This window comes from Perna viridis, chromosome 12, assembly GCF_037379345.1.
Source record: "Perna viridis isolate PV_CMFRI_1.1 ecotype Kerala chromosome 12, ASM3737934v1, whole genome shotgun sequence".
NCBI lineage: Eukaryota > Metazoa > Mollusca > Bivalvia > Mytilida > Mytilidae > Perna > Perna viridis.
Genome location: NC_142456.1, coordinates 12,727,175 through 12,851,325, shown reverse-complemented (window position 1 = coordinate 12,851,325; position 124,151 = coordinate 12,727,175). Strand labels below are relative to the sequence as shown.

The following is a 124,151-nucleotide window of genomic DNA, read 5'->3' as shown; positions in this document are numbered from 1 at the left end:
TCTACAAACTAATGTTTGTCAAAAGATATTAACAATGACTTATAAAATAGAGCAAACATCACACTGTAAGATGAAGAACTTTTTAAAAAAAAAATCTAACATAATAATATAAAAATGTTCCACAGAAAAGGTTGGTTTGGTGAGTGCAAAACGAAAGTGAAAGTAGGGGAAATGGCTATTTATAGTTCAAGACTACCTTTCTGTCCGATCTTCGTGGATTCACCCTATTTTCTTTGCGGGAAATTATTTTTTCACATGTCCTCAGAAATGCTACATAAGTAGAAGTTTAATTGAATCAATTTACATATTTTTTTAAAAAATCCTAAAAATATGCACTTCACTATAGAAGTCTATGGGGAAATTAATACGATACTGAGACCTATATTGGTATGTGTAACATACTGAATATTGCGATCGGGAACCAGTCTAATGATTAATCGGATATGGAATGAACAAAGCGAGAAAATGCCATCACTTGGCGTCCGTCGTCATCGTCGTCGTCGCTAACAATTTCTTCAAACATCTTCCCCTCTGAAACTACTGAAAGGATTTGGATGAAACTTACAATGATTATTCCTTAGAGTATCCTGGACAAAATGACCGTGTGGTTTTTTTATCTATTCAAAACATGACCGCCGTTACTAAAATAGATTATAGGGGTCAGACAGCAGATTTTTGCATATATCTCCAAAACCGTTAGCTTTAACCGTTTTTTTACATGGATAAAAGTACGTAGCATGATAAGATATATCTGTGGTCAATTTTGGTGAAAATCTGTTGACCCATATTGGAGTTATTGCCCTTTTTTTTGGACGTTTTTTGATGTTTCTGATGTTATTACTTTAAAAAAATCTTCTCCTCAAAAACTACTGCACAGAATTCAATGAAAGTTGGTATTTTTGTTTTTTTTAGGGTATCCTAAACAAAATGACTGTTTGAATTTTTCATCGGTTAAAACATGGTCCCTGTTACTAAAACAGAACATAGAGCCAGACACTAGTTGTTTGCATATATCTCCAAAACCGTTAGGTTTAGCCAAGATTTTTCAGTTGCAGAAATGATCCTTATTATACGGTCTATGAAAGTCTCCAAGAGATCAAATTTGTCAGACGATTCCATGTAAGAGTTATTTCCCTTGAGAAAATTACCTTTTTTCACTTTTCAGCCAATATCTTGAAAACTATGATAGAAAAAAAGTGAAACTTTAAATTGTTGACATGATCCATATTATAAGGTCTACAAAAGTCACCAGGGATCAAAGTTGTCGGACGACTCAATGTAAGGGTTATAGCCCTTGAAAGGCAAAAAATTACGTTTTTAGCAGTTTTCAGCCAATATCTTGAAAACTATGATAGATAGAATGAAACTTTCGTTTGTTGAAATGATCCTTATGATAAGTCCTACCAAAGTCTTCATGGAGTCAAAATTGTCGGACAACTCCTTGTTAGAGATATTGCCCTTGAAAGGCAAACGTTTAACTAGGTGAGTGATTCAGGCTCCTGGGAGCCCCTTGTTTGAAGAAAGTATTTGTTTTTGAATGAGCTGAGTTAACCAGTCAATAAATGTAGTTTAGTAGCAAGACATTTGTTCGTTTGGCAGGAGGCAGTAATGACGTAGGACGTATTTAGATTATTACATACTAAAACTAATTTATACAACATTTATTAAACGTAATTATTTTTTTACATTAAATTAGTTTCGATAAATTTCTTTTTTTTTTTTGCAAGAAAAATATTTTTTGTATAATTACAGAAAGTCATTTCGACTGCAGTCCTTTCATTCTGTGTGTACATATAATTATATGCATATGCAGGTGGTTTATTTAAGTATGTGACGAAATGACGCATTTTGTTACCTTATTTACAGATATAATTTACTTATATGTAATGAAGGACAATGTCATATTAAGGTTCTACACGTTTCAAACAGCTTTTTAAAATGACATATGCGCTTATAATTTTTTGGAGTTGAGTATTTACTTTGATACATTTAAGTGAAAAGACACAAGCATTAAACATGCATCACCTCACAGCATTTTAACAAAAAAGTCATATTTATATCTAGTTAGACCGTAAATATGATTCAAATGATTTCTAAAAATGTTCTATGGCCGACATCATGAGGACCATAGAACATTTTTAGAAATCATTTGAATCTAAACGTAACATATTCCCGTTCAGTTGAGCATGCTGCAGGACGCTCATCTATTATAAAGGATAGGGGTGACCACAGCAAGCTCTCGAAAAACAACAAGATGAGGGATAAAAAAGTAGTAGTAACAAGCTACAGAAGATCGAGCGATGTGCGATTATTCAAATCTTAAAAAACAAAAATTAAGTTGCAAAAAAAAACGAAGACAAAAACACATTAAATCATAAGTGAACAGAAAAAATAAATAAATATGCATTGCAGTATTCTTCAAAAAGCATAGCTATTACTAAATGTTTTGGAATATATAATAATATATTTTTGTTCACTTTTTTTCTACAGTACTTTATGGTAAAGTTCAAATTCCTTTGTATTTAAGAGTGCATATGGTTGCTTGCGATTTGATTGCAGTTCCAACGACTAGCACTCCCGGGCTGTATAAGTAAATAGCGACAGGTTGCAAAAACACAATTGAACCCATTCTGATGGTCTTAATTTCACATCCATCCATATTTAATATATGCAAGGCGTCATTATTAGTATTGCAAGTAATGATATTGTCTCGTGGGGTGACCATCACATCCTGGGGATCGAATTTGTCTGTGTTATTGGCTTGGTTGTGCCCAGTGTACATCTATTTCTTTTCTTTCTGCATTGTCACCAGAATGATCTGGTTGATATATTTTGTCGATAATGGTAATTTCACCTTTTGATTCTGCGAGGAATGACACTTTTGTCAAGGTTTAGCTCGGTAATACTTCCGTCGTCGTAACTCACAAAAACGCAAAATTCAGATCGACACTCCTCTATTGGATGTCTTATCTCTGTTCCAACAATAATCATTTTTCAATAAACAGTGAGAGCAACAGGTACTTGTGAATGGCCAAAAATGGATTTAGGGAAGCTAAAAAATAGATCATCGTTTTCTTTCCCTTTCCTCAAGTTTCTAATGTCAGTCGTATTTCTATTTGCTTTGAGCAAGTCTCCTGTATCAGTTAGCGCAAGGTCTGCTACGTGCTCAGCCACGGTAACCGTGTCGAGTTGCTCTTTGATTTTTACTACTATTAGAAAGGAAGGAGACTTGCAACCGACCAATAGCTTCTAGATCCCCTTTTATGATTCTCCTAATGTCTCTCTTTTCCTATTTGTATGTGTCCTCTGATTTCAAATCTACAATCGCTGTATTTGGTAAAATGATCTCATGAAATGACCCTACAATACGATTGATTGTATGAGTAAAAGTCAAGGTTCATGCGTGGAAGTGGTATGCATACTGAATCAATACCATTAAGATAGTTTTCATGTGTGCAGCCAAATTGCATTCGGAAATTATGTCAATTTTGTTTTCATTTATCAGCGTTCTCTTAATTTACATCTTTTTATTCTCCAACTCAGAAATATCATTTCTGAGTTTTTTTCTTTCTTTTAGCAATCTCATTTTGTGACTTTTGCAATTGTTCAATCAGTCTCTGTTGCATTAACTTTGTTTTCTGTTTTACTTCTTGAATTATTTTATCTTCTTGACTATTTGTTTTCTGTTTTGTTTCTCTATAATGCTCTTCGTGTGACTCATTCATTTTATCAAGTTTGATTATTTCTTCCTTGGAAAATTCAATGTAGTCTACGTTAATTTCTTCAATTATCTTTTCCAGTTTATCCCTCTTTTTCTCACGAAAGTCTTTTCCGTGTACGTCAATCATGCGTGCAGTATGACCTTGACCTTGATGGTGAGATGGCACGCATTATGCACATGCTGGTTTCTCACATTCTTCACAAAAGAGTTCTATACTTAAAGATCGATGGATAAAATATTTTTGCTTTTTATCCTTTTGTGTAGTCTCTACTTTAGGCTCGTGGTCTACACGAGAACTTCCCCTCTTTTCTTGTTTGTTTGATTGCTTTAGTGAATAGACGTGTGAAGGTTTTAAAAATACAAATATCTGTTGATGGATGAGTACTCTTATTTCCCAGTCTAAAACATGATATTATTATAAGTGTTCTTAGTTAAAACTGGGCATGAGAATTTATACCTGCAAAATAAAATTTAATTGAAGACCATCGAGGTACATTACAAAGTAGATTACATTACAGTCGGTTGACTATGGTTCCTAACCTTGTTGAACTGGAATAGCCCAAAGAAAATACCGGTGTTGGTAAGTAAAATTGAATTAGTAACAATGGAGCTTAAAGCTGCATTAACTGCCAGATTTGTTCATTTTGATTCTACTGAATTTTGCTGATTAAATGAAATAAGTTTGTAGTAATGCAATTGAAGCAATTAATGTCAATGATACCTACAGAATATTGTGAAAACAACTTTTTTTTTAATCAGAGAAGATCAATAGGTCTGATCTAATTATTTTTCGCCATTACTTCCAAAGATTGCCGACAGGACATTCACCAGGGTTAAAATACATTAACCTTCGTAAAAGAGTTAAAAATAACGGATACACAGCTAAGCACGTGCCTTGTTTTCATTTCAGTTCATCTATTTCTTGATTATTTTTCAAATAAATAATGATCATATTTGAGTCGCAATATATCACAATACGTAAATTTCAAAAGGATCCTTGCATTATATTCGATCTTTTTTTTTCTTTTACGGCGTGAGTCCGTCGGTCTTTCTTGCCGTTGAATAACCACTTTCGCTTTGCAATCAGATTTTTTGTTATTAAAGAAGTGACCCTTATAGCACATGCGCGTGTTAAGGTCACCAGAAGTCACATGTATAAGAACTTATCTAGGTCGATTTTTTGTCTTGCAAGACAATAAATAGATAGGCACCTATTTCATGTATTTAATGCATTTTATTTGTGGATATCAAATGAAATTGTACAAGAAAAGTACAATTTATTGGTAATAATTAAGTAAAGGCATATTTCAACAGAAACAAAAATTTACGAAAATGACAGCTAATGCAGCTTTAAATATACACCTTCACTCATGCAGTTGAACAGCTGAAGGGCTCTTCCTTTATTTATGTTGTTTTTGTTCCATAATTCTTATTAGTCGCATATTTTTTACTATACCCAAAATCAAGGAGTGGGTGGTATATAAGAATCATCTTGTCTGTATAAATTTTGCCACATTGTTATTTTGGCTCCGCATGGATGGATTGATTTAAAATTTGATGTGTAAGCGTTGTAACTAATTTTTCAATGTCGTGTTTTAGTGGGGTATGCGAGCAAAACTTCATGTTTCTATGTGTCTTCCTTTCATTGTGATTTTGCTTTCAAGTTATGAACTTGGCGAAAACTTTCAGTGTGTAAGCTCAATTATTTGTTGAGTGAGTCATAAATTTCTGATGAAATGTAGATTCATTGTCATTGTCTTTTTAATGCAATATTACATTTCATGGTTAAATCATGAAATTTTGAGAGGAATTATTTTTGAAGGAGTATTACAACTGATTTGCACCCAATGATGTTTCTACAATTAATCATTTATGACACAGTACTTAAGCAGTAAATAATTCCGTGACATTGAAGAAAAGTTTTAAATAATAATTGAAGATATCAAGCTTTTTGCAAGTCTTATAGTGGTATTAATTCAATGTGGATCTTGAAAAATTCGAAAGATCCTCTGGAAAACCTCAATTTAAGATTACTATTAGAATAGAATATATGTCGGGGATTGTAGGCTTCGCTCATTGTACTTACGTCGCGTCCTGGTGACGTTCATAACTTTTTCAGTACCAATACAAGTATGAAAGCAGCCTGACGTTCTTTTTCGTTTATACTCATGTTTATAGTTCCGATTCAAACCAAACATTGTTGCCGTGACCAGATGACATACAAGCTACGTTCAATACGGGCAGGCCACGGAAGTGCAGTTTCAAGACTTATGAACAAATTCCAGGAAATCTGTGATGACGACAACGTTACAGTGAACACTCAGGAGCTAACTGGAATCATCAATAATCTTTTGAAATAACATGAGACTTTACAAACATTAGATCAAGAAATTATACAGAATTCAGAAGATGCGGACATATAATGTAGAGAGATCGTTGATTCAGGTATGTATGCTTATATGTTAGATGAGAAAATTAACGAAATTCAAAATCTCATTATTGTCATTACTTCCTCGCTAAACACAAAAGCAGTAGAGTTCGTTATTTCAATAGAATCTACTTTAGCACAATCCCAACCGCTATCAAAAGTCAGACTTTAGCTCAAACAAGATATGCCCCATTCGCACTAGTTCAAACCCGCAAATTCCCCATGGTCCGCACAAGTTCAATCCACAAGTCATCAGTACGTTCATGATCAATATAGCTATACTCAGCCCGAGACAGAAACGCACTATAATACATGTAATATCTACTTCCGTAAGCCAGAATATCCACAAACACGAACTTTTACTAGAGTTTACGAATGCAACAATTTGGCCAAATTGAATCTGACTTGTGACGGAAATATTATGCCATAACAGTCATTTTGAGATTCCTACGAGACATCGGTTCACGATTATTCCACCTTACGCATTGTTCAGAAGTTAGTTAAAATCATTTCGTCATGACGAGGCTTTGAAACCCGTCAAAGGACTTTCGCTTACACATGCTAACTGTGAGAAAGCTTTCTTTTTATTCCGAGAAAGATACGGACAATCACATGTAATCAGACAAAAGTACATGCAAGCCCTGGTCGATATTCAAACACCAAACAATAAGTTATTTAGCGTGGAAAACTACTATGATAAAATTGAATTACGCATTCGAGGGTTAGAGGCATTAGGACAAAGCGAGAAGACATACGGAGCGTTTCTTGTACCTATCATTCTCAACAAACTATTTGGTGAAATCCGTAGAAATATTGCCAGACCGTGTAGATCGACAGACTTAGATTTGAGTGAGTTACGTCGTGCAATGTTTGACTGTACATCATAGATGCAGGAAAGATGTATGTTCAAACAAAGTGAGCCGCCTAAGCAACAGCTGCCTCTCTGACTAATACTTAATCGAGACACTGCAGCTACAGCTGCAGAAGTTCAAAACTCAATGACTTTAAACATACACTTAGCTGTGCATATTGTAAAGAACCACACTCGTTTACGAATTATACACAAGTTACAGATCACGATGCCCGGATGGCAGTCGTGAAAAGAGGTCGCCTTTGCTTTATCTTCTTAGAAAATCATAGTTTAGTTAAATGCCAATCCACAAAAAACGTGTAATAAGTGCAAGAAGCGTCATCACACCCAAACTCAAACCCAGTGGAACTGAAAGTATCAATTTATCAGGATTTGGAGATAACGCAAATAGCACGAAAGTTTAACATTTGAAAACCGGTGTGCTATTTGTTATTACAAGAGAAGGAAAACTTACTATCCGAGTCCGGAGATCGGATACTTGTTATCTGGAATGTTTTAATCATCCACTCACAATACTGGGACACAGAGAACATCTTTGATGAATGTGATGGTCACCAGAAAGTCTGAAGAATGGAATTTAACGGTTTTGGAAAATTGAATTGCTTGCTACTGAGAAAGATAACATTGATTTGACAGATAAGGAAATTCGGATTCGTCTCCATGACAACAGTTTCTTTGTTACGATACCGTGGAAAGAGGACCATGTTACAAAATTACTTGAGAAATGCGTAGAAATTATGGCTGACCTGAAGAAAGGGGGCTTTATAGAGACGATTTATGCTACTAATGTGTGTGAGGACCCGACTAAAATTCAATAAATACCTCGGCATGCAGTGAAAAAAATTAAACCATAACATCTAGCCGTGTAGTATTCGATTGCAGTTGTAGATGAAAGCCAGAATTACTGGGTCTTAATGACTGTTTGATGGAGACTTCGCCGAGTTTGACGATTTAGCCAGCATACTATTTAAGGCCTTTTTTCACAAGTTTGCAATCACAACTGATATTGAGAAAGCGTTGCTGAATGTTGGTTTACGGACAAAAAACGAGATGTCACCTGTTTCTTGTGGGTCGACACTCCAATAGATCCGTTGACAGACAGAAGAACGAGATATCACCTGTTTCTTGTGGTTTGATACTCCAATGGATCCGTTGACTCCAGTAGCTACTTACAGATTTAAGTCTGTTATTTGGGTCTACTTCATCACCATTCATATTGAATACCGTACTTCATAAACACTTAAAACAGAACCCATGTAAATGGACTACTCTGCTAAATGATTTGTATGTGGATAACATTTTTTCAAGTTTCAAGACAGAAAGTAACTTAATTCGATATTTCGAAACATCATCAGGCTTTAACCTTCCTGCTTGGACTTCTAATTTGAAATCGTTGAGGGACCGAACAGATACAGATAATATTCTAGTCAAAGATGTCTTAATCAAAGTACTTCGATTGAGATGGAATACTTGTGAGGAAACACAAAACCGGAAAACACAAAAATTGAGGATGCGCGTTTGACGAAAAGAAGGAATGTACGCCAATCATCGAAAATATATGATCCGCTTGGAGTGATAAGCCCAGTTTCCGTCCGTAGCAAGATACTTATGCAAACTTTGTTGCAAAACGAACTGGAATGGGATGAGCCTGTCTCGCCTTAAACCGCTATAGAATGGAGAGGTATGTTACAAGATGTAATTGAAAGTACAAAACTAGAATAGATAGAGCGTATTTTACGGAATCAACAGATCACATGGAGTTACACGTGTTGATGGAGGCAAGTTTAAAAGCTTATGGGACATTCGCATATCTATTACATGGTAACAATTCAACACTTGTATTATCAAATAATGAGTAACGCCTTTGAAACAGTTGACAATTCCAAAAACTAGAGTTGAGCGCAGCCTTGATTGGAACAAGGATAATGAAATACACGTATCAACAGACCCAACCGATAATGAACCGCTTACACCGTCGCATCTACTGTATTAGAACTTTACCGTATTCAGGTTCAGCAAGATAGATTGACGAGAACAATGTGAAAAAAATGACACGAAACAATTTTCTGCTCAATCACATATCATTAATGACTTCTGGAACCGGTGGAAATGAGAATACATGTACCTTACTTCACGTACGGAACTCCACAGGAATACCGGCGTCAACACACAGGACGTAAAAGTCGGCGATGTCGTGCAAATAAACGAGACACTCCTAGGATAATGTGGTATATAGCTATCATAACCATTGTAAACCATTGTACGATAATAGTATGAAAACCTATGCTTTTTCAACTCTTTCTACTTCCATTCCCAATACACACTTAAAATTCCAACTCAAAATGTATGTATCGTTGTTACTCCAGAAAAGACGGTAAACCTAGATACAAATATTTAGTTCTTGGTAAAGATTATTCATACTTTGTAAAAACAATTCCAAAATCATCTTCCAAATATACAAAATGTTTGAATTTTTTATCGACAACATATTTGTCCAGTGTAGTGGACGCATTTTTCAACAAACTATATGCATTCCAATGGGAACTATTTGTGCTCCTCTACTTGTTGACCTATTCCTTCACGCTTATGAGGCTGACTTTATAGCTGATATGATCCAAAAGAAGGAACATCGGTCAGCTAGATCCTTTAATCTCAGTTTCCGCTATATACTGTGAAAGAACTTTAATTCATGGATACCAATTTTTGTGGATCAGGGAAGATACACGAATTCTTGGATTCTTGAATTCACTGTTTTGAGGTTTTTAGTATATACGTCGTTGAACGTTTCCTTCTCTTTGGGAACCGAATGTCGTGGTCGGGCTCACCCACGAAAACCACGAAAATTGGTACCCCACAAACAAAAGTACTTTCACAGTTTATGACGTATAAGCGTTAAACAATCCTAGATTCTTGGATTTTTATACATCACATCTTCCATAAAGAACTTAAAATAAATGATACTACAGACACTATGAAGTCGGCCTCATATCTTGACCTACACTATGAGATCGATGGCAAAGGAACACTTGAAATAAAGGATACTACAGACACTCTGAAGTCAGCCTCATATCTTGACCTACACTTAGAGATCGATGGTAAATATTGACTAAACTATACGACAAACGCGATGACTTTTCTTTCCGTATTGTCAACTTTCCTTTTATTGGAGTCCGAGTTGCTCATTTGCTTTTGTTATTTTGTATGTATTATTTTAGTTACTGTATGTTCTTTGTTGTGTATGTCTGTTTTCCATGTCTGGTCTTTGTCCCTGGATTACATTCTTTTGATTACCGCTATAATCTTGGTTCCCTTGATTTCTCTTTCATCTGTGGCAACATCCATTTCGCACCTACGTATGGAGTTTCATAACGCATACGTTATGTCAGAGCTTGCCGTAACAACGCAGACTTTTTGTATAGCGCTCAAGGTTTTACAAAAAGGCTTCTGGAACAGGATTCAGTTGCTTCAAGATTAAAGACATCACTGCAGAAGTTTTATGGTCGTCATCATGAACTTGTGGATCTTTACGGTATATCCATCTTCACTTTGAAGGCTGATTCGTTCAACGTTTAAAGTTTTCCTTTCTTCTTTCCCGGACTTGACTTTTATGAGCAACTCGACGGGTGTTTCTTGAAAAGTAGAGGATTGTACATCAAAGGAAAGAAAGCTTTTAACCGCGATTGTGCATATTAAAGCTAAGATATGGGGACATTGTTGTGCTGTCCTTGAATATGCAGTTTAGATTTGATGAGAAAAGTACAACAAGATGGAAACAAAATTATCAAGGGAACATCAAGTCTAGTGGAAATCAAAAGAATGTAAGACTGAAAGAAGGGAAAACTATCAAAACCTGATTTATATTTGAAAAATCCTACTATTTTTGTGATTCTAACAAACACAGTTGTTATATCTACATAAAACATTATGTGTTATACCACTAATTAAAGGGGTATTTTTTAAAATTGTTGTGGAGACTAAATAGAAATCAAGCAAGTTTATCTTAATGGGCATGTGTCTAATTCCACACCATGTACCAGGTTCGTTTTTTTTAATATTCAGGTGTGACACGCTGAAAATAACATCTTACATAATTTTCCATCTGAGTGTTTCGTTATCTCTGAATTCAGAGTTAAATATAAAGATAAATAAATTTGGTTTTGTTATGATTGATTAAGGTCAAGATATTTGTATATTAATTGTTGATGTTAGTAATGTTTTTGCGACTCCGGGGTAGTAGAAAAACTATGACACGTTGAACAAAGCAGTTTTCATGGGGTAGATAGATACACCATAACGATCCACAAGTTCATGATGACGACCATAAAACTTTTGTAGTGATGACTTCAATCTTGTAGCAACATAACTCTGCTCCAGAAGCCTATTTGTTAGAATTCTAGCTCGATACAAAAAATCTGCGTAGTCTCGGCAAGCTCTTGCATATGAGTTGTGATATGAACACTCCATATGCAGGTGCTGAAGGGCTGTTGCCACAGATGAAAGGAAAAATGACAATTCTGAATGAAAAGCCATCACCTTTGTCGTAAAGTTTGGTCAATAGTTTTCTTTTACCATCGATTTCTAAGTGTAGGTCAATATATGAGGCTGACTTCACAGTGTTTGTAGTATCCTTTATCTCAAATGTTGTTAAAGTTGGCGAAACTGTGTCGAAACTATTTACATCCTTGACTTTCATATATTTTCCTGTCTGTGAAGAAATAATCGCACTCACTTGGTGCAGCATATGTAATCTGCAAATAAGGTTATTACCAAGTTGCACCTCGAGCATTGAGGTTATTTCAAATATGCCCAAACAAATCAGTATCAAACTTTGACAAGTAACCATAAAATAGTTAACGCCACAGTACAAAAGTATGTATTTTCAATGTTCAAATAGTATATATGTAAAAATTGTCTCTAAATTTTTAAATAAGAATTTTTTGGCACAGAAATACAAAAGGTAAAATTACTAAGATTAATTTTCAAAGGCCTCTTTCAAGGCGATATAATTGTCGGGAAAATGTTCTAACGAAATGTAAAGAGAATATACATTTTTTTTTTTCAATATAACAAGAAAACTAGTTCGGTGACCTCTTTTCCTTTTTAAACATGAAAGTGATCTTTATACAAATCTGAGTAAATCTATAAACCAGTTTTTAATAGTTTAAGAGCCGCCTACGGTAGAAGAGGAGAAAACCGTGGTAAGGCGAAGAAAAAGAGAACCGTCACTTCATTTTGGAAACCTGAAAAGGAAGAAATAATAGAGTTTCTGATCCAAAATGAGATTTCCAACATTTAACGCCTTGTGGGTTTCAAATTGTGCTTTTCATCTCCGTGTTCTGCTTCCTGTGTTGTAATACCTGAATGCCTCAATCGCAGTAGATTATGAAGAACTATTTTCAACAACACCATTAACCGTATTTGGTTTCTTCTCTAGTCATCGGAATCAATTAGCGAGTATGCAAAAAGCATACTTCACCACTCTTCTCCCAACTGAAATTCTAGAGTTGATAATTCTTTCCTTCGTAGACATGCACCTCCTACTACATAGTTTCAACAGGTAGTTGCTTAAAGCGAAGGCATTATCCCCTAGGATAAAAAACGGCATGTCTATATTGTCATAAGGGCTGGCTGCCAATGGACAAGGTGGCGGAAGACCTATTGATTCATCTTCTAGACCGTTGAACCGCTCAGAAGCGGTATGGAAAAGAACCCTTTGTAATTGAAATATAAGCTGCCGGTTAGCGATGGCTTCTTAATTGTAACGGTTTACCATCAAGGGCTCCAATTGCGTCTGAAACCTTACTTTCATACTCGAATTGAATTGCCAATTCTTGCCAAGCTTCATTTGTCGCGGGTAAATTAAAGAATTCGTCTTTGTACGCTACTACGAGGCTTGACAAATCTCTCGAATCATCTCGGAAATACTGGACAACCAACACCTGGTTGCATAAGCCAGTGACATATAGATGTTTCCGGTGGTAAGGTGCATGAGCCTGAAGGTCACACCTACTGTCAGTCCTGGTGATAAAGGACTTCTAAGCTAGCTTGTCCACTCCCTTTCGATAGCTGGGTTATTTTTGCAGCACCTCATCAAAAATCAGTGGCGTTAATCTTTTGAAGATCATTATAACTTAATTATGTGTCTAGAAGACAACAAAACTGTCCAAATTACTTTCTCCTCTCCTCTGTTGTTGATGGCTAAACCCCAAAGTGCCTTCTTGCTACATTCCGTGCTTTTTGGACGGCGTTGTTTCTGATTGCACTGTAATTCTTCTTTTTCTAATTCCTTTATATATACATACATTAAAATGGTAAATGTCACATTGTCAAAAGCTTCAGAGTCTAGGAATTTCATTGTCTATGATGTGCTCTATGTATAGACATGTACAGTAATGAAATATAGATTGGTATAGCTAGGCTCTATATATATATAGATATTAATCGAATAGTTGTGAATCATGATAATTTGTTCATCTAATCGTGAAAGATTTGCCAACTCTAATCGTATCTTAATATAAAGTACGTAATACTTTATAACGTAAGTAAATGTACCCTTTCGTTTAAGATCGTATCCAATCTTGAACATCGGTCGTAATAAACCGTATCAGATCGCGATCATCTTGTAATCTCAATCGGGAAAATCGCATGTGAACTTATTTGGTCGTAACAAAACGTATGTCGTATCGTAACAGGTCGTGGTCTCATAATTAGAATATTGTGATCGTGTCGCATCAGATCGTAACTTCTCGTAACCAAGTGCATCTACTCGCAACGCACTGTTTCCAAACATGTAATTCTAAGTTTCACGATCAGTAACGATTTGACTATCGTGGCAATCATAGCTAATCGCACGATAGTGGGAACTTAGCATAAAAAGAGAAGAGCTTTCACTTGAATATCGGCAAATACCAAAGCAGTAAAAATGAAAAGACAATTTATAAACATCGAAATCCAAGCACTTGGCTAAAACATATAAACCTGAACCAGAGACTATCAACATACACAATTTCACACTTATTTGGAGGACGACGAAGCTTCTACAATGTATATGACAGGAGACTCTTCAGTTTTTGTTGATATCATCACTACATATGGTCATCAAAACCCAAGTACAAGGCCAAGACATGAAAAGACGAGACGATTAACATATCCACTGCAGACAACAAAATACAATTACATATATAAAACTGAACACAGTGAAATAACACACACATATATAAATATTAATGCACTAACAATATTAACTTCCACAAAACCGAGTGACAACAGGTGCTCTGGGTAAGTATGTCCTTCTCTGCTTCTCTGCCAACGACATCCGTCACATTGAAAGTGAGTCCGTTAACTTAAAGTTGGATGGGTTGTTAAAATATAACTGAAGATATCTTGCCTCATCTCACAGATATAAACTTATTAACGATCAATCAAATTGTGATGACGACCATAACATTTATGTAGTGATGATATAAATAAAACTGTCAGAACAGACACCTGTCTAGCAGCTTATCTAATAATATCCTCACTCTACAAAGAAAGTGCGTATACAAATGTCATGTACGACAGCAATATTTTAGAATTAAAATTTAATTTCATCATTAACGAAATCTCCTCACTACAGAAAGAGTTCTCGTCATATACAAAAATATGTTAGTAGCATTAAGTATAAAAAAACGATGCATGACAAATTGAGTGAGTGTCCGCGACCCCTTAAATTTACATAGCATAAGTAATTTCCACTCACAACAAATAAATCAAATGTTATTTCACTGGACCATATATGAAAAAAGTGTTTTCTATATTAATGATAAGCGAAATGAATATAGTCAAACTGTATGTGCTATCATTTATTCTTAGATCTGCCAATAAAATATTGACCGTCGACAATTAATGAAATAAAACTATTTTCTAATGGGGGAAAACGAAACTCATTCCATATGGGCTACTTCCACAACATGCCCATAACAACACTTGCCATCATCATCAACACAGAAAAACCAATATCTAAAAATATATAAAATAAACACTACATTAACATGGCTATATTAATATGATTGATGACAGCAAAAATAATTTCTCGGTGCAAATAACTGAGACACTAAATCAGACAAAGATGTCTTCTACCAATTCTCTCTCTTTTTTTTTTTTAAATTACTTTAATTGCTCCTACTACCCATTGCTAATAACAATATATATTTTGAAAGTTAATTGACAGCATCTAGCAGTAGTTGGAGAAAACAAAGATCTATACTCGGCGTCACATAAATAACATACTGTTAAAATTTGAATAAAAATATTTTCTACGACTTTATTGACACCTACCGTCGTTTAAATTGTCTTAAATGACTTGCTCATTCGTTTAGCCAAACGGCTTCTCCCTAAAGATTGAATCGTTAAATTCCGGTCAGATTTTAATTCTAGGTGCCAATATTTACATTGTAAAAAGTCGGCCATGTTTACAGTGATCGGGTTGCTAGGAGATGTTGTTTACGTTTAAATGGTTTGTCCAAAAACCGAAGAACCCAGAATGCACTTCGGCGTTATTTCGGATATCTCGGATTTATTTTACGCGAACAACGTACAATACCGCGAAGTTGATCAAGCAGACGATTTTCACCGGAGTTCGACGGGAACTTACGAACTTCGTTTGTAAACAAATCGTCCCGTAAAAACCAACATGGCGGATATTAGTATGGGATTTTCCCGTAAGGATTTGTTACGCATGATTTAAGCTAATAAGCGACTTGTTTTTGAGAAGCTGTTTGGCTAAACGAATGAGCAAGTCATTTAAGACAATTTAAACGACGGTTGGTGTCAATAAAGTCGTAGAAAATATTTTTATTCAAATTTTAACAGTATGTTATTTATGTGACGCCGAGTATAGTCTTAATTAGACGTTACCTTACATTTATGCATTTTTGCAGTTTTGAAAATGAATTGATCAAAATTAAAAGATTAAAGTAAATAGACCCATTACTTTAATAAATTTTATATTCATAACAATTATAAATAAAATCTAAAATAAAATGCTGTTTTTTCTCCAATTGGATAGATCAACTGGTTAATGCACTATACAAAGTTCAAAATCATAAAGTTTAAATTAGAACACTAAATCAGACTGGGGAATGTTAATTATTTTCCCTTTACATAATAAAAAGTAGGACAGAATAATAGCATAAAATCAACAAATATACGATAATATTACATTTTGTTAAATATTGTAAATACTATTCTATTCATCTAGTAATCGATATCAAAGAGTTTTAATATCGTTGAAAATTTTCTTTAATGTGCATTTTCTGTGGGTTATTGTTCCCACGTTTGATACATACCGGAAGCGGAACTACACTGAACTGAACATCCAGCATAGGTGGTGGTTTCGTCACTACCATCGTCACAATCAGATGAACAGTCGCATGCAAAAGCTGCCTCAATACAGCTTACACTTCCGCTTTGACACGTGAACCAGTTTGCTGGACAAAGCTACAAAAAAATGTACAAAGTAGCTACAATTCAAGAGACAAATTATGTGTCATTTTCTTGAACCATGATAATCAGATCATATTTTAACATGCGTTTGTTTCAATTACACACTTGCGTTTTGAATATTAACAAATAAAAAAAAGTAATTTTTTACAAAAAAAACTTCTCAAATCTGTCTATCAGTAATAGTATTTAGTCCCCTTGATGAAGTTACTTGGTCTTACCTGTTGGTAAGTTCCAGGTGCAGCAGTAGGACAGGCTTGTGTGTTACAATCTCCATACTCTGTAGCATCTCCAGTACATACTGCTCCACCATTAGCAGGGTAGGGATCTGAGCATGTTCTCGATCTTGACGCTCTCCCTCCTCCACAAGTAAGGGAACAGGTGCCATAACCACTCCATGCAGACCAACCACCATCAACTGTAGATATATTTTTAACAATTGTAAAACAAAATGCATACACGGGCTTTATTTCAATTACAATTAAACTTTTTCGACGGAAAAAAACAATATATCAATGATGCATTGTAGCGACTGAAGAATTCTTTTAATTTCAATATCCCGGAAAAAGACTGGCTAAGCTAACATTCAAAATGTGAAAAAAAAGAAGTTTCAAAGTGTTGATCAAGATAATGGTAATTTGCTTCTTTGTTTTGTACGTTCTACTGCTTTTCATAATAAATCTTCAGCTTTCAATTTAAAATCCTAACCTCAAACAGTCATCACCTCATAGTAGATAGTATAACGTTACTACATGGTTCTAGCCTCGGTCGCCAAGGCTCAATCCTTTATCGGCATTTGGCCTGGGTTCATTTCATAGAAATTTTTTAATGCAGTAGAACTGAATGTAAAGGAGCGAGAATTTAGAATTTCATATGATTACCACTATCACTGATGTCATGAAAGTTGGCGTTACTGTCGCAAAAAAGTGACAACCAATTATAACAAAGAAACTAAGTAAAATACCTACTTATACAGACTTGTGTGTTACAGAGCTGGTTCTCACTAGTATCTCCAACACATGGAGCACCGCCGTACTGAGGTGCCGGGTTGGTGCATGTCCTTTCTCTGTCTTGTGAACCACCTCCGCATGTCACGGAACATGTGGTCCAGCTGGTCCAAGCAGTAAAACCACCATCGACTATTCAGATTCAAAAAAGTTAAAAAGACACATATATTTAGTTATGATAACTATCAGAAAAAGAAGCATTTTTAACGTATAACTTTTTTTGTGTACTATGTGACTTAAAATTGAAAGACACTTCGGTATCCCACCTTTTTCATCATAAACTGTAATTCTACTATAATATAAGGCAAGCCAAAGTGGACAAAAATAAGTATTTTCTAATATTAAAAAATGATTTTTTAATATTACAAATTCATTTTCTAATATTACAAATTAGATTTCTAATATTACAAAACTCTTTTTTTCATATTAAAAAATTGATTGAATTTCTAATATTAAAAAGCGACTTTTTAATATTAGAAATTGATTTTCTAATATTAGAAAATGGATTTGTCGTATTCAATTACGATTTTTTAATATTAGAATATCATTTTGTAACATTAAAAAATGAGACTGATTTTGCAATATTGCAAAGTGATTTTCTAATATTACAATTCAATTTCTAATATTACAAAATGTGTGATGTTTTATAATATTACTAAATCAGGAATTTGTAATATTAGAAAATGATTTTTTAATATTACGAAATGAATTTCTAATATTAAATTTTTTTTCTAATATTAAATAAATAATATTATATTATACGGTATATTCCTAAAGGACAAACCCATGTTACTCATCAGTTATGAAAAAAACATTAGTATTAAAAACCACAGAGCGTCTCGTCAACGGACTACAACAGAAAAGTTGGGTACCAGTCCAAGTAAAATTCAGGCACTGTCGATGGTAAAATGATTCATGGTGTAGAAAAACTACCAAACAAACGACGCTTTTTCAGTTTATATATGCTTTACTTTCACATAACGGTAATAATTTCTGCATTCAGATCTGCACTTTTTCGAAAATATACATTTTTCTATCACAAAAATCAACCAAATGAAACCAAATCAAAAATGATAACTCTTACAAAGTGCCAATTTCATGTACAATTTATATAATTTCTATCTTAAAAGCGCAACAATCAAATGAACAACTAAGACTGGCTATGTGACCAGTAACTGTTTCTGAACAAGAAATAAGGGTGAATTCGATGGATTTTTGACATGCATGAACCACCTCCTATCTGATCTTTATAAAGAGTCGAGTACAATGACACAATTGAATTAGTTTTTATTTTCAAGAAAAAACAATCTTACTTGGGCAATTGTGTGTATTGCAAGCCTGTGTGCTAGTTGTTGAGCCACTACACTGCAGTCCCCCGTAGGCAGGAGCCGGATTTGTGCATGATCTATCACGTGACTGAGAACCACCACCACAAGTAACTGTGCATGTACCCCAGGCAGCCCAGTTATTCCAACCACCATTGACTAAAAAGTTGAGTATACATACATTGCACTTAATACTAGCCTGTAAAATCGTGACTGACATACCATCTAATTTTTAAGATTTTTAATTTTTCATTTGAAAAGCATGCCCAACTGATATGAAAAAAAAACATGTTCTTTTTTCCACTGGTACATGTAGTCTTTGTACTTTCGACGAACTTTGTGGTTCTTAAAATGAACAGAAATGCCCATAACATGTAATAAAAAAAAATACATACATGTATTTTTTACATAATGTTTCTTTTAAATGTTTCCCTGAATATCATGCAGTTTTATTTGAACTTTTGTCCAATACATACTTGGGCAGTTATGAGTGTTGCAGGTCTGTGTTTCACTAGTGACCCCAACACAATTGGCACCTCCATAGGCAGGAGCAGGGTTTGTGCAGCTCCTTTCCCTGTCTTGTGATCCTCCTCCACATGTTACGGAGCAAACTGCCCAAGCTGTCCAATCCGTCCATACGCCATCGACTGTGATATATTACACAAAACATTGAAAAAATGACTTTTGGACGAGTTGAATGTAGTGCTGATAATTATCGATTATACATTGTTAGCAAGGTAAAGGATGGGCGATAATTAGAACGAAGAACAGGGTACTGATAATCCGGAAACAAAGAATAGACCAAGTAAGTTTAAGACAAAGCACCACAAACAATATCAATTAACTGAAATAATTCATTTACGGACGCCATTAGAATTGTGGGTATGGACCAGGTGCACAGGGAGGGTAACCATCCATTTCTTCTCAAGAAACATCAAGCGAGTTCTTCATATGATGTCAATAGAACAAGGAACAGATATTGTGAAACGCAACCAATTCACCATCGAATAACCCTATTAAAAATAGCAAGTACTTACAGAGATCATCAAAAGGTCCTCAGTAAGTGTAAAAGCTCTGATAGGCTGAAATCCGAATATGGCCTTATTGGCTTTGGACAAATCATTTTAACAAACTGTATAAGTAATAAAATAATGGGCAAAATAAATGTTCAGTGGATGAGATTTTTTTACGAGACTATGACTTTATACTTCATGTTAATGACGTATTTAAATTACCCAACAAGACAATTATTTGAACCGCAAGTACTAATTATATATGCTTTTCATTTACTCTTTGGGTGGTGGCAATGTTAATCGCATGTGAACAGTCTAAGGCAATAGATGTGTAATCATATTTACATGTTTAGGCAATGGCGTGTATTACATGCTGTATTACATCGTATACTTACTCGGGCAGTTATGTGTATTGCATGACTGCGATTCAGTCGTCACACCACTACACTGATTGCCTCCGTGTTGCGGTGTAGGATTTGTACATGATCTTTCTTTCGACTGACTTCCGCCTCCGCAGGTTACAGAACATGTGTCCCATGATGTCCATGAAGTCCAACCGCCATGAACTTGTTTAAAAGTGAAATATTAATTGCATGCTAAAAACTACAGCGCAAACAATGATGATGTTCAGGGATACTATTAGTTAATATTTCAATCGTGGATGTTCTTTAGATTGCTGCAATGTAACTAGACATTGATTACTAGTATGAGATTTAAACTTTGTAACTTGATAGGTACCTACGTAGACGGACGTTGTTCATCGATTGATTGGTTATTAATCAAGACCAATTCTATCACATGAACATCATCAATGTATGTGCTATAAAACACGGTGTACTTTTCAAAAGTTGACATTTAAAGGTTTTTTTTTTTTAAATATAAGCAATGCACAATCTCAATAACATGAATAATGTAATAAAATGTAACACGTCATAAAATTATCAGTGAACTGTTCTTGGTATTCATATTTTTATAGGTGGATACAACTCTTACAATCAAGCTTGACAGTGTAAGAATATGGGACAGGTAGCGATATTCAGGAAAACAGAACGACTTACTTGGACATGCGTGGTCATTACAGTCTTGTGAGGTTGTGTCGTCCCCCGCACAGTTTGCTCCACCATAAGCAGGTGCCGGATTTGAGCAGGTACGACTTTTTCTCTGGTTACCACCACCGCATGATACACTACATAAGCCCCAAGATCCCCAGTTGCCCCAGTTACCATCGACTATAAAATAATATGCAAATATGGCAACTCCGATTATTTTTTAATTAGACGGCGCACTGAAAGGGGCAGACAAAACACGCACACTAAAGATGATATGCGCATAAGATATTTTAATGTGCACATAATAGAATTATGATTATTTTGTACGCCCAATATTTTTTGCTCAAACAATATGTGTCTATTTGCATGTAGGGCTCCATATAATTCAATTTGAAAAAAAAACTTCATGCTTAAAATGATTTCAACGGTACCCAAAATTCTACTGAATAAGTTATTATTTTTTCTCAAATTGAACTAAAAGGAGCTCTAATAAGGACATGTAAAGTAAGAAATATTGTTTGCGCACAAAATCGCGCACAAAATAGCGCACAAATAATTTTTATTAAAGATATATTCCTCTGATTATCAAAAAGGTTGACAATGAGTGAAACGTTGATTCGTAAATATATATACAACTATTGAATCGTAGGTGCTAAATATATGATTTCATTTACTCATTGGGTGAACACGTGAATCGCATGTGAATGCTCTAAGGCAACTATGTGTTATCGTATTAACTCTTGTGTGCATATCATCTTTGTGTGTGTGTGTGTGTGTGTGTGTTCAGTGAAACCCCCCACACACAAAGACGATCCAAGAACAAAACATTTTAATGTTCGCCTAACGGCAATATAAAGAATCTTTTTTTTGCGCAAACAATAGTTTTTTTCTTTGCAGGTAGGACACCATATATATAATTCAATTTAGAAGAACTTAAAATGCTTACAATAGTACCCAAAAATCTACTGAATAAGTTTTTTTTTCAAATTGAAAAATTGGAAAGTGACAAATATTGTTTGCACAAAAAAAAATATTGTGTGCACAAAATAATCATGAAAAGTAATTAAACGATATATAATTCCTCTGTATATTTCCTATATGTGTATATAAAATTGTATTGGTGATAAAAAAAACTGAATGACTTGATTTGTAAATATTTTAAAATAATAATAAAGAAAGATATAAACTACAAGTGACTTACTTGGACAGTTATGTGTGTTACAATTCTGGCTACTTGTTCCAGACCCAGAACACTGAGCCCCACCATGGGCAGGAGCAGGGCTCGTACATGACCTACTACGTGATTGACTTCCTGTTCCGCACGATTTAGAGCAACTCCCATAAGATCCCCATCCACTCCAACCCCCATTCACTTTAGGTTGGTAAAAATAAAATATTCATAAAAGTCAGTAAAAAGAAAACATCGATACATAATTTAAATAGCATGGGAAAATTTATATTTTTCTGTGTACATTTTAATGAAGAAACTATTTGATGCGAATTTATACATGCACGTTTTTTGCTTTGCATCGTATTTATGTTTCATATCCTATAGTCTATCCCAAAAGCAGGTCACTCAGGAGAATTTCGCAGGTAATGAAACTGATTCCCGCCAACTTCAAGCTGCAGACATTGACCAAGACATTTACATTTGTTTTAGTTTTCTGCATAAACCACGTAAACTGGAGCCTAGAAACACCAAAAAGTAACTACAAGTACGTAGTACTAGAAACTGTAATCCTTAGAACGACAGTACTTTTATATATAAATTGAAGTCATCGCCAGGGATTTCAGGTGAGACATACAGACTGAGTGATCTATACACTAAGTCTGATTTTGATAGAATATTGACTTGAAAAATGATTTGATATACGCGTCCTATTGAGGAACATACCTGGACAAGAGTGGGTGTTGCATGATTGTGTCTGGGACGATGATCCACTGCATGCAGCGCCAGATCCCATCTGTGACGGATTATTACAAGACCTTGTCTTAGTCTGAGAACCACTCCCACAACTGCGAGAACAGCTTCCGTATCCAGACCAGCTTGACCATCCACCATTTCCTATCAAGAAAAACATGAACTTAGATGTTAAACATGAAATATTCGAACAAATATGCTATTATCCATGCAAATGATACCCTTTTACATGTTATTGTAAATAATTGTTGACGTTGAATTGAACGTTAATTGAGAGATAAACATATCCATAAGATTATAATGTACAAAATAAACGACGAGGAACCTTTCCTGTTTTGTTTATAGTGTTCTTCATTGATTTAGTGTTTTTTTTTTTTTTTTTTTTTTTTTTTTTTTTTTTTTTTTTTTTTTTTTTTTTTCATAATGAACACTTACTATATCAAGTAATGAAATACATGTAATGGATTGTAGTCATTCGTAAAAAAGAAACAAAAATACCGATATACAAGGTCTGATGAGAAAAATAGCTTAAAATGGTTCTATGGGTCTCCTCAGGTTCAGAATAAAGTGACCACAATCCCATCATCCAAAGTCGTAAAGTACATGAAACCATCACTATGACAAAGCATACGTACGACTTTCGCATCTGCTTCCGAAGTAACCACTAGCACAGCTACAACTTCCGGTTGACCCAGAAACAACACAATTTCCTCCATTTAGACAATTGACCCCATCACATGGTTGAATTGCTGAAAATTTAATATAAGCATTCAGGTCAAAACAATCAGTAATTGAAATAGTAAAATGGGTTTCCGAATGGTCCGTCAATGATGTTCTTTACGTTTTCTTTCTTAACACCATAGAACTACATCACTTTATTTTTTTTCCCGCAATAAATCTGCTTGTGCAACCCTGGGCTTATTTGCCGATTCGAATACCATACTGTAAAGTTACTTACTGAATGGCAGTCCAAGAGCTGCTCTAGTATTGGATACTGAGTGTGACGTCATAAAGCCACCACATCCGCCCATGTGCATTTCCCAGTCGAAGTAATAATTTGTGGACATATATTTACTACTTGACAGGGACGAAGACTGGGTCATCCATCCAGACATAAAACTGCTTGATCCACCAACCCGAGCTAAAAACAATCATCATCATACACTTTCAATACTTGAATAGGTGATTCATCGTTGTCTACATTTTGCAAGCCATTAATGAATCAGACAAACTGTACAAATGAAATTAACTTTTTTCTTATTATTTTCAAAGTCACTGACTACGAAGTGTCGGTGACTTATTGTTTTTACTCCATTTTTATTATTATTATTTTTCTTTCACGTTATCCTCTGCATTTCTATCGATGAACTTTTCCAGACGAGATCTCTGAAACTGTGGCGAATATATGTAAATGATACGCTCTTTATCTATGACTGAAATTTATAAAGAATGGTTCGAAATGACCGACGATTACGACAACCAGTTGTATATTGTACTGGCATGGGCTGTCGCTGAACACCATTAATATGAGTATCATAAATGTTGCCTAAAATTTGCGTAACTTTTTGAGTGACAAATTGACAAATATCCTCCATTTCATGTATTTTTCAAAATAAAGTAATTGTGAGAAAAAAAGGTGAAACCAACATTTTTTGTTTAGGTTTGTTAATAAAGATTGGGCCCGGTTTTTTTTTAAATATATACACGTAATTGTCTTCAAACCGATACATCACCAATTAATTGAACTAAACAAAAGATTTGGGGGGGTACCCTTCAAGATTTAAGGGAACAAGTTTAAGAATGATCTATAAAACCCAATCTTGGCAGGAATTAAATAAATACATGCACCATGCCAACAGAGTGATAGAGAGTGAAAACGAAGAGTCAGGAACACAATTTCGGTTCAAAGCTATCAAATAATTTATTCCTCACCTGGATATCTGTTCTGAGGATTAAAAAAAAACGTTATGTAACTGTTGGGGTTGGCGTCACAGTTTCTGAAGGTATAGTCCACTCCTCCCGCACGATATCCCTGAGTGTTATAATTTCTTGTTTGACTTACAGGTAAAAACCCGAGGTAAAGGTAAGGCTGCATGTCAGAATTTTGTGGCGCATTGTACGAGGTATAAGCGTTACGACCAAAGTATAAGTTTGGTGAACCGTAGGAAGCTAGGTTCTGCACGACTACCTCTTTCTGTGTACCACTACTCCATCTAATCCGGATCTTCGCGGAGCTTCTGAGGCTGTACAGCTTGGTTAAATCAATGTTCGTACTGTAATAACTTTTTGAAATATAGGTGTAGCCCATGGTTCCCTCGAAGGAGCAATACGCTTTAAAGGCTTGTCCGTTATGACTGATTGTATACTCTCCGCTTGGATTCCGATTATCAGCCTGATAAACTTCCTTACAGGAAGCTGAAAAGGGTATCTCATTATAAGGTTTAAATGGTATATGTATGCAATAATTATTGCATATTTGTAATTATGTGACCGAATTGCAGTTGTTTATTTTACATTTATGATTTCACAGAAAATACCTTTCTGCAATCATGCTACCTATTACATTATGACTTATTAAATTGTGACGATTTCAAGCTTTGACTTATGTTTTGTTTTCAATATTGTTCGCATTTGTTGTATTGCTAATCCTTTCACTTAAATTTCGTTTTTTCCAGATGCAATTGAAAAAAAAACAAATGAATTACCTTAATTTTGATATAAAACATGAATGGAAAAGGTAAGAAAAACATCTCATATCTTAGAATAGAAAATATTCTTTTAATTTACTACGACCTGAATGCTATGATATTTCCTCGATTTAATTTTGCTTCAAAATATATAGAACCTTTTCTAGTTACCCTATTTTCCATTTGGGAAACTGTTTAGAAACCTACAAATTTAGATGAGCTGTGTCATCGACACCGGTTGTTGAATGATAAAAGAAAAGATAAAACAATGAAGGTTGTAGTTTTTTTTTCGGCCTATTTACTATACTCACTCACCGTGTGCCTCGGTAAGCTGTACAAGACATGTCGGTATGATGAACAAACCAATGAGAAACATCCGGGAAAACATTCTGATGCGAGTAACACTCCGTCAGACCTGTATATCATTGTAGAAATTGAGCAATTACCACTGTTTGTGGGAGTTAAACGCATGTACGTTTCAGCTACATGTAGTCTGGTACAGACCGTACAATTTTGTTGACTTTATAATACTTGATATTTTAACACAACTTGATCAAATGATTAATTTTGAAAGCGTTATTTTAGTTTAGAATGACACTTAATCATAAAACGAATGAATATAAATAAATGTAATTGGTAAAGAACTCAAAGTACATTTTAATTACAAATAAAACTTTGTTCCAAAAATGCTATGACCTACACGCTGAATCATTCGCAATAAATAAGCTGGAAGTTTGTTTCATCTAGAAACTTATAACTTACTATTCCCAATAAGTCCTTCTCTTCCAATTGATGTGAAATATTTGACGAAGACTTAAAGGTGGACTAAATATCATTTCTTAAAATCAAAATCGAATTCAGGTCAAAAGATTAATGCCATTATTAAATTTAATCTGTAGAATGTAGTCATTGTTTAATTTTGGAATTATTATAGCACTTTAATAATTTTCAAAACGTCGTCTATTACTTGGTATTTGTGTCATTTATATATGAATGTTATTTTGACAATCTCAAATAAATTACAAAACCACATTTCTTTTTTTTTAATACATAAGGTTTGACCTTCAAAAGACATCAAAATATATATACAGAGAGAGAGAGAGAGAGAGAGAGAGAGAGAGAGAGAGAGAGAGAGAATAATTGTCAATAATAAATGACACAGAATGAAAAAGGAAACTGGATTCCCAGCGAATAAACGAAACAAAATAAAACTTTGGAAAATCGGAAGAACTCAAAAAGGAAATATTAATATTGACTCCATCAAAATGTCGGGAGATTATTATAGGCAGTGTAAGCTTGAAAGAACGTTGCATCTACAAACATGTTTGTCGATTCATGTCTCCCAATGTTGCAAGATTTTCATTTGGACGGAAAGCCCGAAATTCAAGTGGTGAAATTGGTAAGCCCCCATAATATGTATGTCCCTGGAACCATTGACACTTTATGGACTGGAACCCAGAGTGTATGTGGCCAGTTACTGATAGATAATTTCAAACCATTAAAGTGAATAAACAAACACCTATAATGTATATACAAAAATGGCATATTTTTATCTGAATTTATGATATAAAGAAATCTCACACACATTGTAATATTAATATCATATCAGATTTCTTATATTAGTATACACGATATCTAATGTATGAAAATTTATATAAGAAATATCTTGCATATTAATCAAGATATCTTACGGAATATAAATGATATCGGCAACACTTATTGCTTAACACCGCCCTTTCATTAAAATTAATACGGTGCAACGGATGTAGCTTCGATGATTATGATTCGTAATGTGTATTGCTCATACCTTGTGGTTTTGTCACAAAATCAGCGGAGTGATACACAGTAATTCAGAAAGCGTTATAGGTCGGCGGGGGAGGCTGCAAGGTTATGTGTGTTATTGTATCTTGGATAATGTAGAAGGAATAAATTCCGAATAGCCACCTAGTTGACCTACTTCATGCTACGACATGAATAACGAGCCCGGGAGTCACTCCTCTAAACAATGGGTATATATATGTGTGCCGATCATGGTGGTGTAACTGGGACCTGATCTTGACGCTGAAATTTGGAAAATCATACCCTGTCAGTGACATTCAATGTTCAAAAGTAACCCAGTTAATGACTTGATGATCACACCCTGTCAATGCCAATCAATGGTAAAATGTTATACTGCTTTACTTGTTATGGGACCTTGCATTGCATAATTAAGAACTACTGGGTCGACACCACTGCTGGTGGACCTGAGGTCCCCGAGGGTATTCACCAACCCAGTAGTCAGACTTGTCTGACCCCGAATAATATCATATTTTATCTACCCTATTTATGAAATCTTGCAGTATTCCAAATTTAAAATTACGTAAAACACTGAGGCTTCATTCCTTTCATTGCATATGGTAGAACCTCTCGATGATGGATTTAGCTTCCTCCGTCGATAGATTTGGTTATGAGTACTTCTTGTATACAACTGATATTTTGATTATGATCTTCCTACATATTTGATTTTAATGCTGCTGATGAGAGGTTACTCCTTGAAACACGTGTACAGCAAATCGAAATTTACAATATATAAAACTGGTATGGACCTGTCCGACCGAGGACGAAGTCCGAAGTCAATATAACAGGTCCATGTATAACGTGAAAGTCCTTAATTTATATGTGACATATGTAGATAATGTATTTTTCTTTTTGTCTGCTTCGTCTGCGGCGCTTCCGCCACGAGTGACTGAGAGTAATTACGGAAAGGAACGGTTTATATACGGATCTAAATTTAGAAGTGATCATAATAACCAATGAACAAAGAAGACTGTTACTCCATATGTAATATTGCTATATTTTGCTATGCTGTTGTACTTTCAACACTGATTAATTAGCGTTAGTTAATTATGTGTTAAAATATAGGGTGCTTTGTAACAGACTCTGTGCATGACTAGTGATTTATACATTCCACAATGATAGAATGGTGAAAAAAAGTAATCCTGTTATTGACAAAGGTGAAAATTGCAACCCTAATCATGACAGGTCATTTGTGGAAAAAATACCCTGCTCATTGGCACATCCATACTACTAGTAGAAGTAGAAGTACCCTATCCCCACGCGATAACGATAGGCGAAGTCTTACACCACCGGAGTCCTTATCTAAAAGTTATACATGTATCATCTGTTACAGTAACCGAATTGCAACCAAGTTTATCGAATATTGATTTGGTAGTTCGAAAATAACGCGCATGATCATAGATACGACGTAGGTTAAAATTGAGGATACGATCTTGACCCTAGACCAAAATATAACACAGAAAGTGTGTTAATTTAATCCATGATTACAGGAATTGTTGTTACATATTAATATATAGTATTTAAAATACATTATAAGTATTTAAAAGGATTAACTTGTAAAAATTGTGCCTGAGCAATGTGAGAGTTTTATCCTTGAAATGTCCAGAAATATGGGACACACACATGATTGTTATATATAGTTACATTTTACTCCTCTTGTCGGTCTTAATTTTATCTTTGAAGTCTTAAAAAATGATATTACAGCTTAAAGCGAAACAAATGGTTATGACTGTGACGAAGAATCCATATTTTAATTACAATATAAGTATAGTTTTTTAAAAAGAAAATATCCTGATTGCATTCCATATATCTACGACGAAGCCTTTATAAAACGGAACAAATAAAAAACCTCACACTAAAAAAATAAAAACAAAAACAAAACAAAAAACAAAACAAAACAAAACAAAAGGAAAAGGAAAAGGAAAAGGAAAACAAAAACAAAACCGAAAAAGAACGAACAAAACGATATAGGTCACAAATATGACCTTGGTGAATATATGGTGTGTCCATCAAAGTGATAAGTATATTTTTCAATTTTTATTGATAATATTTTTCTAGAGAATAAAGAGAATCGTATGTTTATACTGAACATACATTCACCTGCATGCATGCGGAATGTCTTTTCGAGTGCCAGTTGCTATTTCTTTTTAAGTGGGTTCCAAAGACCCGGCATCGACGACAGACCAGACAACTGCTTCCAGATTCAAAGTATTTTTTGTTGTCGGGGCTTTTCAGAGCTTAAAGGTGTTTTTACACTTATTGAAGACATTGGGTGCTCTCTGTAAGTATTTACTATTTTCATAAAGCGCATACAGAGGTGTTTTTGTTTGTTTCACCATATCTGTTCCTTTCCCGATGGGCAATTGGAACCATAAAACCACCCCAATAATATTTCTGCACAAAATGACCGTTTAGATTTTTGATCCTGTCTTCTATATCGTCAAAACTGGTAGACAAATTTTGACGTAGCAAATGTTTTCAGCTGGATCTGTCTATGGTCAAATTTTCGTGAAAAGCTGATTACTCAGTTAGGAATTGTTCCCTTTTGACGTTTTTTGTGGTACTATTATTACTATTTTACATTTAAAAATCTTCTCAGAAACTACTGGATATAATTTATTGGAAGTTTGTATGCTTGTTCCTTAGGGTATAACACACAAAATAACCTTTTGAAAAAATATGGCCGCTTTTCCAAAACAATGAACGTAGCTCATTTAGCTAGGTGAGCGATTCGGGCACTTTTCGGCCTCTATTCTTCACGAACATTCATATGCATAGCAGTAGCAGTATATACGTCTAAAGTGAGTATGATAAAGGCGTCAAGTGTTGAAGCTAAAATTAGTAACATATTTACCTCTTCATTAGAAACCCTGGTTTCCCTTGACCCCTTTGAAAAAAGGAAAATAATATATTTTTTTTACTCAGTGGATTTTAAAACCAGTGTGAAGCTAGCCGTCGATACCACCCCGCATGGAAGCCGTCAATAATATTCATGAATATTCATAAGATTGGGGTGCGTTCAAAAAAATTTTTAAAAACATTGAAAATCGCGAATCGATTTCGCTATTCTTAATATTTTGCGTGCAGAAAATGAAAACAAAGATAGGACATACGTGTAAATCTGTATACTATGGCGTACTTATACATTTGTAATGGTGCTATGAGATATAAAAAAAAATAAGTTAAGTGTAATAAACTAATAAAGGTATCGAATACACAGCAGGGGTGGATCCAGGATTTCAGGTTAGGGGACGTAATTAAAACGCTTAAGTAAGAAAATTAAGTTGGATAGAGTTTGTAAAAAGTCAAGATTTCAGACAAAAAATACAAATTTTAGGGGGCCCCTATGAATCAGCACCCGTGCAGTTACTTTCATCAACATTCATGATGAAAAGTTTTAGGTGTTATTTGGATAGAAAAAAATCTAATGAACAAAATTTATGAAACAAAAAGTTACATGACTGTACTTGTTACATAAAAGGCAGATCTTTGATTTCAATAATACAAGGCTTACACAATTGCATGGTACCTATTTAAATACGTTGGAATACACAGAAACGTAAACTACTAAAGATCCTTTCCAGTGCTGATATCATTTCAAAGTTTCCGTCGTACACGTATTGATAGCGAAGGAGAGATTTTGACAAAAGATACAAATTTGTTACCAAAATAACTCTTTGTGGTATCCAGTTGAAATCTTAAGCATGACGAATTAAACATGATGTGTAGCTTTTTCAATTGCTTTTTCTAATACAAACATGTATATATTTTCTCTCAGTCAAAATAACGAATTGGTTCATTCTGATATTTACTTATATACATATACAAATTCAACTCATACAGAGGGCTTATTAGAATTTTATCTCCTCGGTCCCTACTAGGGCTAACCCTTCACATACTGGTGACCTATAATGCAACCAAAGATACATGTACCTTGTCCCGTTTCGTAAAAAAGAGTAAGATCTAGTAAGGAATCCAATAAAATTTTATTTTCGAAATCGGACAAAAATTAAAAAAAAATTTTCGCGTGTGGCACCTTTTGCCCCTTATTACTCGAAAACCGTACGAGACAGCTAAAATCTTATTGACAAATTTAGGCTTAGGCAGGGATTTTTATGAGAGATCCAATACTTTTTTTTAAATCGGACGTAATTTTTTTAAAGTGTTTTTTTTCGGCCATGGCCCCTAGACCCCTAATAACTCGAAAATCGTAAGAGATAGCTGAAATCTGATTGTAAATGCAGACAAGGATTTTTATAAGGAATCCAATAAAAAGATTTTAAAATCCTACATCGTTTACCCTTTATCGCATACTCTATATCACACCACTAGAACTATATTGCATACCCTATATCACACTCCTAGACCTATATTGCATACCCTATATCACACCCCTAGACCTATATAGCATATCCTATATCACACCCCTAGACCTAAATGACACTCTTCACGAAACATACTTAAAGTATAGTTAAAATATTGGATATAATGAACGTGACATGTCAAAATCTGTAACAAACGCCGTATCAACCCTCAATCTATATCACCCCGCGGGCTTGAGCTCACAAAAATGATATTGTGCACAAAATGCCAGTTATATTGCGCGCATGAATTAATAACAATGTGCAAATAAAATTGATATTTTGCGATAACATAATATTGAATGTGCAAAACAATATCAATTATATTGCACGCATAAAGTAATAATATGGTGCGCACAAAATGCATATATTGTGCGTGTAAGATATATAAAATATTAATTGCATACAAAAGATATTGATCGTGCGCAAATAAGCCTAGTTATATTTAAATCTTTTCATCTTTTAATCATATCTATAATTCGTTTAACACCTATGTAATAAAACAAACATTATAATGTCCGAGAAACGTATTGTAGGTGGACCAATGCAATAGTCCAGTGTGTTTTAATATACTAATCCGATATTAGTCCAGTGAATTATAAAGGAATTTCAGTCGATTAATTCTGGTTTTTATTTTGGTCAAAGTCAAGTTCAACTACTCAAGTCCACAATTGAAAACAAATGCACGGCCACTTTAACGGGTAGTATTTTGATCCATGTTGAATAATACATTAAGCTGCAAATTAGGTGTTCTATTATGAAAAAAAGATCGATACCCGTGTTCAAGAACCATATTACTTATAACTTGACCAGTTTGTAGAAAGTGAACCTTTATGGAATATTTTAATTTCTATCAATTTTATGTTCTTTCTCTTTCAGGTAAACCTTTCAGAGTCCTGGGGTTTTCAAATATTAATAATGCTTTCAAAACAATGACAGATAAAATCTGATTGGCTGATCAGAAAGGTCATCTAAGCAGAAACTAGAATGGAGTGTTGTTAGGTCTACATCCGGTGGCTGAATTGAACAAATGATAGGTAGAACTTTATTTAGATTGCATATAATACATTACGTCTGTGGTAGACGAAATAGGAAAGGAAAACTATAACACTGCGAACAAATCTGTTTAGATCAAATCAGATATAAAGTCAGCCTCATAATAGTCAATTTATGGGTCAGCCAGTAACGAAGCCTAATAGTTCCCATTGGAATGCCGACCATCTGTTGAAAAACATGTCCACCACACTGGACAAGGAGCAAATTTTAAGTGGAAGTAATTTACTTTATCAGTTAAATGTTGTCATGTTCACTATTTTTATACTTCCAGTTAATATACATAAAATTATTGTCTGTGTTTATTTGACGTTATTTTAATAAATGGCATTAACTAGATACAGTTTTCCTTTATTTTTCTACTTACTGAAAGATTTGCCTGGTGGAGTAGTGCGTCTCTGCATTGCCTGAAGACTAATAAACTTTTCCCTGAAACTCAGTGTGGGAACTGCAGTCTACGATTGTCTTCTTTTTAAGTTTGGTTGTTCACAGTGAGACCGCATAGCCTAGACAACTCCTGAACAACTACTGATAAACCTGGCTGATACTTAAATGAAAGCCTTACCATAAAATTTAACAAATGTTTCGACCGACAAAGAAAGAAATAAAATTCATGGTAACAGAACGACGACACATCTTTCAAATGTGAATCTGGAAGCAGTTGTTAGGTCTGCCGTCGATGCAGGCTCTTTGGAACTGGTTTAAAGAGAAATAGCAACTGACATTCGAAAAGACATTCTGCATACATGCAGCTGAATGTATGTTAAGTATATACATTTGATTCTCTTTAGATTCTAGAAAACTATTATCAATAAAAATTATTAAAAAAAAACTTATCACTGTGATGGACACATCCTATATTCGCCAAGGCCATATTTATGACCTATTTCGTTTTGTTCGTTCTTTTTCTTTTTTTGGTTTTGTTTTTGTTTTCCTTTTTATTTGTTTTTTTTTTTGTGTGAAGTGTGTTTTTATTTATTGTTTTTATGGTTTGGTTTTAAATGTATTGCATGCAATCAGGATATTTTCTTTTGAAAAAGCAATACTTTATTAAAATATTGACTCTTATCACAAATATAACCATTTGTTTACCAAGCTGCAATAGCATGTTTAGAGACTTCAAAGATAAAATGAAGGCCAATAATAGGAGAAAAAATTTCACTATATATAACAATCATGTGTGTGTCCCATATTTCTTGACATATCAATGATAAAAGTCTAAAATTGGTCAGGCGCAATTTTATAAGCTAATCCTTTAAATATTTATAATGTATTTTAAATACTTAGTAATAGGTTACAACAATTCCTGTAAAGGTGGATTAAATTAAGACGTTTTTTGCTTTATATTTTGGTCAAGGGTCAACTTTACTAGGTCATGTCAACAATTTTAACCTACGTCGTATCGCGTCATTCTCGAACTACTGAATCAATATTCGACAGCTGCAGACTGGGTTGCAGTTCGGTTACAAATAATATAACTTCTAAATTAGGACTCCGGTTGCGTAAGATTTTTTCTTGTGCGCCTATTGTTATCCCGTGTGGTGGGGGTACTTCCATCAGAATTGATTGTGTGTATGTGCCGCAAAACAGGGTCTATTTCATCGCGCTAGACTTCTCATACGTTATGTCAGAGCTTACATTAAATACGCACTATTTTGTATCGCGCTAGACTTCCTACAATTAGGCGTCTTAAACAGGGTTATGTTGTTACAAGATTTAAGCCATCACTACAGATCTAGAAGTCTTATGGTCGTCATCATGAACTCGTAAATCGTTACGGTGTATCCATCGGCATCAAGAAAAATGATTTGTTCGATGTCTTATAGTTTTCCTTCCCTCGTTCGTCAACTCTGGACTTGACTTTTTATGAGCAACTCGGTGGGTGTTTCAAACAGCTGAGAACGTTTTAGTGGAGTCCGAGTTGCTCATTTACTTTTGTGACTTTGTATGTATTATTTTGGGTTTTGTTCTGTTCTTTATTGTGTGTGTCTGTTTTCCATGGCTGGTCTTTGTCCCTGGATTATATTCTTTTGATTTCCGCTAGAATCTTGCCTCCCTTAATTACTCTTTCACAAATGATCTCTCATGATTAGGGTTGTAATTTTCACCCTTGTCAATAACAGGATTACTTTTTCTTAATTTTATCATTGTGGTATTTTCATGCACAGGGTCTTTTATATATCAACCTCTGTTTAAACACATGTTTAACTAACAATAATTATTCAGTAATGAAAGTATAACAGTATAGCAATATATAGCAGTATAACATTTTACCATTCAATGTCACTGACAGGGTATGATATTCCAAATTTCAAGGTCATGATCAGTTTCCGGTTCGACCACCATTATTGGCATATATGTTCCATTTTAGCGAAGTAACCCCCGGGCTCGTTATCCATGTCGTATCATGAAGTAGTTTAACTAGGCGGCTATTCGGAATTCCATTCTTCTACATGATCCAAGATACATAAACACACAAACTTTGCAATTTCCTCTGCAGACCAATAACCGCTTCCTGATTCACTGCTTATCACTACGCTAGCTTATAGGCTGTGAAAAAAATCACAAGGCATCATTACAAATCAGTGAAGCTACATGCGTTGCACCGTATCAATTTTCATGAAGAGGTGGGGATAAGTAATGCATGTTACAGAGGTTCAAAGACTTGAAATAGCAAATATACATCTTCTGCACAGGATTACTATGCATGTACTAAGAATGTACGTACCACGTCTTGTTTCTTCCAGTTATTAACTTCCAGTCTCACAATTGTTCAGATTTATGCTGTACATGTACTTGTTGACATCGACAATGGCTCAATTTCTCATACAATTAATGCGCGCATGAAATGATTACATTTTGCGAATAACATTGATATTTTGCAATAATATTGTACAAAACAATATCTATTATACTGCACACATAAAGTGTTAATTTTCTAAATGATCCAGGTTGTGTCTGCGGCTGGATGGTTGAAAATGCCATACATTACTTTTTGGAATGCCCATTGTATTTAGAGGCACGTGAACAATTTAAGAATGATACTGCCTTTTTACTAGAAATAACAATCGAAACTTTTTTTAAAATGACACCTTTTCTGACGATTTAAACAAATATATGTTTAAATCAGTTCAATTATTCATCAAACAATCAAAGCGTTTTTACAGAGAAGGATCACAGTAAGCAATTTTAAAGTCATCTTGTTAATATTTCCCTGGTTTTCTCTCTTTTAATCTCTGTTCTTTTTAGTTCAGATAAGCTATTACCACAGCTAGTGAAATGACAAGTTCATCACATATAATAATATAGCCTAGCTGGTCGAGTGGTCTAGGGCGCTGGACTTTGTACAGGCGATGTTGTCACAGCGGTACGAGGTCGAGTCCCGCGGAGGGAACGACCAAACTTTGCTTCGCAAATTTAGAAGTTCTGACATCGTTGGGAATTTTTCAGGCCCTTCTATATATATAATTGCACACAAAAGATATTGATCTTTGCAAAATTATAGATAACATAGTGTTGTAATTGTTGTTTCTTTACTTGATACCTGCGCTCTGCTTATTCTTTGAAATTAGTACATTTTGAAACAAAATTAGATACTACAGTATATGTCAGTTTGCAAATTTCACGTGAAAATTTTAGCACAATTAACGATATTAAATTATGTAAGGTTCTTTATTTCTAATTAACCCAACTGTAATTGGGACAAGCTAATATTTTTATTGGGATGCGAACAATTTCATTGAAAAAAAATAAAATAATGCCAGTACTTAATTCATCTGCATAAAAACGGAATGATATAAAATCTTGTCCAGCAAACTTCACCGCAGAGGTAACTTAAAGATACTATCGACAACACTGCAGCCTTTCTGTGCAGTAATTTCTCTTTACAGTAGTTTTATTTATTTAATTGATCAAAACGTGATCAAAACGTTTTGTTCTCATCCAAAAGGGTATTGAACGCTTAAATTATATTTTATTTTGTACGCACAATATAATTACATGCATTGTGTGTGCGCAATATTTTGTATGATAATTTTTTGCGCAGAAAATAAGTAAATCTTATTTAATTTGAGCTTTTCCAACTGGTATACCAGTATACTGTTGTGTTGAAATATCTTTAAAATTCACTTTTAATCAAAGAGGTTATATAACACCGAAAAAAAAAACAATAACTACAACAGTTTATGCACTAAAGTATAATAATTTTGCCTTTATATATCTATTTTGTCCATACAATGCATATTTCGCGCGTGAAATACAACAATCCTAGAATTTGGAATTTTATATATCGCGTCTATCCATAAAGAACTTTAGATACTGGTTAGGATACTAAATGCAGACACTATAAAGTCAACCTCATAACTTGAATTTTTCCCAAGAGATCGATTGAAATAGAAAACTATACTACAAACACGATGACTTCCCATTTCGTAACGTCAACTTTCCTTTCATTAGTGGCAAAGTACTTTCCTTCAGCACCTGCGTATGGAGTTTCTTGCGTTATGTCAGAGCTTGTCGAAACTACACATACTTTTTGTATGTTATTTTGGTTACTTTATGCTCTGTGCTTTGTGTGTCTTATTTCTTTGTCTTGTCGTTATCTCTTGACTACATTCTTTTTCATTACCGCTCGTATACTGGTTCGCTTTTATTTTTGAAGAAATGCTGATTTATGTGTACAGTGTCAAGTATTTTGAGGACGTTAACGTACACAACCAGAAATACCAAAAATATCCAAAAATAAAATAATAAACAGGCAGTATAAATATACATTGCATTAAAAAAAAAAGGCAATTCTTTAAAATGACTTAAGTTTTTGGTTGGTTTATTTAGCTTACAAATTGGTTTTATGAATATTTTTGTTTAATTTGAGGTCTTCCTTGACTCGGTGCCTCATCACTTTGATCTTTGTACATTACTATTGGGCTCCGCACCATACTACTATTGCGATCATCAGACTTAGTAATCTATAGTTTTCTGGGTCCTTATTTTTATTTTTTTTATTTGAGATATATATTTACGATAACATGCCTAGCGCTGTTTTGTTATGGCCTCAATTTTCACCCTTTAATTAGTACATCTATGCAACGTGCAATGTTATGAAGCTTAATAATATTTAAACCTTTTTATCTTTTAATCATGTCCATAATTCCTTTAATACCCATGTAATAGAACAAACATTATATTGTCTAATATACGTATTGTAGGTGGACCAATGTAACAGTCTAATGTTGTAATGAATTACGACAGTATTTTCAGTCGATTAATTCTTGTTTTTATTCTGGTCTAAGGTCAGGTTAAACTGCTCACGTCCACAATTGAAAACAAATGAACGGCGACTTTAACGCGTAGTATGTTGATCCATGTTGAATAAGGCATTAAACTGCAAATTAGATACTAGTACTTTATTATGAAAAAAGTTCAGGAGTTGATTTTTTTTCCGTGAAACATTCATAGCAGAGTCATACGTGATCTTACCAAGGTCACCTCCTACTACCGTTATTGAAAAAGATTAAGTGGATTATTTCTAATCATGGACGTCCTACGCAGCTCACTTTGAAAACCTTCACTATTCAAGACATATTACTTAAAACGTTACCAGTTTGTAGAAAGTGAAGCACTATGATGGAAGATTTTAATTTCAATCAATTTTATGTTCTTTCTCTTTCAGGTAACCTTTCAGTCCTCGGGTTTTCCCTCTGAATAATGCTTTCAAAACAATTGCAGACAAAATCTAATTGGCTGACCAGAAAGGTTATCTAAACAGAAAGCAGAGTGGAGTGTTGTTAGATCCTACATGCAGTGATTGAATTGAACAAATGACAGGTCTAATTTTAATTACACAGGCAAAATTATTTCACATGATTTTCACACAAATTTAACATGAATTTCACCTGAATTGAGCAAATAAACTAAGTGACAGAGTTCACGTGAAATTCGGGTGAATGGAGCCTTCACGTGAAATTCACACGAAATGTTCACATGAAATTCGTGTTTGGTGAATTTCACATGAAAATCATGTTACTTTCATGTGAATTTCACGTGAAGCTCGATTAACATGAATTTCACGTGAAAAATATTTGCCTGTGTAGATTGCATAAAACATTACGTTTGGGGTAGACGAAAGAGGAAAGGAAAACTATTACACCGCGAACAAATATGTTTCATGGTGCAAATGGATTCACCATAACGACCCACGAATTCATGATGACGATCATAAAACTGTTGAAGTGATGACTTTAATCTTGTAACAACAATACCTTGTTTCAGTTTTGATATGAAAACTCCATACCCAATGTGTTGAAGGGATGCTGCCACAGATGAAATGAAAGTTGACAATACGGAATGAGAAGTCATCACGTTTGTCGTATAGTTTGGTCACGAGTTTTCCTTTTCCATTGCCATCGATCTCTAAACGTACATTATATGGTTAGATACGAGTCTGACTCCATAGTGTCTGTAGTGTCCATTATTTCAAGTTCTTTGGGTGTAGATGCGACGTTTAAAATCCCCGAAACTAGGATTCTTTTTTTGCAAAACGTCATCTTCATAGCGGAAACTGAGATCAAATGATCGGCTATAAAGTCAGACTCTCAATAATCAATTAATGGGTAATGTGTAACAGAGCACAATATTTCCCGTTGGTAAACTATAACACTGCGAACAAATCTGTTTAGATCAAATCAGATATAAAACCAACCTCATAATAGTCAATTTATGGGTCAGCCAGTAACGAAGCCTAATAGTTCCCATTAGAATACCGACCATCTGTTGAAAGAGTAATCAAGGAACCAAGGTTATAGCGGTAATCAAAAGAATGTAATCCAGGGACAAAGACCAGACATGGAAAACAGAATCATACATACAAAGTAACAAAAGTAAATGAGATGAGCAAAATATGTTCACTAAACTGGACAAGAGCAATTTTTAAGTGGCAGTAATTTACTTTATCAGTTAAATATTGTCATTTTCACTATTTTCATACTCCCAGGTAATCGATATATGTACATAATAATATTTTCTGTGTTTATTTTATTGAATGACATTAACTAGATAGTTTTCCTTTATCTTTGTCGTTACTGAAAGACCTGCCTGGTGGAGTAGCACGTCTCTGCATTGCCAAAAGACTAATGAACTTTTCCCTGAAACTCAGTGTGGGAACTGTATTCTATCACCTAATTCTTTTCAAGTTTGGTTGTTCACAATTAGACCGCATAACCTGGATAACTCCTGAACACCGACTGATAAACTTTTATATGAATCTAAATAGACTGATAGTTAAATGAAAGCCTTGCTAAAACTTTAACAAATGTTTCGCTTGTTAATATGAATAGTTTTACTTCCTATCCATTCACATCTATGTTAATACCAAACAATTAAATACAGTTGTAGTTAAACACCGAAATTAAAAAGAAAAATTCGATAAACGTATCAATAAAGTTTGTTTAACATTGTGGAAAACCTAAGATATGCCTTTATTAATATTGAGTCGAGTAGACCGTTCTATTTACATCGCACATGACTGCTATTGACATGTTTAATCTACCCCTTTCTTTCTTTATTGAATTTATGTTCATTATCTGTTAAACTGTAAAATTAATTAATTAGCTTTACAAACTAAAAATGTTACATTTTTCAGTTAACTTGTTTATATCAATAGCGATTTATAGATTTTGGGAATGAGTTGTACGTTCAAATTGCTTAATATTGACGCAATTGTTTTTGAGTTTGAAATGGATGTAGCCGAGAAGGGTAAGTATTTGAATCTTTAAAAAAATTGTATTCTGTACCATAGTTCAGTTTTACACATCTTGCACAAGGCACATACTGCACAAGGCTACCAAAGTTTTTTTTTAATTTTCTATTGAAATCACGATAAGAGAATAATTATTCAAGAACTATTTAAAAACTATTTGCTTTAAATTCGTGAAAACTGAATAAAAGAGCTATATTTCAAAATGGTACATTCAAGCGTGTTTAAACACACACAACATACGAACAAAGAGAAAAATATCCCTAATTTTACAAAAAACATTGTGTTCAATATAACACAATGTTTTAACTAATCCAATATAACGAGAATAGGTATGGTGAGTACGTCAAAGACACAACAACTCCATCAGGATGGAAATGTCAGCGCAAGGCCACCCATGCTTACCAACGTTTATCAATTCATTTTTAACCATGCTTACCAACGTTTATCAACTCATTTTTGCCCCATAATTCAAACCTACATATGCACATTATAATATTCTGTGTAAACGTCTGACATTATAATAGTCTGTGTAAACGTCAGGCTTAATTTTGCCAAACGTCGCATCATTGTCCCGGCCATTGAAAGGAAAATGTCGAAATTACGAAGTGCAAATGAAAATGGGGATAATAGAGAGGGCCAGTCGATGGACAGAATATAGAGAAAAAACAAGAAACTAAAATAAAAATACACACAGAAAAGAGTAGCACATATCCCACAAAAATCAAGGGTTGAACTCCGGTGCTACAGAAGGCTGGGCAGCTTTTTTTTTTTCTTTTTTTTTTGTGCAAGACACCTACCGTGCTGTCCAATGTAGGTCGTGTCCGTTTAAAAAGAAGAAAACCTACGACAAATGTTTTTTCATTGGTCACTCTGGAAATTATCAGAATGGCCACAACGATCAATCAGATGCATGCATTTAATTGGTGGTGACCATAGAACTTTGGAAATGAATTCCTTTTTGTAACCATATATCCTGAAATATGTTTTTAATCTTATTTCAGATAGAAAGTAGGTGTCGGAAAATGCTTATTTTCCTTCCATCTTCTGAGATGCATCATGTATCGATATCATACTAACCGACAGGGCCTTGTTCCTTTAGGCAAAGGGTCCCTATGTTCGTCTATAAATAAAATATCTGCCAACACACGAGATCGCGCGGTCAAGGCTAACATAGTAGAAGTAACACGGACGAATAAACTGAAGTCTATTTTCGACCAACAAAAGAAGGAAAGTGAGATTTTGGCGGCAAAAGTAATAAATAAAACGTTCAAATCGTTAAAAGAAAAAGATGCGTTGCAATATATTCTGCAGACAGATTACTCGATGCCTTGCTTCAAGACATTGCAACATGACTTCAGTCCTCGTAACATCTACACACCAAAAACTTCCCGCCATATTAAAACGGAAATGAAAGTGTACGATGTTGGATTCGATAGGAGACTTTTTCAAACGGAAATTGGCCACAGATTAATGCAGACTGACCCAAAAAGAAGGAGAGAAAAACGTCGTCAAAAACTTCTCATTCAGTCAAGGAGGCAGAGTGATATTGAAATCGACAGGAATATTACTAAGTCGGCTTTTCAGCGCATGCTCCATGACCCCAGCAAACTTGATAAGTATCAATATCAAAGGAAGCCAACTTTAGTGAGATTTGAAGGCGAGTAGAAATTGAAGGTTTTTTTCTTTGTAATCATATTTACACGAATATTTGCTCATGTCTGACATTTTATTTATTTCGTCTTTAAAAGAGATTTCTATTTACTCTGAGACATTTTCAAATTAGAAAAAGCGCGATCATGTATTATTTTTTAACTGTCATGTAGTTAAATTAAATGATTTACAGATTAGTTTTAATCAGTTTCGTCTTTCATTATGTTTTATTTTAAGTTCTCCCAAGCAAAATAAGGCGTATACCATTTTCTTTCAGAGGGGCGACCTGGGATTTTATGTTGAGTTAGAATTTTTCCATGGTCGAGTAAAAAAAATATATATTTTGCTCATATTTGGAATAATTGTTGTTTTTTTTTTTTTCAAAATACCCCATCCCCTCAGTATAAAAATGGTCGGTGCCTAATCTATGTGAATGATTTGAAGTTACATGAATTAAATTATTTAAAATAAAGGATAATGACGGAAGACCAAAACAAAGGAACAAACTAGAACTAAGTGACCCCCTTAAACACTGAAAGTGAATGTTGATATTTCACTTTTAAAATAGATAGCAGTGATTAACCGATTTTTCGATAATTCACACCGAAATAAATTCGGTAATTTCACTCTTCCGTCAAAACGTTACAACAAGAATATCAATCCTCCGTTCACAAAATTAAAATGCATGTTGAAAATAGCAACGAATAATGGAGGAAATTTAAATAATAAATAGGATAATCAGTAAGTTATCGTGAAAAACCAAAATATGATCATCATTATTTCACATTAAGATTCAATTTGTGCGCGGAAAAAAAGTCCCGCCTATTCATTAAATCTCAAGCTCCGGGCTGAGGCAGACGTTCGGTTTGTCCCTCACTAACCGCTGTAGACAGGCCTTTCGAAATTCTCGGACATTATTCAAGTTAAACATTGGTTGACAATCGGATAACGTTGCGTAAAATCATTCTCCTTTTCCCGACTTTGCAAGATTCTTGCATTTTCTGAGAGAACAGATTACAGCTTCTAGAGTGTATTTTGAACATCAGGCGCTGTTTCGGAGCTTGGTTACTCTAGGCGTTCTTCGGCACTCGTGATCATAATTTGGTAATTCACTCTTTCAATTTAATTATCCTATAAATAAATACCTTGCTTCGTGTACACCTACTTATTCTCAAAGCCAAGTTCTTATTATTCACGTGTATGTGATAACTTTTAATCGGACTTCCTGGCATGAAAAGGGCACGAGCTTCACTTAAAAAAGGCGGGCGCATCACCCTGTGACAACGGCCTACGTCCTAGATTACTTTTGTGGTGTTGACTGAACTTAAGTCTTACTTTAAACAAGAGGCTCCCAGGAGCTTGAATCGCTCAATCGATTAAATTTTGTCTTTCAAGGGCAATAAATTTAACAAGAAGTTGTCCAACAATTTTGACTCAAGAAATCCTTGATAGGACTTATCATAAGGATCATCAGCAATGGAAAGTTTCTTTCTATTTATCATAGTTTTCAAGATATTGGCTGGAAACTGAATAAAAACCGTCATTTTTCACCTTTCAAGGACAACAACTCTTACAAGGAGTCGTCAGACTTTTGTAGGCCTTAGATTAAGGATCATTTCAGCAATTGAAATAATTTGGCTAAACCTAACGGTTTAGGAGATATAATATGCTAACAAACGACTGTCTGATCCCTTTGTTCTATTTTCAATAACGGCGACCATGGTTTTCCACGGATCACAAAGCCCCACAACATTTCTATGTAAGATATCCCATGAAAAATTCATACCAAGTTTGTTTCAAATTGGTCAAGAAGTGTCAGTCAGAGAAGACTTTTATGAAATAACATTAAACAAAGCAAAAAAAAAAACCCTACAAAAAGGGCTATAACTCCAACATTGCTTAACATATTAAAACGAAAATTTACTACAGATAGACCTCAACATGCTAAACACCTTTACTCTGTGTCAGAATTTTGCTTTATCTAACGGTTAAGAAGATATATGCGAAAAACTACTGTCTGATCCCTATGTTCTATTTTTAGTAACAGTGACCAACTACGGATAAAGAATCCCCACATCAGTTCTATGCGGGAAACTCCAAGGAACATTCAATTCAAGTTTGGTTTCTGCAGTTTCACAGGTCTAACTTTATTTAAAGTTTTTCGCATAGACTCGCGATCGTAACATTTCAGATTGTCCAACGCTGCAGATATTTTGCAAAAGAATTGAGTGCCTGCATAACACAGCAGGACAGTACTAGAATTGGATGCGATTTATTCAATGAATAGAAAACAATTTACTTATTCCATTTTAATAGATCCAATCCAGCATAACGATAAGGCATATTTGTATTAAGTAGCAGTCTCGTAAGTATCATGCAAAATCTGTAAAATGTGATACACCCAAAAAAAAAGGCTACATATTTTATTTTCGGTATTAAGTTGCTTCATAGGTCTATATGATGAAATGTATAATTGTTCAACCCAGTCTACTCTTAGTAGATAATCCACATAAAAAGTCAAACAGTTTCTATTGTATTTTATTGCAGTTTACAGTTATTTCCCTTAATTTTAAATTCTACAGTACATTCTATATATTTTTATCGCCTAAGAAAAAGGGTTATATGAAAAGCCACATGTTAATTTCTGTTTACTGTGATATTTCAAACAAAATAAAATATGTGGGCTTTTTACCCATGAATCACATTTTGCATGATTCTAAGCTGGAGTGCTACTTAATTTTCTCCCATTATAAAAATGTACCTTTTTTACATAAATATGCAAATACTTTCTAACAGGACATTTTCATAGAGAAAATAAAAAAAAAGAGCAAAAACAGTGAAACCTGTGTAAATCTATATAAAACACCGTTTGGACTGTTTACTTTGTTCCGTTTTGACAGGCGTTCAGTTTGTTCAGGTTAACATACATTTTAACTTTTATAAAAAGACTTCTAAAAGTGTTTGGTTTAGACGGATTAAAGTTTTGTTTTTGTTTATTTGTTTGTTTGTTTGTTTTTTGTATCAGTTCAGACAGGTTTCACTGTATTTAAATCTACTCATTTAAAGTAAATAGCATGGCTTCCAAGGGTGTTATTGCACTTTTACAATTGCTTTTTGTGGTATTTTGATACAACTAAGAATTTTTTTTTAAATGCCCCTAGATCTGGCATATATTGTTATATTTTTATATCATTTAATCCTCCAAAAATAAGGATTGTAAACCAGTAAACATTTGTAGAAGTTGCAAAAATACAAGCTGAAAGAAAAAAACAGCATAGCTCAACTATTTTGAAAGAAAAGTTCATATATATACTCAGTTGATTACGAAACAGTGATATAACTAATTAAAATTCACTTTTGTACTTAAAGAAGTAATACTAGTTAATTAGAAAAAAGTCAGTGTTAATATAAACCTATAGAACAGTATCACAGTTCGCTTGATTAAAAACTTGATAAGACATGCTCCTCAAACAATCATGGCAAGATGTACAAATAAAGCAACAGCAGTCTCCAATTCAAAATCGGACAAATCGCCGAAAGCTCGTGTTCTAACATCAGGTGTAATAGGTGTGAACATGGGTGTTGCACTTGTTGTTTTTACTACACCGGTTGTTGTCATTGTGGTAGTAGGTGTGGTTGTTGTAGTGGTGGGTGTGGTTGTAGTTGTGGTGGCTGTGGTTGTAGTGGTGGGTGTGGTTGTTGTCGTAGTAGGCGTGGTGGTAGTAGTAGTAGGCGTGGACGTTGTTGTGGTGGGCGTTGTCGTAGTAGTTGTTGTAGGCGTTGAGGTTGTAGTCGGTGTTGTTGTCGTAGTAGTTGGTGTCGTTGTTGAAGTAGTCGGAGTCGTGGGTGTTGTTGTGGAGGTAGATGGCGTAGTCGTAGTCTTTGGTACTAAGCATGTATAGCAGCACCTTCCAGCTCGAATTTGTTGTGAATATTGGCTGCATTGATTAATATCACAACTGTAAAGAGGGTCATCTCCATAAGGACAAATATCTTTAAAAAAAAACAGTTTCAATTGATTTAATTTGTAAAGTCTAATTCCATTGGATGTTCCAAATTTTGCATTCAAAAATTCTAACACTCTTTGTATTTTACTTCTAATCTTATCGAATTCAGAACGAATAACTTATTAGTTCTTAAAAAATATATATTTTCTTTATGTGGTAATTTCAAAATATTTGAAAACATACTTATATAATTTTCATATGAATAAAAAAAATGGACTAAAGCAATAAATTTCGTATTATAAAACTGCAAATATTTCGTTGCTAATTTTATAATATTGTACCTGGAACATCAGGGGCATCCACAGAACTAACACACTGTCCCTGCTGACACCACTAAGAATAAAAAGGATAAATGAAATCAGCTCTTATAAAAATGTTTTCTTCATTGAATTATTAAGCATGAGAGATACATTTCTTTCTATAGCTGTTGCTTGTTTTGTTTGGATTTTGTTACGTAGTAAATGTCATGGTGTATTTTCTGTATTAAAAAATGCTTCCAAAAATTTAATTAATGCTACAAAATTTATGTTTTATTAACACAAATCAACAACTCTAACCTTAGAGTATCCACAAGGAGTCCCATCGAAAGCGAATTGACTGGAACAAGCCCCACTCGGATTATCTGGATTCCTGCACTGTAAGCGGTAGCATACGCTTGCCCATTTCATAGAAGTAGATGGATAATTCTCCTGAAAGATGAACACAATATGGATGGAATCCAGACATATTAGATCTGTGATTTGTAAATGTTTTAAGCCAATATTCTAAGATCTAAAATTTGACACTGTAGAAACAAGATTCCTGTACACTTAAATGTGCATAAAACAGCATGATTCTTTGTAAGTTTGACGTTTTTGCATAACCACAAAGGTGGTGTGCATATTGGTTGTATTCAGAAATGAAAGCGTAAAGATCTAGACGTTACAAGTGACAAAGTACCCCTTAGCGTAACAGACGGACATACGGACAGCTGGATCAATATAATATTCAGTAATAGTAAAAATGCTTAAAAATCCGTCTATGTATGCTATTGCCCTTTCTCAGTCGGGGCTAAAATTATAGTAATACTTACTCTACACATAGCCGTCTGTCCGTTTGGGGCGTACGTAAGCCGACATTGTTCATCTACATCATATTTAGTCGCTCCCGGGTTTTTGGCATTTAGAGTTAAACCAACCAAACCAGTAAGTGGGTCATCAGTTAGACAATTCCTACAGCAATAACATCAATGTATTTAATTTAGTTAATACTTAATGAATGGTATGCTTCCCCCCTCTCTTACCAAGGGTAATTACCACAATTATTGAAATTTTGCTTAGGCTTAAACTTTTCTGCCATTTCGGACTCGTTGTGTAGTAATAAATCATGAAATTTAAAATAGGAATTTTGATAGAACAAGTTTCTTTCGATAGTGTGTTTAGTGTATGTATATGTAAAAATCTGGGGAAATGGGAAAAATCAGAAACATGCATGTCAAAGACCCAACAATCTGGCAATGTAATATCACTAAAGGATAGTATCTCTGACTATTTGAAAAGACCATTATTTGATCTCTACATCACTTGCTTTGCTCAGAAATTTTTCAATAGAATCTTAGAAAAATTAGGTTTTTGACAGAGTTATCTTCCCTTAAAATGTTTATTTTCAGTGCATTTCAATTAAATTGCAACTCAATTGTCCAGCATGATATGGAAAATCTTGTCTGTTTTACTTGATTCTGATGGTGCAAATTGTCAAATTACACTATCAAAATGATGGGGTTTTTTTTCGTACCATGTTTCAATTACAGCCTGATTCTTACAGGGATTGACACTCAACTATGATGAAATATACATGGATATCATGAACAGAAAATAAATATGACCTCATTGATACGTACGTGGTTAGCTCATCCAAATACTTTTGTATGGAGGATCTTGAACATGACGAAAAGATGAAAGGATTTGATGATAAGCTGGGAGAAATATAATTTGAGTTCGGTAAGGTTCCAGCCATTAGGTGCATCATTTCTGAGGGACATCCGTTTACACTGTAAGAGTCATGTGATGCGCCCATACTAAAGGGTAAAAATAAAGTAACGTGTGAAAGAAAATATATATATATACAGAGAAGACACTAAGACATATTTCAGAGGATTTATACCAGAGAATACAAGTTTACTTTTAACTCTTTTGAAATGATGATAAGATAGGCTTGCTTTTTTGTACTGTCTGGTAAAGTTAATGTCGCCTTGACGAATTACTCGTTTCTACATTTTTCTTCATTTCAATATAGTGAAGGCATTGGGCTATTTTTAATAAGTCTAAGACGTGGAATGAGTTAAAAAGACAAGCTGACTTATTCTCCGCGTGAGCCGACAGGAATTTTAGAACGGGAGTGTACAGTGATGGGCCTACCGCCACACAGAGATTTTCTTATCATGCATTTGCTCTGCTATAAAATGGTCGGCTGTCCATTCTGAGAAAACATCGGCTGTCTGAAATTTCACTTCAAAGGGCATATGGCATGCACTATAAACTTCTTAATCTTAAATTCTTGTTCGTAAATACTTAGGATGACAGTTTTTCAAGGTTCTGCGAAATCTTGGCTTTGTATTTTAATTATTTTGTAGTATATACGTGCACTGACCCATGTCCTAACTCGTGGGCAGCAATATGGATGACGTTTGCATTATAGAAGTCCTCTATTACTGAGGATGCATAGCTGTTACAAACACGTCCAAGGTACGCAATACCTGCAATGAATAGCATGTGAAACAATGGTGATCATAAAATACTAATTTGGCAAAATCATTGTCAATAATTATCAGGGGTTATACAGTAAAATTTTTCTTGTATAACATATTTCCAAAAATACCGATACATTTTTTCAATACCTAATACGAAGCTTAATTTGTTGATGAGTAATAAATGAGTATATTCAGAAAATTTCAAAATCAGCCCCTACTACTTAAGTGTTTCAAATAAATTTGAAAATTTCATAATTTAATATTGAATATGTGCCTTCATTAAAAACAAAGTCCATTGCAGTTAATGCGTGTGTTGCACTAAAATCGTAAATGCAAATAAAGCAAAATAAGAAAACTTAGTCGAATGGTGTTAAAATAGCTTATTTCATGAGACATTTTTATGTAGAAAATATAAAGCGCATTTGTCGAACTGTATATTTATACAAAAAAAGCCTTCACAACTCCTGACAAAAGATTTTGTTGTTCATAGCTTGCGCTTCATGTTTTTGGATTAAAAACTACCCCTAATCCTCTCATTTTTGTGAAAATTCTTTGAAAACTGGACGAACACTTTGACAATTAAAGCTACCAGTACATTTTTTTTTCAGGGGATAAATAAGAAATTGTCTAGTGGGGTCAGTAATATTGTTCTTTCGCCTTTTATTACTGGCATTATCGTCATTCTGTATTATCATCTACCTTGTGGAAACCTGTTTTTTTCATAACTAAACATGGTGCAAATTATAATACAGTTAAAAATCAACATCAAAGCATATGTTAATTTCAGAAGTTAAGGAGGTAGACCTAGGGTAGGGGACATAACTCTTGAAATCAGTGATATGTTTGTATCATATTCAATTTTACCGAAGCCCATCAAGCTTTCCTATGAAGCAGAATGAAATCAGTCCAAGTTACTCTGAAGCTTCCATGAGATATATGTAAAATGCTGAATACAAACGTTCCATTGATTTGTATGAGTTGTGTCCCTTACCCGAGGTCTACTTCCTTAAAATGTTTACATACCGATCGTTCTTCTATCTGAAAGCTTCTCAGCCAAGTCATACCTTAAAAAAGAAAATTAGACAAAAGTCCTTAAAATGTAAAATGTATTATAAAATTTGCTTTGGTTCATGTACGTGCTTATTTATATTTACCAAGTTGTCTTAATACAGTACTATTTGTCTTACATATCAACTTTAAGAAAACAGTCAAATGCGTGTAGAATGGATACAATACCTCCCACTTCCCCTTTTTTCTCTACAAAGCCTAAAAATAAACCAGTGATTAACATTCGTTTTCAACCTAGCTCTGTATGCCTTTCCTTGTCGAGATATGGCAAACAACTATTAAATATTTTCTCGACTGATATAATTAAATTTTATTTGTAATAAACTTTCCGATTGGTTGGTTCTCCTTGAACAAACCAGGTTATTTTGTATAACCTGGCTTGGTAATATGACGTCATTAACGTCGATTGGTCCGCACTACGCGATTGAAATAATCCCAACGAAAACAATGATTTGATTAGGTACCACTTACTAATGTATTGATATTTGGAATGCCATCCATTAGAAATGAAGTTATGAAAGATGTTTCAAATTTTGTTGAACAGGTTATAAGAAATAACTCGTAAAAATTAGAACACAAAATCATGGCTGGTAAAATTGCCTTTTCCGTAGATAGTACTGGGATTTAATAAGTACCTCCCGATGAATTTGCAGTTCTTGTCACCTTATTTCATACACAGAAAACAACTTACGGTGTAAAAAGTGCAGCATGATCGTGTTTGGGTATTCCACCAGAATTCTTGTTAGAATTTATCCATTGAGCAAATTGTAGTAAGGTATTACCATCGTTAACAACGTTAGTCGTTATAACGTTGTCTTCTGTCCATCTCGAAGCTTCTATTTTCTTCAATTTACAAGAGGTGAAAATGGTATAAGTTTCGAAAACAAAAATTTTTGAAAAGTTTAAAGAGGATATCCAAAGTAAACAGTGCTATAGAACAGATTTTATCGAATTATTTAATTGCAAATGTCAGTACACCAGCATTAGCCTTCAAACTATTGTGCATTGTAACGCCCACATATTAATCTTTTCGTTGTTGAAAATTAAGTCTGTTTTTCAGAAGCTAATGTTAATTATTTAGATGTATAAAAAGTGTTGATTTGGGCTTTCGATACAGTTGAAGTCAAGATAATAAAATCATGTTTAAAAAGCATATTTATTCAAATAAAGAAAAATGTTGAAATCACAAACAAATTATAAGCACAAAAAATAGTTATATACTTACAGTTGCTATAACGAACCCAGCCAATATTACTTGTATTTCTCCTTCTGCCACATTTAGGGAGTCAAATCGCGTGTTTATCTAGAACAGTATTGCATATAAGTAATACTTTCATATAATAATGTAGTTTATTAACCAACTACCCAAAATACTTTAAAATATGTCAAAAACTGACCAGTTGATATGAATTCAAACCGGGCATCCATACGAGGCCAATATGAAAAAAAGAGGGCCAATACGGCATCACAACTTCCAGTCGTTTGACACCACCATTTTGAGTTAGAATTGGATTTCATGAACTTTGATCACCAGGATTAATAGCTGCAGAAACACAAAAACATCTTCCATTTTATACAAAAAGGATATTTAAGACTGATTAATGCAAATAAACCTACATGTTGGTAAAACACGAAAACAACTGTTCTACGAATTATCTAGTTGAGTTGTTTAATAAAATTATCAATAAATATGTTATTTCACATTGGCCCTGTTATAGGTTTCGGTCAATTATATTGGCCTCGACAGTCGTATTGGCCCTCAGCGATGCCTCGGCACCAAGACGACCGCCTCGACCAATAAGACAGACCTCAAACCTATAACAGAGCCAATATGAAATTATTTATAAAACAACATATATTCCACGTGATTACAGATCATTCATATAATCTTAAGGCTTGAAAATAGTATATCACGATTTGCACTGCACATGTATTAAGTAGCAGTCGTTCTAAAAATCAGACAGAGAGTGATTCATGCATGTCAAAAACCCATCAAATTCAGTTTTATTTCTTGTTCAGACACATTATCTGATCATGCAGCCAGTCTTAGATTTTCATTTGGTTGTTGCACTTTTGAGATAAAAATTATATAGATTGTACATGAAATTTGCACTTTACAAGAGTTATCGTTCTTGATTTGGCTTTATTTGGTTGCTTTTAGTGGGAGATAAATGTATGATATTCTAAAAAGTGCAAATCTGAATGCAGAAAAGGTTGTTGTTGTGTGAAAGTATAGCATATGTAGACTGAAAAAGCATTGTTTGTTTGGTGGGTTTTCCTTGACCATGAATCACTTTACCATTGGCTGTGTCTGAATTTTATGCGGACTGGTACTTAAACATTAAGTTAAAAAATGTACCCATAATACAGGAAAATAACATATTCAAGGATCAAACTTGTCGATTTGTGTGCAATTATAACAATCAAACATATTTCCATTGCTCATACATGTACATGCATGCATTTCCGTCATTATAATACTTTAAATATATATATACATGTTATTTACCTCACAATATCAGAAGTGCATGTAATGTACACCAAGAAACAAAACTTACCCCATTTGTTATAAATAAATAATATTGTATAATCATAGACTCCGCTTCAGAATTCTTCTTCTCATCTGTATCAGCTGTAGACATGCTTTTCCACCTGCAAAATTAAGAATATGTTTAAATAACTGTAACGCGGGAACACATTTCCAAAGTAGAAGATTATGTTTACATTCAGATTTCTGAGTTATCTGAGGGTTATTGTTGTAGTTCCAGTAATGGTAGTTTATCTGAGGGTTATTGTAGTTCCAGTAATGGTAGTTTATCTGAGGGTTATTGTTGTAGTTCCAGTAATGGTAGTTTATCTGAGGGTTATTGTAGTTCCAGTAATGGTAGTTTATCTGAGGGTTATTGTTGTAGTTCCAGTAATGGTAGTTTATCTGAGGGTTATTGTTGTAGTTCCAGTAATGGTAGTTTATCTGAGGTTTATTGTTGTAGTTCCAGTAATGGTAGTTTATCTGAGGGTTATTGTTGTAGTTCCAGTAATGGTAGTTTATCTGAGGTTTATTGTTGTAGTTCCAGTAATGGTAGGTTATCTGAGGGTTATTGTTGTAGTTCCAGTAATGGTAGTTTATCTGAGGGTTATTGTTGTAGTTCCAGTAATGGTAGTTTATCTGAGGGTTATTGTTGTAGTTCCAGTAATGGTAGTTTATCTGAGGTTTATTGTTGTAGTTCCAGTAATGGTAGTTTATCTGAGGGTTATTGTTGTAGTTCCAGTAATGGTAGTTTATCTGAGGGTTATTGTTGTAGTTCCAGTAATGGTAGTTTATCTGAGGTTTATTGTTGTAGTTCCAGTAATGGTAGTTTATCTGAGGGTTATTGTTGTAGTTCCAGTAATGGTAGGTTATCGGAGGGTTATTGTTGTAGTTCCAGTAATGGTAGTTTATTGTTTTTGCAAAAAAAAGAGAAATAAATGGAATCTTAGATCAATAATCAATCATCGGAAATTATAATAGACCAAGATTGAAAGACAATTAAGACTTAGTAACATAATTAATTAAATGAGCATATATAGTCATCTGGTTTGCTAGATTCAAAATTTGGAATGGAAATGAACGGTTTAACTGTTCAATTTTGTTTTACAAGTTTAATCATATCTAAATGACTTCCAGCTTCTTTATGAATATAACAACATAGCGAATATACTTTGTCTTTCTTTTTCATATTTTTTCTTCAATTGTGCGAACAACTCCAAATACTATTGTTTATCGTTTATCTGTTCTAGTAACTCCAAGTTTTAATAGTTTTGAGAATCTTTGAAGCAGGGCATGGAGTAGACAGGTTAACGTTCGTTAATTGTGTAATCGACGTAAGTTACGCTGATTCGTCAAATAACACTTACAAAAGAAAATTGGCATAATCAACACACACAAGATACTCTAGGTACATTTTCTTTGTTTGACGTTTGCTCCGAGTTGCCATGAAGTCTTTGCTTGATGAATCTGAAATGAAACCACAATTGAAGTGTTATCCAAACTCGAAAATGCGGGAAAAGGACAAAGAAAACTAAGACAGTAAGAACAAAAATAATTTACAGAAACAAAAACACACACATAAAACTAGAATTTATGTACGAGGCGGACTCCGTCAACTTAGAACAAGTGCATTATTACAGTATTCAAAATACTGGCTGAAAACTACTAAATACGAAATTTTGTTTTGCCTTTCAAGGGCAATAACTCTAACAAGGAAACAATTGAAATAATATGGCTAAGCCTAACGGTTTTTGAGATATATATGGAAAACTTCAGGCTGACCTCTTTGTTTTATTTTAAGTAACAGCAGCCATGTTTTTTGGTGGATCAAAATTCCCCACACCAGTTCTATGCAGAATACCCCATGGAATATTCATACCAAGTTTGGTTCCAATTGGAAGTGTCAGAGAAGAAAAGCTTTGAAAAATTGTTATTGACGACGACTACGGACGCCAAGCGATGGACTTGGTGCACCGGGGGAGAGTATCCTCTGACTTTTTTTTTTAGAAAAACCTTCCGAGTTACCAATAAAATTTCACGTCCGGGGTAGACGAATTTGCAGGTGGATCCGGCAGACACCTTCGAAATTTGGGGAACATATTTTTTCTTCCTACTTTAATTCTATTTACATTCCTAAGCTGAAATCCAGGATCCGCCCCTGTTAACGTATGAAGCTATCAACAAAATGATAGGTTTCCACAGTTGAAAAATAAAATACTTTTTACATATACATACCATCAGGTACATTTGATTGACTCAAATTCTAAAATAAAATAAAATAAATAATAAGGTAATTAACTATAGATCACTAATTTTCAACATATTAGAAAAAAGTCACGAGCATTTTAGCCACCGGCTTAGAATGGGAGAAAAACTTATCTCAGATACTTTTTTACATTAAAACTGCTACACTCTTTATATTAAGTGTAGACATGCAGGATTTGCTTTTCACTGACGTAATCCATTATTAAATCATTAATTTATAATATAGACTGAAGTATACTGGACAAAATAACAAAACAAACATAATATATGTGGGCATGTCTCTTGAAGTTAAAATCAGAAGTCAATTCACACAATACGTCAACTCACTGAAATATTAACAACAGGAAGTCCACCATCATTACTGAAGGTGTCATCTCTTTCAACAAGTCTTTGTGGCGTTGGTGGAATATCACTATCAGTGCCATTTCCGTCTTTTTCTAAAATTTATCAGTTAAATCTAGTTCTAATGAGCAAATAACAAGTAAAATCATGTTATTCATTTAACCATCAATTTGTCAAAAAAAGGAGGAATGAAATAACTGAATGCAAAATGGTTTGTAAAAATACAAGTGGATGTTTTCTTCAAATTGTTTAAGCTTTTGTTTTTTGTTTTGTTTTGTTTTGTTTTGTTTTTTTTGTTTTTTTGTTTTTTGTTTTTTGTTTTTTGTTTTTTTTTTGTTTTTTGTTTTTTAAAAATATGTTCCCAGGATTAACCTGGGTTTCCTATATTACATGAATTTCTGTTTACACTACCAATAATTTGCCAACGTTAGGCTTATACATTTCCATTTTGTACTGTAACTGTAAATATTTATATTTTCTTTCCTCAACTCCACATTCCAAACGTACTGTAAAATTCAGTAATGAAACAGTACTGTAAAATTCAGTTACTGTAATAAAACAATACTATAAAATTCAGCAAATGAAACAGTACTGTAAAATTCAGCAATGGAACAGTACTGTAAAATTCAGTGCTTTTCAGTACAGTCAATACAACAGTACAGTTAAAGTACCAAGAAGAAAAGTATTAGTCTAACGTTGGTAAATTGTTGGTAGTGTATTAGTTTTACCTTTGATGATGTAAGTGTCATTGTAAAAATTAAATCCTTTTGAGAGCAATTGATAAACTAAATGTTCTCTGTCATTTATTGCTGGATGAGGTGTTGTTCTTTCTCCTGGTGTAGGGTTAACGAACGGAATTGCAGCCGATCTCTTCTCGCGAGACTTCGATGTTGCTACCGGTTCTATAGTATACCATGTGGAATTATAGAGACATGTAGCATGCTGAAAAAACCCACGAATTAACTTTTATAAATCACAGGACCTAATCTAGAGGGAGAAATGAGCAAAAGCTTCTAGTGTGTACTCACTTCCATTTTTCTTTCACAGAGAGTTTTTGTTATAGACAAAAATTTCAATATTGTTATTTTTCAAACGGAATTTACTAAAACTTTTCCTTATCAATGTCTAGAATGGGTCTTGAATCATATTTTTTTTATATTTGTCTATGCAAACTTTTTTACAAATTTGTGTTTAAGACATCATGCGAAAAAAAAACTTTTTCAAATTGTATCTAATTACTACAGGGTGATTGAAAAGTATTAAGGAAGAATAAAGATACGTCCCCAATGTCTGACTTAAAATATTTGCGTTGGTAAAATTTATATTTCTTCTCGTTTCAAAGTTGTGGATCCACCAATCTGAAAGGGGGCTCCAGTGATTTTCAGTGTTTATATATAATTAGTATGATGGTGTCCCCCAAGTCCCACTCAAGATCCGCCTATGTTTCAAATTGAACTTTATATAGTGATGGAATCAATATTATCCATACTTACCACATCAAATATTGAAAAATCGTCACTATAAAACTTCACGAGTGCTGATGCTTTTAAATCTGCATTTTGATATAATGAGAAATGCTGAAAGGACAAAGATTTTAATTATCTAATGACAGGAAAGGTCTAACAAAAAATAAAAATAGTTGAATCTTTCAATTTCCACCGCTTGAGATCGGGTATTAAAGGAATCAATTACACAAGTTGAAATACAGTGAAGTTGCCAACTCAGGATTGGATGAAAGTGTCATTTCTCGCTTTTGCTACACATCATATAAGAACGTGAAGATACCTGCCTTGCTTGGCTGCGTTATTGAGTATCGAATTTTCTATATATATAAATTCTGGAAAATATATAATGTCAATTTGTGTAAAGATGTTCATTTATATTTCCCCCATGGTGACCTAACACCGCAATCTCAATTCTCATTCCAGCAGAAAAGAAAGGTACATGTAATTTTCGAAAATTCGTCTTGTCAGTATGTCGCTTTAAGGGGCGAGTCACTTAAGTAGTATTAGGCGGGCATTAAGGACATGAATCCTATATGTTAAAGCGATAAATGACTTTAATGTATCAGCCACTTATCAGTCCATCTTAGCAGGATTGTCGGGTTTAATTGAATTTTATTTTTGACACTTTATTACATTGGTGAACGGTCCATTGAATACACATCTGCACAGTCATTGGTCGTATTCATAGTCATCGATAAAGGTGAAACTGATGCGGAGCATTGCCGTTAGGTGTGGAGATACGGATCACACATGTTAGAGTACTGAGTGCTGGAATGTGATAAATATTGCCAAAGGAAATAGGACATGGTAATGGTTTATATTCTAAAGTAAACCATAAACCTGTATATGCAATTACTGGTTAATGGGTTAACTTGTTAAAATTCGAATACTCAGTTTGTACATGGGTCCACTTGGTCCAGAAATCGTGAGGGATTAAAGCTAAGTCCTCATGCTATACGCATCATGTTCGCCGGAGAGAAACGACTCGGGATCCTCTGCTTTATGATTGTTGAATCTAAATAAAGGGGCATATTAACGCCTTCAGCGTTGATCACTCGACCCGTCTGCATTTTGTTTCGATGCGTTATTGTGGTATTCTGAGGAAACTTAAAATAAAACTTTATATCAACATGGATAAAAAATGATGTAATTAAGTCTTATTGTAGACAGACATACATAAGTTAATTAAGCTCACAAATGCAACTGTACGAATATCCCATTCAGACTCCAGAAAAATTTCTCGTTATACTGTGCACTTGAAAAGAACGGACAACTCTCCGTCGTTGTTCCCTTGGAATTTATCAATTAATACTGGGAGTGTATATTAAAAATTAGATATATAAAATCCCTGGTTCATATGATAAAAGAACTGAAATTAGATTGCAATCGACAGAAAATAGAGATAAGATGTGATTAATAAAACAACTGCGATTGTGAGATGCATTAACAAAGACAGAAGCCCCATCAACAGGTTTTATCTCGTGTCTGACCAATAATCTGCCTACATGTATATGTAACTACTAGTTGGTGTTCATATGCGATGGTTACTGCCTTACGTATCTTAGTACTAGTAGACAAGACAAATGGAATCTACCGACCTCCCGATCTCAACAAGTTGAGATTTTTAAAGACTCATAATTCTACAGTGTATACGAAGTAAATAATGTGAAAAATTGAAATGTGATATGTTTTGTATACATATTTTTATTGATGTGAACCGTTCTAACTTTAAAGCGCAAAATTTTAATTTTTTTATACTTACCCCTAAATTTATATCTGTTTTATTTTTTAATTTTATCCCATCATACAATAATACTGGAGGTATATTCTGTATATTATTTCTATAAAGATCTATCTCAACATCTCCTAAGTTTTGGGAGTAAAATTGAAACGTAAGAGATTCTGGGTAGTTGTGTGCAGATCTCTTTTCTCGAGTTCTATCTTTGGATTTCAGTTTTACTGTAACTTTTTCTGAAACGAGAAAATAAAATCCCTGAAGTCAATCATCTGCCTTTGTTCGTGTATATTTTAAGCATTTTGATTAAAATTTGCACCTAGAAAAGCAAATTTCTGATTTTTCTCGATAATGCCAATTGGAATTGCGATATAGCTTCAGAGAGTCTGCTGTTGATATGCAAATAAATATTCAAACCATCGTCTTATTCGTCACTTAAAGTAGAATGGACATTACTGTAATGTTGCTGATTTCGTAAAAAAAAAAAATATAGATGACTACGTACAGCCTTAAAAGTTGTCCGTATGCACTTACATGTGCATCATAGTTAGGCTGAGCAAAAACGCTAAATATAGATTATTACAAGCATTTTTCATACCACAAGTTTATTCAGCCAGAGGTCATGTTATGAGCCCCGAGAGCCGTCGGGCTCGAGGGTGGATAATATTTATGTAAATGACAGGAAGCTTCCCAACAATGACGAAGAAGCATGCGATAAAAACTGGAAGCGCACCTTTATTGGTCCGCTGTGGCTATTCATCAGGAAACATGCATGCAAACAATTTTAAATTTCCGGAAATGTCCAGAAAGTGGTGTGATAAAGCATCCGAACAGTAACGAAGAGCCATGGCGATAACTCTTGTAGTGCACCTTTATCGGCCCACTATGACTGTTCGCTAGGAAACCATTTTCGTTTTAAGATTTATCGAGGGGTAAATGTTTGCCTTTATTTATGATAATTATATGATAAAGTAGTATATCACACACTTGTTTAACGACGTCTTGAGGTATATACTAGTAACCATTGTCTGTCAATCACTAACTCAAGAACACTGCAGTTGACGTAGTTATCTTCTTCGAATTTATGTATTTAAGCAAGGTAATATAACCCCTTTTATTTATTTCTTCCTTAGTATTTTTTTCCCTTTTCTGAGTTATAATATTATACCTTTCAATAAATCAAAATTGAGAGACGGGTGCATTAAGTGCTCAGTTGTAGATTTAAAACGAAATTCCCCTAGTGACCCCAAAAATGAACTCGGATGCACTTTTTTTCAACATTCATCACTTTTCAATAAGGCAAATGAGTTATTCGAGACGTTAAAATTTAGATGCAGATGAATTCGTATTGTTGGAATGACATAGTTTCGAGACACGAGTGGGCTAGAACAACTTACACAAGCGTCCACAAACTCGTTATTTGTATGATTTTTTAATATTTTACCCATTACTTATGGTACATTAACTGTTAGTGGCCTGGTGCGTGATGGCGTAAAGGCAGCCATGCAGGCTGTAATAAAATTTTAAATCGGCTTGCGTAACCGATTATCACTGGTCTGTCCAATCAGGACGTGAAGCATGAATCACCAGGATAAAAAGAGCACATTTAGGTCTAGTCGGACTGGAGACTATTAAGTAGTAAGCTAAGCCTGTTGGCAAGTATAAATTTGCAAAAAGGTGCATACAAATTGGATAATTAATAAAGTTGTCTCTAGTAACATTTATAGAGGCGTTTTTTTCTTATTTGTGTCTTAAAACAGCATAATTATAACGGAAGCAAGGGTCAGAGCTATATTCAAAAACAGAGATCGGCGAAAACCCTAGAAAATATAATCCCTTAACGTATAACTATGAAAGCCTTTACGCACCGTATTTTGGTTCATCCGTCCGCCTTCATTTTTTATGATAATACGTTTTTGAATTTACTTAAAATTTATTTTGTTGATCTGTTTTCAAAGGGTAAGGGGAATATTTTGACAGAACTATTTATTCCTTAATATTTTCGGAAGGTTACATTTGAATTATGGCCAAGTAATTATGCATTCGAAGAGAACATATTAAGAGGGTAGTGTTCAATACAAAGACCTAGGGTAAGGGTTTCTTGTCACCTTTTTACGTCTATCTCACCAAAGCGTCAAAGTAACTGGGACTGATTTTAATCCTTTTCAAATGAAAGCTTGACAAGCTTTGATGAAAATGAATATGATACAAACATATCCCTGATTTCAAGAGTTATGTCCTTTACCCAAAGTCTACCTCCTTAAGTTATATTAAAATATATAGCATGTTAATGATAAGTCTTGCAGATTCACAAATTACAAAACAAACAAAAAACAATGCGTTTTTAATGGTAAAATTGATTGAAAGATATATAATTATCTATTCTACCGATCTGAATTTTTCTGTGACTAACACGAGTAAATCCAACTACGTGTAGCTGTATTGTGTTTGAATAACATGGTATGATTGTTTTAGCCTTGATAAGAGTGTCGCGACGCACTGACACAAACCCCTATTAGTGGAGAAAAAAAAGTTTTCTGACATTTCAGACTTTCATGGGGAATTTTTGACAGCTGGTGTCGCTGACACCAAACCGTATTGCAAAGACATGAGGACTGGGTCTTTTCTTGGATACCGTTGGTAAATTTCTATACAAAGAAAACAATTCTACTGAACTGTTAAAAAAACAACAGCCACTGTCAATTTATGGGCCTCCAATACACGCGGTGAACATTTTATCACACTGGAAGTTCTACTGCCCCTAGAACTGACAAAATCTTTAGTTCTAAATATTATAATTTTATTGCTAGACAAAGTTAACTATATCTTTTAAGCTTAATGGGTCGCTAATTGATACTCGTTATTTTGTTGTCTTTTATCAAATGAAAGTTGAACATTTTGTATATCTGACAGGGGCAGATCCAAAAATTCATAAGAGGTGGTATTTCAAACCCATATTTTTGTAAAATGGGGTCGAGGTTATCATTCGCTCATATTTGCCCAAAGTTTGCACAAAATCAATAAATTTAACCAAAAGTTTCCAATCTCCCCTGAATCTGCCCCTATTTGAGTTTTTTTTTTCTTCTCACCTGTTAATTTGATTCCTAAATTCCTCCAATCTCTCCTAAACGGTAAACCAGTAGCACAACAGGCAAAGAAAGTTAAAAATAGAAATTCACAATTCATACTTTTTAACAGATTTCTTATTGAATCATTCCATAGTATTTTAAAATCCAATGTTTCTTAATATTATTTCCTGAAGCACGACCAGTCCTTCCACGGAAGAATTGTATTTCACAATGAGACAACTAAATGGTAAGTTTTCTCCGCTTTTCTTTATATTTGATGTCTCGCGATTTTTTTTTACAATTTACAATTAAAACACATAAAAAGGTATACCCATCACATTCCTGCATACAAAAGTTAAGTTTTTGTCGGTAATTGAACTATCTTAATTGAGCTGACAAACCTAAAGGCTATCGGTCGTTAAAAATTGCTGCCTTTTTCGTCTACCTTAGTCAATGTACAAAGTTTGATTAAAATCAAATGTTATAGATGACCGATTCAGATAGTATATTTTCTGTACCAAGTTGTTGTATTTTATCCTCAGGCGCAGTATTTATGTCGAAATGTTGGTATGTTGGTTTAGTCAAAGGCAACGCTATTGTATGGATAGAGTAAAAAAGTAGAATAATGCCTTCTTGAAAGTGTCAAAGATTTTATATAGTGTATGGTTCCTTAACTCATGTGGAAAAACGCGCATTTCCGGGTCGGTCCATCCCGTATAATTACGTTGTACAACAATAACATTAACATTTGATTTTATCATACATTTTAGCCTTTATCAGTAAGTTTGTCATATACAGTTCAAGTCTGCACCCTTTTTAAGTTTGTTTTTATTGACGTTATATTGTTTATTATTAAAAAGATGTTAGGATTTGTAAAATGCATCGATGTGATGTGACTAAGTATCTTTATTGTATAATGATAACCCTTTCTGTCGAAATATTAAAGCTTCAAGATTTCATGATTTTCACCTCTCTATGAATCAGCATTTTTCAATTGTTCAGTAATTAACGGAAGTTATTGTATTTTAGATGTAATAGGATTTTATTCAATTCTTTCGAAGCTACGTCAATCACAAGATGGTCGCTACTTAATCTCCACCTTAATCCTTACCGGTGCACATGGTCCATGCTTCCAGTATTTAGTGGAGTCAGAGTTTCTCCATCATTTTGATACTTAGTATATAACTTTATGTTCTTTGTTTATGTTTGTGTATTTTCCATGTCTGATATTTGTCCCTGGATTACATTCTTATGATTTCCGCTAGAATCTTGGTTCCCTTGATTACTCTTTCGCCATCAAATGGAAGCAGTTATATGTTTTTGACAGTGTGCTGAAATAACTTTAAAACAGTCAATTGCGTCAATTTATGTATTTGGCTGTACAAAATTTACGAAATAGAAGAGATTGTTTACGCAAATATTTGGAAGGGTAAGTAAGTGTTTTGTCGAATAAATCGAAACTTGAAAGTTAAAAACAAAAGAGAAAAAAACTTTTTAATTGAAGTGGTCCTTGTGTATATTAATTTTGGTTTCGAAATCTTTAGAAAGATTAATTCTAAAGTTATTGGTGCTTTCAAGATTCTAAAATGACTAATAGTTATTTGTAATGATGCTATCTTCTTCATTGTTTTATGTTAAAACGATTGCTTAGCACCCGCAATACGAGCGGATGTGGTTTTCATTTTACGAAGCCAATTGCAGATTCCCTTTTCGGCTTCAGGAAAAAATCGACGTTTCCAAAACTAAATTTACGAGAATTTAGTATTTTTGTATGTTTTGTCCAGATGCAGGTCTTAGATTCGATATATACATACTACATACAATTATATATATTTTATTAAGTTTGATAATGAATAGCATAAAGATCGGTTAAGAAGGAGCTTAACTTTTGACAAAGCATGTCTGGCAAGCTATATGATGACATGGTGGAGTTAGGAGGTTCTTCTTACGACGAAGCAATAACATGCCCCTGCGCAATTTCTATCATTGCCTTGTGCTCATTGCAGTTACTGGGGGAAATACATGATTATGAAGGATTTATGTTTTATACAAACTATAGTGCACCCAGGGAGTGTATTTATATGTCTTTATACAAAACTTAATGCACCAAAGGAGTTTATATAAAGTAGAGTCTGGTTTTTAAATAATAATTTCGACAACTATATCCAATGGCAACTATGTATCTGCTTTGCAAGACATTTTTCACAAATAGGTTAACATTTGAAGCTCAGAAATGAACAGAAATGGCATTTTCCCTTGTAATACATTTTTAAAAAAAATCATGCATGTATGAATCAGGTTTTTAATTTTTCACGAAGTAGGGGGAATCACTATATAAAGTCTTGTAAAAATTGTCACATCTAAGACTTAATTACTAGTATCTCAAAATCAAGTTTGGTAACTAAATTTTCCCATGAATTAAAACTTTAAAATATGTTCATCCAACACCATCTCTGACTAAATTCAGGACAATCAATAGACAAAGGCACGATATTAACAAGGCATCGGAAACATGTAGAAATTCTTGATTTGCTTGTAATGATACATTTACATTAAAACAATCGCAATATTTTTCACACTTCTCTAGCCTATAAACTCTACATGTATATTGTATGTTTTATGGGCCCGACCGTTAAGCTATTGCCTGATTATTTTTGAAAAGTAAGGTTTTCCTTGAATCAGTGTTTCCACACTTTGATTTTACTAAAATAATACCTGCTTCATTTACGTTATATTATCCGGATTTGCCAACTTAAATTGGAAAATTGGAGGGTGAACTAAGCTTGTACTATAGGCCACATTTTTGAAATTGAAATAAACTTTCACTGAATTATGACGGAACTACTCTACTCATATCTAATGTCATCTATTACCAAGTATATATTACAATAAGGGTATCAACTCATCCAATCCGTTACTTACTGTTGTATGCAACCATGTATACTGCCTGTTTCTCAATAATAGATGAAAAGTTAACACAGAATACAATATTGGTTAAATAATATATTACATAAAGAAAGTTATGATCGTAACAAAATGGAAATTCAAATTGATTATCAAGGAAAAGGCGTAGATGTTTTTTTCACAATTTTAAATTCCCATATAAATCAGCGGCTATACATCTAATGTTGTTCGAAGCCAGTTATCAAAAAATTAACTTATCGGTTTAAACACGGGTGGTGATTGAATTCCAGCAGGAGATTTCCCATTATTTTACATTTTCGAAGTTTTCTGCAGATTTCATAGGAGAAACATATTCTCTTTCAGCCTACACTTAGTTAAAACGAATTCTTTACTCTGTAGGACAAAATTAAGATTACAACCTGCTTGATTAAGATCGGATGTTAAAAATCTTAATTATACCATGATCTCAAATTGGGGAATAACTCAAACCACCCAATACTATAGCTACACAAAGATGCAGAACTTCGATTTTTTTTTACACTTATCTGCATTTGTTAATTTATGTAAATTAACTACTTTTGACAAGGTATCATGACTAGAATGACAGAAGGATTTTATCCTTTTTGAAAAGTTGATTAATTAATCGATTCACGTTTAGTTTGACGTACTCGAATCATCACACTGCTGACGCTTCAATATATTTGCCAATTTCAAGAAAGACGTCTGAGAGTCAGTGCTGTATGTGCCTATCCGAAAAAATGGTTGTAAAACCTAAGATCATGAAAATTGTGTTATAAGGGCGTGGAACTTGAAAGAATCAAACATTTTACTTATTTAGGTGTTATACTTAATTACAATAGAAAGTTTGCCACACAAAAATACGCCGCTGAGCAAAGTAGAAAAAGTATGTTAAAACTTTGCCCTTTTATGAAATGTTAATAATAGTACATGGCCTAGTGGGGGGGGGGTCCACCGTGCATCCCCCCACTCATCAACTTGATGATGATTTTTAGGTACCTTTATTCCTCCAATTACCGAATCAATTTGTCGCCAAAGAATATTCTCGGATTTTTTTTCAGTATAAGCCTATATTTGTACCCCACTGGGTCAAAAAGCCAAGATTTTTGTGACTCAATTGTTTGAGTGTCTAAGCCTTCCTGGGATAGCATGTATGAACAAAATAAACATCTTTAGGCATCATATTGTAGCAGTGTCTCAGCTTTACAATGGTACCAACAAAGTTGCGGTAATACTTAGGGTTTTGCGGTAAAATGAAAAAAATATACCCTACCCGCCTCGAAAAATCGCTTAAATTGACATAGTTTTCAATGTCAAAACCCCTTAAGTATTAATGCTTCAGTAAAAAATGGCTTATTTGGTATTTTCTGTTTAGTATTATCACAATTTATACTTCTGGGGTTCTTTTGATGATTTTTGGCGATTTTCGTAGTCAGAATTTATCAAAAAATGCCAAAAATGGGATTGTCGATTTTTCGGTGAAAAGTCATATAAATTCGACTCTACAAGTTATTACTCAACTAAAACGTTTCAAATTTGCTATTATTCGATAGATAATTTAATTTTCTACATAAATAAACCACGAAAAACTACTTTTCCAGAAAGGATTTTAAAAAAAAGAGTTAAAAATATTACCCCTACGCCTAAAATCAAACAGAATTCTCATTCACAACATACCGACACCGTAAAACTCATAGTTTAGGCATTCATAATTATGATAACGATGTTTCCGACACATCTGATTAATTAAGGCGCGTAGATTTTCCCTTTGGGGTGACAATTACAATAAAATCGTAAAAAGGAGAATTTTCAGAATTTCAGAATTTTCTTCTATATCACCTGATATTGTCTTTTTTCCAGATTACCGTAGTTTAATCAAGCTTTTGTGTGATACCGCGTACATTAATATAGTGTCTTAGCTTCAAAATGAGCCCATGTAAGCAATATTTGAACTGTCCCAAGTACTATAAATTTTCTTTCAATCATAAAACTTTGCAATCATTATTTAACATAAGGCAGTGTTAACTGTATTCATATAATACGGAAGCGTATACATGCCTCGTGTTTCTTATTAAGTTGGCCTTAATTGTACAATTAATGCGTTATTTATTCCACAGTTTTGCGTTATTAGCAAATAACGCACAATAACTATAACAATTTATTGTCTGTTTAAGCAAAATTGATGTGTTAATTAAACAAATTTATTTTTAATATGCATTATTTAAAACAGTCTTACTTTAGAAGCATTATATAATCCACTGTATTGGGTTATTAGTAAATAACGCGCAATGATTATGACAGTTTATTGCTTATTTAAGCCAATTTAATGTGTTAATTAAACAACTTTATCTCAAACATGCATTACTTAAAACAGTCTAATTTTAGAAGCATTTTATTTTTTGTCTTTTATTGACTTTCCAAGTAATGAGACGTTGTAATTAAAGTGCATTTTTTTTATTCTTATTAGGTAATTTTTTCTTCTACTTCTAACGCGCTTACTTGTTCATTTTGATGAACAGAAACTTATAAGGATCGAGCTATCATAGACCATGTGAGCTACTGCTACCACTTTGCGTCCGTCATACATCGTCCACCGATATTTTTATAAAAATCTTCCCATTAAAATTATTCACCAGGATTCAAAACTTTAGAAGATTGTTTCTTAGGGTACTAAATGACTGTAGGGATTTTTGAGTGTGAAAAAAAACATGGCCGCCGTTTCAAAAAATAGAATATGGGGGTGTCAGACAGCACTTTAGCCACATTCTGACCATGGGAAAAAGTATTCAGCATAATAACATCTAATTGTAGTCAAATTCCCATGAATATTTGGTAACTAATATAGGAGTTGCCTTTTTGGTTGTTGTTTTTTTCTTTTTTTCTAGACTTTTTGTAAGAAAAAAGTTTTCTTGCCTCGGTTTGTTCGACCTTTAATTTTATATCTACGCTTCCTATACTGAAATCCTGGAACCGCCCAAGAGAAGCTTCAAATACATATGCCATATCGGATTTGTATTTAGACTGAAGCGACATTATCTTGTTCGACATGTTTGTTTATATTTTGACCATAAATAGGATATTATTTAGTAAGCATATGCTCACAGTTTTTTTTTTTAGTTTTTATCCGCGTCACCACGGTCAAAGCAGGCGCATTCAGGGGTGGATCCAGGATTTGAGTTTAAGGGGGGAGTTAATTGAATTAAATGCCACGTAAAGCAAGGCAAAATATATTATGGGGTGAAACTTGTGGTGAAACTTGTGGTGAAACTTTTTTTCTTACCGATTTAGGTGGGGCGTACGCCCGGCACGCCATTCCTTGGACCCGCGTCTGGTATTAGCCGCTCGACTCCGTCCGTTCGTTCGTCCGTTCCGCTTGGGGGTATCTACTTTGTGTAATATGTAACTCAAAGAGTATTCAACCAAATGAATGTTATTCAAACTTTGCACTCTATATATGTGATTATAATCCCCAAGTTGTAAGTTTGATTTAAAAATCAATGAATGCGCAGACGCTGATGAAATAAGTTTTACGGTAAAATATTTTCTTGCCCGAGAAACTTGTTTTTTTTTCTATCCTTTTTGCAAACGGTAAACTGCATGCTAATAACATGTTATCCGTCATTTTTAGCTCACATGGCCCTAAGGTGAACTATTGCCCTTACTTGTCGTCCGTCGTCTGTATCAATTTTTCAAAACTCTAATCCTCTTATATTACTAGACTAATTACGACCAAACTTGCTTTGAATGTTATTTAGGGTATTCCGCGTAGAAAAATACGTAGGGATTTTTTATCCGTCGACAAACATGGCCGCCGTTACTAAAAATGGAACATATGGGTCAGACATCAGTTTTTTACACATATCCCCAAAACCGTAAGGTTTAGCCAAATTCTGACATTGGGTAAAAGTTGTTCAGTATGATCAGATCTATCTGTGGTGAAATTCGTTTTGCAATATAGAATTTATTGCTCTTTTTAGCTCACCTGGTGCCATGTGAGCTATTGTCATCACTTGAAGTCCTTCATCGTCGTCAGTCGTAGTCGTCGTTGTTAACAATTTTTCAAAACTCTTCTCCTCTAAAACTACTAGACGAATCATGGCCAAACTTGGTATTCATGTTTCATAAGGTAGAACTGATGTGGGGTTTTTGATCTATTAAAAACATAGCTGCCGTTACTTAAAATAGAACATGTTTAGCTGAATTCTGACTTCGGAGTAAATGCGTATGGCATGATAAGATCTGTCTGCACATGTAATCAATTTTCGTGTTATTCTGTTGCGCCATGTTGGAGTTGCTGTCCTTTTTGCGACCTTTATTCGCTACTTTTAATGTTATTTCTTTAAAAGTCTTCTTTTCTGAAACTACTGGACCAATTAGAACCAAGCATGGTATGAATGTTCCTTAGGGTATTGTGCATAGAAATGAAGTGGGGATATTTGGTCCGTAAAAAAAACATGACCACAGTTACTAAGAATTGAGCATATTGGTCAGTCAGAAGTTTTTCGCATAGCTATTATCTAAAAAAACCGTTATTTTTTATTTTTTTTTTTTTTTTGGAAATGGGATAAAAGTTTTCAGCATGGAGAGATCTGTCTGTGGTCAAATTTGTAAATCTGTTAAGCCATGTTGGAGTTATTGTCCTTTTCCAACTTTTTTTTTCTATTTTTAATTTTATTTCTTTGAAAAACCGAAAAAAAACTTCTCGTCTGACACTACTAGACCAATTGGATCCAAACTTGGTGCGGATATTCCTTGGGGTGTTCTGTTCTGTGGGGATTTTTGATCCTTTGAAAAAACATTGTTGTCCTAAAAATAGAACACGAGGGACCGCGACAGACGTTTTTCGTATATACATCTTCGAAATCCTTAGGTCCAGAAAATTCAGACAAGAGATAAAAGTGTTCAGCGTGATAAGATCTATCAGTAGTCAAATTTTCGTGTTAATCTGCTCAACCATGTTTGAGTTATAGCCCTTCTTCAACCACTTTTTTGCTATTTTTTACTGTTATTTCTTTAAGAATTTTTTTCCTCCGAAATTACTGGACAGAATCCAAAAAAAAAAATGATATGATTGTTTCTTAAGTATAAGCGTAAAAAACTTACAAACAAACAAACAAAAAAAAAAAAAAAAAAAAAAAAAAAAAAAAAAAACGAACATTTGGAATCATTTATTAAGTTAACTCTAAACTGATCAGCTTTTAGATTGCTACAACGATGTCTAATGCGTGTGTGTATAACATTCAAATACCTGTTTCCAGTATCGTAAAATTTAGGGGGTTTTGAAAGTAATGTATTTAGTTTTCGTTTAAATGAATGAATAGATGTAGAGACTCGAATAGTTACATTTAATCTATTCCATTTACCTTGTTACTTTCTATGTATTATTTTGATTACTTTATTTTTTTTTGTTGTGTGTGTCTGTTTTCAGCGTCTGGTCTTTGTCTCTGGATAACATTCTTTTGATTTTCACTAGAATTTCCCTTGATTACTCTTACAAAAAAAATAGAATGTTGCTTTTCAAGCCAGGCGAGAGATTCCAGCTCTTAAGAGCCTCTAGTTTAGTTACGAATGAAAAACGAAAAATAGAGTATGTAAGTTAGGGAGCAACCATTTGATTTTTAGGGAGACTAGGATCAAATCATATATATACCTTTTCATTTTGAAAAAATTTAGGTCCTGTTTTTATTCTTTGGGGCGAAGCGCCGAAATTTTTTTTTAAATATGAATTGAAAATATCAGGACAATAATAGAACCTGCCCTTTTATTTACCTAATGGCCTATCATGGCTTTTCATTTCTTTAAAATTTTTATCCAGCCTTTTTATTTCCAATTTGATCCTAGCCTCCCCATACTGATAATCAAATGGTTGTTCTCGGGCTTAATAATTATTCATTGTAAGAAAGACAACCCCAATTATTCCGTTTTGTAAAAAAAAATGATCCCTGCAATTATAACTGAAAAAATATGAAAGATACAAGCTGAATGCATGATTTTATGTATGTGATACTCATTTTAAAACTTAACGACAACAACCGAAACGACTTTCGTTTCTGAACCCGAAATGCAAATCATTGCCTTTTTGGAAATTGATTTAGATTTTATTTAAACTTCCGGTTGGATTCATTTCCTATTTTTTTTTTAATAATTTGAAGAAATGTGAGCTTTTTGTGTATACGGTTGAAACTATACTGATTGTGAAGTATCTATAGCACATTAACATCTTCAGGTAAGATATCAAAACCATAACGAAAAGAATTTTATGTATATTTTACTCATTGATTTAGAAACTTAGAATTTATCTACAACACTTCTTGTCTTCCAGGTGAATTCTTGAGTGACTCACATTCAAGTACTTGCATGTGAGGAGTGTACAGTATTCTTTGCAGTAGATACTCGTTTTTTCTTTTAACCATATATATCATATTATAAGGAAGGCAATGGTCTTAAGTCAAGTGAAGTCTGAAGGAAAAGTATAATCAGGTTCTCTTTTCAACAAATTAGATTTCATGTCATTTATCATTTTGCCAATTTTTTTTTAAGGATTTATGCATTAATTAATTAATTTACCTTGGGGGGTAAAATACGTTCATAGATCAAAGCAGGTATTTTTTTTTCTCCCTCTTCACTTACCCTCTGCATATCTGGAATGTTTTGACAGTCGAACTGACCCTGCTCTGTAGTTATACATTGATACTGATTTTAAAGGCAATGTTTTTTTCCTATGCACACAAAAATTTTCATATCACAATGATAGACTAGAAAACAGACACACTGGAGGCAAACTCACTAAGATAATAACCCATGGCTCATGTGGGCCTACTCCAATTTAAACCATGAAGATATTCTGCCATAGAAAGGAGAAGACATTAATTGTTTTCCCTTAATACACATCTACATGTTGCCTTACCTTCCTATAAAATACAATCAACTTTAATTGAGAAGTTAAGGAGGAGTTGCACTTGTGCTTGTAATTGAAACTACTCCCCCATTTCTGCTATTCACTAAAAAAATTACCTCGGATGCACCAGGTGGCATTTAAAACAAAACTTGATATAAATAACAATAACTCTTTTAAGAAGTTTGACACAAAGAGAGGATTGATAAACTATAAACAAGTAATGGTTACAGAATAAAATTTATCAGACTGATTTAAAAGGCCAGAGCTTTCGAGGTTTTTCTTTTGTATAACAAGGAAGGCTGAAGAGGTCAAATTTTGTAAAACCATTATGGAGAATTATTTCAATACAGATTTGAAGAATAATTACTTCCTTTCACTTGCAGACAATCAATATTTTCATTATGCACATCTACATTAAAGCAACTGAAACCATAAAAACTGAATACAATTACTCTGTTATTGGTGACTTGTTAGAAGACAATTATATTATTCATCAAATTTTATTTTAATAATAGTACAGTTTGTTCTATCTTTTAACATATTTCCCATTATTCTAACAATCCACTGGTTTCAGTTTACTCTGCTCACTATGACGGCTGTAAAAAATACCTACAAGTATATAGCAACTAATTAAACTAGGAGTTCAAACTATTAAAAAATTAATGACACATATTCATACACTCCCTAATAGTAATGTAAGACAAAAATACCCTTGTTTTACTCTAAATGGCCTTAACTAAAGACTGCAACACCTAATACATGTAAAAGTAATGCATTTTTCTCTCAGTAATATAAATAAACCAAAATTGTATTTTGGTAAAGAGATGAACAAATTATTAAGTAGCTGTCCTGGTAAGAATCAGGCAAATTCTGAAAATTGTGCTACACCCCAAAAAAGGCTACGTATTTTCATTTTTGTAATTAAGTTGTTTTATGGGTTTATATTATGAAATGTGTAATTATTCTTTCAAATCTGCCCGCTCATAGGAGATAATCAACATTGAAAATCCAATATATTCTAATGTATTAGAGTGTCATTTACAGTTATCTCCCTTAATTTAGAAATCTATAGTGCATTCAATCAAATTTTATATCCTAAGTACAAGGGTTGTATGAAAAACCAAACATTGTTTTCTATTTACTATGGCAATTCAAACGAAACATCAACAATGTAGGCTTTTCACCCATGAATCACATTCTGCATGATCTTTAGCTGGAGTACTACTTAAAATGAATACACACACTAATTTTAACTTAATTCTTTAAAAAGAAGGGTAAATGGCTCCAAAACAGATATTTAAAAACAGGAAGTTATGTCACTTTGCAATCATAAGCATGGCCATGTCCTCATATCGTTGATGCAATTCAAAACGCCCAGTTGTTGTCCAAGTGAATCTCGACTCATGACTTCGTATTAAGAAATCAATTAAATAGCAGAAATTGGTGAAATTTGTAAAAGTAAAAATACGCTAAGAAACATAATGGTAAAATTATAGTTGAAAAAACAAAATTCTGCTAGTAGGCAAAAATTTATGTATTTATACAGTGTTCATTCCAGAATAATTACCAAAAGGTCCCCGCTTTTGACTGGCCCCTTTGACAGTAGAACTGGGGGTCATTTTCAGGTAACAGGAGTCCAACAAATAAATCAATAAACCTATGGTTGATATATACTTTACTGGTCGGTGTAGATTGCAGCATTTTATCAAAATCCTCCCAATAGAAGTAGCCTCTTTTGAAAATAACATAGACATCTCTTAAACGTTTTGCTTAGCCTGCGTTTGCACATCTTCTCAAGCTTTAATGTATCCCATTGTAGTTTTTTTGCTTGAAGAAAAGTTTTTCAAGTGTCAGGATGATGAGTTTTTAGACAAATTTCTTCACATTTTAGAGTGTGTTTCATTTGCCTGCATGTATTTAACTGGGAATAGTTTGATGTTATGTACAAGTCCTTAATAGACCCAATATAAGAAACTGGAGGGCATTAATTTTTTAGTGTGGGCAGAGCATTAAGTAATTAGTTTCCTTTTTAACAGTCTTCATTCCATTTACCGTTTTTGCTGTTCTTTATTAGGAGATTTTCATGAGTTGGGGCAAGCAATGGACATACAAATTATTTGTTATACATGTACAGGGCATAATCTAGGATTCAGTGAATAGAAGAAGTGACTTCTCCCTTCCAGGAGTGATAGAGAGAAGTGAGTCTGGAATGGGGTGAAATCATGCTTCACTGCTAGAATATTTTATCGCATTGATATGAAGTTGTATCTCAAGGACATGTACTCTAATAATAATAAGCAAATAACATATGTTTAATACAGTAATTCGATTTTCTATACTTGCAAATGAATAAGTACATGTACATGTATAATAAGTAACTTTAATTGAATATAGTAAGTGATCAGATTGTCATTGAGAACTGGTTTCTTATAATAACATGTTCTTAAAGTCTAAAAATGGTCTGCACCTTTATCTGGTCTCTTCCTGAAAAAGAAAAAGAATTTTTTTGTAAATTATCTCTGTTCTGACATTATGATAAGTACACTTGTATTGTAATTGATACAAAACACAAATCAGTTTGTACAAACATGCATGTACACATACATTGTTTAGTGGGATTATTTTCAAATAATTAATAATTATAATATAAATTGATAAAGGAATGACTGCATCTTGATATGCCATAATGGTAGTCTATTATCCAATAAATTTCCCTGATTTTTTTTTATAAGTGATAATAGTTAGCTTAATTATCTTTATTTTTGCCTTATCAAAACGAAGTGTCACTTCAAACCCACATGCACTCATACACATAACTGTTATCCAACCTGAACCTACCAATTATTCATTGTCTTTCAAAATTTTAAAACCATTGAAATCACTGTAAGAGTCTCTCATTGAGTAAATAAATTAATTGTTGTCATCAAATAACATATTTAATCAAGGAATACAAAATATACACATACCTTACCTTGTGTGATTGTTTTCATTTCATTTTGAACTCAACAAATTGAATATATTTCATTCAAATACGTTCTGCTGGTTTTATCCTTTATCCAAGTCACTAGAACTAGAATTTCCTGGATTGCTTGGAACTGATGAAAATTAAGTGAACTCCTTCCAAATCAAATTTTCTCTTCTTTACGAAAATTGCCACTATTTTGCAGTTTGGTTGTTTATTACGTGGAAGGGCTAGAGTTAGCTCTCTTTGGTCAAATTTCACAGCGACTTCACTTCTCTTAAAAGAACACAAGCTGGCGACTTAAATCTCTATTTCGCCGCCTAGATTATGCCCTGCATGTATAATCAAAAGGTTCCTGGTTCAAAATAAAATGCACTAGGTTTTATGTTGATTGCTTCAACCAGATGAAGCATTATGTCCTAGAAGTTCTGATCAGTAACATACATGTACATATGAGATTTTGAAATGTACAATGTATCTTCTAGGGGTGTGCATGACTATTTCAAAGCATGTTGATCTAATTTTTCCTTGATGTTTCTCATTTGGTCAGTATGATGATTTTGTAGTCAAACTTCTATACATATAAGAGCAAGAGCTTCACTCAAATAATACTATTTTTGGGAGAAAATAAGTTAATATGAATTCCTAATCAAACTAGAGAGTGTTGGGTCCAGTTCTTGGTACATCATTTTCCATTGTGGCATCATTTAAAGAAGGTACCACTACATGTACATTTTTTTTGTACACTGTCAATTGTGACATCATTAAAAAAAGGGTGCAGTTCTGATCTGATCCATAACATGTTTAAGGACCATATCCTGCTATTGTAATCATCAGATGAGTACATAAGGCCAAAAAAATACATATACATGTATAAATACTGACCCTAGTTTTTTTTTCAAAATGAAAAAAAAAAATGACAGCCCTTTCCACTTCCTGTAATCCAGATTGTTTTGTAACTTTTCTGGACCAGACTGATTGGCCATGTACATTGTACTTGCTTCTAGCTGTGGCCTCAAGAAATTTGAATAGCTAAAATAATATACATTAAATGAAGGATTTTACTCTATTTTGTATTTCAATACATGTACATGTATGTATTTTGATGTCTGTAATGCATTTAAAGAAATTTAGGAAAGATTAAACAATCCTCATATAAGGTTAATGAAATTCTCCAAGGGTTTAAGTTACATGTACATGTATGACACAACCTTGATGTATTGATCATGAAGGGTTAGACTGTTACTGATAATTTTTGCTGTTTTTGTCTCCACTTGTTTCCATTCTTAAGCTAAAAAATAATAGTCTTCTTTCCTGCTACCAGCCAAAAAATATTGGGAAGGTACATGTACACAGGGTTCTCAATAAGTGCCGGCGATTTCTCCTTCTACTTTGACATTGGCACTGGCTATTTTTTCGCTAAAAAAAAGAATTTCTTTTGGTATCTTTTGGTAAATAAGGGCCCTCAATGGTACCACCTACTTTAAAACTTATTGAGAACCCTGGGTACATGTAGTTGGGTAAATTATATTATTTTTTACATTGATTTAAAGGGGAAACAATCTAGGCTTCAACAGTGCTTGAGCCAAAATGGACGTAACATGTTTAGAGTAGGCACTAAAAATATGGTAGGTAAGGGTAGCAGGAAACTTAATAATATTTGGTCTTAAATACTTATTTGACAATTAAATACATCATAAGAAACTTATTTGCAGGCCAAGGCCTACAAAAGAGTCTCCATTAGATGTTCATGTAGGTTTTGACATGCTATTCTGGAACAGCCTGTAAACACCTATCACAAAAATGAAAATGTATCAAATTGTACATGTTGTTTTAGCCTTATTAAAGAAACACTTTAAGTAGTAGTCTGTGTAAGAATCATGCAAATTCTGTAAAATATGTGATACACCCAAAAAAAAAGCTACATATTTTTTTTTGTTATTAAGTTGCTTTATAGGTTTATATGATGAAATGTATAATAATGAATGAATGTATGTCTGCTCTTAGGAGATAATCCACATTGAAAATCCAACAGTTTCTGTTGTATTTTAGTGTCATTTACAGAGTTATCTCCCTTAATCATGACTTCTACTGTACATTCTATATAATTTTTTTCTCCTAAGAACAAGGGTTATATGAAAAGCCACATGTTAATTTCTGTTTACTATAACATTTGAAACAAAATATCCAAAACAAAAATATGTAGGCTTTCCAGCCAATAATTACATTTTGCATGATTCTTATCTGTAGAGCTACTTAATTACTTAGTCTCACTCTGAAATGTCATAGTGTATTGTTTAAATTGTCAGAAATGTCTTTTTACCAAATTTCTGTCCCCTTTATTTGTTACATGTACATGTACTTCCTGTATAAGACTGAAATTAAACATCCATGTACATTTTGTACATATGCAATATTGTAAAATGGTATTTTGGAATTGTTGTCCCCTTTCCGTTAATTTTTAAATTTTTAAGCCAAACAATGATATAGAGTTATCTTTCTTTCATGATTGAAATTCATTGACAGCATTGAGAAAAAACTCAAGAAGTAAAATCCTTCTGTATATAAGAAACTACATGTACATGTACACATGTAGAAAAAGTAGAAGTTCTGCTATTGAGTGAAATGGGAGGAAAATATCCTATATGTACACACCAGTCAAACAGAATGTACATATGCATGTAACATGTACTGCCTTTAGTACATAACATTTGTATATAATTGTATGGGGAGTAATATTTAACTTGAATTGAATCAAACATATCTTCTATTGATTGAAATTAAATTGAGTTGGTAGCAAGAAACAATACATCATTGTCTACTTTGCATATAAAGGTACATGCACATGTATGAATGTTTCACATGTACAAAATGTATGTAATGAGTTAAGCATTTCATTCGTTAACATGCATGTGTAAAGTCTTCATTCATAGGGATACATGTACTGGTATATCTGTACCAGTTTCTGGCCCTATAGATTAGTGAAAAATTTAGCTTTCCATCTGAATAGATTTATTGGTACATTTTAGTGTTTAATAGATAACTTTTCCCACACAAAATCTTTCCAACCTGTTACAACATTAATGTGTAAAAATGATGGCCCAAAGTATCTTTTCTATGCAACTTTCAAAAATTTATTACAAAATTTGTAGGTTTGTGGGTGTTCTTTTGATCAAGACATATTGGTCACATGCTTCAACAAAGAAACAAACAAAACATTCTCAAAAATTTGTTTTATGTAGGTTTTCATAGCTGGTATATTTAAGCTGCCAACACATTTGGCCAATATCATCTAAAAAATGTAATTTCGAAATTAATGTGCTTAGATGTACATTGTCAACAAAAAAAAAGTTATGTAGTCAGATTAAGTACACATTTTGTAAATATTAAAGTAGCAGTCTTTATAAAAATCAGATTGGAGGTGATTCATGCTTATTGCATGTCAAAAACCTACCAAAATCAGTTTCATTTCTTGTTCAGGAACAGTCACAGTTACTGGTCTGAATTTTATATAGACTGGTACTTATGCAGTATTCATATCAATTTGACTAAGTTACTTTTCAGGGCAGAATTTGATACACTTGTACATGTGTATCCAAAAATACTCCTTTATTTTCCAATACATGAACAATGTATACTGATACCCTATTACAGAGTATATTCAATTTGAATTTAGTGAATTGGCAGATGTTAAGCTATATACATTGTACAATCTAAATATGAAGAAATGTTTTCTGTGGTGAAAACTTTACACTCCTCATGAAGTTCACACTCCCCATGAAGTGTGGTGAAAACTTGACACTCCCGATGAAGTGTGGTGAAAACTTTACACTCCCCATGAAGTTCACACTACCCATGAAGTGTGGTGAAAACTTGACACTCCCCATGAAGTGGCCAGGTATTATGTGATACCCTCTTAAAAAGTTTTGTGTCCGTCCTTGACTGTCTGTTTGAAGACAGTTTCCTGATGATAACTTGAGAACAAACAGATCAATAAATTGTTTTGAAACTTTACACAGAACAGTTAATTCAATATTCAATCCAAAATATTGTTTTTGAGTTAGGTCATTTTTTCACCTTTACATGGTTGAGTATTAATTTTTGTTCCATTACTTTTATTTACTTTTTATTTTATTTTAGGGTAATGGGGACATCTGTGTCCTTTCCTTTTATAGTAGGCTTATTACTTGTTAATGTAAAATAGGTTCTGTCAAAAAATACAATGTACACTATTTTGTAAAATTCCTTCATGAATTTATATTGGCTAGAAACTACTATGGACCATTTAAGCCCACTTATGGGTTATTGAAAATGAAATAAAATTAGTCTTGGCTTAGTTTTTAGGAGTTACTAGAATGAGTTTTTCTTACATTGATCGGTGGAACATTTGGCTCTATTGTAATTCTATAATATAATATTCAGCCTTTGCTTATTAGGGACAGAGCTATTTGTACTCCAATAATAACTGTTTTGATAATGCAGTGCTATGTTGAGGTACATGTATCACTGGTGTCTTCACTAAAGGCAATAGGCAAGACTTTCTATTACATACTGTGAATCTGTTTTTAAATCACTTCTTAGCTAAATACATCACTTCTGAAAGACTGATTTTGAGCCATTCATGTTTGGGAGCATCTACATACATGTATATAGAACATCCCTTATGCTCCACCCCTATAAAATATTCTGTTTCTTGTAAACTCCAGGAGATGTCAGCAAGGTGTTAAGATAGGTCAAAAACATTGTCATGACAGTGATCTGGTTGAAGAAACTGAATATGAAAAAATATCAATAATCTAAATGCTAAAAGATGTTTATCAAAGTTTACCACAGGATGTCCTGAGGCATTAAATATATGTTTTATGATCATTGTGATTCATAAAAATGTCATTTCTGTCCCATAAAAGGAGCAGATATTAAAGTTGACCACAGGTTTGTCAATCAGCTGCTTTTGATTTGATGTTTTTATTGTTTGTTTTTAAAATTTCCTCATTACTGTTGTTTTTGTCACTTGACAAGGGGGGGTGGTGGGTTAATTTATGTAATTGACCTCCATTGGTAATGTTATGGTGTTACAAAGCTAGGTAATCTATGACCTCATGTACATGTAGTTTTGATAGTCAGGGTTATAAGTGTTCCTGTCTTTCTTTTTTATAATTGTTGTAATAGCATCAAATAGGTAAAATATTATATTGTAGTCTTTTTTCTAGTGACATTCTTTGGTAACCTTTTTTTTATTGACTTTTCCCCTTTATCATTTATTCCAATGTTCTACACATGTTAACAAAGTGTAAATCTTCACATTTTTGCAACTGAGAAAAGTCTGTATTGAGAAAAGGGAAGCCCAACCCCCTCCTTTTACATATACCTCCACCAACAGTGAAAGCAGGTCTTGTATCTGTTCCACTCCATCTGTCTGTCTGTTATGCTTACATACATGTACAGTGTATGTATTTAATGCTAAATATACAATGTGCTAGCTGGTGGTACATGTTTATTGCTACATGTACATATATAATCCCTTTTTGTGACTGACCAGTTTAAGATTCATTCATTTATATCTGTTCTTCTATTCAAGTATATACTAAATACCCCTTCAGGACTGAAAAACTTGTTTGGTTAAGAAATGTGTCCAGTATCTCACTGGTTGATAATACATTGTGATTTATAGTAATAGACTTTGTCCAGTTTAGGCAGTGTAATGGTTTATATAGGGTTTGGTCAAGAGAGGTAAAAATGTATTTACTAGCAGTTCTGGGCACTTTTGGAAAAAGGAACCATTTGTTTGTTGCAAAATTTTGTTAATTTTGAGCAAATTTGATGTAAAATTAGCGTATAAAAGCCTGGTATGTTTTAGCAGACCCCCTCAACCCCAAATTTTGTTTAATAAGGCAATGGCCAACATATGAGAACATGCTTGTACAATTAAGTTCAATGTGCCTAAAGTCAGATAAAGTGTGCACCTATCTGCCCCATACATATCATAGCTCTACCATTAATCATTGCACTATACATACTTGATGAAAAGATTTTGTAAATATTTAATATAAAAAATAAATATCGAGATTTCTGTGGTAGTCTGATGAGATTTCATGTGAATAATTTATCATTTTGAATTTAATCACACCACTTTTTGAATTTTAACTTTGATAACCACATTTTAAATGTGTTAATCTGAGGTTTGTGTGACTTTGAAGGAAATAAGAACTGAGTTCATTACTGCTACTGAAAAAATGCAGCAAACTTGATTTATGTTCTAGCCAGAATAATATGGTAGATATCTAGGTTTAGAGGGGTATGATAATAGGAAATGAACACTTTAGCACTGTCCTTTTCCAGAATTTAAAAAAAAGCATAATTGATATATTTTGAATAAGCTAATGATCAAGTCACTGTAATTAATTTCAGTGGATATAGAATCAAATACATGTCCTGTTGTTTGGAAGAAACATTGTACAATGTAGAAATGATCTACACCTTGTCTTGCTAGTATTGGCTGACTGTGATACTATGAGTAATTGTACAAGAGTGTAGTCTGCCTTTCATATTTTTGAGTCTATTTGTACAGTATACATGTACTACATATCGACTTTGAAAATAGTTTAAACTTTTGATATACATGGGCATGTCCATGTACTACTTTTATAGAAAAAAGGTCTGAGTGCAAATTAAATGAAGAAAAAAAGGAATTGTCAGACTTTCATTTTATAGATGTCATTAGGCTATGAATGCTTCAACTAAAGCTATCAAATAATAGACTAGTCCATTGAATAGCTATTCACTAGTCAGAATAATTGACTTATTTCTCAGGATTCAGAATTAAGGTTTGTTCTGTTTTTAAAGATTTAAATATCAACCATCAAGCAGTGTTGAGTTAAGTTACCAATATCTAATTTGAAAATTCTAACCAATTTAATGTTGTATCATCTGTAACTGTCGTGACTGTAGCTGGTGGAAAAGGTAAGTTCCACCTTGACCATAGTGTACATGTAATCATACATATACAAGATAGATACATGAATGATATATTTAAGTAGTTAATGAATGATCTCTGAATTAGTAAAATCATTAAAACATGACTCTTTGTTTCCTGAAATGTTAAAAACATCCATTTATTCATAACTTATGATGTATTATAAAAGTACATGTACATGTACATTGTATACTGTACATGAAATATTTCTTACTGTTTAAAATCCCGCAAATACAGATACTATTATACATTTAAGTATGTTCCTCTAATGTTTATATATTAGAGCCAATCACAATTTCATTGCATAATTCTTAGCACTATAAGTATTGAACTTCTTTGAACTTCAAAGTGTTTTCTCAAAAGCTGTTATTAAGAGATACCCTCTCAAAAACAAAAACAATTCGAACTTCAAACTACTGTTAATTATGAAATTTCTGTGACAGTTTAATCTTCATGGTAAGATCTAAAACCTGAAAATGAAAATGTGGGGAATATTTTTTGAAGAACATGATACTTTTATATGTGAAAAGATTGCAAATTGGAAACTGTGCTACAGTAGATTGATCACAGAAACCTCAAATAATGACAGCAAAAATTTCACAGTTTACAGTATGGCATACATGTAGTCTGAACATAATGTACATGTACATGTAGTTGGACTTTGATTGATATGTTTATCATGTGTTTTGTTGAAGTCTCAAGTGTCTAAAACATATTCTGTAAATCTTGGTAAATGCCATTTAAAGAGTGTCTAAAGCATATACATGTACATGTACTGTACATGTGGGGTATTTATGCCAGAAGTTGCAATTTCAAGAGTGTCTAAAGCATATACTGTACATCTTGGTATTATGCCAAAGGGTTGCCATTTCAAGAGCTGAAATTAAACATGTTTTACTGATGAGAGTGGTGCTTTACATGAAAGAGCCGTTGACGCATACATGTACTTGAATACTACATATGACTTGAGAATACAATGTACTCTCCAAGTTCTGGCTAAAAAGTACATGTACAACAATTGTTCATGTAGTGTCAAATTCAAAAGCTTTTATTTCCTTATTACAGTCTGTGTTCGTCATTGTGTTTGGGTTGTCTTGTGTTATGAAGCATAGTGTACCACATCCGTCCTCATTCTATTTACATCTGCTCAGGAAATGACCCTGTATGTGTAAATAATCATTTTTGATATCTTGTGTCGAAGGGTTATAGATAATTAGCTCAAAATCTTGTCTTTAACATAAATTAGTGGTTTGTTATCATATTTTTCTGGATATGGGAAAGGATAATGTGAAAAGTAAGAAAAAACTTAAGGAGAAAGAAAAGACATCAGAGGCTGTGAAAGAGTAAGTATTACTGATATGGTTTGTCTTGTTTGGCCTGTTTTGGTATTGTAACTCCTTGCAAACCATGCTTAAAAAGGGGGAGTCTTAAGTGCAAACATTTCCCTTTTGTTAGATTGTTTTATTAAGTTCTTACTATGAATTATAGAGACAAGTTCCCTTCACTGTCCAGCAGTTGTTCAAAACTTTATCTACTGGCTGAACATTAATCCAGTGGATGACTGGTATAGATTGCACTAAGATTCATCCAGTTGAGAACTAGTATAGATTGCATAAAGTCTTATTCATTGGATGACTTTAGTCCAGCAGATAAATCTTTTGAACTACCAATCCCAGGTTTTTCAAATTTTTGTACACTTTATTTACAAGTAGGCCAAGTTTATAAAATATTATTGTGCAGTAAATTCCTTACTTGGTATCATATTTTCCAAAAGGATTTAAGCTGTACCGATCCATGACTGTTTAACAAAAATAGATAAATGTTTTGAAATTATTTTCTTAGGAAAAGACTCTGCCAAACTTTCCCAGTAGTTTATTCATAAAAAAGTACTCACTAGTTGGTAATATATTTAGTGTATTTAATTATGTCATAGGTCAATCATACATGTATACTTAGCTTTTTTCTGTTGAATGAAAATGTCACTGTTCTTTTAAAAAAAGAAAGGAAAAAAAACAATTGCAGTGAAAATCTGTAATTGTTTATTGTGTCCTAATTTATGTGTTTTTCGTGGTCTGATTAAACAACAGATTTTAATTCTAAATGAAATGTCAAATTCCTATTGAAAACATGGAAGCTACACTCTAGTCTCCATATATTTTGCAAACAATGACAAGAGATATTCACAACAAGGTGATATTTGAGCATTGAGTTTAAAAATGATAATATTAAATCATTTGTATGATCAATAAATGAAAACAAGGTTAAAAAATTGTGAATATGTACTAGAAACAGTCTTACCAAAGAATACAGGCTCTTCATTACAATTGAGTCTTGAGAATTGAGGTTGGACCCAGAGCTTTTGATAAGGGAATGGGAATCCAGGCTATTATGTACTCATTCTTGCCATGAAGTTAACAAAAAAATTTCCAAAATTGCAATCAGGCCATGAACTTCACATGATATATTTGAGGCATAATTAACTATAAGATAAACAGAAATTCTGCTTCATATCTCATCAAGCTGAATTGCTATTATAGGAGAATTGGATTCATGTATTCTTTAATTCTTAAAAAAGTAGGTGGAAGAAAATTAAGAGTGTATGGCACCATTGAAGGCCCTCAGGTCTGAACCAAGCACTGAAGGAAATGTTGTTAGGACAGCTAAATCCAGGGTTCTCAATCAGTTTTAAAGTAGGTGGAAGAAAATTAAGAGTAGGTGGCACCATTGAGGGCCCTCAGGCCTGAACTGAGTGCTGAAGGAAATGTTGTTAGGACAGCTAAATCCAGGGTTCTCAATCAGTTTTAAAGTAGGTGGAAGAAAATTAAGAGTAGGTGGCACCATTGAAGGCCCTCAGGCCTGAACCGAGCGCTGAAGGAAATGTTGAATTGATTCTAAAACTTCCCACATACGGAATCCGTGATACAGAATCTGTACTGCATTTGAAAAAAAACATATCATGTCCATTACAAAAGCCCTGAATTAATCACGATTAAAGTTTGTTTATTTGTACTGCCGATCACAACAACAAAAAAATGAAGTTGTCAAGGAAACTAATCTGCAGTACAATGAACACCATGATCAAAGGTTTCTGACACAATTTTTTATGTCTGAAACGTGAAATAACCAAACATTTTTTTTTCAATTTTATTTTTTTTTTAATTTTATTTTTTTTTTAGCAACAAAATAGCTGGCGCCAATGTCAAAGTAGACGGTGAAATCGCCAGTCGCTAGCATTTATTGTGAACCATGTAAATCATTCTAAAACAAGCCCCTTTTGAACTGAAAAAAATTGTTTAGAATGTTTACAAAGTGTAAAATTGAAAAAAAAGTTTTTGGGTTTATTAAATGTTTGATTTAGACAGGTTTTGGTTTATTCAGTGTTTGATTTAGACAGGTTTTGGTTTATTCAGTGTTTGAATTAGAAAGGTTTTGGTTTATTCAGTTTGATTTAGACAGGGTTTGGTTTATTTAGTGTTTGATTTAGACAGGTTTTGTTTTATTCAGTGTTTGATTAAGACAGGTTTTGGTTTATTCACTGTTTGATTTAGAAAGGTTTTGGTTTATTCAGTGTTTGATTTAGACAGATTTTGGTTTATTCAGTGTTTTATTTAGACAGGTTTTGGGTTTATTAAATGTTTGATTTAGACAGGTTTTTGGTTTATTCAGTGTTTGATTTAGACAGGTTTTTGGTTTATTCAGTGTTTGATTTAGACAGGTTTTTGATTTGTTCTATGTTTCATTAAGACAGGTTTTGGTTTATTCAGTGTTTGATTTAGACAGGTTTTGGTTTATTCAGTGTTTGATGTAGACAGGCTTTGATGTATTTAGTATTTGATTTACTGTTTGATTTTTATAGGCTTGTTTAATTCAGTGTTTGTTTTAGACAGGTTTCTGCTTTATTTAGTGTTTAGATTAGAAAGATTTTTGTACTCATGTTGGGATAAGAACAGTTTTTGGTTAGGTTCAGACTGCTTTCATTGTATCAATCCTTAGTCTTTTTTTCAAGTAAACATATCTTTGTATTACAAGGACATTAGCTAACCAAACAACCAATTTTTTTTTAAAAACAGTTTTTAATTTTGTACATCATGCACAAATTTGGATGTGATCCATATCTGTTTCCTTGTTACAACATAAATGTTATTCTTAAATCACCCTAACTTACTGTAATCTTCATTGTGATATGCTAAAGTCATTACTTGTTAATACTTTGTGGTCATAATCCAATTTAAGGAGAAGTTCATTGAAACCTGGGTAGTATTAATCTATCTACCTTGAACCCATTTCGTACACTATGGCTTGAATGAAACTTACCTTTTCCGCTTTTAATTGTGACTTTTGTATTTATTGAGCGACCTTGTTTAAGGTTATTATACATGTATTGAGCAACCTTATCTAGGGGCATTATACATGTATTAAGCAGCCTTATCTAGGGGCATTATACATGTATTGAGCAACCTTATCTAGGGGCATTATACATGTATTGAGCAACCTTATCTAGGGGCATTATACATGTATTGAGCAGCCTTATCTAGGGGCATTATACATGTATTGAGCAACCTTATCTAGGGCACTATACATGTATTGAGCAACCTTATCTAGGGCATTATACATGTATTAAGCAACCTTATTTACAGGGAAATTTAAACATGTAAATAAGGTTCTAGGGGTAGACAGTAATAAGAAAATTTGTCAACCGGTCAAGTGGGCATTTAGTGCTAAAACTGAACTGGTTTAAAATGAAGTTGATTTGCCCTAATATGTTGAACATAGAACAAAAATTCCATAAAGACATGGCCCAGAACATTTTTAAAAGTCCAGTTTGAGTTGCCTGTCATGCAATTCGCTTGTTTCAGGCTAACAAAATAGTGCTTGTATTTTAGTTCTTAGTTGTGGGTTTTGAATATTGAATGTTAGATGACATTGTTTTTATACCAAGATGGTTTTCAGAGACCTTATTCTTTATTTGGGGCATATACAGGATTCATCTCTGAGTTATAGTTATCTTTTCTTGATAACATTAACTACGGCCTCATATGTGTAATACACTGATGCAGATATTTTTAAGTGGAGGTCCTTATCCAGAAAATTAAAAAGTGGTGTTTGCTCAATGTTGTGAAATTTTCACTAAATTAACAAAACTTTCAAACAAAAAGGGGTGGAACCCAGAGTCCCTCTGGATTCTCCATTGGTACATTTTTACATGTACATGCACATGTATGGTGCATGCTGACTTATTTGTAAAGGAAAAATCAGAAGTGTTCGTAGTCCTTTTGATAACTGCTCTAAGGAAAGAGACCTGCAAATGGTAGATGACCCTCAATTAGCAAAATGGAGAAGACAAATTCTATTTTACCATGGAGTAGTTTAAATTGTAAAATTCATTTGAGCTGTAATGTATTATTTTATGATTTCAAATTGATTCACTAACTTGTATGTTGATATGAAGATGACATTTTGATCTACATGTATCATAATATCCTACATGTACATTTACAATTTTCTAATCTTAAGTACTTTTATATTGGAACTCCACAGGTTATAAACTGATGCCAAAAATTATGTTGTTTATTGCCAAAAATGAAAATCATATACTTAAACAAAGCATTAGCTAATCAGATTTCTAAGGGATAAGTTATTATGTTAGATTTTTTCCCTAATCACCCACCCACCTGGGGATCAGAGGATAATTAGCATTATGTAATTTCTCATGTTTTTGTGTCGAGGTCAAAGATTTGAAATGTTCTGATAACTTATTTTTGAATTATGCAGTCAAACTTCTTAATATTATGTTTATCATGCCTTTAGTCAATTCTGTTAGGTGTGATGTTATGATAATTAATTTAATTATGAAATATATGTAAATCCATTCTTACATGTACATTGTACCTGTAGTTTGTACATGTATTAAATATATTTTTACATGTTTGTTTCAATTAAAATTTAGAAATGATATCAGTTATAGTACTACTGATAAGCTAATTTACAGTTTGTTCCTCTACATATCCATTCTAATATAAATGCATTTACAACATTTTTCTTGTGACTTATTACCTTAAAAAAACTGTCATCACTCATACTAATGCCAGTTGGCACGACTAGTAAATTGTATGGAGGGCTATTGGTAATTGAAGATTCCTCGAAAATACTTAAATGGGTTAATAAGCTACAAAATCCTCTGCAGACCTACATGTACAGTACCTGAACCATTCCATGCAACTGGTCATCAATCACCAATCAGTCATCAATCTGTCAGACTGATCCATTAAACTGGTGATTGCATCATGTGACCACAGAGCGGTCAATATATTTTAATGATTCTGTTATTTCATTAAATTTTTACACATATTTACATAATGCAATAGATTTAAGCATCAATTAATAACTTATTTTTAGCTCACCTGGCCAAAGGCCATGTGAGCTATTGCCATCACTTGGCATCTGTCGTCGTCGTTGTACAAAACTGTACTCCTCTGAAACTACTTGACTAATTAGAACCAAACTTGGTATGAATGTTCCTTGGGGTATACTGCATAGAACTGATGTGGGGATTTTTGATTCGTCAAAAAACATGGCCGCCATTACTAAAAAATAGAACATAGGGGACAAACAGTACTTTTTCGCATATATTTCCTAAACCGTTAGGTTTAGCTGAATTCTGACAGGGCAAAAGTGTTCTGCATGATGAGATCTGTCTTTGGTCAAATTTTGGTTTTAATCAGTTAAGCCATGTTGGAGTTATTGCCCTTTTTCAACGATTTTTGCTATTTTTAATGTTATTTCTTTCCAAAATCTTATCCTCTGACACTACTTGATCAATTGAAACCAAACTTGGTATGGATGTTCCTTGGGGTATACTGCATAGAACTGATGTGGGGATTTTTGATTCGTCGAAAAACATGGCCGCCGTTACTAAAAATAGAACATAGGGGTTGGACAGTAGTTTTTCACATATATCTCCTAAACTGTTAGGTTTATCCAAATTCTTTCAATAGCTGAAATAATCCATATTACTAGGACTACAAAAGTCTTCAGACTCTTCGTGAGAGTTATTGCCCTTGAAAAGGGAAAAATGACTTTTTTTTTAATAGTTTTCAGTCAATATCTTGAAAATTATGATACATTAAAAGAAACTTTCAATTATTGAAATGTGATAGTCCTACCAAAGACTTCTGTAGTCGAAATTGTTGGACAACGTCTTGTTTAATTTATTGCCTTTGAAAGGCAAAATTCAAGAAGGTGAGCGATTTAGGCTTCTGGGAGCCTCTTGTTAACAAAATACAATACATGGATTTAATTTTAAATTTAAGGTAAAATTAATATGGTAGTATATTGGATTCGTTCCAATCATCCGTAATTTTACATAATGATCAGTCAAAAAATTGTGTGGATCAGTTCTGGGACTGTACATGTAAAACCACCTCCTACACACTGCTTTAGTAAAACTCTTCAATGCAGGATGTGAAAAAAAATGCACAGGGCATGGGTATTTCTAGTGCAAAATCCATGAAGTACAGTTTGAGTGACAAAGGTGCATGTATAAAAGCTTTGAATTGATGAATATATCCTCTGCAAAGTAGGTTGATTAAGCCATGTCAATAGGCTTGCTTCAAAAATTAACTCTGGACTAGTGATTTCAGTGCAGGGCTAGTTGATATTTTCTCTTTGAGCCCTTTGCCTGACAACTGATCATTTACATTGAAGTCATTGTTCTGTGTATATTTTGACTCAGTTTTGCATCGGGGCATTGGTCTAGTAATAAGTATTGGTAAAAAATGTGTACGAAAAATGAAGTTTATTTTGGAAATCTGCATGAAACTGGTTCTTAAGATTTGCATCAGGGCATTAGTCAAAATATGCAGACAGAAGTTTTGTTTATGTAAATGATGACATTTTGATTTAGTACTATTTAGATTAGGTTAAAGACTTGCTGATTGAGAATTTGTATGAATGAAACATTGGGTCTTTGATGTTACAACTTGGAATTTTAGATTTCACATGATAATGTATTGATGTTCTAAAGCAGTAAAAATTATTTAACTTCAAGCAGGGCTCAAATAATAGTAGAGAAACTTCTATTTAATATGGTATTCACATTGGAGTGAAAAAAGCTAGATACTGTGTTCTATTTATACTGCTGAAGTAAAAGCTTTCTTATGACACAGTTCTGTAATGATGGTGTTCCTATATGTAATGGTTCTAATGACAGTGCTTTAATGGTGGTTCTCTAATGATGGGGCTCTAATGTTGGTACTCTAAGAAGAGTATTGTTCCGTGACAGAGCTGTAATGATGGTGCTCTAATGACAGTGCTTTTAATGGTGGTGCTTTAATGATGGGGCTCTAATGTTGGTACTCTAAGAAAATTATAGTTCCGTGACAAAGCTGTAATGATGGTGCTCTAATGACAGTGCTCCAATGGTGGTGTTCTAACAGTGGTGCTCTAATGATGAGGCTCTGATGTTGGTGCTCTAAGAAAAGTGCTTCAATGACAGTGCTCAAATGATGGGCTGTAATGGTGCTGCCATGTTTGTGCTGTAATGATAGTGGTCTACTAAAAATGGGTTCTAATGTAGTGCTCTAATGGTGGTGCTATTTGAAGAGTGCTATAATGACTGTGCTCTAATGATATTGATATAATGATGATGTTCTAATGACAATGCTGTAATGGGGGAGCTCTTATGATAGTGTTCTATTATGATGCAAGTGATTGTGCTTTATTGATAGGACTCTAATGATTGTGTTCAAGTAATATTAAAAAATAACATACATCCATACTTATAAAGATAGTGCTCAGATATCAATTACATGTGTATGTTATTGCTAACAGTGCTGACTTCATATATTATGATAGTACGAGCAGAATTCTTGGTGATCACAGTTGAATGATACTTTTTGTTAGGGCAAATAATACACTTGTGAAAGCCCTCAAACAAATACAATGTACTGGTAATTTTTGCTGAAAATTGAAAATATGAAATGCTGCTAAATTAACATTGTTTAACTGCACACTAAGTCAAGAAATCCTCCCATAATATTAGAAAATAAAATAATTTTACCTACCTGTCCTGTTTCATTCATTGTAACCTTAAACTGACATATTTTTTTCTTAGGAAATCTAGGCAAATTATAATTTTAATTCAAAAGTATTCTAGACCATTGATTTCTTTAATTTCCCCATTTCTGTACTTATGAGGTGTAACAAAAGATGATACTAGAAATATATGTATGATATGAATTCATATGTTTGATAGAGATGTTGCCAGAAAAATCAAATTACAGTGTTAAAAACCCTTCATTAAGGTCGAACACTTGAAATATTTTGACTGCATGTATTTTTGAAATGCGTCAAAACTTGTTAAGATTAGTATCTAAGACCTACTAGGAAATACAGATAGAGATTTTTATTATTGCACACTTTAGTTCAAATAATTGATAATATATTAAGGTATAGGTCCATTTATGCTCAGGCAGGTGGTAAAAATCAAGAATTTTAGCAATATTTTCATTTTCTGTTATTCTTCGAAACTCCAGATCTCTCAGGGTTTTTCTTTTTTTAAGGAAAGGAGGGGTAAATTTTGGGCAATTCTAGATTTCAAACCTAATATATACATATATAAGGATAGTAGCTGAGGAACATTGAATGTATTTTAGCAATAAAAAATTCTTAATTATTTTTATGTATCCATATTTCCTGAAGACCTACCAGAGTCTTAAATAGACATGCACATATGCATATGAGTTCGATGAACATATATTTTATGTTTTTTTTTTTGTTTTTTTGCTTTTTGGATGTACCAATGTCCCTTTTACTATAAGGCCTTCAGACTTCCTGATTCTTATGTGGAAATATATTTATGAACTTGCTGATTGAGATTTCTTACAGTAGTATGAATGAAATGTTCAGTCTCCGGTGAGGAAATGTGGAATTTAGATTTTATATGATAGTGCTTCAAACTATGCTTTAAATTACTCTTAGAATTAATTATTGCTGTGAAATGTCATGATATTACATAATACATCCTAAAACTTATATTTTAAAAGAAGATATTAATGAGGTATTTGATTCATAACAGTATTATGTAACTTAGAGAAACTAGGGTATCTAGATCCAAAAAATATGATATTTTTATAAGATTGGGGTGGGAAGACCTTTGGGGTATGAAGTCATAAAAAAAACTTTAAACCGAGGTGTCTAAATAGGAAATATAGATTATTTTTTTTATTTTTTAATGAAATAATTTCTAGTATTTGACTGAATTACTTCATTATGTAAATAAGTTATCTATGATAAAAAAATATGACCTAGTTAAATGTAGACAGACAGTATAGTTATTTTCAGTTTTGCCTCACTTTTAACAGAATAAATTTGGTGTTGGTCTGTCTGTTTGTCATAAGTTCATCTCTTTCAGTCTGTCATCTGTCTGTCTGTCTGGCCATCATGTATTTGATATCACATTACACAGAAAATAGTGTTGTTGGTCTTTCAGTAGACTTTTTCATGCTAATTCACTGATCAGGCTCAGTTTATACTCCATCAAGATAAATGCTGCACTTTGTTAGAACTCTGATCAGTTTTCAACCAAACTTTAATGGGAAAGTATTTCACCTTCCTTGTAGAAGTACCAACTAAACTTACTAAATAAAACTAGGAAAAAAGGGTCTAAAGATAATAGTTGAGTACTGATAAAATACCATCACTCATTCTGATAGCGATATTGTTTGTTATAAATTATCTTCGAAATAAAGCTGTTTTCCTGAAAGAAAATTTCTCAGTGTGTAAAAAAATGGCTAAGAAATTATCCCAAGCAGTGTTCTCCTGAAGGTTTTACAGATAAATCCTGGTATAGCATCTTGCATCTATAAGTTATAGCATGACATTTCTATTGAACACTATGGGAAGTTCTTTTCAGTTAGCATCAGGGCAGTGTGATGCTATATTGCCCTGGGGGATCACTGCCAAGTACATTTGTAAGATAAATTATTTCCCAAATGGTAGTCAGTGTGCAGGATATTGTGTTTCTCTTTGCACTGATAACTTGTTTCTGACCTGTCTTATTCTCATTATCCTCATTTTAACTATAATTTTAAGATAATGTACTGTTAGTCCAAATTACCAAATATGAAAAAAGGCACACAATTTCTTAATTACGGTATATTTTCATTTTGTTAAATGTTCTTGCCTTGATATGGCCCTGGTTGATGAAATGGCATTAAAACACAACAGTCAATCAATCAATCAATCAATCAATCTTAATTATGGTAAAAGAGGATTTGGTACTTTTGAAAGAGTAATCAAGGGTTATAGCGGTAATCAAAAGAATGTAATCCAGGGACAAAGACCAGACATGGAAAACAGACATACACAACAAAGAACATAAAGTAACTAAAATCATATATACAAAGTAACAAAAGCAAACGAGCAACTCGGACTTAACCAAAAACTGGGAGCATGGACCAGGTGCATTGGTAGGGTAAGCGTCCTCTGCTTTTCTAGAAACACCCGCCGAAAATAGCGAACAATATCACTGTCTAATCATAATCATTTTTCTTTTTCCAGTCTGAAGTCGAAGGAAGATGACAAGACCATGAATGAGGATGAAGGTCGTGAGTGGCTGTATGAACTTCTCACTGAGGTCCAATTAAATCAGTTTTACACCAAGCTTAGAGATGATCTACAGGTCACGAGGTAAGAACTATACAGGTCACAAGGTATGAACTTTACAAGTGACAAGAAATCAAACATACACATTACTAAGAATAAAACTAACAGGTCTCAAACTAAATGGGTGCCAAGGTACAATTTCCACAGGTCTCTGTATTGGTCACAAATTTATACAAACTGAGAGCTTTTTCTGGGAATACCAGGATTTGTGTCCAATATTAGTTCAAAATTTAAAAGTCCAAAATAGAATGAGGTTTTCAAAAATTAAATAAATTTGAGAGTGGAACAAATAAAAAAATTGTTTAATCAGTAGCTTGCAAGGGGAGAAAATTCTAATTGAGGAATTGATGCATGTATGTTAAAAATCAAAGTTGTGTTCTCGCTTACCACTTCCGGGTAATATGACAAACCCCTCTATGTACTCATAAACTAAATCTAGATCTGTAAATCTGTGTGTATGTTGATAAAAAATAGTTGAAATAAAGCTGGGAAGCATATTTGTAATTCACTGTGGGATGATTTTTTCCACTTTTAGTAGAATTCTGCTATTTCAAATCCAGACTCTACCATTACAATTCATTTTTTTACTGTATACTTACTTCCAATTTTGCCAATTACCACTTTGTTTTTTGACCTCTTAAAATCATCCCTGTGCAAGGAATAAATATGTTTTACATGTGTAAGTAATTTTCTTGCATGCTGTCAATTAGTTGAAAAGGTAAAAATGTGAATTGTGAAAAACAACTAACATAGTAACATTAGTACATGTGTATAATGATTATTATAATTTTACGAGCTTAGTAATGGTTTGCAACTTTTAGATGTCATTTGTCCTGGGAATTCACAGTGAAACTTTTAAAATTGCTTTTTATAACCTGCCACATAAATTGGTGATTATTATATGATACCCTCCGAAAAGTGTTTCCCTCCATTCATCAGTACTTGTATATCTATCTCCCAATGGTTTCCAGATGATAACTTTAGAAACTATTGATGGAAATTTTTCAAAGTTTGTATTGTTATTGAGCATCATGAAATACAGATCAAGATCAAACATCAGTTTGATTGGATTATTTACACAAAAGTTACAGCCATTTTTGGTTTGTTTTTCGTCCACCCAAATTGTTTTGATGAATTAGAGTTATCTTTCTTTGAATATTAAGGAATGATGCAAGTTAGGTGTGTTAAGGCTAGAAACCACTAATTCCACTTTCCATACGCTAAGCTTCAGTGCTTATTTCACAACATTCAATGGCTTCTCTGGACTTTACCTTAACTCTAACCTGCAGAGGACTATATATCAGCATGTATGTCAGCTCACAATTCTCAGAATGGCCTGTTGGGTTAGCAGACTTGCAGTGCAGTACTGGTCTGCTGAAGTGAAGGTACTATAAATAGCATGGGAAATCCCAGTGTTTTCACTAGATAGGGGTATATTTAGAAATTATTATTGAGATTTGGCTTCACATTGCAAGAAGCAAAATGCACTTAAAAATGTACAGAAATGTTTTACCTTTCAGAAACAGTTTTAATTTTTGAAATAAAATGAGAACTTTTTTCACAGCACTATGAGGAACAGGGTAATTTCTGCATAGGACTATTTTTGCATTCGTTCCAAATGCTCATTGGTTGAATTGGTGGTCTGTAACCTGGAGTCTAGATAATACAATGTGTTGGGGTATCATTTAATGGCCAATTAGATGCCCTGTTTTTTAACAAGTTATAAAAACGTTAAAAGTGGTTAGTGAGACCAGGAGTTCAGGGCTTCCATTTTGTGTTTTTTTAGTTCTTCTTCACCCATTTACCAGTTCTCTCTTCACTTGTTCTAAAATGTAGGACACATTATAACTAAAGTCTATTGTCCAAAGTTCAATGCAAGCAAGAATGTAATTAAGCCTAGAGTTCACAAGATTATGGAAGATCTATTTAGGAAGAACTTAGTCAATGTCATTTAATTTACTGAATATTAAATGCATACCCCCTGCAAATGTGGTTTAAGATAACATCTACTATCAAATTAGATCTTTTGAAATTTTGACATATATCACAATATCATTTAATCATTGGTTTCAACCAATTAGGGCCTTTGATATTTTTTTTTCTGGTTTTAAATTATAATTCGAACCTATTCTTTAATTTCAATGTATTTTGTGGCATTTTCAATTTTTATGCAGATAGTTTGTAGGTGAAGCCAGACCATAGATAAATATACTGAAACCAGTGAAATATTTTTCATTGTTAAGAATAGAAACAGTTTTTCACAAGAAAATCTGAATACTCAATTAATTCACTCCCAATTTTCAATTACACTTGTAAGAGGTCATAGGGTTACAGTTACAGGTGTCAGTTTCAGGTGAACATACCTGTTACTTGGTTGATGTCACATTGCACCAGAAACTTACATCCGTTCATATGATAATTTTGGGGAATGTTATCATTTTAGATAATCCAACATGTTTTTATTGATAATAAATAACTGGTATAGACCACAATGCATTTTGAACAGGAATTGGAATTGACATGTTAGTACAATACACTCAGCGAACGGGTCACTTCCCAAACTAATTACCTTTACGTGTATATTTTATATCCTCATAGGAAAGGCTTTTTGTGCATATTTTGATAACTTCCTAAAATATTGATTACATTGGGTGTGAATTTTACTCTGAAGAAGAATTAACTTCTAAGTAATTCATTGTTAAGTTTTGCTGCTATTGTACAAATTTCACAAAAGAATAGAGGCGAATTGTAATTGTTTGATTGTTGGGGTTTAATGCCCGAGCAGCAATATTTCATCTGTATTCAAGCAATAACATGAAATGGGTGATAAATTGACATGAAATGATGATGAAATGAAAAATGCGATGAGACACAAGGATAATGGGGTCGACAAATTTTGATTGCCACTGGATAAAAGGAGAGGTGGTTTGTTCTGGTATTGGTTTTGACAGGATTTGGATTGTTCTGGTATTGGTTTCGACAGAGTTTGGATTGTTCTGGTATTGGTTTTGACAGGGTTTGGATTGTTCTGGTGTTGGTTTTGACAGGGTTTGGATTGTTCTGGTATTGGTTTTGACAGGGTTTGAATTGTTCTGGTATTGGTTTTGACAGAGTTTGGATTGTTCTGGTGTTGGTTTTGACAGGGTTTGGATTGTTTTGGTGTTGGTTTTGACAGGGTTTGGATTGTTCTGGTATTGGTTTTGACAGGGTTTGGCTTATTCAGGCTTTGGTTTTGACAGAGTTTGGATTGTTCTGGTATTGGTTTTGACAGGGTTTGGATTATTCAGGCTTTGGTTTTGACAGGTTTCCCTGTAATTTTATACTACTAGAATAATGAGCAAGACCTACAAGTGGAGTAATAGACCATTGACATTGATTCCCATGAGTGAAAATAAAAATGGTATTAACCTATTGATTTAGATGTTTTATCATCTTCACTTCTGTGAGAAAAGTTTGTATCAATTTTAATCTCAAAGTTAATTCAGGATTATATAAGTCATGAAACCACTTTGATTCTGGGCAGGGCACCTACATGTATGTACTACTTTGACAGGATGTGGAGGCTGTCATCCAGATAAGGATCAATATGTGCATGTGCATGGCTACAATATGCTAAAAAGTGCATTTACATGTATAAAATGGGGGATACTATTATGCCAATGCAGTCTATCACCATAAAGTGGAATCGGTAGTGTATCTAAACAGCTGTGAAAAAAAGTAGTCAGTATGAAATCCAGGGGAAGCAGATGGTCTTGAAGGACACACGTTTACAGCAATATTCATATAGGAACCAATAGAGGCACTATCAGTGATACCCCTCCCCAATAATGGGACACTAAAGGTCTCTTATATGTCCAAAATTCTGGAATTACTACTGTAGGCATTCAATATGTGGCAGTGTAAAAAATGGGTTTGAATAAGCCCTACTGCATTCTTGGCCATAAGGAAAAATCATACCGCTACATGTTAATGCAAAAATAGATAACAATCAAGATATTTCAGAGGAATAAAAAAAGAAATGGGCAGCATTCAGTATTCTCCCATGAATTTGATATAGCACAGCTCAAAGGACATTTAAATGAAATAAATATAGTGCATTGCTCTTAGTGCTCCCAATCAAAATTTATTTTTGGTAAGACAGTGCTAAAATTTTAGTGTTACAAAGCACAGTGCTGTAGAATCCTGACAAAAACATGAGATATTTAAGCTGCTGAAGAAGGTCAATGTGTCTGTGCAATTGATTGTTTAAAAGAGGACATTATGTTTAAAAAAAAGAGGGACTCGCAGTGACCTGGAATGAAACGAGGACACCATGTCCTTGTGTGGTAAAATTTAATTGCCTTGGCCTATTTTTGTTGTACTGTAAATATAAACTGCTGTTTTTTTTCAAGTAATTATTTCTAATTTAAAATGGTATCTTTTGACCATAAAAGCCCCACTTGTTAACTTTTTAAATGCTCCATGAATGATAAGTAATTATTAGAAATGACTCCCAATTTTATGAGGTTCATAATGCATACTATATTTGATATCAAATTAAAATACGAAAAAAACGTTCTTTACTTTCAAAAGTTTAATTTTGTATCGCAGCAGTATAGGCTTTATCTCTCGTTTTGAAATCTCAGAAATTCCAGATTTTTCAAAGCTTTTGAATTTCAACAGGTGTGCAATTTCAGGAAATCAAAATTAAAGATATTAAATATGATAACTTTTCCACCCTCATTTTTTAATGTTAGTCGTGGTACAATTAACAAAGCCACTTTGTACAGTTGTAAATGGGGATAGGTAAATTGTAAATGGTCCGAGTTTATACATCTGGCAGAAGTTTATGTGGGTGTTGAACAAGTAGTTCTGATAAAAATCAGTGTGGTCGATTTAAGAAGGGATTAATATTGTTTATATAGATTTGTATTAAGATACACTGTTCAAATCCTGTACAATATGGGCTGACTTTTGCAGTGGTCCGAGCCAACAGAATTTGATTGCTTGGAAATTAATTATCTATTAGAAATGATAACCGCTGAGAAACCAAAGTGAGTAAATGTTGAATTCTTTGATCATTGGATAAGAGATTAGAACATCAAAATGTTTTCATAGAAATTTTAATTGCTTGTTAATATAGTTGCAATAATGAAAGCATGTTTTATACAGAGGCTGTCGATAACATGTAGAATGAATATTGTTGAAGTATTTACATTTCTTCTCAGGTAAGCTTGAAGATTTAGTTGCCTTTATTGACCATTTATACTTTGAAAGCTGTTACAAAATAAATACTGTTACATAATTCAGAAAATCATACTAAACATTGGATGTTGATTGACAATTTTTCTGTAATTGATTTTGATAGAATTTTATAATTTATTGTGCAGTCATGATCATGGGCACTGAAAATTAGGATCACTGAAAATTATTTAAGTAGCTGTGTTTGTAAGAATCATGCAAAATCTGAAAAATGTGATACACCCCAAAAAAGGCTGCATATTTTTATTTTTGTAATTAAGTTGTTTTATGGGTCTATACTATGAAATGTGTAATTATTCATTCAAATCTGCCTGCTCTTAGTAGATAATTGATATAGAAAATACAGTAGATTCTATTGCATTTGAGCGTAATTTACAGAGTTACCTCCCTTAATTTTTAAATCTACAGTGCATTCTATATAATTTTTATCTCCTAAGAGCACAGGTTATATGAAAAACCACATTTTTATTTCTGTTTACTATGACCTTTCAAACAAAATATCAAAAATAAAAATATGTAGGCTTTTTACCCATGAATCACATTTTGCATGATCCTTAGCTGGAGTGCTACTTAAGTGATTCGACATACATGTATTTTCTAAGGACTATACAAGCACAATTTGAACCATGAAAATTATACATATTTACATAAAATTTTGTAATGCAGTTTCAAGAAAAGTAAATACCAGACCAGAAGACATCCCAACTTTTCCTAATTTGCAATACATGTTTATTACATTCAAATCAGATGATGATGCTACTTAATTAAATTACTATGCACATGCTTATTCATCTCAATATGCAAAAAATAAACTTTATTGAAAACTTTTTGGTATGACAACATGGAGAAGGGACATTTTCAATTGCATGATTATTTGGTGAAATTTTGAATAAAAATACATTCAAGTAAAATTTTGTTTCATGGAGAAAACAAATATGAAAGGTAACAAAGCATTGTTTTTATACCCCTGTGACAAACTGTCAGGGGCATATTAATTTACCTCTGTCCATCTGTCTGTCCGTCTATTCGTCCGGATTACACATAATCATGGCTTGTTTATGATCAAGCTGAGTTCTGTGATAAAGTTGAGTTATTTGTGATAAAATTGAGTTCAGTCTGATAAAATTGAGTTCTATGTGATGAAGTTGAGTTCAGTGTGATGAAGTTGAGTTCTGTGAGAAAGTCAAGTTCTCTGTGATGTAGTTTAAATCTCTGTGATGAAGTTGAGTTCAGTATGATAAAGTTGAGTTCTGTTTGATTAAGTTGAGTTCTGTGTGATAAAGTTGATTTCAGTCTGATAAATGGTTTTAAAATTAACACTTGTGATTAACTGACAAATCTATAGGTTTATGGAAAAGGAAGGGTGCAACTTCTCAACCCTGTTTAACATTTTCTACTTTCCTTGGATAAAATGTTTGGTTGGGAGAGAAATTCTCATTATGTTCTAAATAATACCACATTATACTGGAAAATAAGGGACTTGTGCTTTGATTTGGTTCCCCCTACAAAGTTTTAAAGGATCACAGTTCCTTATTGTATGGTGTCTGTGCATATATCTGTGGAACAACTTACCAACAATTATGAGAAATTCCAAAAACTGCCAATTTTTTTAAAAATCAGCAAACAGAGTAAATGTTTTTGTGTGACTGTATGTTAGCATGTATTTTAAAAATATGTATTTTTGATTTTTTGTATTTGTTTACTGTTGAGGGCCTCCGGGAAGATCAGTGTATTTACTAACTGTGTTACCCTCTTGAAATAAAGTACTATTATTATTACTATTATCTTGTTTGTAAGTGCAACTACTCCAGATCTTTTTTTATGAATTTTGATGAAACTTCATATACATGCTAGGCACCATATGTTTTTTGAATGTTAGAAACTTAGGATGGCACTAAATCAGAAAATAGCTTGCCAGACATCCTCGAGAAAAAGTTAAATAATGAACCATGCTACATGATTCAGTTAATTGTTTTAAGAAGGTATAGTCTGCCAGTAGTTATAATTAAATAGGTCAATAACTTTATAATAATTAGACTTAAATGGATTGTTGATATGCATTTTTGACTTCATCAATTTCTCAACATAAAAAATCAGTTCGAAAAAGAAATGCTCCAATTTAAAGAGCATAAAAATAAATTTCAGACAGTAAAAAAATGAGTTGCATCAGGTAAACAACTATGAATTTTTAGGTCACTTCATTGATTTGCACTTTAATGAGTGTTTTGGTTATCTTAATAGCTTGTTTCACAGTGGTATTCAAAGTTACTTATTACTCAATAAAATTGATACAATTTAAAGTCGAGTAATCAGTTATCACTCTTTTGACATGAGATGGCGTGATTTAATCAATTTGATGTACAGTTTAAATTAAAAAATATATAGCATTTCAAGAATTTCTCTGTATCTTTGATCATAATATCAATATAGGAATGTTTTGTTGGTTTTGAAGTTAATGATTGTCATGAGAGTATTCCAGCCTTTTCATTATATGTCATTTTATAATACAGAAAAAAAACTGTCTTTACAAACTTTGTACAGAGAAACCTATCTAAACCGGAACCTGTACAAGGAAACCTGTCTAAACCAAAAACTGTGTTACAGAGAAACCTGTTTAAACCAAACTTGTACAGGGAAACCTGTCTAAACGAAAACCTGTACAAGGAAATCTGTCTAATCAAAACTTGTACAGTGAAACCTGTCTAAACCAAACTTGTACAGTGAAACATGTCTAAACCAAAACCTGTACAGTGAAACCTGTCTAAACCAAACTTGTACAGAAAAACCTGTCTAATCAAAACTTGTACAGTGAAAATTGTCTAAACCAGACCTCTTTTAGGGCTTGATAATTTGTTTAAGGAAGGTGTTTGGTGTATTGAAATTTAAATGAAGGAACTTGAGAAAAATTCTGGTTTGGACAGGTCATCAGTTTATTCAGGATATTGTTTAGACAGTTTTCACAGTATTTTTATTCTAGTGATACCTTGATTTAAACAGATATAAGGAAATCATTCAATTTTGATGTCTCAGTTTGGAAGACATTTATTCAAGACCCTGTCAATTTGAAAGGGATTTGGAGAATTTCAATCTACTGACTATATCTAGAGATATATTTGCTTATTCCAAATTTTACCTTTGCCACACTAAGTACTAAACTCTGTCCCTTTATGCAAATTACAATACATAAGAATTAGCTTTGTGGATTTGTAATGAGTAGTGCTCACACCTTGAGAAAATGTTCACACCCTGAATAGCAGAGCTGTACATGACCTATTTCTATAACCATTTCCCTAATGAGTGTCCTGAGAAGAGTAAGTTCAGATTTGATTTTTTTATTTGTTAGTTTCATGGTGTGGCAGATCCAGAGCTTTTTAAAAGGGGGGTTACAGACAGGTAGCAGAAAAAGGGTGATTTTATGCTATTATTACACCAAATTATAAAAAAAAAATTAACAAACTGGGGGAGGGGTCTGACTCCTGGAACACCATTAGATCCACCTACAGCTTTGATTGTAGTCCATACATGTACATTACAGACCCTTTTGTGCTAACGTTGGGGTAGTCGATGAGCATGCATAGAGCATGCTCAATATACACTTGCGCAAGGAAAATTCTTTTGTTCTAACCATGCTCTATCTTGGGGAAGTGTATATTGAGCAAGCTCACCAACTTACCACAAAGGGTCTATTGAGTATCATCAACATATTTTTAATATAGTTGCAATTTTTAAGTCAGATTCGATAAAACTTGTTACTGTTCAGTCTGCAGTAAGTTTTGACATCACAATTGTTCTATATAAAGTTATGATCAATGTTACATTTATGACTTTTTGTGAAATTGACACGAGCTTGATTGTAAGTACAGTAAAGGAACATGTAATAATAATTGTCAATATCAATTTTCTGCTTTAGTATCTTCCATTATGGTGTTCAAATTTACATTTAAGAGTGGAAGGTCCTGGACTCTTTAATGAAGGGTTCACCAGAGTAATAAGAGTGTATGTAATGTATGGTAGGTCCAGGATCTAGATAGCCTTGGATCAGTAATTGGGGGGTCCTGAATCTCAGATCAGAGAAATTAAAAACCAGCTCCAGGGATTTGAATCAAATAACACAACATTTTCTTGGGTTTTAAAATTGATACCCCACACCTTATTTCAAAGTGAAGAAGGAACTTTTGTGAATTAAGAGCTTGTAACTTTGGTAATCTTTAAGTAATTCTTTTTTCATTTTCATTCAATAATTTTCATAAGTTTTTTGTTTTATGAGTTGATGTATATTCTTGCCTCCAAATTCACAGTTAACACTTTTAACACTCAAGTGATTGATTTCCATGTGTATTTTAGGCAAACAAGAACTGTTAACACACTTTCTCCTATAAATTTGACTAAAGGTACTTTGAATATGTTATGTGAAGCCCAAACATATTTACATTCACAAGTACGATATTTTTATTTCAGACTGGGCCACTTTGACTATGTCAAGCCCGAGGATCTGGAGAAGATTGGGATGGGAAAACCTGCCATTAGGAGGCTTATTGATGCTGTAAAGAAAAAGAAAGCATCAAGAAAATCTAGGCTTATTGATAAGGTAGGGAAAATATGTACATAGATGATAAATTGATAGTACTATGACTGTGAGGTAATTTGTAAGTGGCTTTGTGGACTTAAAATTCCTCCAGCAATTGGGACATACATGTATATATCTCTGTAACAATCCTGTGGTTCAAACCAGGTATAATTTTCCAAATATATGTACCGGTATATCAAAATAGATTGTCAATTGACATCCCTGAATTTTAAATACCATGAAAAAGAATTATTTATCAGAACAACAAAAACTTCTACGTGTATGGCCTTGTTAAAATCTAGTTTAACCAGATGGATATGATGAAATGAGTAAAAAAAAACCAAATTAGTTGAAAAAAAATTAAATTTCAAATAAAATATACTTTGTATATAGAGTATAAGGATTCATAAAAGCTACTCAGGTTCAACAGATTTCTAAAGAGCCATTAGTAATTAGACTTTATGAGAAATTGCCTATGACTTTGCATTTTAGCTATTTGTATCATTCAAAAAAATGGAATTCATTTTATTATTGCTTGATTAAAAAGTAATCAATCTTTCTGTTTTGAAACAATGATCAAGGGCAAGATTTGTAAGGTTGGCAGTAATATAAGGCCATACAAAATTACTTCCTTGGTTCTCAGGCTATTTTTCCTTGAAATTGATGAGGGAGGGAGGTGTTCTTTTTTATCTTTTTATTCTCTCAAAAAGGTGGCGAGAGGCTTTTTACATTGAAAAAGAGCTCAAATTGGATTAGAGAGGTGATTTCTTGTTTTTATTTTATGGAAATGGCAATAAAAATGGTCAATGAGGCACCCTCTGAAGAGATGACGGAGGGCCTGAGAACCAATAAATTATATTTTATGGCCTAGAGCAAATAGAGTAAATACTAGTTACTATATAAGAAACTGTTAGAAACTGGAGCTAAGCAATTGGAATGGCTTAGTATATTTCCTGTTTCATTTGGAAAACTTGTTCAAACTAAAAAAGACTCTGTATTGCAAAGCATATGTTTGTCTGCTTTGCCATTTCTAAGTACCAGTATCTTCCATTGTGGCAAAGGCGATGGTGGTAGATTGATTGGAGTATATTGACAGGTACAGAAATTTATAAGGAATTTATAATAAGAAATTTATAATCTATGCTGCTATCATTGAATTATTTTTGTCCCAATTTTTGTACACAGGTTGGGGTTGTTTGGAACCTCGGAATTCTTCTCCTGGAACTGCCACTGGATTTTACATCATGAAGTTTTGACCCTGTTAGTGCAAGTCCAGCAAGTGTCAGATTCATGGTGATATATCAAACCTGGCAACCATTTTCCAAAATAGAACTTTAGGTTCTGCAGTGTACTCTGGCAATGATATAGAAATGGAAAATGGACAACATTGTTGTCTTACACTTACACTATTTTGCTATTTTACAGATTCTACCTGGAAGTAAGACTGTAAATGAAAAACAAGACGGAAAGAAAGTTGTCTCCCCTGCTAGCAAAGGCAGCCAAGATCAAGTGTTGACATGTCTGATTAATGAAAAGTCCCTATTTCTGCAAGAGAAACTCGGCAATGGATCTTTTGGTGTTGTGAGGAAAGCAGAATGGACAACTATCTCTGGCAAAAAGGTGAAATAGATATAAAATTATTGTGAACAACTTCATTTCCCTTGGCTTTTTTAGAAGTATACATGTTAACTGTGAATTGTTTGCTTGTTTTATGACCACAAACCTTAACATATTTCTAAAAGAATTGAGCTTTATGGTTTTTATATGACCACAAACATAAGTTCATTGGTATAATGGTATCATGCTGTCTTTGTTGTAATTGTGGTCTTCAGTCTCTGTTAAATATCATTTATTTATGATAACTTGAGTAAAATTTGTTGAATGTTTTTGAAATTTTAAAACATTGTTCCTAGATAGTCCATTGTAGGGTTATCAATCATTTGACACATATCAGTCGGCTTTTCTCAAGCTAGATAGTCCATTGTAGGGTTGTCCATCAATTCACACATATCAATAGGCTTATTTCAAGCTTTTGTTGTATTTATGAAGTTATATTTATACATGTAGTTTTATAAAGATAGTTCAAAACATGGGAGATTTTGTTTGCTGAATCATTACGTTGTTCTTGTCTTAATATTTTCAGACTGTTGCTGTGAAGATTTTACGGAAAGATGTCTTGGCTTTACCTGGTGCCTTTGAGGATTTTGTCAAAGAAGTGAATGCAATGCACACATTGGATCACCCTAACCTTATAAGGCTTTACGGCATTGTCTTGTCGTCACCTCTAATGATGGTACTGATTTTTATACCCCTGCTTGAACAGTGTTCATAATGTCCATCTGTTTGTCTGTCTTCAGTTCTAATCTGCAATTCCTCCCAAATTGCTGAATGAAATTTGATGAAACTTTCACAAACTCTTAATCACATGATGCCATTGTTCACCTCATTGAATGACTTTTGGGGTTTCCTATAGGAGAACAGGGAGTATCACCAACTTAGCTCACAGTTTTTATAGTTTATACTTGTATAATGGGATATTTTGGTGTAGGATCTTTTTTGGGGGGTGTTAGTTGTTTTTTTTCTCATTCCTATTATCCCCATTTAAAATTGTTTTTTTTATATATATTTTCATAAAAGATGCAAAGAACTTTGTAAATTTTGATGTTAAAGGCTGTATCTGTATAATTCTCAAAAACAAGGGGCAGATAACCTGAGTTTAACTTAGATGGGAGATATAATCAGGTACCTGTACCTCCTAGCACAGACTTTTACAATGAACAAGTACCCATTATAGCAAATTTGCTTGTATGTTGAAATATAGTACGTCTTCCAATCGTTTTTATTTTTCATGACATTGGTTTAGTTTGTTTGTGTCAAATGCCACGAGTTTTGGTACAAGATTATATGAAAATATAAATGCTACATAAGCAGTATGACCGAATTTCACAGTTCACTTAACGATAATTGTGAAATAAAGCCAGGTGCGGCAAAGTGTCGAGTCGACATTTTCTCTTGTTTTTAGTTCTAGAAGGGGAACTTGAATGGGTAATCGGCTTATGTTTTTAATACTTAAACCCTGCAGGTATAATTATCTTAAATCCTTTTAATTGAGAAAATGACAAGAAACAACTTTAATAGGTGTACAAAAACTAGGAGTATTGTAAATATTAGGGCTTTGTTGCTGTATGTCCAATTCATAAGTTACTACAAAGATAAGCTGCTTCTTTAAATAGAAAATTGTTGAAACACAATATTCATGAATAAAGATCTGCAAAATATTGTAAAAAATAAACTCTTAAAATTCTTAGGTTCCCCTTATTGTTTTATACTGTTAACCAAAAAAATGCAATTTTGATTTTGTTTTGTTTTGGTACCTATAATAACTTGCAGAGGAAGTGGTACTGTCTTTATGTTATAACTTGCAGAGCAGTACAGTGGTACTGTCGTTATGTTATAACTTGCAGAGCAGTACAGTGGTACTGTCGTTATGTTATAACTTGTAGAGCAGTACAGTGGTACTGTCGTTATGTTATAACTTGTAGAGCAGTACAGTGGTACTGTCGTTATGTTATAACTTGTAGAGAAGTACAGTGGTACTGTCATTATGTTACTATTATGCAAAAACCTTAATTTATTTGATTCTTGTAGAATTAAGTTTATGAGTCTTTTACCTGCTTGTAAAGTGGGATTTAATGATAGGTCTGTTTATCCTTCCTAACTTTATGTAGATATCGGTACACATCTCTTTCCTGTTACTCCTAGACCACTGGATGGAATTTAATGGAACTTCAACAAAATTCTTATTGTGCACTTCATACTTTAGACTTTGATCCAGTTCAATTTGGATGTCAAAAGGTGCATTTTATTAAATATGGGGGTGTATGGTATAAATTTAGTGAGCATTGTTCACAGTTTTGCTAGTTAAATTATCACTGTTGTACAAAATAATTAAGACAGGTCTCTGTTAATTTTATCCCATTTTTATTGTCAAGGCAGAATGGTGATCACTTAATTGTATGTGCAAATGTCCGTTTCACATTTTTGTGACAGGTGTTGGCTTTTACATTGTGAATTTTGTTCTGTTTCCGCTTTCTGTTTATCGGAGAGCTTAAACAAATTTGTTTGCCAATTATGAGTGAAAATTTAGCATAACAAGTTTATGCAATTTTTTTTTAGATTCATTTGACATCTTCCATGTGCATTTCAGGTAACTGAGTTAGCTCCCCTTGGCTCCATGTTAGACAAACTTCACAAGGAACAGGAGAAGCTACTAATCTGTAATCTATGTGACTATGCCATTCAGATAGCTACTGGAATGAGTTATTTAGAATCTAAACGTTTCATTCACAGAGATTTGGCCTGCAGGAATGTTCTTCTATCCCCTCCTGATAAAGTAAGATTCCAGTTGTTAGGAACAGTGAAGTCAGAATTGTTATCTTTTATTTTTGCTAAAGAAATTGCAAAAATATAAACTCATGTTATGGAATTTTTTACTCAACTAATGCTGGATTTTAGTCAAAAGTCACAGTTTCATTTATTAAAAGTAACCAAGTCCCTAAGTAATAATTGCCATATTTAATGCATGCAGTTATTTCTGAATTAACATTACTTTATAACTAATTCAAAATTAAGCTGAAGTTTGAATTAAACTACATATAGTGTTACAATCAGAAATACAGTGAAAAAAATAGACTTCAACTACTTATATTCTGTAAAGACTAAGATTGTCTAAAAAAACAAGTTGAAAAATAGACATTTTCCAGTTTTTATATATGTCTTTCTAGATGGGAAGTATTACAGTTTATACCAGTGTCTGAACATTGTACACATTTTGCATAAGAGCTCAATATCAGAACACTTAAAATTGAAGGTTTGTTGATAATCTAAATTTAAGTAAGTTTCATGAAACAAGGCCCAAATCTATTTTAAAATCACTTTTTTGAATATTTTGCAGATAAAAATAGGTGATTTTGGACTTATGAGAGCTTTACCTAACCAAGAGGACCATTATGTGATGTCAGAACAGAAAAAAGTGCCATTTGCATGGTATGTATTGTGCTGCTGCATTTTCATTGGCAACTCCTGTAAATTATATCAGTAAATGTAAATAATTGTGACAAAAGTTAAAAATAAATATTTTCTTATTCCTCTTTTGCATTGGAATTAGTACCAATTCCTCTTTATAAGGTTAGTTTTTGTAACCTTTCTAAGTTCGTTGTGAAAATATAATTTCTTACACCAACTGCCCAGGGGTTGAAAGTTATTTTCAAGAGTGGAAGGTTCTGAATTTTTTCCGAATTTCAAATCAGTGGTCCACTTGGGTAAAACCATGAGTCCTCAATTAAGTGTCATTGAAAAGGGTGGATGGTTGTGAACATCAGGTCCTCAAAGATAGAACAAACCTTTATAATTTCAGGTGTGCACCAGAGAGTTTAAAGATCCGTGTTTTCTCTCATGCCAGTGATACCTGGATGTTCGGAGTGACGTTGTGGGAGATGTTTACATACGGGGCAGAACCATGGATGGGATACAATGGGTCTCAGGTAAACAGGATAGCGGTATGGGGATTGTGGTAGTATTAGTTTTCATGATGACGAATTAAACAGAATGTTTAAAAAAAAATACATACAACTTTGAAACGAGGGACTAAGGTATGAAACCTAGGCTTCTCAATCATTTTCCTCTATAATTTAATTTGATTTATAACAGGCTATATCTCTTTGAGTAGACCAGGCTATTTTGTATAACCTGATTTTGGTACATTTGTTTGTCTGTCCATAAACCAAGATTCCTAATAATTCCAAGCAAAATAATGTTTTAAATACATATCCATTATTTATATTTACACTGGAATTCATAAGAAATTGAATTATAATTAAGGACTGTTTTCAAATTCTTTTAATAGGATATGTGAACTAACCTGGTTTGGGCCTGTTTACCTTTTTTTAGCTGCTTTGTGGTTTATTTTATACTGCAAACTAGGTTATTTTACATAACCTGTTCAAGATTTAGAAATATCCTTGAAATAACTTCAATGCTACTCTGCTCTTTTGGCCATAAATTTGAAGACATCATGTATTTTTCTATACTGCCAAATTATATATTTCATCACCAATCTGAGAATATTTCTATTTACAGAATAGTTTCCTATACCAGCATACAATTACTTTTGGGGTTTTGAAACTAAGTACAGAAATTATTTTTCTATATAAAATTACCAAATGTGAAACTATTTCATAAGCTGCATTGATTAGGCAGTAGCCATTTGATTTTCTGGGGATTGGGAGGAGGGGGGGGGGCGGCTATGGATGCAAATGGTTGCTGCGTTGTGAAATTAATATATTATAAATGTTGGTGTAATACATTGAAAATATTATTCTATTCTCCATAATTGTACAGCAATCTGGTATCAATTTCACTAAAAAAAAACCAAAAAAAAAAAAACTGTTGCATAAGTAATGGTATCATAGTAGAAAATACTTTTATGAAGTATTACTTACAATCAAATTTACTCTTGCAACTTTTTTGTAAAAATGACTTCTGATCTTTATTTCATATTATTATGCTGATGGATATGAATATCCATTTTAGAGAATAATTTTAACTTATACTTTCTATTTTCAGATTTTGCATTTGATAGATGTAGAAGGGAAGAGGTTATCCAGACCAGAACACTGTCCTAATGATATTTATCAACTGATGCTTCAATGTTGGTCTTATAAACCACAAGATAGACCAACATTTCCTGCACTTAAAGACTTCCTGTGTGAGGTAAGGACTCATGGTTCTACCCAGGTCAAAATGTAGGACAAAGTTCATTAGTCTAAATTATAGTATTTAGCCCTCTTTTATTATGTTATTTTTTAATTAAATTTTTGAGTTAAATCTTCAAGCATTCTCTATGTAAGTAATATTTTTGTTATTCTTCATATCCAGTGGATTATTTATTATACATCAATTACTGTTTATTATTTAGATTTTCTTTGTAATTTATATGTTATGTTTGAATACATATTTAATATACTGATTGTCAGGTTGATATTCTTAATCATCATTGAAGCCAAAATGAAGTCAACATCACAACAGAAATGTATTGCAGGAGAAAGTTAAGAATGAAAATTAATAACATATTTTTTATATATATATATTTTTACTACTGTAGGTTCGACCCCAAGATGTAAAAGTTGTTCAGTCATTTGCAGAAGAAGATAAACTGACAGTAGATGAAGGGGATTATATCACAATTCTTGATGGCAGGTAGGACAGTTTGTCTGAAATATATGTCTGAACCATACTAGGTATTTTAACTTAACCTTATGGGAGTGTGTCTGAATACTAACCTCATGACAGTCTGTCTGAAACATATTTCAGTCTAACCTCATGACAGTGTATCTGAAACATATTTCAGTCTAACCTCGTGACAGTGTATCTGAAACATATTTTAACATGACCTCATGACAGTGTATCTGAAACATATTTTAACATGACCTCATGACAGTGTATCTAAAACATATTTTAACATGACCTCATGACAGTGTATCTGAAACATATTTTAACATGACCTCATGACAGTGTATCTGAAACATATTTTAACATGACCTCATGAGAGTGTGTGTGAAAAAAATTTCAATTTAACCTTATGACTGTGTGTCTATAACCTATTTCAAACTTACCTCATACTTAATCTTGAATGTAACTGCATTTAAAAAAAATGATTTTTTTTGTCGTAAATGTTTGAAAATCAAGAAAAAAGAGCTATTTTCTATAGTAGTTTTAACTCTTAGATATTTAACTGTAGCACAATATTTTCAGGCTTGTAAAGGACTGCTCCCATAAATGTATTCTTCTCTAGTTACTGAAGCTGTTTTGATAATTTTTGGATAAAATTTATTTCAATGATTTGAAATCAATTATTTTTAACAGACCAGATTGTTACTGGTGGAAGGGTCAGAATAAAAGAAGTCTACAGGTTGGAATGTTCCCGCGTCAGTGTGTTGATCCTCAGAGGAAACTTGCTCGTAAGTATTATACTGATACCATGTACTGTAGGGTACCCAAAACCCATCTTTTTGACCACTGTACTGTTAACTCAACTTATTTTCACAGGCAATTTATTTTGGATAATTTCACCTGCAAAAAATATCTTAAAATAAATTATCCATGTAACAGAGACATAAAGAGTTTTAAATGCACAATAAAAGTGATTTATTGGTATGCTAAAATGAGTATCAACATAAACAAATTACTGTAATCAAGTTGTATTTCAGAAAATTAAGAAATTTTTCCGAATACATTTCATGTTTGAAGCAACTTATTTTCATTATAGAGAGATTAAGCTAAAATTTAAGTTAGAGTGATCATTTCATTGACCAAGTTTGACTTTCCTATTAATTGAATAACAGCATTGATTGGTTAGGTCAAACGTATAACAATACTTCTTATTTTCAGAGACTGACATCAGTAAACCATTGAAGAATAGTTTTATACACACTGGACATGGAGATCCTGGTGGAAAGTCATGGGGAAGTCCATCACAAATTGATGAGTAAATATTCAATGTTTATTCACGAGGATAAATGCTTTATTTTATTTCATTTTTGGTCAATTTTACATAGTGAAAATCGGATTGTAGTATGTTGAATATTGGTTTGGGCAGACAGGCAGGCAGGCAGGCAGGCAGGCAAGAAATTATTTTTGTAACACTTTTGTCAGCAACAACTAATTACTGCACTTAGTATTTGGTATCCACTATCAAGTATGGGTCCCATACAGTGTGATTCAATTTCATGCCTGTCTGACATCTACTTCCTGTTTAATGAAATTTGGTCATTTCTGTCTGACCCATTTTTGTTTTTTATAGCTGTGTTAATTTAGTCTCTGAAATATTAAAAGTAAGGTAAGCAAACCTGGATTTACAAAATGGCTACGCAACTTGCCATAAAAATAAACACAATTATCACTACAAGAAACATTAAATAATATTCTTGTGATGTTATTTCAGTGTGTATTTAAGAAACCCTATGGAGCCTCCAGACCTTCATGGTACAGCTGAAGACCTACAACCAACTCAACTGCCTGATAGGAACAAAAGTAACTTTCTTTTAACATTATCATAGTTTACTACTTGCTAAAACTGTGATTTACAAAGTTTAAAATTTGAAATATATTCAGTTTTTACTTGGTTCAAATGAACAAAAAAACTAATAGACCACTGTGCTAGAGCAGAAAGATTAGTCAAGGGTGTTAAAACCCCTTTCAGTCATATACTTCACATTTCCAAGTTGCAGTCATAACTAACACAGTTTTGGACTGTTAGTTTTGTTCTATTAAAGTTGATAGAGAGGAAGTGTAAGGTGTTCTGTTTTTTTTTCTGTGTAATGTATGGGAAGGCCATACAATATAGCACATAAGATTTCCCATATAATCACAGTGCATCACTATAAGAATTTACTGGACAGTTGAGAAGAATATTTCAACTTTCTATCAGAAATATGTACAGAAGTTACCAACAGGGGTTGTCAGATTGAGAATCTCAATTGTCCAGATAACTTACTACGGCAGTTCATCAGGTGATTGTCATTTAATCAAGTCAAAGACAATTCTATCTTTATTGTATGTACTGTTGCACGAATATGAACTTCATACATGTTCTTATTTCCATTTCAGAATCATTTAACATCAATTCGTCCAAACTGTTCAACTACTCCAAGCTTGTGAACGACAAAGATGAAAGCCCGGTAAAACGAAAAACTTCCCACCATAAAGCAACAGCCATTGTTGCTGCAACGACCATTCCAAGGACATCAAATGCTCAAACATCAAGACAAACTGTAGATGACCAACCTCTTATTGACTTGAGTGACACATCAGAAACTGTTGAAGTAAAATCTGTGAAAAAATCGGCACCGAATAGCTTAAATTTCTTCGATTCATTACTGAACTCAAATCCTTCACACTATGGGAATTTGGAACTACAAAAACCTCTATTAGACAATAACAAAAATGATCCATTTGATATTAGTTCAGCATATCGTAGTGCTTATTCTACTGGGTGTATCCCCTCCAAACCTCAAAATGACAGTCCTCAGAAACAAAGGCAGCCAATTGTTTACTCACGAACTCATTCACAGGATGATAGAGTCAAAAGCAGTTCTGAAAAGGAGGAGGCAAGCATACCTCCAATACCTCCAAGAGGAGTAAAGTCATTACCCCCATCTTTTCTAAATAATTCTGCTCACTTGAATGAAAAGGGAGCTTATTATTCATTACCCAATGAAGAAAAAGACCAATGCAGTTTCTATAAGAATGTGCCTGAGCAGGGTCAAAATCCTGTTGTAAACATTGTTAAACCTTGTTTGGCAAATGATTTACCAATTTTAGAAAAACCACAATTAAATCTCCCTCCTATTGATCAGAGGAAAACAGACTTAGCTTTTGGATGGCTGAACGATGCCCTAAACAATTTTTCTTTGTCCAAAGATTCTAAGTTTTCTGCTGGTACCCCATTGTATGATCAGGTACCAGATGAAACAGGATATGAGAGTGACAGTTTTAAAGTTAAGTTACCTCCCCCTCTTTATGATGAAGTTCCAATGGAGGAACAGATTCAAGCACAAAGTAGTAGACCTACATATGCTGTTCAGAGTGATGCAGATGACATCAGTTGGGACTCGTTTGATTCTGATTTTGATGATGATGATGAAAAGACAGGAATGGCTGCATCTGCTCCATTGCCTATACCATGTGACCCAGATGCTCCACCTCTTCCTCCCAGAGATTATCTGTCAAGTAGCTTAGACTCTGGCAGAGGTACTTTTAAGAAGAAGGAAGAAAAGTGTCGTATTAATCCAATAAAACAGGATGGAAAACAGTTGAGTCATACACATTATTTTCTGCTTGCACCGAGGGAAGATGGTCAGCCAAAAAAGCCAAACACTGCTGAAATAAAACCTTTTGCTGTTGATGGAAATCAGTTGCTTAGTAACCGAGACTCAGCTGGATCTGAGTATGCAAATGTTCCAAATTTACAAGTAAATCTTCCAGGAAGTAGGTTGTCGTCTGCTAGCGATGATTTATCTTGGACAGGCATGACAGGAATGAAAAAAGTGGAGAATTCTAGTAAAGTGAGCAGATCTCCAAGAAAAACTTCTCAACCAGAACGTGTGCCAAGGTCCAAAAAACATTTGAATATTGAAAACCTTTCAACTTCACCTCGGGAGAAAGTTTTCTCTGTAATGAACAGTGTTTTAGGTGTAACTGATGAGGAATGTCATGCTGCATTGTGCCATGCTTCGTGGGACACTGATAGTGCAATAAGATTTCTAAAAACAGAACAACTTTTCCGACTGGGGATAACAAATAGGGAAAAGTGTGCAAAACTTCTCGATGCTCTCAATTGGAATTTAGAGCTGGCCAGTTCAGTATTGTTGGATGAGGTGAAATCCCCATTTACAATGGAGTCACAAGTGTAGAATTAGTGTAGTAAATGTATTACATTGTAGTATTTATTCATACTGTATACTAGTACACTACTGCTTATATGGGTTATCATTTCCATTCCTTTGAGTGAAGCATAAGTGCAAGGCGAGCAGTCATGTTGTTATGGTCCAGGTAGATTATACATGTTTAAAATCTCCTTGTTTTGAGATGAGAGTTCCTTTATTTTTTATTTACAACAGTAAACATACAACACTGAAAAAGCTGAAAGAATTAAGTGGATTCTTGATTTCGTAGTTTTGAGGTTTTCAGTTTACATATCTATGGAAATGTCCTATTAGTAATTTTAATTAGTCCACCATGAAGATTGGAAATCACAAATTCCATTTGAGGTTCAATGTACTTTAATATGTTGGTACCAGTGGTTTAACAAACATTTATTGTTGTTGATTTCATATGTGCTGAAGATCATGGGACTTTTCCATTACCTTACTATCATAAAGCAATTGGCATTAATTTTTGAAGACAAATTCTTTAGAGAAACACTAAAAAACTTTGAGTAAATATATATATATATATTTGTCCATTACTGTTTCAAATAACATTTATTGATTGTGCATTTATCATTGCATTTAAAATGGTAGTCTCGACACAAAACCTGATAAAATGCATGTAAAAACTTATAATTCTAGACACATTTCATTTAAATGTTTACATTAAGCTGAAGAATATTTCTCTCTTTCTGGTTTTTTAAGTAGTTGCTTTAGTTATAGATAAATTATACCAGCAATGTACATGGTGTGCTTATATTGTATAACATTACATGTACCTTCCACTTTTGTCACTGCTAGAGATTTCTGTTTTCTGTCTTCATTTGAATCACTGGCAATGCAAAAATTGTAAGTTTTAAGTGTGTGCAATAGTTATTGCAATCTTATTATTTTGGAACTACATGTATTGAAATGTCATTAATGGTTTTATGATATTTAGAAATATCTTATTTCCAAATAGAAGAGGTTCTACATTGCAAAGTTTCCTATATTCATACTAATAATAATATCATTACAATGGGTTTACTATATACATGTATATATTGCAGAAAATGTAAAAAAAAATGTTGCTATAAATAAAACTTACATTTTGGAAAGTTGAATAAAATGAAGCACGATTTTTTTTTATATTCTATAGCGAAAAATATATTTGGCTAAAAATGAGTAGAAGCAATAAATATGATGCATGCAAATAATTCTGAATTTAAAGTATCTAAGTTTATCTAAGTTTGTGGATTCTTGATTTTGTGGTTTTTAGGTTTTCAGTTTACACATTTATGGAAATCTCCTATATGTTGGGAACCTAATTTTGTGGTTGGGCCTGTCCACGAAAACGACAATTGGTACCCCACAAACAATAGTATTTTCACAGTATATAAACTCCTGGGTAAGGTACTAATAGCAGAAATCTGAAAGCCAATGATGTTTTCTTGCTTTTCATTTTCCAGTCCAAGTCCAGAAGTGACCTCGATAAGAGAACAATGTAACTGATATTATAATTAATTTGGTGCTATTTTAGTAGTGCTGGACACTTATTTTGATTTCATTTGAATATCTGTGTATATGTAGAATAATTATATAAAGGTTGTACATACATGTACATGTATTGAAAGTTTTAAATGTGTTCTTTACAGCATGTGTAAATAGTAATTGGTCATAAATTGACTTCATATAGATTTTTGGAATACATGTAGTAACAAAGCCATAATTAAGTTAAAAAAAATAAATATGGTGACATAGATAATTAGCAGACAATACTGTAAATATATTAATGTTTGTGGTTGCTAATTTTTGTAGTTTCTTTCAAGTGAACACATTTCCTTGTACATGTATCGATTTTCGGGATTTTCAAACATGATGAGCATTATATAGTTGTATGAGTTTATATCGCTGATAAATTTTTTTTGCACTTTTATGTTCACTGTGAAAATTAATACTTTTACAGTAACAAGCACTATATATGATTGATGGCTGTAGATACTATGCTCATGCTGTAGACAAACATGGAAGCAGGAGATATAAAAAATGTCATTGAAATACTGGGAGTCTCTTAGCGAAATCGAGATATCTGCATGTATTGACACTTATATGTACTGGTACCTTTATAAACTTTAATGCTTAGAGGACCAAATTAGTTAGATTCACCATTTTCACTGTTGCACTGGGGGTCGGGGAGATCACAAGTTGATAAAAAAGATAGGTTTTGGCTTACCAGAGGTGCAGGGGATGACTTGCTAAAATCACATTCATACAGTTGTAAGTTGAATTGTACTTGTCCATAGGGAAGGTAATCTGACTTTGTGCAAATGAAGTTTCCTATTTTTTACAAAAGATTTGGTTTCAGAAATGATGTAAAATTTTCAAATGCCAGTAAGTCTTGTATTATTGCATTGTTCATTGCATATATTGACCAGTTAAGGAGGTAGACCTAAGGTAGGGGACACAACTCTTACAAATCATTGGAACGTTTGTATTCAGCAGTTTACATCAATCTCATGTAAGCATCAAAGTAACTTGGATTGATTCCATTCTGTTTCTAATGAAAGCTTAATAGGCTTTGGTGAAAATGAATATGATACAAACATATCACTGATTTCAAGTTATGTCCCTTACCCTAGGTCTACCTCCTTAAGTTGACGTATTTTATTGCTACAGTAGTTATGGACTTTTAATATAATGTATATAGAAAAGTTACATTGTCTGTATATTTCAATATTGTATATGTACTTTGTATGCTAAGGATTGAGGAGAACAGAATCATATTTTTACATTATGCACCAAGATCAAAATCCCTCCATCTAGACCAATCAACCAAACATAAGATTTTCTCATCTGATAAACAGTGAAACCTTTCTAAACCAAACCTTAGATAAACCAAAAACCTGCCTAAACTGGACACTTTTTTAAAGTCCTTTCATATCAGTTTAAAGGTATATTTTAACCTGGTTGAAGCAAATACTTGCCTAAAAATTGGACAAACTATACTGTCCAAAATGGGTTCAGTGTAGCTTTGTAGCACTGCAGTACTACAATACAGGTCATTAACTCCCTTTCATAAACACTCTCATTGTCACAATATATTGTATATCAGTACATTTTTGGGTTCAACATTTTTAAGGGATTTGGCAGGGATAATTTTTTATATTGGAAAATGGTTAAGCTGGATGAAAAGTGATCGTATTCCCATGAAAGTCAAATTGCTTCCTTATTACCTACTATTGATAGTCCTCCTCACCAATTGATTGGCAGATAGGTTTTAAATTTTTATTTACTTCAGTTAAATTATGGCTGATCAGAGCTTTGTGTAAATAGCTTATCAATAACTCATGAACAAAAGTTTTTTCTTTTTTTTTTAAAGTTTTTTTTGCTACTCTCAGCCTTATTTCTTACTTCATATCACTGTTTTCCAATACCCTTTGCAACGTTGTACATGTACTAGTATTATCCACTTTCTTTCTGTTAGTTCTTCAATTTCAATTTAAGATGTTCTACCTTCCCTTTTCTTCAAACGCCTTGTAGACTTGACTACCAGGTATTTTGTCTTAATACCATTGATTAAAATATTACAGCAAGTAACAGAATAGAGTTGGTCTTCCCTTAGGCCAAAATAAAACAAATATCTTAGATTCTCATTCCCTCCCAACCCAAATCTTCTTTCACTCTATCTGAAAAATGTTATTTCGATTTTTTTCCAAATTTAGGTATATTTCTTTCAAATTGACAACATTTTTCATTTAAATTGATGAGAAAAGAAAAAAAATTGCCTGCCTGCCCCTAGTTTTGTAAAATGTTGGATGGGAATCCAGGATTTTTTTTTTGTAATGGCTCAAATTGAATGGCTGTACCTGATGAAATGTCTTAAGTTGTTGAATGAATAGTTGGCAACAAGATATAAATTTTTATCACTCACATGTTCTATAAAATGATCAAAAGTTTAAATCTCCTTGTGGATTGTTTAGTTATCAATCTAAGACATTTCATCAGGTCATGGTTATCCAATAAAAAGAAGACCAACTCCCGAAGTCAACTATATTTTTTTGTGTTTGGTAGATTGGTTTATATTGAGGGGAAAACAAAGACTGTGATAATAATAATGGCATGTGTAGCATTACACTGCTCATCAATATCATTTCCTGCCAACCCTGGTTCCCTGTTCATTACTTCCTTGATACCCTACACAGAGGTTAAGTTTTGCCATTTCCACTTGTCACAGTTGAGGTTGGCACATATTGTATTAATTATTCAAAGGTTAAAAATGCCTCTTATACTGAGTAAACATTCTAGTCCACTGATTTAAGCATGAAGTGAGGTAGTCTTACAGTAGAATAGTAAAAAAAACATACATTTTTTCCCAAAAATCTGCCCACTGTGCACAAATGGAAATAGCATAATCAACTAATCTATACTCTACTTCATTGTGAATAGTTCAGGATAATTCATAGAATGCATGCATATTAAACCTGCTACTTATCAATAATTGACATAAATCAATACAGCAAGTAGTATAGTTAACTTCATGGAACTGAGTTGGTCATCCCTTAATTAGATGACTTTTACCTGATGAACTGCTTTTGGTAATGAATTGGACAATTTACAAGATTTAACTTACTATCATTTCATATGTATTTCAGTCTATGTAGAGAGTTTAAATCTCTTCATCAGATGTCCAGTGACCTATCTAAGAAAGTTCTTCAGGTGATTGCCATTTTTTGAAGACCAACTCTATTCCCTGAAGTTAACTTCATAACTTGCTGTAAATTATTTAGTGTTTGCATAGTGCCACTGAAAATCAGCATCATATATGTATAGGCCAGCCAGTGGCTTTTTAGAAAGCTTCCATGTTATTTTTATAGCATAGACATTATTCATGAATTTTTGTTACTTATTCCTATATTTACACAGTTATTGTCAAAATTTTTTTTTATTTCATTATGTCACTACTCAACCTTAATGAATAAATTGTTAAGAATATCTGCTGGTTTGATTTTCTGTCTTTGACTATAAAGTTTAGGTCTCTTTGTTATATTTATAGCACGGTCTTACAAGTTATTCAAATAGACATTGAGCCCATAGGACTAGAAGCATATTTGGATAATGCAGAAGGTTGTGCTATAAATGATTTATTACATGAATGACCACGCCCATTAATCAATAAATGACCAATAAGAGATATATAAATGATTTATTACATGAATGACCACGCCCATTAATCAATAAATGACCAATAAGAGATATATAAATGATTTATTACATGAATGACCACGCCCATTAATCAATAAATGACCAATAAGAGATATATAAATGATTTATTACATGAATGACCACGCCCATTAATCAATAAATGACCAATAAGAGATGTATACAGGCACAGGTAGCTAGTGCTGTTGTCACACACAGTCAATTTACGTCAGAGGCGAAGTTGTCCATGTGGAATATTTATGCTGTGGTTAGATATTGCTGTTTTCCTATTGAGTTCTACGGGAACATGTGACCTTTCATACAATATCATGAAAGATTTCTAGTTCAATGCACTTGATCTTCCTCTCATATTTATTTGGGAAAAAAAACAAAGGAAAAATCTCAATTCATGTTACAAATCAATTTATTGTACTCCTACTCGTTGAAATGGGAACTAGATTGCAATCACCTGGTCTGTCCGTTCCCCCATTACACAATTCTGTAACAGACTTCTCAGTTTCTATTGGAGGGAATGCATAGATATTTGCTTTTGTATAAGGCTTTTGCATTATGACTTGTACTATATCTCCCCTTTCCAGGTTCCTCACCTAATAATCTACTTCCTGTTTGCCATATGACTGAGTTAGACAGAAATGGTTGAGTGTAGCATATTCCCAGGTTTTACAATTTTTTTAGGTTTCAGTGTGGTTATTAAATCTGCTTCCAGTGTTAATGCTTGAGAAGACAACATTTTGCAATTTACATTCCAATCAATTGTTCCCCATCACCACAAAAATTTGGCTCTGTTAAAAACTATCTGATCAAACCAAATAAGAAACTGATATTGATATCAAGTCAATATCTCAAACCAAAGTCTGAAAAAAGCAAGAAAACTGCTAAATCCAACAGTACAACTCAGTTATAAAATAAATGATTCAACAAAAAATTTAATTGAATCTGCCACATATCAAGATAAATGTACAGGTTTATGTTATTCTTTTATATAAACAAATTGATGCTTCAAACACCTACAACTCAAAATCGTGATTACTGAATGTCATAGCTTAAAGTTTTTTGACCAATCATACAAACCAAGCTTTGTACAAGTCAGACACAGCTAATTTTTTGTCTGTATTACCTCACTGAAGGAATAGCCAGCTGCAGGTAAGTTTGTCACCCCTATTGGTAATATTATTCTGACTCCAAGCCAACCACTCTTGTCTCTGATATCTAATGTTGGATTCTTTTTCTATAGTTATGAAAATGCAGCGTAATCCAAATCGAAATACTGAATCAAGTGTACAGTATCTTGTAAATGCCAAATGGATGTTATTCACACAGAATTCAACTTTACCACACAGAACTCAACTTTACTAGACAGAATGCAACTTTGCCACACAGAAGTTAACTTTATGAAAAAAAATGCTTTGTACTTGAACTTTTAGTTCCTCAATGAAACAAAATTTTACTTGAATGTATTTTTATTCAAAATTTCAAAAAAAAAATTAGGCAATTGAATATGTCCCTTCTCCAAGTTGGTACAAGGTTGTGATTTAAAATAAAGTTTATTTGTTGCACATTGAGACCTATAAGTATGTGCATAGTCATTAAGTTAGGTAGCATTCAATGGTTAGAAAGACTACATATCTTTATTTTTGACATTTTGTTTAAAATGTTATATTAAACAGACAATAACATGTGGCTTTTCATATAACCCCTGTTCATAAGAGATACAGAATATAAAGTATGTACTAAAGAATTCAAAATGAAGGGAGATAACTCTGTAAATAACAATGAACCACAATAGAAACTATAGTTAATTTTCCATGTGAATTATCTCCTCAGAGCAGACAGATTTGAAGAAATGATGAAACATAATCAAAACTTGATTACAAAGAAGTGTGTAGCTTTTTTTGGGTGTATCACATATTACAGAATTTGCATGACTCTTACAAAGACCACTACTTAAATGTAGAGTTGAAAGCACATTATGGGTGGTTGAGGCATTAGCTTATACCAATATTTTGTCACTGTGCAAAAACTTTTCTTTTGGGGAGTACTGAGTTTCATAGTTTTTTTCATGGTTAAATCAAATCACCAATTCAAATTCTACATAATACATGAAAACCATAAAAAAAAACTAGACACCTCAATAAAATCTAAAATTCAAAAACCCCAAAAAGCCACAAAATTTAAATATGAAAATACATGTAAGTACTTCACAACACTACAAAGAATAATTAGCTATATATAAAGGTTTTATAGGAAAAAGGTGATGAGAAAATCAAGGGAATCAAGTTTGAATTAAAAAAAAAACATAATCCAGGGATAATGACTAGACATAGAGAATAGACACACACACAACGAAGAACATCCAATAACCAAAATAATACACACAAAGAAACAAAAGTAAATGAGCAATCCAAACTCCACTAAAAAAAAATGGGACCATGTGCACAGGTAGGGTAAGTGTCCTCTGCTTTTCTAAAAGCACCCAGTGAGCTGCACATAAAATGTAACACTTTGGGTCAAATAATAAAATACGAGTCATGAAAAGAAAAAATTTATATCTATTTAGCATCCTCAACATAACAAAAAGTTGTACAGTAAAATTTTGGTGTATAAGCTATACAGATTATTGTACAAAAAATGTAAACAATTTATATTAATATCAGCATTGTACAATTAATTCTATGGATTATATTTATAGTATATACAATTCATAAAAATAATATTTCAACAATAAAAGCATAACAAGATGTGTTTGTGTACATGGCTTGATTCTAAATGGAAGAAAGAAGACTAGTTTAAAAGAGGAAGTGAAGTCAGTATACTTTATTGATTGATTGCTGGGGTTTAATGCCCAAGTAGCAATTGTGAAGTCAGTATACTAGGAATTTCATAAACCCATTGTGTCAGCATGTTAGTTAATAACTTTTGCAGTTTTAAGTACCAGTAATAAGAATTATTTTCAATGATATTATTTTTTACACACATAATACGGAGAGTTGGTTCAAAATATATTAGTAAAAACATGTAGCCCACAAAAGCTTACATTCACGCCAATATTTTAGGTGTATAAAAAATGTAATACCCTAAAGTTTACATTCAAATCAATCCAATATAATTCTGAATTAAAGAGTAATTGTAGATAATTATAACCAATGGTTTCATATTCTATTCTTCAAATGGATGTGATACCTTTATTTTTTTTTTCTGTTGCCATATCAACATCAATGTGTCACTTATAAATAATAAAAAAAAAATTCGGCAAAAAATTATCAACTTAATTTTAACACTTGGAATTACAAAGGTATACGACAACCTTCAACTACAAGAGTAAGCACAACTCAAATATGAACCAAAATAGATAATTATTTAAACCACCGAAATTGGGAAATTTTTGTGGTGGCCTACTTTCATGGATTGTGTCAAAAAGACTTTTTCATGGGTATCAATTTTCACAGTTCAAAAAAAGTCATAAGTGTTTATTGTGATAAAACTAAATTTTTTCGCACAAAAAAGTGAGAAAACTACTGGACAAGAATATTTCAACTTTCTATCAATATCTTTTGCACTGACTGATAGAAGTTTAAATCTACTCAATTGTCCAAAACCAAAGGAAGTTCATTAGATGATTGCCATTTAATTAAGGGAAGGCCAAATCTATCCCATGAACATTATCATTGTATGTGCTGTAATTTAGTTGATTTGTTATTCTGGCCATTTGATGGTATATTTCACAAAACGTTGTGTGTGTAAAATTGATTGTAGTTTCTGATAAAACAAAGTATTTATGATAAATTTTACTTTTATCACTTTTTGTGAAAATAACCTCAGAACAAGTTGAATTGCAAATTTTGGTTTTTTTTTTAAACTGTAAACCTAATACTGTATTCATAGATACTTAGTTTTTCAATTGTGCAGCAAACCATCATTTTTTATTATTTCTTTGCATAAAGAAGTATAAATAAAGTTACGGAGAAAAAACTATTTCATGTATCAAAAATTCTCAATAAATCATTCCTTTCAAACTTTTTAATCGTTATTTTTGTGGAATAAGTAGCTAGTGAAATGTGTAACTGTTAATGTATAAAATTTCACAGTGTAATCAACTACCAAATAAAATTCATTAGGTAGTTGTCAATTAATCAAAGGATGACCAAATCTATCTCATGAACATCATCATTGTTTGCGCTGTAATATATGCTTTTGATTAGTGAAGATGAATTACATGTTAGTGGAATGTTGGTTTTGGAATATAAGCTGATGAAATCTGCATTAACATTAAGTACATTTCAAACACACACATTAGACTACTCCATTTAATTATAAGGGATAATTTTTTTGTGTCAAATTATCTGGGTTAATTTGACTTTAATTTTTTTCATTTATTTTACCTTCCAAATATGGTGTTTTAGTGGACTTTGTAATAAGGGCAAAAACTAATAACAAAGGAAAATTTTCCTGCTGTTGAGTTAAAAGAATTGTGTAAGTTTGTGGTAAAAATGAGGTAAGGATTCTACTGGATTTATGTATTTAAGGAAACTAAAATGATCCCTACACCTGGTTAGTAGGATTAAGATAAAGTATGTTGTGTTATATTGCAAAGCTCTATCTGTTACTTAAAAGTATACATATCCATGACCTGTTATATGATAATGAATCTAAAACTGAGAAAATACACCTTACAATTCAGGATAACTAAAAAATGTAGTCTTGTTATCATGAATGATATCATGAAGGAAGTAGACCTAGGGTAAGGGACACAACTCTTGAAAAATCATTGGAACATTTGTATTCAGCATTTTACACCAACCTTATGAAAGCGTCTAATTAACTTGGATTCATTTTATT

General features: G+C 33.1%; 4 protein-coding genes across 7 annotated transcripts; 2 read left to right on the top strand and 2 right to left on the bottom strand.

Annotated features, from left to right (window-relative positions):
• Nucleotides 1-14,956: 14,956 nt before the first annotated feature.
• Nucleotides 14,957-24,925, bottom strand: LOC148601244 (coadhesin-like). The gene is made up of 13 exons (XM_088556379.1): nt 24,748-24,925; nt 23,774-23,956; nt 23,451-23,564; nt 22,789-22,959; nt 22,096-22,266; nt 20,904-21,074; nt 20,241-20,411; nt 19,309-19,479; nt 18,821-18,991; nt 17,469-17,639; nt 16,722-16,918; nt 16,347-16,497; nt 14,957-15,018 (listed from the first exon to the last, which is right to left on the bottom strand). Exons 1-13 carry the CDS (start codon nt 24,908-24,910, stop codon nt 14,957-14,959), a joined length of 2,067 nt encoding a protein of 688 aa, XP_088412505.1. The 5' UTR covers nt 24,911-24,925.
• A 16,589-nt stretch (nt 24,926-41,514) lies between these two features.
• Nucleotides 41,515-42,336, top strand: LOC148601243 (uncharacterized). The gene has a single exon (XM_088555548.1). It carries the CDS (start codon nt 41,565-41,567, stop codon nt 42,171-42,173), a length of 609 nt encoding a protein of 202 aa, XP_088411674.1. The 5' UTR covers nt 41,515-41,564; the 3' UTR covers nt 42,174-42,336.
• Nucleotides 42,337-44,680: 2,344 nt separating this feature from the next.
• On the bottom strand, nt 44,681-62,122 carry LOC148601242 (uncharacterized). Its single transcript, XM_088556005.1, has 17 exons — nt 61,425-62,122; nt 58,363-58,571; nt 56,589-56,672; nt 55,824-56,037; nt 55,081-55,190; nt 54,724-54,751; nt 53,856-53,955; nt 52,520-52,613; nt 51,187-51,264; nt 50,653-50,804; nt 49,917-49,957; nt 48,794-48,899; nt 48,045-48,221; nt 47,238-47,376; nt 46,723-46,854; nt 46,447-46,498; nt 44,681-46,151 (listed from the first exon to the last, which is right to left on the bottom strand). The coding sequence occupies exons 1-17, from the start codon at nt 61,519-61,521 to the stop codon at nt 45,625-45,627; spliced, it is 2,340 nt and encodes a 779-aa protein (XP_088412131.1). The 5' UTR covers nt 61,522-62,122; the 3' UTR covers nt 44,681-45,624.
• An 8,291-nt stretch (nt 62,123-70,413) lies between these two features.
• On the top strand, nt 70,414-115,895 carry LOC148601241 (activated CDC42 kinase 1-like). 4 transcript variants are annotated; one of them, XM_088555060.1, is made up of 14 exons: nt 70,414-70,551; nt 92,718-92,846; nt 102,522-102,651; nt 104,056-104,250; nt 104,774-104,923; nt 106,838-107,023; nt 107,585-107,676; nt 108,047-108,173; nt 109,255-109,401; nt 109,793-109,887; nt 110,554-110,648; nt 111,079-111,175; nt 111,632-111,720; nt 112,297-115,895. In XM_088555060.1, the coding sequence occupies exons 2-14, from the start codon at nt 92,746-92,748 to the stop codon at nt 114,099-114,101; spliced, it is 3,309 nt and encodes a 1,102-aa protein (XP_088411186.1). In that variant the 5' UTR covers nt 70,414-70,551; nt 92,718-92,745; the 3' UTR covers nt 114,102-115,895. The 4 variants fall into 4 exon arrangements, with proteins under 4 accessions (XP_088411186.1, XP_088411185.1, XP_088411188.1 ...); XM_088555059.1 differs by lacking the exon at nt 70,414-70,551 and adding an exon at nt 82,332-82,501; XM_088555062.1 differs by lacking the exons at nt 70,414-70,551; nt 92,718-92,846 and adding an exon at nt 97,699-97,855.
• The last annotated feature ends 8,256 nt before the right edge of the window (nt 115,896-124,151 follow it).

Excerpts from the sequence above, each read along its gene's own strand:
- LOC148601244 (XM_088556379.1), bottom strand. The coding sequence starts at position 24,910 with ATGCAGCCTTACCTTTACCTCGGGTTTTTACCTGTAAGTCAAACAAGA. Across the intron at positions 23,957-24,747 it reads TCCTCAGAACAGATATCCAG|CTCGGGTTGGTGGATCAAGC; the intron begins GTGAGGAATAAA and ends GATTGTTTTTAG. Across the intron at positions 22,267-22,788 it reads CAACACCCACTCTTGTCCAG|TGAATGGGGGTTGGAGTGGA; the intron begins GTATGTTCCTCA and ends ACCAACCTAAAG.
- LOC148601241 (XM_088555059.1), top strand. The coding sequence starts at position 82,431 with ATGGGAAAGGATAATGTGAAAAGTAAGAAAAAACTTAAGGAGAAAGAA. Across the intron at positions 104,924-106,837 it reads TGTCGTCACCTCTAATGATG|GTAACTGAGTTAGCTCCCCT; the intron begins GTACTGATTTTT and ends TGTGCATTTCAG. Across the intron at positions 107,677-108,046 it reads AAAAAAGTGCCATTTGCATG|GTGTGCACCAGAGAGTTTAA; the intron begins GTATGTATTGTG and ends TTATAATTTCAG.
- LOC148601243 (XM_088555548.1), top strand. The coding sequence starts at position 41,565 with ATGTATCGATATCATACTAACCGACAGGGCCTTGTTCCTTTAGGCAAA.
- LOC148601242 (XM_088556005.1), bottom strand. The coding sequence starts at position 61,521 with ATGAATTGTGAATTTCTATTTTTAACTTTCTTTGCCTGTTGTGCTACT. Across the intron at positions 56,673-58,362 it reads AAACAGATATAAATTTAGGG|CATTTCTCATTATATCAAAA; the intron begins GTAAGTATAAAA and ends TTGTCCTTTCAG. Across the intron at positions 50,805-51,186 it reads CTGGGTTCGTTATAGCAACT|AAAATAGAAGCTTCGAGATG; the intron begins GTAAGTATATAA and ends TGTAAATTGAAG.